Below are 144,179 nucleotides of genomic sequence, written 5' to 3' on the forward strand. Positions count from 1 at the left end.
CCATTACATGCATACTTACTGAATGCTATCAGATAATTTTTCGTTCATCTGTATCAATAACAAAAGTGTGAAACGGTCATGTCTGTACACTGAAAATATTTGCCAAAAACAGATTGCTGGTGATGTAGGAACATTAACAGAATACAATAAGACCATTTGTAAAAACATTTTGCTGACTGTCTCTGAACATCCTAAGCTCCAAAGAAGAATTTTAATGGGGTCCCCACAAGTAACTTAAGCGTAGCTTTGGCTATATATGGGCCTTATCTCATCAAAATCGAACCACGAAAAACATGATATTTTAATCTAGCCTTTTATGAATCTGCTCAACTTAGTAGTTCGGATGTTTACTCATTGACATCATAATCGCCAAAGAACCAAAGGGTGGATCAAATGGCCACTATGGGACTTAACTTCTGAGGTCATCAGTCCCCTAGAACTTAGAACTACTTAAACCTAACTAACCTAAGGACATCACACACATCCATCCTCGAGGCAGGTTTCGAACGTGCGACCGTAGCGGTCGCACGGTTCCAGACTGTAGCGCCTAGAACCGCTCGGCCACCTCGTCCGGCACCAAAGGATGATGCTGTTAGTTTAGCACTATGCCAAAGAACTAAAAGCTAGTTTTTCTTCACCTCAGTAAGAAATATTTTTGGAAGTTTCCCTCAATGTCGAAATCAAGCGCCGCAATCTTATCTTCACGAATAAAAAGTAAGTTCTGTTGGGTCGATTGGAGCTATACTTAGACTTCTGTAATTTGAACATTATACATCCTCCAGTTCCTGAGAAAATGTTATCTTAAAAGAAGAACAGAAAGACAATCGGATAACAAATGATAACAAAAAATTTTTCGGGTGATGAAATTACATATCAACAATTTCCGGATTTTTTGTCTTTACGTGTGCTGTGAAGCCTTGCTTTGACCACGTCTATGTGTGAGAGGGTTCTGTTGATTGTAGCCTGCTGTGGTGCCTGTAGAATTTTTTTCTAACATTTGCCGCCAGGTTTTCGAAAACAGTCGAGTCTTTCTCAGTACACTAGACCGACTAAAAAACTGAGTAGTATATGATCTCAAAAACCCAATGAAGACCGTGAGGCGAGAGTTGCTGCGGCTAGAGAACATCTGGCCTTGCTTCGCGCTTTAGAAACTCCTTCCGTAAGCGATGTGGAACGTACACTACTGCTCATTAAAATTGCTACACCAAGAAGAAATGCAAATGGTAAACGGGTATTCATTGGACAAATATATTACACTAGAACTGACGTGTGATTACATTTTCACGCAATTTGGGTGCATAGATTCTGAGAAATCAGTACCCAGAACAACCACTTCTGGCCGTAATAACGGCCTTGAGACGCCTGGGCATTGAGTCAAACAGAGCTTGGATGGCGTGTACAGGTACAGCTGATCATGCAGCTTCAACACGATACCACAGTTAATCAAGAGTAGTGACTGGCGTATTGTGACGAGCCAGTTGCTCGGCCACCATTGACTAGACGTTTTCAGTTCGTGAGAGATCTGGAGAATGTGCTGGCCAGGGCAGCAGTCGAACATATTCTGTATCCAGAAAGGCCCGTACAAGACCTGCAACATGCGGTCGTGCATTATCCTGCTGAAATGTAGGGTTTCGCAGGGATCCAATGAAGGGTAGAGCTACGGGTCGTAACACATCTGAAATGCAACGTTCACTGTTCAAAGTGCCGTCAATGCGAAAAAGAGGTGACCGAGACGTGTAACCAATGGCACCCCATACCATCACGCCGAGTGATACGCCAGTATGGCGATGACGCTTCCAATGTGGGTTCACCGCGATGTCGCCAAACACGGATGCGACCATCATGATGCTGCAAACAGAACCTGGATTCATCCGAAAAAATGACGTTTTGCCATTCGTGCACCCAGGTTCGTCGTTGAGTACACCATCGCAGGCGCTCCTGTCTGTGATGCAGCGTCAAGGGTAACCGCAGCCATGGTCTCCGAGCTGATAGTCCAAGCTGCTGCAGACGTCTTCGAACTGTTCTTGCAAACGTCCCCATCTGTTGAGTCAGGGATCGAGACGTGGCTGCACGATCCGTTACAGCCATACGGATAAAAGGCCTGTCATCTCGACTGCTAGTGATACGAGGCCGTTGGGATCCAGCACGGCGTTCCGTATTACCCTCCTGAACCCACCGATTCCATATTCTGCTAACAGTCATTGGATCTCGACCAACGCGAGCAGCAATTTCGCGATACGATAAACCGCAATCGCGATATGCTACAATCCTAACTTTATCAAAGTCGGAAACGTGATGGTAGGCATTTCTCCTCCTTACACGAGGCATCACAACAACGTTTCACCAGGCAACGCCGGTCAACTGGTGTTTGTGTATGAGAAATCGGTGGGAATCTTTCCTCATGTCAGCATGTTGTAGGTGTCGCCACCGGCGCCGACCTTGTGTGAATGCTCTGAAAAGCTAATCATTTGTATATCACCGCATCTTCTTCCTGTCGGTTAAATTTCGCGTCTGTAGCACGTGATCTTCATGTTGTAGCAGTTTTAATGGCCAGTAGTGTAACTCTGATCGAGAAAATAATGCATTGTCTAGCTCCCCACCACTTATGTTAAAGAAATCGTCCATTGCTTGTTGCTATGCGTGAGAAACCGGGGCTGGGCGCTTTTTATCAATAAATCGACTAAATATTCTCCTCATGATATATTTGTAGTACTTTTCGGTGTACATTTTCACTGTAATCCACGGAAGAGCCTCCCATTTACGTCTATAAGGGAACGCTGGTGCCAAGCACAAATGATCTCTGTCATTGTTCAGAGTGATACACTTGTGTAATGGAAAAGCTATAAGAATAAAATATGGCAAATGTATATGTATTATCTCCTCGTCTCTCGAAAGTGGCTCACTTTACGTAATGAGAAAGAAGCGAACAATTGCACACAGGCTCTCCAGGTCGATGACAGACACCACTCCTCATTTGTTCGCACCAGCGCTTCTCTCCAACATGGGGGCAATGACGTGTCGACTGCGTGGAGCAGCGGGAGAGTGCGAAGACAGCGCTACCTGCATTAAGAAGTCCTGTGTGCCGAGAAGCGCAGCTCTCAAGAGTACTCACACAGCTCTTGCTCCACGTAAGTGTAATTTCTACTGGTAGGCACTTCCAGAAACGCTTCTATCTCGATAAATATAATAATTCCTATGACGTCATAACTATTTTAGTAAAATCAGTCCTATATCAGCAGCTCATACATTAATACATTAAAACTTAACTGTTTTTTACGCAAAAAATCCATGGTTTTAATAATGAACTAATATTAGTGAGCGACTAGTCTAAAATGGCTTTTTAGAGTCTTTCGTATTTTTAAATGCTGAATATTACATTTTATTACTATTTCTGGTAGATACTTATCAACAATTGGTTGAGTTATCTTAATGAACCGTATATGTGGCCAGTTCATGTTAGGCTATCTCATCGTTCCAAAGTCACATTATTCAAAAAGCAGGATTGTTCTCCTGAAACGGCCATTTTTTTTTTCTTCTGACTGGTTTCATGCGGCCCGCCACGAACACGAAGTCCTCTCCTGTGCTAACCTCTTCATCTCAGAGTAGCACTTGCAACCTACGTCCTCTATTACTTGGTGGATGTATCCCAATCTCTGTCTTCCTCTACAGTTTTTGCCCTCTACAGCTCCCTCTGGTACCATGGAAGTCATTCCCTCATGTCTTAACAGATGTCCTGTCATCCTGCCCCTTCTCCTTATCAGTGTTTTCCACATACTCCAAATGGTTCAAATGGCTCTGAGCACTATGGGACTTTACATCTGAGGAAATCAGTCCCCTAGAACTTAGAACTACATAAACTTAACAAACGTAAGGGCAGTACACACATTCATGCCCGACGCAGGATTCGAACCTGCGACCGTAGCGGTAGCGCTGTTCCAGACTGAAGCGCCTAGAACCGCTCGGCCACATCGGCCGGCCCACATATTCCTTTCCTCTCTGATTCTGCACAGAACCTCCTCATTCCTCACCTTATCAGCCCACCCAATTTTCAACATTCGTCTGTAGCACGACATCTCAAATGCTTCGATTCTCTTCTGTTCCGGTTTTTCCACAGTCCATATTTCACTGCCATACAATGCTGTACTCTAGACGTATATTCTCAGAAATTTCTTCCTGAAATTAAGGCCAATATTTGATATTCGTAGACTTCTCTTGGCCAGGAATGCCTTTTTTGCAGTGCTAGTCTGCTTTTGATGTCCTCATTGCTCCGTCCGTCATTCGTTATTTTACTGCCTAGGTAGTAGAAGTCCTTAACTTCATCTACTTCGTGACCATCGATCCTGATATTAAGTTTCTCACTGTTCTCATTTCTACTATTTCTCATTACCTTCGTCTTTCTTCGATTTACTCTCAGTCCATACTCTGTACTCATTAGACTGTTCATTCAATTCAGCAAATCATGTAATTCTTCTTCACTTTGACTCAGCATAGCAATGTCATCAGCGAATCGTATCATTGATATCCTTTCACCTTGTATTTGAATTCCACTCCTGAACCTTTCTTTTATTTCCTTCATTCCTTCCTCGATGTACAGATTGAACAGTAGGGGCGAAAGAGTACATCCTTGTCTTACACCCTTTTTAATACGAGCACTTCGTTCTTGGTCGTCCACTCTTATTATTCCCTTTTGGCTGTTGTACATATTGTATATGAACCGTCTCTCCCTATGGCTTACCCCTATTTTTCTCAGAATTTCGAACACTTGCACCATTTTACATTGCCGAACCCTTTTTCCATGTCGACAAATCCTATGAACGTGTCTTGATTTTTCTTTAGTCTTGCTTTCATTATTAATCGCAACTTCAGAATTGCCTCTCTCGTGCCTTTACCTTTCCTAAATCCAAACTGATCGTCAACTAGCGCATCCTCAATTTCCTTTTCCATTATTCTGTATATTATTCTTGTCAGCAACTTGGATGCATGATCAGTCAAGCTGATTCTGCAATAATTGTCCAACTTGTCAGCTCTTGGCGTCTTCGGAATTGTGTGGATGATGCTTTTCCGAAAGTCAGATAGTATGTCGCCCGATTCATACCTTCTATATATCATCGTGAATAGTCGTTTAGTTGCCACTTCCCTCAACGATTTTAGAAATTCTGATGGAATGTTATCTATCCCTTCTGCCTTATCTTAAATCCTCCAAAGCTCTTTTAAATTCTGATTTTAATACCGGGTTCCCTATCTCTTCTAAATCGACTTCTGTTTCTTCTTCTATCACATTAGACAAATCTTCCCCTCTTTCCACCTATCCGCTCTCTCGTCTGCATTTGACAGTGGAATTCCCGTTGCACTCTTAACATTATCATCCTTGCTTTTAATGTCACCGAAGGTTGTTCTGTCTTTCCTACCGACAATCATTTCTTTTTCGATTTCTTCACATTTTTCATGCAGCCATTTCGTCTTAGCTTCCCTGCGCTACCTATTTATTTCATTCCTCAGCGACTTGTATTTCTGTATTCATGAGTCTCCCGGAACATTTTTGTACTTCTTCCTTTCATCGACCAATTGAAGTATTTCTTCTGTTATCCAAGGTTTCTTCGCAATTATCTTCTTTGTACTTACATTTTCCTTCCCAGCCTCTGTTATTGTCCTTTTTCGGGATGTCCATTCCTCTTCAACTGTACTGACTAATGAGCTATTCCCTATTGCTGTATCCATAGCCTTAGAGAGCTTCAAGCGTATCTCGTCATTACTTAGTACTTCTCTATCCAACTTCTTTGCGTATTGATTCCTCCTGACTAATGTCTTAAACATCAGCCTACTCTTCACCACTACTATACTGTAATCTGTGTTTATATCCGCTCGTGGGTACGCCTTACAATCCAGTATCTGATTTCGGAATCTCTGTCTGACCATGATGTAATCTAACTGAAATCTTCACGTACCACCGGGTCTTTTCCAAGTATACCTCCACCTCTTGTGATTCCTGAACAGAGTATTCGCTATTACTAGTTGAAGTTTATTACAGAACCCAATTTATCTTTCTCCTCTCTCATTCCTTGTCCCAAGCCCATATTCTCCTGTAACCTTTTCTTCTACTCCTTCCCCTACAGCTCCATGCCAGTCCCACGTGACTATTAGATTTTCATCTCTCGTTAGGTGTTGTATTTACCTTACAGTATCCCCATATATTTTTCCTATCTCTTCAGCTTGCGATGTCGGCATGTATACCTGAACTGTCGTTGTCGGTGTTGGTTTGCTGTAGATTCTGATAAGAATAACACTATCACTGAACTGTTCACAGTAACACACCCTCTGCCCTACCTTCCTATTCATAACGAATCTACTCCTGTTATACCATTTTCTGCTGCTGTTGATGTTACCCTATACTCATCTGACCAGAAGTCTTGTTTTCTTCCCGCTTCACTTCGCGTCCCCTACTATATCTATATTGAGCCTTTGCATTTCCCTTTTCAGATTTTCTAGTTTCCCTACCACGTTCACGCTTCTGACATTCCACACCCTGACTCGTAGAATGTTATTATTTCGTTGATTATTCAATCTATTTCTCATGGTAACCTCCCCCTTGGTAGTCCCCATCCAGAGACCCGAATGGGGGACTTTCGGAATATTTTGCGAAAGGAGAGACAATCATGACACTTCTTCAATTACAGGCCACATGTCCTGTGGATACACGTTACGTGTCTTTAATGCAATGATTTTCATTGCCTTCTGCATCCCTATGCCGTTGGTCGTTCTTGATTCTTCCGCCTTGAGGGGCAGTTTCCCACCCCTAGGACAGGAGAATATCCTGAACCTCTGTCTGCTCCTCCGCCCTCTTTGACAAGTCTGTTGGCGGAATGAGGCTGACTCCTTATGCCGGAAGTCTTCGGCAGCCAGTGCTGATTATTATTCAAAATTTAAGCAGCGGCGGAATCGAACCCGGAACCGAATAGGTTTTGATTATGAATCTAAGTCGCTACCCCAAGATCATGGCTGCCATCATAAAACACCAAAATAGAGTGACAAGACGAAAATTTCCACTCTTTCTGCCTTCGTTTCACTGAGGTTCGAGAACCTTGCCGTTAGTCTGCTGCCCACTAATCCAGCATCTGCTGAACACGGCGCCTTGTTAAGTTTCTACAAGCAGCTAGGCAGAGACAGTAATAACACCCACATGTTTAGTGCTCTAAATGAACAGCAAATCAGTTTTTCTAAACAAGTCACGCCGAGCACTCCAAAGCAAAACGGTGATAGTCTCTTGTTCCGTGTCACGCTTCAATTTCACTGCAAGCAAGCAATTAAAGTAACACGTTGTAAGCAAAAATTCGCAAGCAAGTGTGACATGTGTAACTGTTCTGGCGTCGCCACAAACGACGGAACGAAGATGCGGAACGCGAGACCAGAGAAGGCGGCGAGGAAACGACGGCCAATGGTAGCCCAGGCTTGCCCCATGCAAGACGTAAATAAGAGCGACGTTGCTGCCGGCCTCTGGCAGATCGGCACTGGATCGCGGGCGGCAGTTGTCAGTGACTTGTGTCAACTTCCAGGATCTTTGAATACAGCTAGAACTTTACTGCTTTCATGTCGCCTCTCGCTAGCGACATTTGATATATTTACAAAGGTAAGTATCGTCAATTGCTTTCTAGAAATAAAACTACTAATGTTATTTGTTTGAAACTGTTGTATAGCATTCCCAGAACGCTGCATCCCGTAGACACCCTATTAGCGACGAGTGGGCAAGACCCCACAATAACTCAACAACTTCCTTACTATCCTGCAACTTCTGTGAATTCAACGATAACGTATTGAAACATTCGTGGAAAATCATAATTGCGAAACCCCATGGGTTAAATCGTTACATAAAATTTATCTAGAGCTGTAGACAGGTTTCACGTACGGTCAGTTTTATCTTCCCATTACCAAATTTAAAGCACTTTAATGACGATAATAATAATATATTACTGCCAACAGTAACACTGTAATTGCGAAGTTATGTGTAAATATATGTTTATGCTTGACGTTATTAACTCTGTACTACAGTACAACCACAAAGAAACTTAAATGACGTACCTTTGTTGTTTATCTGAGATTTAAATTTTGCCTTTGGATAACCCGTTTGCATTTTTCTAATAATTGTTCATCCTCAGGAAATGAAAAAATCACATACCTTCTGTCCCGTCGGATAATTTCTTTTACACCCGGTCGCATAAGATCTGTAGAACATTTTGTCTGTTGCTAACACGTATTTGAACTATGCACTACATAAATAATATTAAAAGCATAGTAAAACACTGTGCAACTTTCACGCATTCCCAAGCTCGGCACAGTGCTACATAACACCATCGTCTGCTGTTGTTACGACTGCTCTTGGTATTTCTATCATGTTGTTCGCAGGCAGTGCACGCGTCTTCTTAATCCAAGTGGCGTTGACGAAAGATTTTTCAGTCGCACCATCCATTCAGGCCGCTGGTGTGGCGAGCATTCGGCTTCCTGCCTTTCTGCAAGAGTCGTCGTCCCCACAAGATTAGAAAGCCCGCCGTGCCCTTTATCTGGACAACACTTTTCACCTGTGGATACATTATGTCTCGGAGAACGTTCCCTCCTCACTAAATTTATCTACTGCCTGTGTGCATGCGCAGCTGAGTCAACTTCCGTACCAATGCTGTGGAAAATAATCTTCACAGGATACACGAAACTGATTGACTCCTGCTCCATTTTGAACGGTTTTAGATACCGTGTAAGAGGTCCGAGCAGATGTAATTTTATGTAAGAGGTATGTAAGAGGTCCGAGAATATGTAATTTTATGTAAGCGGTCGGAGCAGATGTAATTTCGATGTATTGCTCGTGCGCTGCCTGCGATATGCGTGGTATAAGAGAATCGCTGACCAGAGAGCAGTGTTGACTGAGTAGGAACTGTGTAGCTGTAGCAGTAAGTTGTTGCTAGTCTGCGCTTGTCTGCAGTCTGCTCTGGTCTGGAATAGTGTATCGTGTTGACTGAGCCGGTCGCGGTGCAGCGATGCCGGAGCCTGAGTATTATTGTATAAGGTAAAAAAGCAGCCTCGCGCATATCTAGTAACGTATCTGAAGTCCCATGTAAATGTTTCAAAAAAATGTCCTAATACTAATCTTTGTGATATAAAGTAATTTTTAACAAGCATTCATTTCAATTTAAAGAAATTACTAATTTCTCCAATCCATGATCATTCCGATTGTTGCAAAAGAAAAATAAGTTGCTTCCTTTCATAAATGACAAATCTATCGGCCAGCATTGCACAGAGCTGTGCAGGAAAAACTTATTGTAAGAGCAGATATTTGGCGACTTTATTGAGGTAAGAATATTTCCTTTTTTTTTTTACTCAGAATGATCATACAGGGCCGTGACGCAGCACTGCTGTCGTCCAAAATTTACCAGGTTACTGAATTTATTTTTTTATTACGAGGTTTAGGAATTTTTCTGCTTTGAACTTACATTAAATGAGAAAAGAATTTTGTGGGTACATTAAATGTGAATGCATTTCTGTACGGAGATTATAAATGGGAACCAATTTTGTTCTGAGGTTACACAAAAAAAAAATTAGAATTATATCATTATTATTATTACGCAAAAGTGTAACCTCCCCACAAAATAGTATAAATAACATCTGACGACCATTCGTGCTGCCCTTCTCTGTATATGTTCAATATCCCCTGCTAGTCCTATCTGATAAGGATCCCACACACTCGAGCAATATTCTATGATTGGGCGCCCAAGTGATTTGTAAGCAATCTCCTTCGTAGACCAAATGCGATTCCCTAGTATTCTACGAATAAACCGGTCTACTACCAGATTTACCCTCAACTGAGCCTATACGTGATCGTTCCAAATGGTTCAAATGGCTCTGAGCACTATGGGACTCAACATCTGTGGTCATAAGACCCCTAGAACTTAGAACTACTTAAACCTAACTAACCTAAGGACATCACACACATCCATGCCCGAGGCAGGATTCGAACCTGCGACCGTAGCAGTCCCGCAGTTCCTGAGTGAGCGCCTAGAACCGCTAGACCACCGCGGCCGGCGTGATCGTTCCACTTCATGTCCCTACTAAACGTTATACACCAGTACTTGCTATGAGTTTACTGATTCCAACACTGTCTCACTAATATTTTATCCTTAGGATTCTATGTTTTTCGTTTTATGAAGTGCACAATTTTACATTTTTGAATGTTTCAAGCCACTTGCCAATCATTGCACCACTTCGAAATCTTGTCAAGTCTGACTGAATTTTTGTACAGCTTCGTTTAGATTGTTCTTCGTTGAAGACAACTACACCATCTGCGAAAACTCTAAGGTTACTATTAATATTGTCCACAAGATCGTTAATATATAACGTGAACAGCAAGGGAACCAATACTCTTCCCTGTGGTACACCCGAAGTTAGTTTTACATCTGTCGATGAGTCGATCCAAGATCGATCCAAGGGGATTCATATCTTCCCAACCAAGTAATCAAATGGTTCAAATGGCTCTGAGCACTATGGGACTCAACTGCTGTGGTCATAAGTCCCCTAGAACTTAGAACTACTTAAACCTAACTAACCTAAGGACAGCACACAACACCCAGCCATCACGAGGCAGAGAAAATCCCTGACCCCGCCGGGAATCGAACCCGGGAACCCGGGCGTGGGAAGCGAGAACGCTACCCCACGACCACGAGATGCGGGCCAACCAAGTAATCCTCGATTCAGTCACGTACTTCGTCTGATACCCCATATGATCGTACTTTTGATAATAAACCTAAATGTGGTACTGAGTCAAATGCTTTTCGGAAATCGAGAAGTACTGCATCTACGTGACTGCTTTGATCCACAACTTTCAGAATGTCTTGTGAGAAAAGAGGGGGCTGAGTTTCACATGATCTGAATTTTCGAAATCTATGCTGGGTGGCATGAAGGTCATTCTGCTCGAGGTATATCATTACGTTTGAGCTTCGAACATGTTCCGAAATTAAAATGCACGGGTATCAAGGATATTGGGCGGTAGTTTTGTGGATCATTTTTGCTGTTCTTGTAGACTGTGTGACCTGTGCTTTCCTCCAGTTACTGGGCACAGACTACGATAGATTATATTTAAGATAGGGCTAACTCAGCCGCAAATTGGGCGTAGAATCTGATAGGGATTCCATCAGGCTCTGGTCTGGGGCTTTGATCAGTTTTAACGATTTTAGCTGTTTCTCAACACGACCTCCATGACTGACTGAAAAAAATGGTTCAAATGGCTCTGAGCACTATGGGACTTAACATCTGTGGTCATCAGTCCCCTAGAACTTAGAACTACTTAAACCTAACTAACCTAACGACATCACACACATCCATGCCCGAGGCAGGATTCGAACCTGCGACCGTAGCAGTCACGCGGTTCCGGACTGAGCGCCTAGAACCGCTAGACCACCGCGGCCGGCTGACTGACTGAACACTACCTTTGGTGCCACTATCAGCCTTTACATATGACTTGAATCTCTTTGGGTTTTGTGAAATATCATTTGACAGTATTCTACAACAGTAGTCGTTCAAGGTTTCACGCATTGCTCTGTTGACTACCAAACACATTTAATTCAGCCTTTCTCCATCTATAGCCCTTTGATTTGTTTTATACCTATTATGCAGTAGTCGCTGTTTCTTTAAAAATTTCTTTACAATGATTGTATATCATGGAGAATCTCTCCCGTTACGAACTGTTCTACTGGGTATATATCTGCCAATGCATAGTCAACAATTCTTTTGAATTTGAGCCATAGTTCCTCTACATGCTTCTGTCCTGATCTAAAAGCTTCACATCCTCATTGATATGTAACGCTACTGCTTCCTGTCTAATTTGTTGAACATGTAAATCTTTCTGCTTGTTTTAGTTGCCCTTAGTATTTTGGTACTCATTATTGCTATAACAGACTCATGGTCACTGATAACAGTTTGGATGTGGACTTCCCCAGAGAGGTCAGATCTGTTTGTTGCCATTAGGCTAATGTTCATCCATCACGAGCGGAGTTCTGAGCTATCTGTCCCAGGTAGTTTTCGCAGAAGGCGTCTGGTAATGTTTCACGGGATGTCTTGTCACGCCCCCACTAACAAAACTGTAATTTTCCCGATAATTGTTGGATGATTATGGTAGGATTAGGGAACTGATATACAAGTGTCCTGAGGTTTCCTCTGAAGTTTTCCGTTACATCAGCAGGACAATCTGGTGTTCGATAGAGGGACGTTACAATAATATTGTGCCAGCTCTTCATACTGACAAGAAACCCCTTGAGGTTGAGGTAGCAAAAGGCGAATAACGTTTACGGCATTCTACGCTCCATATATTGCCTACCACGCAACCTCAATATTAACTGCTAATGGCAATAGGGGGCAGCACCGTAGGTATTTGCTGGTGTGTACAGCACAGGGCTGCGAAGCGTGGCTGGACTGCGTAGACGACGAGTAACTCACGACAGTGATATAATGCTAGTGGTCTTGATACAAAGCATAGCAATGGTAACGTTAAACAAAGCAAACACTGCGTTGCATGGACAACAACATTTGTCGAACTTGACATTCCGTTAGAAAGGAACCAAAGGAATTACGCAGAGTGAAAAAAAAGTGGCAGATGAAATATTGGTGTTTCTGCAAGATGAGTCAGTGGAATGTGTCGTGTCGCATACGCTCAACTATGTGCTCAATGAGAATAATGATGACGATACGTGATTAACAAGTGAAAGTGATACAGAAACAGCTGTCGAGCCATGTACGAATAGTTCAATATCCTTGCCCGACAGGGAGTCACAAATCCTGTCTGCAATGAAAGTATTACAGGACAGTCGTTCACCAAGGAGCGGGTACTAAACATAATTCCGTACATGGAAGATCATCCGCACCACAGTAAAAATAAAGTTACTAAACAGATTTCGAATAAGTTCGCAGCAATATGACCGTGTATTACATAAGAAATACTACAGACATTCGAGGGAGAACAAGTCGCACTTGTTACAAAAACTGGTGTTTGCACATTTTAAGGATGCTGGATACAGCTTACGGGGTGTGCTGATAGTGACGTACCACTTTATGCACATCAAATTTCGTGAGACATAGATTATAGTGATTTCAAGGAAAGCGGTGTATGGTTGCATAGCTTCAAACAGTGTTACTGCATTGAAAGACGTAAGGTAACGACATTTCAAACAAAGCGTCAACTTCGCGATGCGCAGCAAACTGAGGAATCGGTCCCAAAATTAATAGATGAGATAAAAAAAACTTATCCCACAGTTAAGTAAGGAATCTATGTTCGACCAGTCGGGATGTGAAAAGGATTTGCATATGAAACTAAGAATGGAAATAAGAGGTACAAAGATAGTTGTGTCAAGATCAACTAACATCAATGCCTTAACGCATTCGTATAAAATTATGCCGACTGTTAATCAGTATGGTAAATTGGTTGAAAGGTTATTTATTCTGCTGCGAGAAGTTGGAGGTGCACTGCCCTCTATGATTCTTTCTCGTCAGCGTAATCTCGCAGTGGCAGTGGAGAATATTTACGTTACAGAAAAAAAGAATGGGAAAATTTGCGTAAGACAACTACAACTATGATATGTGCACTGGTTTTAGCCAATAGCTGTCAAAATAACTTGTTTTTACTTGATTCCTGGTTTGCGTATAAAACTCATATTGTTTCAGAGCAAGCTATCCCTCCTGAAAAGTGTGTGACATTGCTGTTCATACCACCAGGTATCACTGGAGAAATTCAGGCTCTGGATGTCTGTTTGTTACGTGCCTGTAGAATAGATTATCACACTATCTGCAGCTATGCCTTAAAGGATAGCTAGTTCAAGGATAAGCTCCATGACAGACCGTTTCGTATTCAGTTGCACGCCATCACGTTCTGTCAAATCTCATCACCCCGCTTCACCAATATGATTCTATATGTATTCTTTAAAAGTGAGTAACTAGCTGAACGCCCTGCGCGGTTTATAACTCCCAAGGAGATCGCTTTCGAAACTGATGATGCAAACCTATGTTATCCCTGTGGCACGCTATTTTTCATTTGATGTTCATGGCGCAAGTTAATGGTTTGTTCTGAATATTTCTTCAATGTTGACGATGTCCGTTTTGTGAAGTGGAATACATACATCCCATAGAAGTTTGATCTCTACACTTTATGAGCCATTAGCAGCTAATATTTTTCCTGTCACAACTGTTAACACAAGCCTTGAGAAGACTGAACTTGCGAAGAGACACTAGTGTATCTTGCCCAAACAATCTCACATGCAGTTTCAGTTTCTATCCCGGTGGATTTGAGGTTCTTGTCTATTGAGACAAATACATCACCTCCGTTTCCCATTAGTCTATTCTTTGGATATACACTTAAAATTTCCCATAAAATCTCATTGCTATCAAGTTCAGGTTTCAAACAGTTTTCTGTACTTAGTATTATGTGAGCTTCTCCACTTTCGAGGAGCGCTTCGAACGCTTGCTCTTTGTTCCGGATGTTTCGTCTGTTTATTTCTACAAATTTCAAGCTCTCACCTGGGAGGGGGGGGGGGGGCGAGGGGGGGCGCGCATTCTTTAGGATCTTACACTTCTGGGGCTCCTGCAGCTATCGTTATTTGGGATGGATGGAGAGCCACCTAATCTTAAAAACCCTTGTGTTCACTTCACCCTTGTGTTCATTCCCGTCAATTACCAAACTGGCGATTCTTTGATGCCTCAATGTGTATCCTATCCCCTGACGCCTTCTTTTAGTCAGTCTCCCCCATAATTTTCTTTGCTCCTAAATTAAATTATTATAAATTATACTTACAATTATATAAATTATATATCTCAGTTATACTATCTGCCTGTCCACTCTCCACCATCCTTCTGTAACATCACAATTGAAAGGGTGCAACTAATAAAATGTTCTGGGCTATTATACCGTGGTCGAATGAATTTCATATTAAAACCCAACGTTTCATCCCCATCTTCGGAGGACAATTTCAAGGGGGATCGTAGCTTCTTTGAACGTCCCATTCACACCCTGGCTCGCTACTGACAAACAAAATCCCGCTCCCGCGGAGTGGCTGGACGTCATATTCTTTGAATACTCGAGTGCAATTGGGCGTTGTCGGCTGCCGACGTCCACTGTTGCTATCATTCCATTGTGGAAGGCTAGTACACGTCTTCTTCAGCATTGAAATCCAGATCCGTCTTTCAGTTTCACGCCTTCCTCCATCCTGTTGAAATTCCTGGGGTGTTTTACAATCTCTATGGCCTCTCTGTATAGCCTTTCATGGCATCCGCATGTGGTAGCCAATACTTGAGTCCTATGAAGATGAATGTTGTGGCCTCCTCGTTGCGAAGCATGTTGCGCAACAGCTGATCTGTCTCCTCCACTGCAATTGCCCTTGTACTGTTATTTCCGGCCGTGAAAGTTTACCCTTTAGAATCCAAAAGCTTCTATGGTCTTGTTTCCTGAACTGCTTATAATCCTGGTTTCACCTCCGTTCAATGCTACACTCCACATACCTCCAGAAAAAAAGCTTCTTAATAGCTTATATTAAATGTTAACAAATTTCCCTTTTTCCAACATACCTTTCTCGTTATAGGTAGTCAGTACTTTAAACCGTCTCTATATCTGCGCTGCTCCTCCCTGTACTGGAATACGTTGCCGTTGTCTGAGGTCAAACCTCCGTAACGCCTAGACAGACGCTACAGAGAGTGCAGAAACAAGGACGTTTCCGCTCAGCTGCACGAAGTGGAGGAGGTCCCATGTGCAAGGGACGGTTTAAGAGCGGCTGCTCCCATCACCTTCGAGAAAACATGGCTATCTCAAAACACGAAAAGTCAGGAGCTACGCCGAAAACTTCAGCGTAGCGTTAATACAAGATGGCTACAATAGCTAGCTACATAGGCGGACTCAGCTGCCCCTGGGCTGGGGTGCGGCTCACTGCTGGAGTGACACCAAGTTCGGAGGGTGGACTTATTGCAGGAAGCTGGCTCCGCGATGCGGCTGGTGGCTCCCCACAACCTGGTAGAACTGTTGTGCTGTGATTTAATCTGATACGAAAATAACAGCTATTTTTACGAGGGAGCAGAGCAACCATTACACCAGTGCACCGCTTCTAGTTAAGTTCTCGCCAAAAACCACAGAAACCGACAGGTGGAGAAATCCCCTTGCCTGTGCTGTGTATTGCCGCTGTGCTGGCAGGTTTCACAAGCGAGGTTGGCCCATCTGACAATAAATAAACAGCTCGGTTGCTATAACTGAAATGATGGGACCCTGTGCTCGCCAGTTAGCAACAGCTGCTGCAGTTCTCCTCTACATATTCCCACAGATTTGGGAACAAGAACATCGATATGCGTAACAGAGTCACTACCCGAAAAGCTGAAAGGTGTGACTGGCATCGTGAGATGCACTATACAAGACTGAACTAGCTAGTGCCTGTGTGACCTTGGTCCTGAGAGAGTGGGTCGGATCTCGTAGCAAGCTGTGCACTGTGAGGTATATGTTGAACTATTTAGGATATCCCTGAGATGCTACAGGTCTTCTCCGTTGTGACCTACTTGGAAAGGAAGACCCCCAAAAGGTCATGAAATTTAAAGGGAACAGAGTCGCACAGCAGATAACAGCTTGTTAAGCTGAAATTACTACTCATGATCAAATTAAGCAAGAAAGTAGAGATACCTGATCTCACACGGACATATTAGTTACGCGATCCATCAAAATATGAAAAGAAACGAATGGCTGCTCTCCCTGCTTTGTTGCATAAGATATTATATAACACAATTTACCCACTAATCAAGAATAAAATCATTTAACAAGTGGATAACGGATTGCAAGTACGAACTATGGCCTGGGTGCAGGTGTTCGGATACATGAAACAATGATATAAAACAATGTCATGAATATGTCCAATGACTGCAGGAGAGATTGGTGATTTAGATAAAGATCCGCAGAAAAGCATAAGCGAACACCAACAGTCTTGCCTAAGCACATGATGGGTACAACTAGCTGGCTGTGAAAACTATGTCTCTGAAACAAAATCTGGATGACAATGAATGCCCTTCACACTCACCTCGTCTCAATGACTGCAACGATAGCTCATGCTTACCAGCCTTATGTTGTGCGAGTGTACAACACGGCTGCAGAGGTGGTTGAAAATTTTAAGTTCAGCTCAGTCTCTGTATTCTGCTCTAAGTCAGAAACGTCTTGGTATGCAACTCTAAGAGCCCTAGTGCTGCCACAAGCCCTGGAAAAAGTTTTGTTTGTGGCAGCCTCAAAGCAAGAATGTTCTTTGCTCTAAGAAACTTTGTTGGTTCCACCAGCATCGGTGACATATTGCGGCGTTTGCCTTTACGTTCGGCAATCCATCTCGCACAGCAGCGTTGCGGGTTGCCTACAATTCACGAAACTGCTCTGTACCAGAAAACAGATTTGCAGTAGCGCCACGAGGGGTCGCGGACCAGGAAGGACCTTTTGCATCCTAAAATAGTTCCTGCGATATCCTGGCTTGCAGCAGTATTTAGGCCCACACACCGACGTGCAGAGTGAGTTCACGTCGAGTCAGAGCTACAGACGGATATCCATTCCACTACAACGTTGCTGCCTGCTACCGACCAGCTGATTCCTCGTCGGACACCGCCTGGCCTCTGCAGCTCCGTCGACTGTCCAGTCTCCGTGGTTGGATGTCGTAATCTGGATCACAAACTTTTCTAGAACAGTGACTGTACTCTGTTTCTCCAAGAATCTGTATCACTGTGCAGGTATTACAAGTAAACTGTTGTAGCACTTACTTTTCGTGGGCAGCAGTAGAGCTTTGTAAATATTTGTTTGTTGAAAACTCGACCAGGTACGATATTGAGTTGTTGAACAAAGACTTTCAGCCTTTTGGTCAGTTTTTGTGTTAATTGATTTTAGTTCGTCGGGGTAGATGAGCATATTATTTTGTCCAATAAGATATATTTGTGGTAAATTAATGACTTTTGTTCTGCCTACGGTGGATTCCTTTATCGAAATCACGTCAGTCAGTTGCGGCAAACCTTGTGAGTTCTGACCAGTTATTATTTAAAAACAAGTTTACCAATTTCTTACAGACTGCGGCATGGGTAACCAGTGAGGCCTCTCCCATAGTGGGGGGAAGAAGGCAGAAAATCTTTCTTAGTACATGGCATATTTTCAGTAATGGCAACCAAACGGCATGGACGTGCAATCACATGGGAACTCGCTCTGAAATAATGACTGTGAGCCATCCAAAGTTCCCGTTACTAAAATTTGAACAGACATTCCAGATGATCAAACCTGGGCTTAACGGGTGCCCGCATGCTTCGAAGTATTATGTTTTATCCTATGTTTAAGATTCATATCTTAGCTAAAAAGGATTCCTTTTTGTTTCTTTCACAGTGCAGTTTTATGGCACACTGCGCAGCTTCACCTGACGTCTCTGCTGGACAGGGTCAGCCGACTGTCCAACTCTGCTCTCTAGCTGAGTGGTGAATGGCTTTCAGCTGAAAAGAGCTTTATGACTATTCTGTTCTCCTAAGTAAAGCTTCCCTCTTGTGAGCCAGCTAAAAGCTCCAAAGCTGCCGAAATGACAAGACTCCCTCATTTTACCATGAAGAAAGAAGATACAGAAATAATAATTAGTAGTTCAGCCATTGGCAGTAGTGAATATTGCTTGCAGTTTTCATGCGGCATTACTAATTTGACTTGACTGCCTTTTGGGATCTGCATATTAATTAATGCAACAGGTTACAAGTGGAGCACTTGCCCGCGAAAGGCAAAGGTCCCGAGTTCGAGTCTCGGACCGGCACACAGTTTTAATCTGCCAGAAAGTTTCATATCAGCGCACACTCCGCTGCAGAGTGAAAATATCATTCTGGAAACATCCCCCAGGCTGTGGCTAAGCAATGTCTCCGCAGTATCCTTTCTTTCAGGATTGCTAGTTCTGCATGGTTCGCAGGAGAGCTTCTGTAAAGTTTGGAAGGTAGGAGACGAGTTACTGGCAGAAGTAAAGCTGTGAGGACGGGGCGTGAGTCGTGCTTGGGTAGCTCAGTTGGTAGAACACTTGCCCGCGAAAGGCAAAGGTCCCGAGTTCGAGTCTAGGTCCGGCACACAGTTTCAATCTGCCAGGAAGTTTCAGGTTACCAGACATTTTGGGAATAAACTGCCACATAACAGAGCCTCACTGGTGGCGATCATTGACCACAAGATGAAACATCCCAGAGCTATTCAAATGGTTCAAATGGCTCTGAGCACTATGCGACTTAACTTCTGAGGTCATCAGTCGCCTAGAACTTAGAACTAATTAAACCTAACTAACCTAAGGACCTCACCACATCCATGCCCGAAGCAGGATCGAACCTGCGACAGTAGCGGTCGCTCGGCTCCCAGAGCTGTGGCCGATATCCATCATTGGTGAGGATAGTAAAGGTTCAATGGTAGGGTATTGGGAAAAAGCACTTAGTCTACTATGTGGAATTCTTATAAAATTTTGTTGGACTCATCCTTGAATACTGCTCATGTATATGGGACGCACCCCAATACGACTAATAGAAGATTTTGAACAAGTATTTAGAAGGGCAGCACAAATGGTCAGTGGTTTGTCTGATTAAACGCAGAGCGACACAGAAATGAAGCTGGACTGGCAAACACTTAATGAGAGACGCGAAGTGTTCCGAGGAAGTCTACTTACAAAGTTTCAGGAACCAGTATTAAGAGAGTAAGAGTAAACTACAGCCTACTGCTTATCGCTTTAATGAACGACAAGAAACAGAATATAAGCATTCAAGGCATTTATTAATCACGTGTGCCGCACTTCATACGAGAACGAAAGATGAAGAAAACTTAGTATATGGTTCAAAGGGAGGTACCCTCTGCCATGCACCTCACTATGGTTTGGCGAATGTGGCTGCATGTATTGTAAGCAGTGCCAAATCAGAGTAAAAATCGTTTGACAACAGTGCCGTTTATTTGAAATAATGAGAAAAGAATCATCGTAGGAGACAATAGAAAAGGTAACAGTAGCATCCAATAGAAGGAAGGAAACGTTTGAAAGTTTGATGTCGTCCATATTCTCAACATATATTCAGAAAACTAAGAAAATTATGATAGAAAAAGCGCCTGATTCTGCCACCGGGACTGTTGGCACGTGAACAGCGTTCGAGTAGTGGTTTCTTTACACGAGAAATTGGTTATGATACGGCGTATCGTATTATTGATGAGTAACCTGTTTTGTGTAGAGGGGGCACTTCCGTTCCCAGGCAACAACTGAAATTAAATCTCCTTATCAAAGTACTCAAAACATCAACATCTGCTTTCAGTCCGTGATAATAGATATCTCTCACATCGCTATCTCCTAATGCCTACGTGGAAAACTTTTGTCAGCGGATAAGGGACACTCTTCTTTAGAGTGTCCACGTCTTTAGCATTTTGTAACACTGAACAATAACAACTGCAGTGTTATTCCTTCACAGTGTCTCATTCTCTTATGCAATATTTTAACCTTTTCTACAATTTGAACTTACAGCATAAATCCTAGTCCTAATCTAAAAACAAAAAATACGTTAACCGCAAAATAAATTATCGACTTCGGAGCTCTAAATTATCTGCTCCTACTTTCATGGTGAAGGATTTGGATGGGAGAGGAGTGTGACTGGGAGTTTTGCAAGCGTGGTCTCTTGATTAAACAACAATTAACAGTGACAGAGCTCATAGGAATGCAGAAAACCCCTGCACTCAGCATCTTGCAGTGATTTACTTCAGATAACAAATGACATAATAAATTATTATTTGCTCCACAGTAATAAAGTAATCTGATCCCCAAAGAAGGCAATAATGATATACGAGATAAACTGTATCCTAAGGTACAGGTATAAATTATATAGGTAAAAAATATTGTTTCTGTCATCAGAAGATTTTACAAGAGGGCACCTAAATAAAACAGCCACATTAGCAGAATGGTCCACTAGTGTCATCTACAGTCCACTGCTATGATTATGTCCACAGTAACCCAGACAGGACAAGGCAGTGTATACAGATATGCTACCAACTATTGAATCTTCAAGGAAAATATATAAGCTAGCAGAGGGTAAAATGAGTTATTGCCAGTAAAATTTCACAAAAGCTTCGCCGTGTTTTCAAATACCACACAAAAATGACACACTCAGGTAGCACGATGGCCATGCCATAAAAATGGATCTAAATACAGCGATGACACGATAAGATTGCTCAGCACCTCACTATGATTCTTCACAACAATAGACAATACCGACTTCGCCGATCCTTGTGCACACCACTGCAGTGTCTGTTGGTTGGTCAAAACTCTGACAACTACCAATGCCTGCCAATTGCAGTTATGGGACATACAAAAACACACGTCACTTTATGTTCTGTGCAGTATCGCTATAACCGAAAATCCTGTCCCGCCTCCCTATGTATGTCTTCTGGACACCAGAAGGAAGACATCGTCTGTTACCACAACTCAATCACACTGAAGTAAAGCAAGTCATTCCGGCGCGCCGTGTAAGGCCCGCCACTGCCCTCCCCCTCCCTCCTCCCTGTTGCGTACAACTTCTCATCCATTGCTTAGGAGAGGTGTGCTGCAGAGTCGTGTGGCAACTGTCGTTGTACGAGTAAGAAAGCTGGACAGAACCAGAAATGATTAGTGAACAAGTTAACACAACAAACAGAAGATTTACTTACAGTAACTTGTAGTTCTCCAAGTGAACGAAGACTCATTACACATGATGCTACAGGAAATAGTCCAGGTCATATAAAAGTAACTGTGATGAGAGTCATTGTACAATGCACAGTCAATGGAGTTGTCACGGTGTGGTCCCAAACGCAAGTGGGCCGTCTCTCTGCTGCCGATCCTCCTATATTGCAGAAGCAGAGGGCGCTCAGAGTACATGGCTGCTGGAGATGTGGCTCTGCGGACACGCGCCATTGGGTCCGCCAGATTCCGCACGGCCGCTATCGACGTTTCACGCAAAATGGCGCTAGTGGGGTGATATTAATCCGTGATACCACATCCCCCAATTTGTTAGCTACTGCCCATAGTGGTCTATACGAACGGTTCAAGCTGATGTCGCCGCGTCTGCTCCATGCTGCCGACTCTCTCTGAAAATCCAGGAACAGGGACAGCCTGCTGCAGTCAGATGATCTCGACTGTCGCGCTAATGCCTGGTCCCTGGCTACTTCCACACTGCAGCCCCAGTGCTGGCTTCAAGTTTTCCAAGACTCTTTAATTCGCTGAGGCTACTACAGTTTTTCGACGGGCTATGTTGCTATGAGGCAGAATGATTGCCCTCCCAGTGGGTGACCCAGGTTCAGTTCCTGGCTGATGCACATTTTTAAACAAAGGTGCATGCAAAGTTGTGTACCTTACCAAGAGAGACGTTTGAATGATCGCCTGTTCAAGTTCAAAGAGAGGAACTTTAGTAGTGCAAAGAAACAAAATGTCGATATACACTGTCCAGTCACGTTAATGCGACCACCTGTCAGAAGCCTGAGTAGCTACCTTTCACAGCGCGGAGCTCTGTGAGACATGCAGGAAGAGAATCTATGATGTCCTGGAAGGTACCGACAGGGATGTAAAACCATGCCGACTCCAACGATGTGGCCAGTTGCTCTAGGTTTCTCTGTTGAACATCCCATGGCACAAACAGCCCGATCGCTTGGGTTTAAATCTGGCGAGTTTAGTGGCCAGGGGAGTATAGTAAACTCATCATCGTGCTCTTCGAACCACGCACGTGCACTGCGAGCTGTGGAACACGTTGCATTGCCCTTCTGGTAGATGCCATCGTGCTTAAGAAAAACAAACTGCGTATAAGGGTGGACAAGATCCCCATACGCCTTTTCGAATGACGATATACCGTGAGAATGCCACGAAGACATTCCCTTGACGATAATGCTCCCACCTCTGGCCTGACTGTTTCAGGGTGTCTGCTTTCAGACATTTCACACCGTACAACTAACTGCCAACTTTCTAATGGAGCGATAAAGCGTGACTTATCTAAAGAGGATACCTGTCGCCACTCATCAGAAGCTCAGTTGTGGCACTGGCAAGAAAAATCCAGCTTTAGTCGCTGATGAATGGCCGTCAGTATGGGCGCATGAACCACGCCACCGCTGCAGAGGCCCATACATAACAATGTTCCGTGAAAGGTCGTGAGGAGAAACTTCTGGTAGCCCCTTGATTCATCTGGGGGGTCAGTTGCTCCTCAGTTGCTCACCAGTTGCAGGTCTGTTCACCTGCACACACCTCCACAGCCGAAGTTCACCCCTGTCATTTGTGGTCTGTGGTGCACAGTTGCCGCGGCTCCGTTTTTGGATAGTACCATTTTGCCATGCACAGTTTACTTTAACCATGGTGGCACACGAACAGTTTACGAACTTAGCCATTTCGGGAACACTTCCACCCCTGGCCCACAACAATGATGATGCCCTTTCGGGTGTGAGTTAAATAGCTCTGTTTCTGTTTTACCACAATTACTGCACTGTTGTCCGCGTCCCCTCGACACAGTTTATATACGCTCCACTGCTAGAGCGCGAACGTACCGTTTTTGAGTGGTTATTGCACGTTGACGACGAACGTAGGCTGTGGTGTAACAGGACCAAGCACAGTGGAGACAACTAAATATTACCTGCCTCTTGATATGTACTTCTTCAGGCAATATAAGCTCCGTATGAAAAGGATAGTTGACTGTATAAGACTGGAATGTGATAAACTACTAGTAAAGCTACACTGTCGTCATTTCTTCATCAGACTTCATTCTGTGCTATGCAATCTAGTTTCAGCGCCGGAGTACAAGCCTGTGCTACCATATGCTTGACAAAAGGCAGCTCGTGACACTGACGTGCCAATATCATCGTTTTAAAATGTAATTAGTGTGGTGTTTGATACTGGACTGATTGAATGTGAAAAGGTAGCTTTAGTCAGATGTTCATAATACTGTGTTTCGCATTGCCTTAACCACATCATTGACACCCCAAATCTGCACCTTGAAGACTGGACAGCTGTCCAGAACTATCAAGTTAGTAGAAAAACTTTATTGTTCAGACTACGTAATTATTTTATTTATTTATTATTTATTTTTTATTTACACGTCAAGTTCCGTATAACCAAATTGAGGGGCAACACTCCAAGGTCATGGAACCTGTCAGTACATGAAATTACAACATAAAAGTATTAAAAGATAAAAATAAATGTTCATGAACCGGAAAAAAGTCAGTCCATAAGTTTAAGTAAACGCTATCAGCAATACAATAAGAATCAGCTTAATTTTTCAAGGAACTCCTCGACAGATTAGAAGGAATGACCCATGAGGAAACTCTTCAGTTTAGATTTGAAAGCGCGTGGATTACTGCTAAGATTTTTGTATTAGAGTGCTAGCTTATTGAATATGGATGCAGCAGTATACTGTACACCTTTTTGCACGAGAGTTAAGGAAGTCCGATCCAAATGCAGGTTTGATTTCTGCCGAGTATCAACCGAGTGAAAGTTGCTTATTCTTGTGAATAAACTAATATTGGTAACAAGAAACGACAATAAGGAATATACATATTTAGAGGCCAATGTCAAAATACCCAGACTCGTGAACAGAGGTCGACAGGAGGTTGGTGAACTCACACCACGTCTTGCCCGAACCGCCCGTTTCTGAGCCAAAAATATCCTTGTAGAATGGGAAGAGCTGCCCAAAATATAATACCATACAACATAAGTGAACAGAAATAAGCAAAGTAGACTAATTTTTGCGTCGAAGTAATACTCACTTTTGATACCGTTCGAATAACAAAAATGACAGTATTAAGTCTTTGAACAAGATCCTGAACGTGGGCTTTCCACGACAGCTTTTACTATCTATCTGAACGCCTAGAAATTCGAACTGTTCAGTTTCACTAATCATATGCCCGTTCTGTGAAATTAAAACGTCAGGTTTTGTTGAATTGTGTGTCAGAAACTGTAAAAACTGAGTTTCCTGTGATTTAACGTTAGTTTATTTTCCACAAGCCATGAACTGAGGTCATGTACGGCACTATTTGAAACCGAGTCAGTGTTGCACACAACATCTTTTTCTAACACGCTAGCATCATCACCAAACAGAAATATTTTAGAGTTACCCATAATACTAGAGGGCATATCATTTTTATAAACAAGGAACAGGAGTGGCCCCAATACTGATCCCTGGGGCACCCCCCACTTGACAGTACCCAACTCAGATCCCACATCACAGACGGTATCAACATTGTGAATAATGATGTTTTGCTGCCTGTTGCTAAAGTAAGAGGTGAACCAATTGTGAGCTACTCCCGTATTTCGTAATGATCCAACATCTGGAGCAATATTTTGTGATCAACACAATCAAACGCCTTAGTTAAATCAAAAAATGTGCCAAGCATTCGAAACTTTTTGTTTTATCCCATCCAGTACCTCACAGAGGAAAGAGAATATAGCATTTTCAGTGGTTAAACGACTTCTAAAGCCGAACTGTACATTTGATAGCAAATCGTATGATATAAAATTATCAATTATCCTTCCATACACAGTTTTTTCAATAAGTTTTGCAAACACTTATGGCATAGAAATAGGTCTAAAATTTTCAATACTACCCCTTTCTCCCTCTTTAAAAAGCGGCTTTACTACTGAGTACATTAATCGCTCAGGAAACTGACCATTCCTAAAGGAAAAATTACAAATATGGCTAAATACAGGGATAACATGTGCAGCACAGTACTTTAATGTTCTGCTAGACACTCCATCATAACCATGAGAGTCCTTAACCTTCAGTGATTTAATTATTGACTCAATCTCCCTCTTGTCTGTATCACAGAGGAGTATTTCAGACATCAATCTCTGCTTCTAAGTAGAGGGAAACATAGAAAGAAGTCACGATATTGTAATGTGTGTTATGTTTGTCCTATTTTATTTATATTTTGTTTCTTTGTAATGCAAAAGCTCCTCTCTTGTGTTAGATCTTGAGTAGGTGATTATTTGAATGTCTCTCGTGATCATGTTTTGCATGTTAATGGCTCATACTATTGTTTTTGGGATGAGCAGGTTATATTCTAAGCACCTTTTTGTGCGGTTTTGAGCATTCGAGGTCCCAGGAGAATTTTATTGAAAACGTAGTGTGAGTTCCTACTATCTGGTGAGCAACATGTATGAGACAGGCAAAATACCTTCAGACTTTAAGAAGACTTTAATAATTCCAATACCAAAGAAAGCAGGTGTTGACAGATGTGAAAACTACCGAACCGTCAGTTTAACAATTCCCGGCTGCAAAATACTAACGTGAATTCTTTACAGACGAATGGAAAACTGATAGAAGCCGACCTCGGGGAAGATCGGTTTGGATTCCGTAGAAATGTTGGAACACGTGAGGCAATACTGACCCTACAACTTATCTTAGAAGATAGATTAAGGAATGGCAAACCTACGTTTCTAGCATTTGTAGACTAAGAGAAAGCTTTTGCAATGTTAACTGGAAAACCCTCTTTCAAATTCTGAAGGTGGCAGGAGTAAAATACAGGTACCTAAAGGCTATTTACAATTTGTACAGAAACCAGATGGCAGTTATAAGAGTCGAGGGGCATGAAAGGGAAGCAGTGGTAGGGAAGGGAGTAAGACATGGTTGTAGACTATCCCTGATGTTTTGCAATCTGTATATTGAGCAAGCGGTAAAGGAAACAAAAGAAAAATTCGGAGTATTAATTAAAATCCATGGAGAAGAAATAAAAACTTTGAGGTTCGCCGATGACATTGTAATTCTGTCAGAGACAGCAAAGGGCCTGGACGAGCAGTTGAATAGAATGGACAGTGTCTTGAAAGGAGGATATAAGATGATGATCAACAAAAGCAAGTGAAGGATAATGGAATGTAGTCGAATTAAGTCGGGTGATGATGAAGGAATTAAATTAGGAAATGAGACACTTAAAGTAGTAGATGAGTTTCGCTATTTGGGGAGCAAAATAACTAATGTTGGTCGGAGAAGAGAGGATATAAAATGTAGACTGGCAATGGCAAGGAAAGCGTTTCTGAAGAAGAGAAATTTGTTAACAATCGAGTATAGATTTAAGTGTCAGGAAATCTTTTCTGAAAGTTTTTGTGTGGAGTGTAGCCATGTATGGAAGTGAAACATGGACGCAAAATGTTTGGACAAGAAGAGAATAGAACCTTTCGCAATTTTGTTCTACAGAAGAATGCTGAAAATTAGATGGGTAGATCACGTAACTAATAGAATTGGGGAGAAGAGAAATTTGTGGCACAACTTGACTAGAAGAAAGAATCGGTTGGTAGGACATGTTCTGAGGCATCAAGGGATAACCAATTTAGTATTGGAGGGCAGCGTGGAGGGTAAAAATCATGGAGGGAGACCAAGATATGAATACACTAAGCAGATTCAGAAGGATGTAGGATGCAGTAGGTACTGGAAGATGAAGAAGCTTGCACAGGATAGAGTATTCTGTAGGAATCAGCATGGGTTTCGGAAAAGACGACCGTGTGAAACCCAGCTCGCGCTGTTCGTTCACGAGACTCAGAGGGCCATAGACACCGGTTCTCAGGTAGATGCCGTGTTTCTTGACTTCCGCAAGGCGTTCGACACCGTTCCCCACAGTCCTTAAATGAACAAAGTAACAGCAAATGGACTATGAGACCAATTGTGTGATTGGATTGAAGAGTTAATAGATAACAGAACGCAGCATGTCATTCTCAATGGAGAGAAGTCTTCCGAAGTAAGAGTGATTTCAGGTGTGCCACAGGGGAGTGTCGTAGGACCGTTGCTATTCACAATATACATAAATGACCTTGTGGATGACATCGGAAGTTCACTGAGTCTTTTTGCGGATGATGCTGTGGTATATCGAGACGTTGTAACAATGGAAAATTGTACTGTAATGCAGGAGGATCTGCAGCGAATTGACGCATGGTGCAGGGAATGGCAATTGAATCTCAAAGTAGACAAGTGTAATGTGCTGCAAATACAAAGAAAGAAAGATCCCTTATCATTTAGCTACAATATAGCAGGTCAGCAACTGGAAGCAGTTAATTCCATAAATTATCTGGGAGTACGCATTAGGAGTGATTTAAAATGGAATGATCATATAAAGTTGATCGTCGGTAAAGCAGATGCCAGACTGAGATTCATTGGAAGAATCCTAAGGTAATGCAATCCGGAAACAAAGGAAGTAGGTTACAGTACGCTTAAATGTAAGCGTAGGCTTCCGCGGCCGTTGTCTTCTTCAATAAAATTCTTCAGGGTATCAGACCGCATCGGCATAATTTAAAATGCGCCAACGTTTCGGCCAGCGTTGCAGCTAGCCATCATCAGGGCCTTACGTTAACTGCTAAATGAACACACTTGGTTCCTTAAATAGCTGCACAAGAAAACCGTGTCGTTACTTGATTGGCTGTAAAAGGAGGAGGAGGAGGGGTGAAAGGTATGCTTTATTGGTGTTTCCTGTATTATCTGTCATTGGCTGAAATAGCTGTTTTCTATCGGTCTTTATATTAATCCACCCCATTGGAGGAGACGGAAGAATAGCGAACAGGTGATGGCTGTGACGTCACACTGTTTCCATGCTGTCCAGAAGCCGGCTGCGGCGTGTCATTGCTTTGTGTGCTCGCGAGCACTACTGCGGCTCTCCGTGTGTCTGCATGGGCCGCCACGGCTCTGCCGCCGCTCCGTAGCCCTGCTATTGCAGGCAGCCAAGACCTCGGAAGCTTGTACCCGTCCTCTCTATTCATGTTGGCGGGCCTTTTGGCTATTTCTATCGCCTCTCTAATCTTTCTTTTGAAAGTGAGAGGCTGTTTCGCCAGGACGCGGGCTTCTTGAAAAAACATTGGTTTCCCGCACTCGTCTCGGTGTTCCGCCGCTGCTGACTTAGTGTGTTGTTTCAGGCGGATATATCTTCCATGTTCCGAGAGCCTTGTGCTAATCGGACGTCCCGTCTCACCTATGTAGACTAATCCACGCGCGCATCCAATTTCATACATGCCAGCAGAAATTTTCATGGAGGCATTTGAGGAAACAGCCCTCCAGTCCACACCATTACGTCCAAATTGTTGGCTTCGCTATGTCGATGATACTTTCGTCATCTGGCCCCACGGAGAAGAGGAGTTACAGAACTTCCACAAGCACCTTAACCAACAGCATAGGAAAATTCAGTTTACAATGGAAACAGAGAAGAATGGGGTGCTGCCTTTTCTCGACGTGGAAGTTTATCGAAAACCTGATGGTAAACTTGGCCACAAAGCGTACAGGAAACCAACCAATACGGACAGGTACCTTCACGCCTCCTCCCACCACCACCCCAAGCAGAAGAAGTCCGCCCTGCACACGTAACGAAGAGAGCGTACAGGATAAGCGACGAAGAACATCTGAAGACAGAACTTGAACGCCTCAGGTCCATCTTCGGAACTAATGGCTATGGGAAGCAGATGACAGACAGCACCATGTCGACAAGGGAGAAGACTAATAGGGAAGAGGAGAAGGAGGCACAGAGCATTGCTGTGTTACCATATGTACAAGGGGTCACCGAACGTATTGGCAAAATCCTACGAAAAGCCGACATCAAACCAATTTTCCGAAGCAGAAACAAAATATCAGACATGCTCGGTTCTACCAAGGATGCAGTTGACAAACTACACACAGCTGGCGTGTATGAAATTGGATGTGCGTGTGGATTAGTCTACATAGGTGAGACGGGACGTCCGATTAGCACAAGGCTCTCGGAACATGAAAGATATATCCGCCTGAAACAACGCACTAAGTCAGCAGCGGCGGAACACCGAGACGAGTGCGGGAAACCAATATTTTTTCAAGAAGCCCGCGTCCTGGCGAAACAGCCTCTCACTTTCAAAAGAAAGATTAGAGAGGCGATAGAAATAGCCAAAAGACCCGCCAACATGAATAGAGAGGACGGGTACAAGCTTCCGAGGTCTTGGCTGCCTGCAATAGCAGGGCTACGGAGCGGCGGCAGAGCCGTGGCGGCCCATGCAGACACACGGAGAGCCGCAGTAGTGCTCGCGAGCACACAAAGCAATGGCACGCCGCAGCCGGCTTCTGGACAGCATGGAAACAGTGTGACGTCACAGCCATCACCTGTTCGCTATTCGTCCGTCTCCTCCAATGGGGTGGATTAATATAAAGACCGATAGAAAACAGCTATTTTAGCCAATGACAGATAATACAGGTAACACCAATAAAGCATACCTTTCACCCCTCCTCCTCCTCCTTTTACAGCCAATCAAGTAACGACACGGTTTTCTCGTGCAGCTATTTAAGGAACCAAGTGTGTTCATTTAGCAGTTATCGTAAGGCCCTGATGAAGGCTAGCTGCAACGCTGGCCGAAACGTTGGCGCATTTTAAATTATGACGATGCGGTCTGATACCCTGAAGAATTTTATTGAAGAAGACAACGGCCGCGGAAGCCTACGCTTACGTTTAACCAACCTGTATGGGCAGGAAATCCACGGAAACATCAAGAAGTTAGAAGCACTGCGTTTAAAAAGATGTAAACTGCTGAATGACCTTGCTTTTTTGAAGAGATGCAGAGACACGAGTGTTGTGCCGTATTCTTTGCGGTTGACGTCTCACATAAAAACGAACAAGGCGAGGAATATCTGTGTTAAAGCCAGTAAAGCATTGCTACGGGAAAGGATCCGCCACATCCGCATAAGTCTCGATGCTCACAACAGGAATTTGTGTGATCTGCACCTATTTCTGGCCGGAAAACTTCAGATGGAAGACTGGGATAAAGTCGACAGGTTAACCTTTCAGCAAGCATCAAGGACCAGCAATAGTATTACTAACCGCCAGATGAGAAAGTACGACAAACTAGAACAGAAAGCCACGGACGAAACATTGACGCTGGACAGGCGACGGACAGTGGTCAACCTCTCCAGCCACACCTTGAGCGAAGCAACCACAGCAATTCTGGCCAAGGGGATGAATTTCGCAGTCGCACCTAAGCGAGTTCCAAAAGAAGATATCATAGAATCCGTATAGGCTTCGGTACGTCATCTGCCACAGGCAGAGGCGGAGAAGATCCGGCAGGAAACGGTCAGAGTTCTGAACAAAGCAAAGTCACCGAAGCTAAACATCAACGCTGAGGAATACCATGCCATAAAGGAACTCAGGGACAACCCCCACTTAGTAGTGGTACAGGCAGACAAGGGCAACGCCACTGTAGTCTTGGACACAACTGATTACAACAAACGAATGGAAGATATTCTCGCAGAACCTCTCTACAAGAAACTTCAGGGAGATCCGACGGCCAAGATAATCAAAACGACGCAGGCACTGCTCAAGCACTCTAGAATCAACTTCGACAAGGCCAGAAGATTCATCCCGCAAGTGACACAGGCACCAAGGATATGTGGTGTACCGAAGGTACACAAAACCGACTTCCCCTTAAGGCCCATAGTAAACAGTATAAATTCGCCGACCTACTACCTAGCGAAAGAACTGGCACCTAGGCTCCGACACCTAGTGCATCAAACCGAGTCCTACGTTAAGGATTCCACTCACTTCGTGTCTCTCCTAAAGGAAATGCGTGTTACGGACCAAGATCTGATGGTTAGTTTCGACGTCAAATCCCTATTCACGAATGTCCCAGTGTCAGATACTGTGAACATCCTAGAAGAACGCGTGGCACCTGATATATGTGAGCTTGTGCGCCACTGTCTGACGACCACCTATTTCAAGTGGAGAGGTCAATTTTATGAACAAACAGACGGTGTAGCTATGGGCTCACCCCTATCGCCTATCGCAGCAGAAATTTTCATGGAGGCATTTGAGGAAACAGCCCTCCAGTCCACACCATTACGTCCAAATTGTTTGCTTCGCTATGTCGATGATACTTTCGTCATCTGGCCCCATGGAGAAGAGGAGTTACAGAACTTCCACAAGCACCTTAACCAACAGCATAGGGAAATTCAGTTTACAATGGAAACAGAGAAGAATGGGGTGCTGCCTTTTCTCGACGTGGAAGTTTATCGAAAACCTGATGGTAAACTTGGCCACAAAGTGTACAGGAAACTAACCAATACGGACAGGTACCTTCACGCCTCCTCCCACCATCACCCCAAGCAGAAGAAGTCCGCCCTGCACACGTAACGAAGAGAGCGTACAGGATAAGCGACGAAGAACAGCAGAAGAGAGAACTTGAACGCCTCAGGTTCATCTTCGGAACTAATGGCTATGGGAAGCAGATGATAGACAGCACCATGTCGACAAGGGAGAAGACTAATAGGGAAGAGGAGAAGGAGGCACAGAGCATTGCTGTGTTACCATATGTACAAGGGGTCACCGAACGTATTGGCAAAATCCTACGAAAAGCCGACATCAAACCAATTTTCCGAAGCAGAAACAAAATATCAGACATGCTCGGTTCTACCAAGGATGCAGTTGACAAACTACACACAGCTGGCATGTATGAAATTGGATGTGCGTGTGGATTAGTCTACATAGGTGAGACGGGACGTCCGATTAGCACAAGGCTCTCGGAACATGAAAGATATATCCGCCTGAAACAACACACTAAGTCAGCAGCGGCGGAACACCGAGACGAGTGGGGGAAACCAATGTTTTTTCAAGAAGCCCGCGTCCTGGCGAAACAGCCTCTCACTTTCAAAAGAAAGATTAGAGAGGCGATAGAAATAGCCAAAAGACCCGCCAACATGAATAGAGAGGACGGGTACAAGCTTCCGAGGTCTTGGCTGCCTGCAATAGCAGGGCTACGGAGCGGCGGCAGAGCCGTGGCGGCCCATGCAGACACACGGAGAGCCGCAGTAGTGCTCGCGAGCACACAAAGCAATGGCACGCCGCAGCCGGCTTCTGGACAGCATGGAAACAGTGTGACGTCACAGCCATCACCTGTTCGCTATTCGTCCGTCTCCTCCAATGGGGTGGATTAATATAAAGACCGATAGAAAACAGCTATTTCAGCCAATGACAGATAATACAGGAAACACCAATAAAGCATACCTTTCACCCCTCCTCCTCCGCCTTTTACAGCCAATCAAGTAACGACACGGTTTTCTCGTGCAGCTATTTAAGGAACCAAGTGTGTTCATTTAGCAGTTAACGTAAGGCCCTGATGAAGGCTAGCTGCAACGCTGGCCGAAACGTTGGCGCATTTTAAATTATGACGATGCGGTCTGATACCCTGAAGAATTTTATTGAAGTAGTACAGTACGCTTGTTCAGCCCACTGCTTGAATACTGCACAGCAGTGTGGGATCCGTACCAGATAGGGTTGATAAAAGAGATAGAGAAGATCCAACGGAGAGCAGCGCGCTTCGTTACAGGACCATTTAGTAATCGCGAAAGCGTTACGGAGATGACAGATAAACTCCAGTGGAAGACTTTGCAGGAGAGACGCTCAGTAGCTCTGTACGGGCATTCGCTGAAGTTTCGAGATCATACCGTCTCGGAGAAGTCAAGCAGTATATTGCTACCTCCTACGTATATCTCGCGAAGAGACCATGAGGATAAAATCAGAGACATTAGAGCCCACGCAGAGGCATACCGACAATCCTTCTTTCCACGAACAATACGACACTGGAATAGAAGGGAGAACCGATAGAGGTACTCACGGTACCCTCCGCCACACACCGTCAGGTGGCTTGCGGGGTATGGATGTAGATGAAGATGTAGAGCAGCATGGAGAGCTGCATCAAACCAGTCTCTGGACTGAAGATTACAATAACAACAACAACTGTGAGTTCACAAATCCCATAATGTTGTCCACTTACACCTTTACCAGTTTCAGTGTAGAGGAAGTGGATGCCACGAAAAAATTTGTAGCTGAGTGCCTGAGACGGATTATTATCAGCTTGTTCACTTTGTGGTTTGATTATGCTTATGTAAGGCAAGATAACACACGCTGTACCGTCTGATGGAGTCAAAGTACATGCCTCGTAAGCTGATAAGACTGTGATCGCTCCTTATAAAAGCGACTGACCAGCAGGGAGAAAGTGTCTCCTACCAACATGAAGTCTCCCGGCCACACGCTGTCTCTGCTGGTGATCCTGGGCGTCGGGACCCTAGCTGCTCCAGAGAGCAGCTCCCGAGCTCTCAACCAGTTACCCGCTGACTTCATCTTCGGATCAGGCACATCATCTTATCAGGTGGAAGGCGCCTGGAACGAAGACGGTAAGGACTGTAGCAATGTTAATCCCTACACTGTTGTTGCAGAGGGACAGAACATCACACCCGCAATGTAAGACGCTGTAAGTCGCTATTTGAAATTGCTGACCTCTAATTTAGTTCTCGAATAGGTTAGAAGGCATACTTTTCTCCCAACATTACACTTCGAAATAAAATCTTTCTTTTGGTATTTCGGAGGCGTACAAGAGTGTCAAAACTCCCAAGGAAGGAAAAAGGGAGATTATGGTTTAACATCCAGTTGTGCGAGCGCCTCGCTCTGTCCGCCGCGAATCCTTACCCCCGGCCGGGTTGAAACCAATCGCAGGCCGGGGCTGCCGAAGGCCCACCCTTTTTGTTAGGGTATTAAAGACTTTCGGAAAACTTCAAAATAGATTTCCTGGAATGTTTTTGAGAGTAGCATCGAACTGCATTGTGTTATTGATATTTGAGTTCTGAACTTCAAATACGATGAATATAAAAAAAATTATAAAAATTTGATTGTTGTGTGGCTCCTTCTACGACGTCATTTGATATGGATCAAATTCTCTGATTGGGAATGGATGGCGAGGCAAACCTACCATTCCGAATTTGCCTTTAACGATTTCGGCAAAAGTCATGGAAAACCTACATATGCGTGAATGGACAGGGATTTGAACCACTACCATCCCAAATGCGAGGCCAGAGTATCATCCACTGCGCTACATCTTTAGGTCGAAAAGTTCCAATATTAATTCTTACCTACATGTTATCGAAGACAGTATTATAGCAAGAGAAGAGAAGCTGGTAAACATGCGACTGTAGATAAGGTACTGCGAGAAGATATTGACAGAGCACTGCAAGACCTAAGTGGAAACAAGGTGTTTGGTGCAGATAACTTTCCCTCAGAAGTACTGAGATCCTTGTGAAAGCCAGCCATGACGAAACTATTCCAGCTACTGTGCAAGGTTTGAGACTGGCGAAATATCCTCAGACTTCAATAAAGTGCAACACTTCATATTCCAAAAAAAAGCAGATACTGACAGTTGTGAATTTTAAATCTTCCGTTGTTGTGGTGTACGAGGGCAGTTCAATAAGTAACGTAACACATTTTTTTCTGAAACAGGGGTTGTTTTATTCAGCATTGAAATACACCAGGTTATTCCCCAATCTTGTAGCTACACAACACTATTTTTCAACGTAATCTCCATTCAATGCTACGGCCTTACGCCACCTTGAAATGAGGGCCTGTATGCCTCCACGGTACCATTCCACTGGTCGATGTCGGAGCCAACGTCGTACTGCATCAATAACTTCTTCATCATCCGCGTAGAGCCTCCCACGGATTGCGTCCTTCATTGGGCCAAACATATGGAAATCCGACGGTGCGAGATCGCGGCTGTAGGGTGCATGAGGAAGAACAGTCCACTGAAGTTTTGTGAGCTCCTCTCGGGTGCGAAGACTTGTGTGAGGTCTTGCGTTGTCATGAAGAAGGAGAAGTTCGTTCAGATTTTTGTGCCTACGAACACGCTGAAGTCGTTTCTTCAATTTCTGAAGAGTAGCACAATACACTTCAGAGTTGATCGTTTGACCATGGGGAAGGACATCGAACAGAATAACCCCTTCAGCGTCCCAGAAGACTGTAACCATGACTTTACCGGCTGAGGGTATGGCTTTAAACTTTTTCTTGGTAGGGGAGTGGGTGTGGCGCCACTCCATTGATTGCCGTTTTGTTTCAGGTTCGAAGTGATGAACCCATGTTTCATCGCCTGTAACAATCTTTGACAAGAAATTGTCACCCTCAGCCACATGACGAGCAAGCAATTCCGCACAGATGGTTCTCCTTTGCTCTTTATGGTGTTCGGTTAGACAACGAGGGACCCAGCGGGAACAAACCATTGAATATCCCAACTGGTGAACAATTGTGACAGCACTACCAACAGAGATGTCAAGTTGAGCACTGAGTTGTTTGATGGTGATCCGTCGATCATCTCGAACGAGTGTGTTCGCACACTCCGCCATTGCAGGAGTCACAGCTGTGCACGGCCGGCCCGCACGCGGGAAATCAGACAGTCTTGCTTGACCTTGCGGCGATGATGACACACGCTTTGCCCAACGACTCACCGTGCTTTTGTCCACTGCCAGATCACCGTAGACATTCTGCAAGCGCCTATGAATATCTGAGATGCCCTGGTTTTCCGCCAAAAGAAACTCGATCACTGCCCGTTGTTTGCAACGCACATCCGTTACAGACGCCATTTTAACAGCTCCGTACAGCGCTGCCACCCGTCGAAAGTCAATGAAACTATACGAGACGAAGCGGGAATGTTTGAAAATATTCCACAAGAAATTTCCGATTTTATCAACCAAAATTGGCCGAGAAAAAAAATGTGTTGCATTACTTATTGAACTGCCCTCGTATATACGGCGTGTGTATGTGTGGTTGCCTAATGCTGTGAAATATCGCCCCTATAAGTATACTAAACAGCTATGCCGATGACAACATACACCTAGAGCAATACATTACATAAGGATCTAGTCATCATGTTCTTCTGCTCTAGGTTAATTAGGTCTATAATGCTTATTAGATATCCTACCAGAATGAAGACAAATAGATACCGTCAAATTAATTTTCAAACAACAGGAAAATGAAAAAGTATAAAATCAGTATAGAAAGTTAAGCCCCACTCTTAATCTAGCTTTGAGGCTAGAATGACATCAGTGACTCTTCTGTCCGCAGCTCATGGTCGTGCGGTAGCGTTCTCGCTTCCCGCGCCAGGGTTCCCGGGTTCGATTCCCGGCGGGGTCAGGGATTTTCTCTGCTTCGTGATGACTGGGTGTTGTGTGATGTCCTTATGTTAGTTAGGTTTAAGTAGTTCTAAGTTCTAGGGACTGATGACCACAGATGTTAAGTCCCATAGTGCTCAGAGCCATTTGAACCAAGTGACTCTTCTCAAAATCACTTCGCCTGTTATTACACAGACACACTACGTTGAGTGATTCTGAGTAGCCCCAAGAAAGATAAGACCTCAACTCTGACCGCCACTGACAGCAAAGAGCTCAGGGATCAAGCAAATGGAAGTCAACACGCTTGCTGTGTTTGTTTCCCTATCTGCCTAGGTGTGGTGTGCATATCACCGATTACAGTGCTAGAAGACTGTAGCGTCGATCTGCTCGATGCCGTTCGTAGCTATAAATTCTGTCTACACAGCGGACGTAATATGCCGTCCGAAAACTTCTGACGCTGAAATTACTTTGGTACGACACAGAACACGAGTCGAGATTTCAATTTCCTCATAAGCCTGGAACAGAAACTCAGCTCAAGTATTCGTTGGTAAAGAGGCACTTCAGTATGCCTGAGACTCTATAAACAAGCAAAGAATCGTCGCTCTGCTTACAGACATAGGAGTTAACTCTCTCCTAGTAGCGAAATCGACACATTGCAAACTATAACTGTGAGGCTCTTCACTGACATTCTTGTCAGCGATGTCTCTAGGTCACTCCCCATCCTCTGTCGACAGCCGCAGGAGAGTCCCTTTACACGCCATATGCTGGTTTCCAACATGGGTCGCGATGTCTGCGTGTGCACTCTCTGCAACGAATCCACATGCACTACGACTATTGATATTTTTAAAAATATCGAGAGTCCGATATATTGAAATTTTTAAAAAGGTATCGTTATCGGTCATCGATATATCGGAAAAAGGTTTCAATATATCGACGAAAAAAACATCGACGCACCGCCCATTTCTGCTAACGCCAGCGACCTAGCAGCTCTAGTGTCAAAATTGCGTGGCCGAGCGCCGAATACGTCAGCATATCCCTCACACGTCTCCGCCCAGCGCAAAAACCAATCTCGTCATTTAGATTATGGATACCTTTTTCAGCAACTGTTTTGTAGAATGCCGATGTGAAGAAATAGCACGCACACTAGTCGCGTTAAAAAATGTTTTTTAACACAACTGGTGTGCTATTTCTCCACATCGGAAACCTTGTTATACTATTCACGCCGCCAACCCCCAGTGCTATGGGACGTCTTCTTTCTGCCACCTATACTTGCTTCACACAGTCAAAGAGGACTGGACATGGTGAGAGGTCAAAAAGTAGTAAGATTACTTCACACCGTGAATATCAAAATATGATGTACAACATCTTCAAAGGAACAGTTACATTATATATACCGAAAATTGCGACAAAAATGTAATATAAAATAAAAATATCGGGACTTAACATTGTCAATACGATATCGATACATCGGTGAAAGAATCATCGTTGTTATATACCTATATCTCTTGAGAAAAGTACCGACATATCGAACTATCGATATTGTATGGCCGCGCGGGATTAGCCGAGCGGTCATGGACTGTGCGGCTGATCCCGGCGGAGACTCGAGTCCTCCCTCGGGCATGGGTGTGCGTGTTTGTCCTTAGGATAATTTAGGTTAAGTAGTGTGTAAGCTTAGGGACTGATGACCTTAGCAGTTAAGTCTCATAAGATTTCACACGCATTTTGATATTGTATGAACTGCCCTACCATGCACATTACAAAGCAGATCCTCCCACTACGAGTCACGCAGCTGCCACCCAGTTGCCTGCAGTTCGTCCTCTGTATAGGACACTGTTCTAGAACATTCTAGAGCTCCTTCCACGACCAAGAACTCCGCAAATCAAAATCGCTTCTCTAATTTTGGCGGAAAACGTGCATTGGTGTCCCCGTGAGAAGTCCTGAGAAGAGCCAACTCACAGCCGCCGTTCGTGACCCCCATACATTGCATTGTACTAAAAGGATGCCTCACTCTCGTTTATGATGCTATCGATCTCCACCCCTAGCTACCAGCAGGTGTTGTCACCGACTTTTTAATGGCAGGAGTGCGTCTCCCATCTGATCACCGGCCTGCCACGGGGCGGCTGCTATCAGGGTTGTAAAGACGCCACCTCCACTCTGTACTTTTTAGCATAGTAAAACACACCTCTCTTTCGAACACGACACACCTCGCGGAGTGGCCGCGCGGTTAGAGCCGCCCTGTCACTGAGACCGCGGCCACTCCCGTCGGAGGTTCGAGTCCTCCCTCGGGCATGAGCGTGCGTGTGTTGTTCTTAGCATAAGTTAGTTTAATTAGTATGTAAGTCTAGGGACCGGTAACCTCAGCAGTTTGGTCCCTTAAAATTTCACACACATTTCACCATTTGAACACGACACGACATCTTTTCTAAACAGCCAATCGCCACATTCACTGGAAAATATAATGTCACCCCTCCCTGCTGTCAGTATTCACCACAAATTAATTCTCAGGCATGCAACACTACAAAAAATATTAGTTCGTGGTGGTGTCCAGTAACAACAGTGTCAACCTAAGAAACGATGAGTTATCCAGTCACTCATCATAAATCATGTAAAATATGCAAACGAACTGGTATAATATTACCACCATACACAATATTACCGAACGATCAGTTTGATAATTCATAGTTGCAAAATATTGACACGAATTATTTACAGAAGAATGGAAAACTGGTAAAGGCCAACCTTTGGAAATAGACTGAGTTAGGAGAAATGTAGGTAAATGCGAGGAATCAGAGACTCTACGACTTGTCTTAGAAGAAGAAAGGCAAAACTACGTTTATAACATCGGTAAATTTACAGAAAGGTTTTGACAATGTAGACTGGAATGCACTCAGATGGCAGGTGCCAGCACTAGCAGTGGAGGGGGATATAAAGCGGAAACATTGCAGTTATTGTCGTAATGCAGAAACAGAGCAATTTATCTGGCGTCCATAACGGTATAATCATTGGCCAATGGCAGAGCATTTATAAAATGGGTAATTCTATAAACTGTTCGTAAGCCGTCACGGTTAAAGTATACCGTGGGTCGCAAAATGGCGCTATTGAAAATCCGGACTGAGGCAACTGTGTTGCTGTATGATCACGTCGTTCTGAAATGCACAGTAGATCAACACAACAAGCATCTGTTTTTAATGACCATGAGCACCCCTACATGTAATTAGTTTTTCTTCGGCACAATAGCATCTACTAGCAGAACAATGGAATATCGCTCACAGCTTGCAGTGTATGTTCGTGATTCGCAGAGCACGAGGATGAATTTATTGTGCTCTCCTGGCCACCAAATTCCCTGGATTTAAAACCAGTCGAGAATCTGTGAGACCATCCCGATCAGGCTGCTCGCGCCAAGCATCCTCAAACGAGAAATCTAGCACATCTGTCCACTGGACTGAAATCAGCGTGGCTCCATACCCCTGTCGGTAGCTTCCGGTATCTCATACACTCCCTTCGTGCACATCTCGGAGCGCTGCGCACTGCAAAAGGTCTTTGACAGGTGATCGAATTAATCTCACTGGACAGTATAAAAGTGAAGCCATAGTTGAAAAGGCAGTGAGACAGGGTTGTGGCCACCCCAAAGTTAATCAGTACAATACTGAAAACGCTGGGAAAGAAATTAAGGAGAAGTTTGGAAAGAGAATTTAAGCTTAAGGAGAAAAAATAAAATCTTTGCGGTTTGCCGACGACATTGTAACTCTGTCAAAGATAGATAAGGACCTCGAAGAGCAGTTAAACGAAATGGACAGTGTATTGCAGAAACATCATAAGATGAACATCAATAAAAGTATAACAAGGGCAATGGAATGTAGTCGGAGTGAATCAGGTGAGGGTGGAATTAGATTAGCAAATGAGACAGTAAAAGTAGTAGGTTAGTTTTGTTATTTAGGCAGCAAGACAACTGATTATGGCTGAAGTAGGGGGGAGATAAAAGGCAGACTGGCATTAGCAGAAAAGCACTTCTGAAAAAGAGAGATTTGTTGACATCTAATACAAGTATGTTAGGAAATGTCTTCTGGAGGTCTCGAGTGTAGTCGTGCATGGAAGTGAAATGTGGATGATAGGCTGTTCAGACAAGAATAAGATAAACTTTGCAATGTGGTGCTGCAAAAGAACGCTGAAGATCGAATAACAATTGAGGAGGTAATTGAATTGGTTTAAAAAATAAGTTTGTGGCGTAACATGACTAAGAAGGAATCAGTTGATAGTGTAGTAGAGGATAGACTAGCATGGACAGCTGCATGAAACCAGTCTTGTGACGGTAGACGACAACAGCAACAAATATGTTATCGAAACACAGAGGGCTATTGTTCGAGTGAGGAGGGCTCTTACTCGAGTTTCCGTTTTGAAAGAAATTTTCGCCATTTCACTGTTAATTGTTCATTTATTTTACATAATCACGATTTGGGGTTTATAGGCATTTTCAAGTGCATGTTGAAATGTTAAACAATGTCTAACCTCTCTGTGACATTCCATTGTCGAAAAAACTCGGACTTGTCATACATATTTTAACATTTCAACGTGCACTTGAGAATGGCTATAAAGCCAAAATCGTTATAATGTAAAATAAATGAACAATTAACAGTCAAAAGGCGAACATTTCTTTCAAAAATTGTGCCTGACTGTGGGCCTCATAAAAGAAAGATATTATTGGAGAGATACTTGGTTCGTATCCCGATCTGACAGCCTTGATATACATTACACAGGATTTTCTTATATCATTATGTCAGGATAGTTCACTCAACAAACATATCTCCCATCACCGCCCGATACCCGTCCAGCTGGGTCCGATGTGTTTCCAATGATGTTAATTACGAAAGCAGCAATGGTGAACACCGCTGTAACAGGGCAGTTTCCTTTGGCAGGTAATGACTTGTGACCATACTGGCTACGTTTGGGCACAGTGACGGTGTGGAATAGTTATTTAATTGTATTTTCCGCTACCCGTCACATTTATTTGTTTTTATGTTTGATTTAACAAACTGCAACGCGTTTAGAGCATGTTCTGTTCGTCTCCTGGTTTTTACAGATGCAGAGAAATTGTTACTTAAAAGTAAAAGTCTTAAACTAAATTAGCGTTGGATATTTTTATTGTTCGCTGCTGGGGTGACTGTTGGGGTATTTGGAAGGAAGGGAGGGGGGAGCGATTCCCCATCCCCCCGAATTTCTCAACAACCATACGAGCAGCGAACTATAAACAAAAAGACCTTTGTTAAATTAGTTTAAGATTTTCATTTTTAAGTAACAACTTTCTGCACGTGTAAACGCTTGAAGTCGAGCGGAACATAAAGAAAATGCGTTGCAATAATTTAAATTAAACTAAAAATAAATAAAAATAAAGGGTAGCGGAAAATACCAATAAACTATTACGGAGATGATATTCGTGAGAAATCAATTGTAAACAATAACTATTATTTGGTGTATGGCCTGCATTTACTTAGAGCTGCTTCGACGAGTAGCAGCTGGTACACTCCATTACTTCTGGTTACGTCTGGATGGATATTACAGATGCAAGTACACTATGTGATCAAATGTATCCGGATGCCACCAAAAACATACGTTTTTCATGTTAGGTGCATTGTGCCGCCACCTACTGCCATTTACTCAATTTCAGCAACCTCAGTAGTCATTAGACATCGTGAGAGAGCAGAATGGGGCACTCCGCAGAACTAACGGACTTCTAACGTGGTCAGGTGATTGCCACTTGTTTCATACGTCTGTTCGCGAGATTTCCACACTCCTAAACGTTCCTAGGTCCTCTGTTTCCGGTGCGATAGTAAAGTGGAAACGTGAAGGGACACGTAAAGCACAAAACAGTGCAGCCCGACCTCGTCTGTTGACTGACAGAGACCGCCGATGCCAGAAGAGGGTCGTAGCGTGTAGTAGGCAGCATCACACAGGAATTCTTAACTGCATCAGGATCCACTGCAAGTACTATGACAGTTAGGCGGGAGACGAGAAAACTTGGATTTCATGGTCGAGCGGCTGCTCATAAGCCACACAACACGCCGATAAATGCCAAACGACGCCTCGCTTGGTGTAAGGAGCGTAAACACATTGGACGACTGTACAGTGGAAAAACGTTTTGTGGAGTGACGAATCACGGTAGACAATGTGGCGACCCGATGGTAGGGTGTGGGTATGGTGAATTCCCGGTATACGTCATCGGGCGGCGTGTGTAGTGCCAACAGTAAAATTCGGAGGCAGTGATGTTACGGTGAGGTCGTGTTTTTTGTGGAGCGAGCTTGCACACCATGTTGCTTTGCATGGCACTGTCACAACACAGGCCTACATTGATTTTTTGAGCAGCTTCTTGCTTCCCACTGTTGAAGAGCAATTCGAGGATGGCGACTGCATCACTCAACACGATCGAGCACCTGTTCATAATGCACGGCCTGTGGCGGAGTGGTTACACGACAATAACATCCCTATAATGGCTTGGCCTGCACAGAGTCCTGACCTGAATCCTATAGAACACCTTTGGGGTGTTTTGGAACGGCGACTTCGTGCCAGGCCTCACCAAACGACATCGATACCTCTCCTCAGTGCAGCACTCAGTGAAGAATGGGCTGCCATTCCACAAGAAACCTTCCAGCACCTGATTGAACGTATGCCTGCGAGAGTGGAAGCTGTCATCAAGGCTAAGAGTGGGCCTACACCATATTGAATTACTATTGGAGGGCACCATGAACTTGTGAATCATTTTCAGCAAGATCCCGATACTTCTGATCGCATAGTGTAGCCGCAGCTGGTTGCACAAGTTACCGATTTCAGGCCTCGAAATAGTGCTTCGTTGTTACCGAATTAGAATAAAGTGAGCATTTGTTTGCCTAGGTTTTACGATGTCTAAAACCTGAGGAATCGCTTTTTACATAATAATTATACGAGAACAGTTAGGTGTTTGATGCTGCTATTCGATGAGAAGGTATTTGATAGCCATTATTTTATATAAAAACAACTTTCGGGCACCTAATAGTGATTTTTTGCATTTCACAGAACAAAAATAATATATGTATGCCAGCATTCATGAAAATAATCATGATCTTTGGTGACTGATGAAACTATATATTTTTGCTGTTTTTAGAAATCCTTTAACAACGGTAATGACATGACCATACATTATGCGTAGTGTTGGTGTAGTGTAAACTCTGGCATTAATATGTTTTTGTATCAGATTTGTAGACTACAGTTTCGTCTTACCTACTCAAGGAAGCAATTCATTTGTTGCCTTGAACGGTGGCAACGTACTATCGGCGTACAAACTGTAACAAATAAGTATTCTGTTTGTCTTTCATTATAAACTAATCTTGAGTGGATAAAATCACTATACAATACATGCAGCAAATTTCAAATTAGCTTCATTGCTGAATAGAGATATATTATTTTACTTGTGTGAACATGGTTTAAGAATAAATCGTGAAATAGTGTACTGAAAACTGCTTAGCTTCAAGTGGTAGAAGAGAAGAAGCTGAAGACGCAACAAAATTCCCTAAAGGAGGTAAACTTAACTAACTCAAGTTATTTGGAAACTTTTACAACAAGACATGGTCAGGGAAAAAATGAAATGTGCGTATGGCATCGTTGGCCGGGAGGTCCTCATCTGGGGAAGTTCACCGTCAAGTACAGGTATTATTTCAGGTGGCACCACATTGGGTGACTTGCGCGTCGGTGATGAGGATCAAACGATGATGAGGACAACATAAAACCCAGTACCCGAGCGGAGAAAATCTTCAGCCCAACCGGCAATTGAACCCGGGTCTGCTCGCATGGGAGACGAGGACTCAACCACCCAGCTAAGCAGGCAACTTCTTCTTCATAAAGTTGGAGAACCACTTGTACGAATATCAAGAGCTGAGATTGAAAACCAATACCAAGCAAAGACGGGAAAGCAGAAAGGTGGAAGGAATATATAGAGGGTCTATTCAAGGGCGATATACTTGAGGTCAATATTGTGGATATGGATGAGGACGTAGATGAAGATGAAATGGGAGATATGATACTGCGTGAAGAGTTTGACAGAGCACTGAAAGACCTTAGTCGAAAGAAGGCCCGATCACAGGTTCGAATCCAGCCTCGGGCATGGGTGTGTGTGATGTACTTAGGTTAGTTAGGTTTAAATAGTTCTAAGTTCTAGGCGACTGCTGAGTTCAGATGTTAAGTCCCATAGTTCTCAGAGCCAATTGAACCATTTGATTTGAGGGTCCCGGGAGTAGACAACATTTCATTAGAACTACTGATAGCCTTGGGAGAAACAGCCATGACAAAACTCTACCATTTGGTGAGCTAGATGTATAAGACAGGCGAAATACTCTCAGACTTCAAGAAGAATATAATAATTCAAATCCCAATAAAGCAGGTGTTGACAGGTATGAAAATTACCGAACTATCAGTTTAATAAGTCACGGCTGCAAAATACTGACGCGAATTCCTTACAGACGAATGGACAAACTGATAGAAGCCGGCCTTAGGGAAGATTTGTTCGAATTCCGTAGAAATGTTGGAACACGTGAGGCAATACTGACCCTACGAATTATCTTAGAAAATAGGTTAAGGAAAGGCAAATTTACGTTTCTAGCATTTGTAGACTTAGAGAAAGCTTTTGACAATGTTGACTGGAATAATCTCTTTCAAATTCTGAAGATGGCAGGGGTAAAATACAGGGAGCGAAAAGCTATTTACAATTTGTACAGAAACCAGATGTCAGTTATAAGAGTCGAGGGACATGACAGGGAAGCAGTGGTTGCGAAGGGAGTGAGACAGGTTTGTAGCCTATCCCCGATGTCATTCAATCTCTATATTGAGCAAGCAGTAAAGGAAACAAAAGATAAATTCGGAGTAGGAATTAAAATTCATGGAGTAGAAATAAAAACTTTGAGGTTCGCCGATGACATCGTAATTCTGTCAGAGACAGCAAAGCACTTGGAAGAGCAGTTGAACGGAATGAACAGTTGAAACGTCCCGTTAGAAAACTTAATAAATTTCTATGCAGATAAACCTCCTGCATTATTTGATTTTCAAACAGCTGAGCAAAACTGAACGTCCTCAGACATTTCGCTCTTTACCTATTCTGATCAACACTAAACCGACTCACAATATTTTAAGCGCAACGCAATCTGACTTTCAATAATCCCTACAAATAATAGCCCTGACTAACATTAACCTATACCTTTCACAAATCACTTACCTCACAAAAATCTTCGATACTCAAACTACTGCAATACAGCGAGCGCCACTACTGCCAGCTAAATAAAAGATTCAAAGTACTGAAGGCACTAACTACTGATAGGCATAGTTAGCAAATGAAAGATTTTGATAGAGAACAAACAATGTATTTACCTTAATAGTGTTCAAAAGTCATAACATATATAGCAGTTCATGACATCCAGTCTTACAAATTTACTGTCTCTAATAGACACACGTCCAGATCATCCGCTCTCAAAACTCCACCATTTCACTCCCCACATCCACCACTGCTGGCGGCTCACCTCCAACTGCGCAACGCTACGCGCTCTTAACAGCCAACTGCCCAACACTACAATGGCGAATATTACTCCAACAATGCAAAGCAACCACAGCCTTCACACAGCACAGCCAGTGATTTTCGTATAGAGCGCTACGTGGCGTTACCAATAAAAAAACCTAAACAGCCTACTTACACAGTGTCTTGGAAGGAGGCTATAAGACGAACATCAACAAAAGCAAAACGAGAATAATGGAATGCAGTCGAATTAATCAGATGTTGCTGAGGGAATTATGTTAAGAGATGAGACATTTAAAGTAGTAGATGAGCTTTGCTATTCGGGGAGCTAAATAACTAATGATAGTCGCAGTAGAGAGAATATAAACTGTACACTGGCAATGGCAAGGAAAGCATTTCTGAAGAAGAGAAGTTTGTTAACATCGAGTATAGATTTAAGTGTCAGGAAGTCATTTCTGAAAGTATGGAAGTGAAACATGGACGATAAATAGCTTAGACAAGAAGAGAATAGACGCTTTCGAAATGTCGTGCTGGAGAAGAATGCTGAAAATTAGATGGGTAGATCACGTTACTAATGAGGAGGTACTGAATATAATTGGGGAGAAGAGGAATTTGTGGCACAGCTTGAATAGAAGATGGGATCGGTTAGTAGGAAATGTTCTGAGGCATCAAGGGATCACGAATTTAGTATTGTAGGGCAGCGTGGAGGGTAAAAAAATCGTAGAGGGAGACCAAGAGATGAATGCACTAAGCAGATTCAGAAGGATATCGGCTGCAGTAGGTACTGGGAAATGAGGAAGCTTGCACAGGATAGAGTAGTATGGAGAGCTGCATCAAACCAGTCTCTGGACTGAAGACCACAACAACAACAACGAAGCTGAAACACGAAGTACCAATTCTAAAAGTGTAACTTACCTAATAAGAGCAGAGATAGTTTCCAAGTTTCAGCGTTGTATAGCAGGACTGGATTAGAGTGCGAGGGCGCGCAGAAAAGAAATGCCCCCAAATTTTTTCTGTCAAAACAAACCTTATTAAACGAAACTAACATTGTCAAAATTCTATATCTTCATTCTTCATGTCTTCAAACTTGCAGCCCTGGTAGAGCCGTGATAGACTGATCCGAGTCCTACCAAGTAACATGTTTGAGTGTATCATAACTATGTTGGTGCGTGAAAAACAGCGTGCTGTAATGAAGCTTCTAATTCGAAGAGTTCATGGAGTTCCCCCTCCTTCAGCATGACTGTGTCAGACTACACAAGAGCGCTGCGACATCTGTAACAATTTCACGGCTTGGTTTCACTGTCATCAGTCATCCTCCATACAATCTCGACTTGGTCCCATCCGATATTCATCTGTTTCCAGTACTTAAAGAGCAACATTGAGGACTTCCTTTGATAGTGACGAATCGGTGTAAGCAGAGGTGAGGTTGTTGCTCCGTCAACAAAGTCAAACAATGTACTCCGACGCTATCAACAAAGTAGTGTCTCGTTGGGAGAAATGTGTTTGTAGCCAGGGGGTCTATGTTGAGAAATAAACATATAAGACATGAAGAATAAATATGTAGATTCTTAATAACATTTGTTTTATTTAAGAAGCTTTAAGAGTTTGCAAATAAACAATTCAGGTGCATTACTTTTTAGCACGCTCTCGTATATATAGCTTTCATGTACCGATCACAAGTGTAGGCTTCTTTCAACTAGCAATCGTCCAAAAGATAGCGTAATTTAAGTTTCAGCATCGTCATTTCGCCCGATAACGCTGCGAATCTGAGCTGCCAGCGAGACAACGACTGCTATGATTGCGGAGTACGGACAGAAAAACTTCCAAGTCACTTGTAAACAGTTTAATAACCCCAAACTGCCAACACAGAGGTTCTTCTGAGTAACTCATCGATTGGCCGATTTTGAGGCCCAAAATAAGGAATGAAAAAATTAAGTGTTCTCGTTAGACAACAAAAAATACATTTAGATAAAAGCAGAAGTTCGATGTTTTCGGGAAAGTTAAACAACAAAACAGTTACTCTGGTGCATCTTGATAAGCGGCGTAGGAGACCCCGTAACCTCAATGGATGATCGATGGCGTGAAGAGATCCTGCGCCGACGTCTCGGTACATGCTGACGGAGGACGGCGCCGCGGACGCTACGATGGCACCGGAATGAACGGCTGACTGACGGAAAGCATGAGTCCTGGGCTCCTGGCCCAGGCGGCTCACTCGGTGTGAACGCCTTTCGAGATTTTTTTTTCCTTTATTGTAATTTCAGTGGTTCATGGTGTGGGTTCCTGTAGTCATGTCCTAGTTCATGAACCACGGGCAACGTATGAGTGGCCAAGTAAGTGGTCCCGACAGTCGGGATACCAGTTACTTTGGAATAAGGCTGGGCATCTGGGACGTATTCTGAGTCGTGGTCACCTTTGTGCTCATACGGCAAAGACTACCAAATCCACCGGTTAGTCCCTCAGCCGTTAGGGGTAAAACCCAATGGGACTCGGGGCAAGTAAGGCCAGCAACCTGCTTCCCTGGTACTTTAAATATGATGCTGGCAACAATCAGAGCAAAATGCCTCGGACCTTTGGAGGTGATGGAGTCCCACCTCTAACTGACAAACCAGGGACTCCTAAGATACGACTTGGCAAACAAATGGTAATGAGATGGGGAGCTATTAATATCAATGGGGGCTACTCTGGGAAGAAGGTAGAGCTGGCAGAGGCTGCACGTAAGATGGGGCTGGACGTTTTAGCTGTTAGTGACATTCGGGTAAGGGGTGAGAAAGAAGAGGAAGTGGGAGGATACAAGGTCTACTTGTCAGGAGTCAAAGCAGGAATAGCACAATGGGATGTAGGGCTTTACATCAGGAAAGAAATGGAACCCAGCGTAGTTGCAATAAGGTATGTAAACGAACGACTGATGTGGATAGATTTGACAGTATCTAGCAAGAAAATTAGGATTGTGTCAGTATATTCACATTGTGAAGGGACTGATCAAGATAAGATGGATAGTTTTTATGAGGCACTCAGTGATGTAGTTGTTAGAGTAAAGGACAAGGACAGTGTTCTGCTCATGGGTGATTTTAACGCCAGGATTGGAAATCGAACAGAAGGGTATGAAAAGGTTAGGGGTAAATTTGGAGAGGATATGGAGGCCAACAGGATCGGGAAGCAACTCTTGGATTTCTGTGCCAGTATGGGCTTAGTAATCACAAACTCCTTTTTTAAACATAAGAACATTCACCGGTATACGTGGGAAAGCAGGGGAACCAGATCTGTCATTGACTATATAATAACAGATCAGGAATTCAGGAAGGCTGTGAGGGACACACGTGTATTCAGGGGATTCTTTGATGACACTGATCATTATTTAATCTGCAGTGAAATTGGGATTGCGAGGCCGAAAGTGCAGGAGGTCAGGTCCATATGTAGGAGGATAAGAGTGGAGAAACTTCAGGATAAGGAAATCAGGCACAAGTACATAACAGCGATCTCAGAAAGGTACCAATTAGTTGAATGTAGTCAATTACAGTCATTGGAAAACGAATGGACAAGGTACAGGGACACAGTACTAGAAGTGGCTAAAGAATGTCTTGGAACAGTAGTGTGTAAAAGTAGGAGGAAGCAAACAGCTTGGTGGAATGACACAGTCAAGGCAGCCTGTAAAAGGAAAAAGAAGGCGTATAAAAAATGGCTACATACTAGAACTCAGGTAGACAGAGAAAGTTATGTTGTAGAAAGAAACAAAGCCAAACAGATAATTGCAGCATCCAAGAAGAAATCTTGGGAAGACTTTGGAAACAGGTTGGAGACATTGGGTCAAGCTGCTGGAAAACCATTCTGGAGTGTAATTAGCAGTCTTCGAAAGGGAGGTAAGAAGGAAATGACAAGTATTTTGGACAGGTCAGGAAAACTGCTGGTGAATCCTGTGGATGCCTTGGGCAGATGGAGGGAATATTTTGAAGAGTTGCTCAATGTAGGTGAAAATACGATCAGTAATGTTTCAGATTTCGAGGTAGAATGGGATAGGAATGATGATGGAAATAGGATCATGTTTGAGGAAGTGGAGAAAATGGTCAATAGATTGCAGTGCAATAAAGCAGCTGGGGTGGATTAAATTAAGTCGGAACTCATCAAATACAGTGGAATGTCAGGTCTTAAATGGCTACACAGGATAATTGAAATGGCCTGGGAGTCGGGACAGGTTCCATCAGACTGGACAAAAGCAGTAATCACACCAATCTTTAAACATGGAAACAGAAAAGATTATAACAACTACAGAGGTATCTCTTTAATCAGCGTTGTGGGTAAAATCTTCTCAGGTATTGTTGAAAGGAAAGTGCGAGTATTAGTTGAGGAGCAATTGGATGAAAATCAGTGTGGGTTTAGGCCTCTTAGAGGTTGTCAGGACCAGATATTTAGCTTACGACAAATAATGGAGAAGTGTTATGAGTGGAACAGGGAATTGTATCTATGCTTTATAGATCTAGAAAAGGCATATGACCGGGTTCCTAGGATGAAGTTATTGTCTGTCCTACGAGATTATGGAATAGGAGGCAAACTTTTGCAAGCAATTAAAGGTCTTTACATGGATAGTCAGGCAGCAGTTAGAGTTGACGGTAAACTGAGTTCATGGTTCAGAGTAGTTTCAGGGGTAAGACAAGACTGCAACCTGTCTCCACTGTTGATCATATTATTTATGGATCATATGTTGAAAACAATAGACTGGCTGGGTGAGATTAAGATATGTGAACACAAAATAAGCAGTCTTGCATATGCGGATGACTTAGTTGTGATGGCAGATTCGATTGAAAGTTTGCAGAGTAATATTTCAGAGCTAGATCAGAAATGTAAGGACTATGGTATGAAGATTAGCATCTCCAAAACGAAAGTAATGTCAGTGGGAAAGAAATATAAACGGATTGAGTGCCAAATAGGAGGAACAAAGTTAGAACAGGTGGACGGTTTCAAGTACTTAGGATGCATATTCTCACAGGATGGCAACATAGTGAAAGAACTGGAAGCGAGGTGTAGCAAAGCTAATGCAGTGAGCGCTCAGCTACGATCTACTCTCTTCTGCAAGAAGGAAGTCAGTACCAAGACTAAGTTATCTGTGCACCGTTCAATCTTTCGACCAACTTTGTTGTATGGGAGCGAAAGCTGGGTGGATTCAGGTTACCTTATCAACAAGGTTGAGGTTACGGATATGAAAGTAGCTAGGATGATTGCAGGTACTAGTAGATGGGAACAATGCCAGGAGGGTGTCCACAATGAGGAAATCAAAGAAAAACTGGGAATGAACTCTATAGATGTAGCAGTCAGGGCAAACAGGCTTAGATGGTGGGGTCATGTTCAACGCATGGGAGAAGCAAGGTTACCCAAGAGACTCATGGGTTCAGCAGTAGAGGGTAGGAGGAGTCGGGGCAGACCAAGGAGAAGGTACCTGGAATCAGTTAAGAATGATTTCGAAGTAATAGGTTTATCATCAGAAGAGGCACCAATGTTAGCACTGAATAGGGGATCATGGAGGAATTTTATAAGGGGGGCTATGCTCTAGACTGAACGCTGAAAGGCACAATCAGTCTTAAATGATGATGATGATGATTATTATTATTGTAATTTCATATCTCTGACCCATGTGGAAGGGGTGGGCTGGCAGTGGCCCAATTCGCCGCTCTTCAGCCAAGAGACTGTACACAGGAGAATGTCAAAAATTGATATTAAGGGGATAAAAGTTGATTTTAACACATGATAAGGGGAAACAACTGGGGTTAAAATGCACAAAAAAGGAGAAGTTTAACGAGAGACATTTGCATAAAGTCCACATATAAATAAAATTACATTCGACGAAGATGTTGTACAGAAACAATGGCGGTACAGTGAACACTATAATAAACGGTGTCCACAGCAGTAAAAGCCACTCGGGACGACGACACGTGAAACACACTGCACTTAAGTATTATGTAATGGCAAACACCAAAACACGACTGAGAGTAAACTGGATTAAAACTGGAAGGACCTGCTGAGGGAGGGGAGGCCAGAGAGGAGCGAAAGAAGAGAGGAGGAGGGGTTCAGGGGCGGAGGGGGTCAGGAAGGGGTGGAAGTGGGGGAGGGGGGGGGACTGGTAGCGCACCAAGGGACAGGGAGCAATCCAGGAAGGAGAAAGGAGAAGAGAGGAAGATGGGGGGGGGAGAGGGGAAGGAGGCAGGAAACAGCAAAGGGAGAGAGAAAGGAGACGTAGACCTAGGGAAGAGGAGAGAGGAAGATCAGAGTTGGAAGGAAGGATAAATATCGAGGCGAAGCTAATCCTCCGGGATGGGAGCATACAGAGCCTCAACGTGGGGCTTTATAGGACACCCGCTCCAGGATACATCGCGGACCATTTCCACTCACGCGTGGGGTCCGTGTGGTGCAGGCGAGGCCGCTTCGTAGGCACCGACCAGTCTGTGTGATTGTAAGAAAGGCAAAGCTGACCCCTACTCGGTCCGGGACCCGCCTTACCAATCTTTTCAGTGGGTGGCGGATGTTGCAGGCGCTCGGTCTAAAGATACAGTATTAACGACGTACTCACGTTATTCAAAGGTTATAATACATTAAAAAGCTCGTGTCCAAGAGTCACAATAAAGTGATACTAAATTATTCAACTAAAAGTGGTAGTTGTGGTCTAATTGTACATCTGATGTGAGAGCTGAAATTGGAAGTTTAGACACGAATCCAGAGTCGAGTAGAAGAGAACGCAAAGACGAAAGCCCTTGTGCAAGGCAGGAGGAAAAGTTGCTGTTATTTCTGGTGGGAGATCTATCTGATTGCACGAATCACTGGGTCTGGTAGTGAAAATCGCTTGAAGTTGTAAGGGGGAAGTTAATAAAGTGTAGTTCTAAGTGTGTTAACTGTAAGCTAGTTGACTGCCAAACGGGGGGTTGCGGGGAGCGGGGCAAGCAATCCTAGCCTCCATATAGACCACCGCTGGGTGAGAGCCTACCAATCACTTACAGGCACCTTAACTAGTGCTTCACGCTTTCGCGGAGGTCAAGATCAGTTAGATATGGTTCAGAATAGAAATTCAAATTGTCTTATGTATTGACTAACAACGTGCGTTAAATGCCAATAAATTATAATTGTGCACTTTACAAAACAGACGTAGCATTCTATGACCACAATATCAATGAATCATAATTACAATCAGTCAACTCATACGAATACCTGGGTGCAACAAGTGGTAGGGAAATGAAATGAAACTATCACATAGTCTTAGCCATAGGTAAAACACTTCACTGATAGAAACCAGGGAGCCATTATACAAATGACAATAGGTTTGTTCGACCCAAGGGGTAGTGCCGCAAAGATACTGAAGGAACAGAGCTGGCAGACGCTTGAAGATAGACACAAACAGCCGTGAGAAAACCTACAAAGAAAATCTGTAGAACCAAATTTAAATGATAAACACAGGAATATATTACGGGTGCCTGCATATAGCTGCCATTGAAATAGCGAAGACAGCATTAGACTAATTACAGCACGCACATAGACGTTTAGGCAATCATTCTTCCCACGATCCTTCCGTGAATTAAACGGGAGAAAGGCCTAGTAACTGGTACAATGGGACGCACCCAGCCGGCCGGTGTGGCCGTGCGGTTGTAGGTGCTTCAGTCTGGAACCGCGTGACCGCTACGGTCGCAGGTTCGAATCCCGCCTCAGGCATGGATGTGTGTGATGTCCATAGCTTAGTTAGATTTAAGTAGTTCTACGTTCTACGGTACTGATGACCACAGATGTTAAGTCCCGTAGTGCTCAGAGCCATTTGAAACATTTTTTTGGACGCACCCTCTGCCATGCACTTCGCGGTGGTTTGCAAAGTACAGACGCAGACGTAGATGTAGATGAATAAATGTCATAACTCTAACAATTACGTACATTTTGTTAGGACCAGACGAAACTACAATTGTCCAGCAATAACTGCGAGTTCTTTGAGTCCTCTGGGAGATGGCTCATCTGAACTAATTCATATGAAATATTAGTTCACTTTATTACTTAAATGAGTAAAAGATTTAATTAACTTGATACAATCCCTTGCCAAAGAAGTGCTCAGTAACGTACAACTGTCATTGACTATTAAAGCCTCAGCTGATGCAATAATTAACAAATTCATCTCTTGAAGTAAAATGTTCGACGTTTGCAAAAATACACTCCTGGAAATGGAAAAAAGAACACATTGACACCGGTGTGTCAGACCCACCATACTTGCTCCGGACACTGCGAGAGGGCTGTACAAGCAATGATCACACGCACGGCACAGCGGACACACCAGGAACCGCGGTGTTGGCCGTCGAATGGCGCTAGCTGCGCAGCATTTGTGCACCGCCGCCGTCAGTGTCAGCCAGTTTGCCGTGGCATACGGAGCTCCATCGCAGTCTTTAACACTGGTAGCATGCCGCGACAGCGTGGACGTGAACCGTATGTGCAGTTGACGGACTTTGAGCGAGGGCGTATAGTGGGCATGCGGGAGGCCGGGTGGACGTACCGCCGAATTGCTCAACACGTGGGGCGTGAGGTCTCCACAGTACATCGATGTTGTCGCCAGTGGTCGGCGGAAGGTGCACGTGCCCGTCGACCTGGGACCGGACCGCAGCGACGCACGGATGCACGCCAAGACCGTAGGATCCTACGCAGTGCCGTAGGGGACCGCACCGCCACTTCCCAGCAAATTAGGGACACTGTTGCTCCTGGGGTATCGGTGAGGACCATTCGCAACCGTCTCCATGAAGCTGGGCTACGGTCCCGTACACCGTTAGGCCGTCTTCCGCTCACGCCCCAACATCGTGCAGCCCGCCTCCAGTGGTTTCGCGACAGGCGTGAATGGAGGGACGAATGGAGACGTGTCGTCTTCAGCGATGAGAGTCGCTTCTGCCTTGGTGCCAATGATGGTCGTATGCGTGTTTGGCGCCGTGCAGGTGAGCGCCACAATCAGGACTGCATACGACCGAGGCACACAGGGCCAACACCCGGCATCATGGTGTGGGGAGCGATCTCCTACACTGGCCGTACACCACTGGTGATCGTCGAGGGGACACTGACTAGTGCACGGTACATCCAAACCGTCATCGAACCCATCGTTCTACCATTCCTAGACCGGCAAGGGAACTTGCTGTTCCAACAGGACAATGCACGTCCGCATGTATCCCGTGCCACCCAACGTGCTCTAGAAGGTGTAAGTCAACTACCCTGGCCAGCAAGATCTCCGGATCTGTCCCCCATTGAGCATGTTTGGGACTGGATGAAGCGTCGTCTCACGCGGTCTGCACGTCCAGCACGAACGCTGGTCCAACTGAGGCGCCAGGTGGAAATGGCATGGCAAGCCGTTCCACAGGACTACATCCAGCATCTCTACGATCGTCGCCATGGGAGAACAGCAGCCTGCATTGCTGCGAAAGGTGGATATACACTGTACTAGTGCCGACATTGTGCATGCTCTGTTGCCTGTGTCTATGTGCCTGTGGTTCTGTCAGTGTGATCATGTGATGTATCTGACCCCAGGAATGTGTCAATAAAGTTTCCCCTTCCTGGGACAATGAATTCACGGTGTTCTTATTTCAATTTCCAGGAGTGTACATTTACATCTGAGAGTGGACTAACACTGCTCCTATTCGATGATGTTGACCACTTCAGCTGACGTCACGAACTGCGACAGACCGCTTCTGTGCTCGGCTGTATGTTGACCTCAGTGCGAGGGCGCTGTGTGCTGTGTCCCTTTCTAGCATCTCCCATTCATCGTTGAGGGTTGCTGTGTGACATCGCTAATGTCTGTTGTATCAATGTGCATTGCTGACTTCGGTGCGGCTTTATCACAAAGAAAGGAAACAGTATGAAACAGAGCGTAGTACACTGCAGACAACAATGGTACCTCACACAGTACTGTCTCCTAGGTAGTGTTGTGTACAGCCAAAAATAATTGACTACCTATAGAAGTCTTCAGACTTCTTCCGATTCTGGACTGAGCAGTTAATCGCCGAGCTTAGAGTTAACACACAGTAATGAGTTGGTATGCGTGTTTTTAGCGTTGATTCGGTGTTTGATGTGGTTGAGGAAGGAAAAGAGTTTAATGTGTCACAAGTGATCTGTTATTTTCCACATCACTGAACCTCATAGAGTAATGAACTTTTTAATTGTCAATGATGATTCATTTTTGAGAATTGTATTTACTATATTTTTACTGGTACTAGTTCATTCTGGTGACACAAAAGCATCGTAATGAGAGCAGCGGTCCGTGGAAGAACGGTAATCGACAAATATTTTTTTTTTTTCGTAGGGAAAGGAGAGAACATCTATGACCACTGGTTGCACAACAACCCTAACCTGACGGTAGACGGCAGCAACGGCGACGTGGCGTGCGACTCCTACCACAAGTACGAGACAGACATCCAGCTCGCCAAGAATCTCAGCGTAAGTACTAACAGACGGCGCACTCTTCACTTCGCAGTTATTTCGTAGGCTGCACGTCTCTCCCGCATTACACGAGAATCTATCACATCATTCAAAACAACGGAAAGAGCGAAATGGTGATTAAAAGAAAATTACTCCAGATAGCGTATAGATTTTTCAGATTAATGGACAATGATAACTAGTAAAATAAATAAGTAAATAAAATTCGAAAAAAGTCTGTTACCAGAAAAATAACTTTCTCAGTGGAGATAGCAGTTCATTTGCGTGAGTAGTGTGTGTAGTGCCGTACTCGGGTTCACAGTTTGCATTTAGATTTACGTTATGTGAAAAGCTTGTCCCATATTTCTAGATTATGTTTAAGTACCTGCCAACATTATTCCCTGTCTGTAGCACTAACAACGTGTTATTTAACGAAAAGAAACAGGTACAGAAGCGTACTGGGGTACTTATATTTAAAAAGGTGTAACCTGTCTGGCATAGTTAAGGAAAATTATTTCCTTACATATATGTGAATACCACACTATACTATTGACTGAATGTAGATTTTTTCTCTTTTTATGATACTCTGGGATAAGTCCGCATTTATGTCAGCACCTTAGTAATATTACTACACTCCTGGAAATGGAAAAAAGAACACATTGACACCGGTGTGTCAGACCCACCATACTTGCTCCGGACTCTGCGAGAGGGCTGTACAAGCAATGATCACACGCACGGCACAGCGGACACACCAGGAACCGCGGTGTTGGCCGTCGAATGGCGCTAGCTGCGCAGCATTTGTGCACCGCCGCCGTCAGTGTCAGCCAGTTTGCCGTGGCATACGGAGCTCCATCGCAGTCTTTAACACTGGTAGCATGCCGCGACAGCGTGGACGTGAACCGTATGTGCAGTTGACGGACTTTGAGCGAGGGCGTATAGTGGGCATGCGGGAGGCCGGGTGGACGTACCGCCGAATTGCTCAACACGTGGGGCGTGAGGTCTCCACAGTACATCGATGTTGTCGCCAGTGGTCGGCGGAAGGTGCACGTGCCCGTCGACCTGGGACCGGACCGCAGCGACGCACGGATGCACGCCAAGACCGTAGGGTCCTACGCAGTGCCGTAGGGGACCGCAACGCCACTTCCCAGCAAATTAGGGACACTGTTGCTCCTGGGGTATCGGCGAGGACCATTCGCAACCGTCTCCATGAAGCTGGGCTACGGTCCCGCACACCGTTAGGCCGTCTTCCGCTTACGCCCCAACATCGTGCAGCCCGCCTCAGGTGGTGTCGCGACAGGCGTGAATGGAGGGACGAATGGAGACGTGTCGTCTTCAGCGATGAGAGTCGCTTCTGCCTTGGTGCCAATGATGGTCGTATGCGTGTTTGGCGCCGTGCAGGTGAGCGCCACAATCAGGACTGCATACGACCGAGGCACACAGGGCCAACACCCGGCATCATGGTGTGGGGAGCGATCTCCTACACTGGCCATACACCACTGGTGATCGTCGAGGGGACACTGAATAGTGCACGGTACATCCAAACCGTCATCGAACCCATCGTTCTACCATTCCTAGACCGGCAAGGGAACTTGCTGTTCCAACAGGACAATGCACGTCCGCATGTATCCCGTGCCACCCAACGTGCTCTAGAAGGTGCAAGTCAACTACCCTGGCCAGCAAGATCTCCGGATCTGTCCCCCATTGAGCATGTTTGGGACTGGATGAAGCGTCGTCTCACGCGGTCTGCACGTCCAGCACGAACGCTGGTCCAACTGAGGCGCCAGGTGGAAATGACATGGCAAGCCGTTCCACAGGACTACATCCAGCATCTCTACGATCGTCTCCATGGGAGAATAGCAGCCTGCATTGCTGCGAAAGGTGGATATACACTGTACTAGTGCCGACATTGTGCATGCTCTGTTGCCTGTGTCTATGTGCCTGTGGTTCTGTCAGTGTGATCATGTGATGTATCTGACCCCAGGAATGTGTCAATAAAGTTTCCCCTTCCTGGGACAATGAATTCACGGTGTTCTTATTTCAATTTCCAGGAGTGTATTTTGATATGAAAAAGAAACATGCTTTCATGTGTAAAGCCATGTGAAAAACCCACACTGACGGAGGAACAATCCCAACTCCAAGGAGGACTCGTGCGACATACACGGATGTTGGTAGGCGTGTTTCTACATCTGGTAGATGACGTCTACTCACTTCGCGCCAATCGCAAAGGTTGGTGCTAGTAGCACCATTATGAGACTGCAATTCAGATTTGTTTTGAATACGCACTGTAACGGTCATGAATGTTCATTATCTTTGAAAATGGTGATTTGCTGTTAGACAAGGATGCCTTTAAGACGACGACAGCTCACTGAGTTTTGACGAGGTCTTGTAAAAGTGCTACGAGAAGCTGGATGTTCCTTGTGCGATACTGCACAAAGACTTGGCAGAAATGTAGCCACTCTACATGACTGTTGGAGCAGTAGTCACGGATAGTTATGATCCGCAAGAAGACTAGGCTCCAGACGGCCCAATGGCATTAGTAAGAGGGAAGGCCGTCGTGCCCGGCGTATGGCTGTGGAGCATCATACTGCGTCTACAGCAGCAACTCCAGTAGCAATTGGCGCCACAGTGACATATGAACTATTACAAATCGGTTCTTTCAAGGACAGCTCTGAACTAGACGCCCTGTAGAATGCATTCCACTGACCGCAAACCACAGCCGTTTGCCACTTCAGTGATACCAAGCGAGAGCTCACTGGAAAGCAGGGTGAAGGTCTGTTGTGTCTGATGAAAGCTGGTTCTGCTCTGAGCCAGTGATGGCGGTATAGTGGTTAGAAGTAGGCCAGTTGAGCGTCTGCAACCAACCCGTCTGCTTGCTATACAAACAGGACCTACACCTGGTGTTATTGTATGGGTTGCGATTTCGTATGACAGTGGGAGCACTCTCGTGGTTATGCCACCCAACCTGACTGTACATTTTCACATCAGTCTGGTGATACGAACCGTTGCGCTCCCATTCATGAATAGTGTTCCGGGGAGTGTTCTCCAACAGAATTAAGCTAGCACAAATACTGTTATTGTAACCCAACGTGCTCTACAGTGTGTGGACACGTTCTTCATCTACATGTACATACATACTCCGCAGTCCACCATATGGTGCGTGGCGGAGGGTACCTCATACTACAACTAGCATCTTCTCTCCCTGTTCCACTCCCAAACAGAACGCGGGAAAAATGACTGCCTATATGCCTCTGTACGAGCCCTAATCTCTCTTATCTTATCTTTGTGGTCTTTCCGCGAAATGTAAGTTGGCGGCAGTAAAATTGTACTGCAGTCAGCCTCAAATGCTGGTTCTCTAAATTTCCTCAGTAGTGATTCACGAAAAGAACGCCTCCTTTCCTCTAGAGACTCCCACCCGAGTTCCTGAAGCATTTCCGTAACACTCGCGTGATGATCAAACCTACCAGTAAAAATCCAGCAGCCTGCCTCTGAATTGCTTCTATGTCCTCCCTCAATCCGAACCAAACGCTCGAGCAGTACTCAAGAATAGGTCGTATTAGTGTTTTATAAGCGCTCTCCTTTGCAGATGAACCACATCTTCCCAAAATTCTACCAATGAACCGAAGACGACTATCCGCCTTCCCCACAACTGCCATTACATGCTTGTCCCACTTCATACCGCTCTGCAATGTTACGCCCAAATATTTAATCGACGTGACTGTGTCAAGCGCTACACTACTAATGGAGTATTCAAACATTACAGGATTCTTTTTCATATTCATCTGCATTAATTTACATTTATCTATATTTAGAGTTAGCTGCCATTCTTTACACCAATCACAAATCATATCTAAGTCATCTTGTATCCTCCTACAGACACTCAACGACGACACCTTCCCGTACACCACAGCATCATCAGCAAACAGCCGCACATTGCTATCCATCCTATCTAAAAGATCATTTACGTAGATAGGAAACAACAGCGGACCTACCACACTACCCTGGCGCACTCCATATTGTACCCTCACCTCATCTCGCCTACTGGATCACGTGCATGCACTGCGTCGCACAGGTGCCAGTTGCGAACGTGTGGGACATCATCGGATGATAACTCCAGCGTCGTTCACTGTTGCTGTTGTTGTGGTCTTCAGTCCTGAGACTGGTTTGATGCAGCCGTCCATGCTACTCTATCCTGCGCAAGCTTCTTCATCTCCCAGTACCTACTGCAACCTACATCCTTCTGAATCTGCTTAGTGCATTCATCTCTTGGTCTCCCTCTACGATTTTTACCCTCCACGCTGCCCTCCAATGCTAAATATGTGATCCCTTGATGCCTCAAAACATGTCCTACCAACCGATCCCTTCTTCTAGTCAAGTTGTGCCACAAACTTCTCTTCTCCCCAATCCTATTCAATACCTCCTCATTAGTTACGTGATCTACTCATCTTATCTTCAGCACGTTACACGTGTAACGTATCGAAAAAACAAACCCTTTGATTTCTCCGGAAATGTTAGACTGCCAGTCCACTGTATATATATATATATATATATATATATATATATATATATATATATATATTCCACTTTTGACCTCGATTTTTTTCTAAAATGGTAGCGTAAAGACGTAATCCCTACCACGGAGCTGGTTTCGATTGACCTCTGACTAGTATGCCGCAGTTCGCATAATTTGTAGTATGCCGCAGTTCGCATAATTTGACCTATCACACGATCAGGTCTCGATGGTTCTAGCACAGCACTTTATACGCATGGATGTTTTCATTTCGAAAGAATATGGAAAACAGTCATCAGTACCATTTGTCACTCAAGCACAAGAGCTTTGTAAAAATATACTTACATTATCTTTTTTTTTTAAATTTTTGTTGACTATTCGTCAAGTATGTCTATCAAATTTGCATACTTCCTGAAATGTTGGTTTTGTGCTGTTACAGGTAACCTCAAAATAATTTACTGTTTTAGGTGAGTGCGTACCGTTTCTCGATATCGTGGTCGAGGATACTTCCTACTGGAGACACCAACGTGGTCAATCAAAAGGGGATTGATTACTATAACAATCTCATCAACGGTCTGCTGGAGAACAACATTGAACCACTGGTAAGACGCAAGCATCAATGTTTGAAACAAAGCCACAACACACTATTATAGAGCATCAACAAAAACCCAATAGTATCGATAAGTGAAACTTGTACCTAACTTGACTAATGAGACGTATCAATGGTTCATAATACATAGCATGATATGTGCAAAACACACAAACAAGGTTGGAAGCAGATTTTACTTTCGAACTTTGAAAAAGATTGAAATGCACGGCATGAATACCTCAACGTGGTGGCAAATAAACCCAAACATCACGATTCTGTTAACAAGGAGGAGTGAGTCTTACTCTACTGTAATATCTGTTACTACTAGAGTTAAATGTGATGCTAAGAAATGAGAGAATACATTTCCACTTGGCAAGTACGTTGCGAAAGAGAGAGCAGATTACCTGACAACTCAACAAAAGATTTTAGTCTATGTGCCTGGAAACTAAATACACTATTACAATAAACAAATAAAAGTAAAAAATAAAATAAAAAATCGACGCAACACGAAGGAATTGTACTAATGAGATGGTAATTGGTGGATTTGATGTACATGTACAGACAAGTAAATGTTACAATTTCAGAAAAAATTGGATAATTTACGCAAGAGAAAAAGCTTCACTAACTGAGAAAGTCAATAATTCGTTGGTCCATCTCTGATCCTTATGTAGGCAGTTATTCGGCTTGGCAAAGATTACAGAGTTGTCAGATGTCCTCCTGAGGGATATCGTGCAAAATTGTGGCCAACTGGCGGGTTAGAGCGTCAATATCCTGAGCAGAGCGAAGCGCCTTGCCCATAATGCTCCAAACGTTCTCAATTGAGGAGAGATCCGGCGACTTTGCTGGCCAAGGTAGGTTTTGGCAGCAAGAAGACAAGCAGTAAAGCAGTAGAAACTCTTGCCGTGCGCAGGAGATCGTTATCTTGCTGAAATGAAGCCCAAGATGCCATGAAGGGCAACAAAACGGGGCGTACAACATCATCGACGTACAGCTGTAATGTAAGGATGCCGCGGATGACAACCGTAGGAGTCCTGCTACTAGATGAAATGGCTTCCCGGATCGTCACTCCTATTTGTCGGACCGTAAGGCGGGCGACAATCAGGTCGGTATCCCAGCACCTTTCGGAGCGTCTCGGGACACGTTTTCAATGGTCACTTGGGCTCATTTCGAAGCGGGACTCATCACTGAACACAATTCTACTCAAGATTACTTGCCGAAGACGTGTTTCGAGACGCCCCAGCAGCGATAGGATACCAACCTAACTGTCTCCCACGATACGGCCTGACAGTGGGGACCCATGGCCTAGGCTGACCTTTCTTTTCACAGCAGGATTGCCTTTGGTTGTCACCCACTGCATCCTTACACCACAGTGGAACAGTAACGATATTCTACACACCGTTTTGTTGCCCCTCATAGTAAGTCACCATTGTCTTACATTTTGGGCAAGATAATGTCCAACTGCACACAGAGAGAGTTTATACTGCTTGTCTTCGTAGTTGCCAAACCTTACCTTGACCAGCAAGATCGCTAGATTACTTCCCGATTCAGATCGTTTGGAGCATTATTGGTAGGGCTCTCCCACCATCTTGGGATTTTGACGATCTAGCGAGCCAAATTGGCAGAATTTTGCACGGATATCGCTCAGGAGGACATCCAACATCTCTATCAGTCAGCACCAAGCCGAATAACTGTTTGCATAAGGGCCAGAGGTGGACCAGCACGTCAATGACTTGCTCAACTTTTGATGCTCTTTCTCTTGAATAAATCATCCAATTTATGTGAAATTTTAATCTTGTCTTTACATATACACCACATGTACCGATTTCCATACCATCCGGACATCTTTCTCGTGGTGCGTCGTTTTTTGAACTTAGAGTGTACAATCAAGAGTTGAAACTCAGCAGTGTAGAATAACGCTCTCCAGTGAAGAGTGAGCCGAGCGAGGTCGTGAGGGATGTGAAAGGCGTTCCATAGTCAAGTAGCCATGCTAGGAAGTTTCTATAAAAACGTAATATATTTCACCATAGATTTAAAAGAAGCCAAAGCTTTGTTGGCGTCAGAGCGAGGTGGCGCAGTGGTTAGCACAATGGATTCACATTCGGGAAGACGCTGGTTCAAACCCGCATGCGGCCATCCATAGTTAGTTTTTGTGATTTCTCTAAATCCCTCCAGGAAAGCGCCGGGATGGTTCTTTTGAAAAGGGCACCGCCGATTTCCTTCCCCATCCTTGACACAATCCGAGCTTGTGCTCCGTCTCTAAAGGCCTAGATACCGACAGGACGTTAAACACGATATTCCTTCTTTCTTCCTTGTCGACAAACAAATGAAAACGAAGCCAAAGTAAGTGTACGAGGATAAAAGTGACAAACGATCATTGAACTTGTGTCTACTGGTCTGACGAAAAATCCTAATGTTTTAGCTTCGTACACGTATACAACGTCAGCCGTTATCTGAATGATTAAAGTTGCAGTACTCTGTGAAACGCAGAATGGCTATTAGAGTACATCAGTGCTGTTCTCACTAAGTGTTGTTACCAGGCCTGGTAGAGTACGTAAGGGTTGTGAACAGCATCAAATGTAGTGCGATCACTGTGAGGGACACGGGGATATCGCGTATGTGTTTGAGTCAATATTACCAGCACCTGAAAGAGTTTGAAAGTGGTCTCATTCTTTGCATCCATTGACCCACCTAGTCGAATCGTATAATACACGGATCTGTGGGGCATTCGGATGTACAGTGGCCTGGTGTTACACTGTATGGGAACATGAGGGTAGGCACACTCGTCGTCAAGGTTTCAGGTGACCACATCTCACCATCACAAAGGAGAATTGCCGTACCAAGGATCGTAACTTCATATCTGCTGCTACCACCTGAGAACAAGTAATGGAGGCAACATTCTTTGTTATTCTGTAGCAGCAGCTACACTAGGGAATTACCGTCCGATGCCCTGCGTAGGCTGCCATTCGCAACACAACTCAAACGGCGGCATTTGGAGTGATGCCATGACTGGGAAGCATGGACTGATGAGGAATGGGGTCGCATTGTGTTCAGCGACATACCGCGGTTCTGCAGTACGCTGGACGACTGCCGTCGGCGACTATGACGGCTACCTTTTGAAACGTCCCATTCTGCCAATGTTTTGGACAGGCGCAGTGGTACAACTCCTGGCGTCATGACATGGGGAGTCATCGGGTATGACTTGAGGTCAGCGTCTGTAGTGCCTGAGGGAGCTCTGGCAGCGCGATTGTACATCACAGACATCCTGCGTCGTCGTGTCTTACATCTCATGCGACAGTATCGTGGTGAAATTTTTCAGCAGGACAATGCTCATCCACACGTGGTACATGCGTGAAGAAATGTGTGTATAGTGTTTGGATACTCATGTGCCCAGCATTATCCCCAAATCTGTCCCCAATAGAAATAATACGAATAGTGACTGGTTGCTGTAATTGCTCCGTCATGATATATATTTACTTGTTAAGTGCAAACCACACGAGCTGATTGCAACGCCTGTGCTTTGTATATGGTGCTTCTCCACACCACCACCGTATTACCAACTCATTTATCTATCGTGATAATTGACTCACTCTTTTCTGACGTTATTGATATTTTGAAGCGAATAAATAGGAAACAATTCCTAGTGTTAACGCTGTTTACATTTCTATAATTTTGCTCTAATGTAAGAAAACAAGTGCTCGTTACACCCACCATGCACTGTTATTCGCCCGCAGCTCGTGGTCGTGCGGTAGCGTTCTCGCTTCCCCCGCCCGGGTTCCCGGGTTCGATTCCCGGCGAGGTCAGGGATTTTCTCTGCTGGCTGTTGTGTGATGCCCTTAGGTTAGTTAGGTTTAAGTAGTTCTAAGTTCTAGGGGACTGATGACCATAGATGTTAAGTCCGATAGTACTCAGAGCCATTTGAACCATTTGAACCACTGTTACTCAGTAAAGAACTCGTATCGTTTAGGTTTTACAATGTATTTTTTTCACAACCTGTATGTGATTGTGTGCAAAAGAAAACATAATTGTCACTGATATTAAACCTTTTTCAGGTGACAATGTTCCACTATGACCTTCCACAAAAGCTACAGGACATCGGAGGATGGCCAAATCCTAGGCTGGTTGATTACTTCGTGGAGTGCGCCAGGATTCTATACGATAACTTCGGAGACAGGGTGAGCATTTCTCTTGATAAACTTAAGGACTAGCCTTGGACACGTAATATGTTGTCCAGCTTCGGTACATTCTGAAAGTGGAATGCCTCGACAGTCGTACTAGAAATGAAAAATTGTTCCGATAGACCCGTGGCGATTCATTACCAGCAAAGGACAAGTATTTAGGAAGAGCAATGATTGTGGTTTGGTATGTCACTGAAACATATTTCACCATCACTTTTGTATAACTACAGGCAAGTCCGCAGACGTAAGGAAATTTTTGTTTCAACAACTATATCACAGGAAATAACAGTTCTAACTAGAAAGTTTGCTCTTGTAACTACGTATTTTCGTATTGAACTTTCTGTCGTTGGGTGGGTGGCATCTCAAGTGTTTTAGGTTTTAGTTTGATAATCCAGTTGTTCTAAATATAATGCTTAATGGAAGCTTCGTTCCTTCTAACACTTACTTCATATCTCGTGTCTATGTTAACAAAGCGAAAAACCACTGTGTTCCGAACACCAGGTTGGATTTGAATCCATGTCCTAAATCTATTCGAACATGCCATTAACAAAATATAACGTGTGTACAACTGTCAGATTTTATTCTCAGAACCTTACAGACGTGCAAGCTAAAAAGAGCATGATCCTGAACAAGAAAGATTGTCTGTGTGTTACTTACCATTCTTTAATGGTTGACGGTATCGATCCTATAAGAATCTTTAATTTTTTCCTTTTGTGTAAAGTAAAGAAGAATGGTACGGTATCACCTCTGAGAGTGCTAGAGACGTAATTTTAGCTGGGTACTTGGTAATATCGTTTGTAGGCTCTAAGACAATCAAGAATGAAATGGATATCTGGTGCCGAAAAATAGCTCACTTTACTGGAATGGCACCAAATGCGTGCCTAATTGAAGATGTTCGTCTGATGAACGGTTGACTAATGTCGGTACCAAACTCCGTCACACCATGAGACACTGCGAAGGGCTAAGGATCTTTTTAAGGACTCCGCCTTCTGCAAAACACAATGTTTTTCTTATCTTGTTTTTTCCCTGTACATGTTTCGACACCTACACGGCACCTTCTGTGAGTCTTGTTTTTATTTCCGTGAAAAGTAACCTACAAATTTTTGGTTGGTTTTGCTATTTTAGATTTAAAATTACAGCATATGCGGTTTATTTAGCTGTGTTTGTTCACTTGGAGCTGTATCATTTAAAACGTTTTACAGGGTGGCCTAATTTTCTTTATTTTATGACTCGACAGCATGTCATGTAATAGGTAATCGCAAAAAAAGTATATTTTTTGATAAAAATTCAAAAGTGTTTGTCTAATTTTTTGCAAGGAATGACAGTAACGATTGTCTGATCTTACGTTTTTTTTTTTCATATATTGATGTAGAAATTTGTATGCGTAAACAAAAAGAAAGAGTAAGCATAAATTTATCTGTAGGCAAAGTTTTTCACAAAAACCTTAATTTATAAAAACACATATACGGCAAGAGGTTCTTTTCACCTCTTAAAGATGATTATATGGAATATAACACTGGATACTGCCACACTCCCTGCCTGCTGTATACGAATGACACGTCATCACTTATCTTTCCCATACCGGCAAAATACTGGCCATGAAGGTTTCTTCTGTGGCCACGACTCCAAGTCGAGTGCTAGCGCACTAGCGAGCCTTAACTACTTCTATTGCAGAGTAAGTTTCCTGCCTGTGGTGGCTTTGCCTCTACTCTGGCGTCCTGAAGGGAAATCTCTAGCGCTGAGTGACAAAGACTCTTGACTTTTCTCTTACCCATTTATTTGTCTTTCTGTCTCTTCTTGTTATGTTCACATTTATATTTCCTTTCTTCATTGGGGAACCACACCTTTTTTTTTTTTTTTGGACTGTTTGTCCATTTGACGTCCACGTTTCAGTTCAGTTAATACTGGCAATAAACACTGGTTATAGCCTTTGAGTTTAAGTCATTTGGAAAGCTTTACGAATGACCTCTAAGCCATTTTTACCTTTCAGTTTATGTTTCTTCTTGTCCACTTGCATAACTATACAAATTTCTCAATTTATTTCAATGTAATCTCTGTTATCTTGCGATCTTCTTACGTATTGGTTTTATTGCACAAATGTATAGGTCCACTGCAATACTTGCTCCATTCAACGCCTTAGGCATTTGTCAGTAGTACACAAAGTTTTTAGAATTCGTCTTACTAACAGTCTAGAAAAACATTCAGATTTTAACCAGAGGGAAGAAAAAATAGGATTCAGTAGGGATGCAGCATACTGGACCCTTTGCAAGTTGTCAATACAGAGAGCAGCAATAAATTTCAGTTACGACTTGGACAGTGTTTATAAACTATGAAAATCGTGAAAAAGTTTTGCTGACGTCGCTTGAGAGCGAAAGAATATAATCAGCTTATCTTAGTTGGTTGATGATTGTGAACAACATTACAACTTGGCTTATATCAAGGAGTGAAATGTTCAGAACTGACAAAGTAGATAGGCCAAGTGACATTTTGTTTCAACAAGTCTTCAGATCACTGAGCTTCATTGAAGAACGAATATACATAAACGGATCTTTCCCGAACCATTCGATTTGCGTATGACAGCGTCTTGTTTGCTTCTAATACAGATGAACTTCAACGAAGAGTGACAGCCTGGTGTGCAACGACCACTACGGACGTGTTCTTCTAGTTGTCAATATGTCATTCGCCTTTCCCATCTGAGCGTTAGCGGTTTGATGTGGGGTGAGGGCTACAGAAGTCGGTCAGATGAGAAGATGGCTTATTGTTCCAACAAGACCAGCCACATGTGCACGCCCTCGTCATGTATGGCAGACGGGCGTCGATCCATGGTGTCCATGATGAGTGGGGGTGGTCTGGCGTTGTTCTCATGGACTCTAGCAGTGAAGCGTTGTCGTGAAGACCTCAGTAGCTGCTACTCTCAGCACATCTCAGGCCTAGCACGACGTTACGTGGTGCAAGTATCTGGTCGGCGGCCGATCTGCGCCAAGAGCTGATGCCGCAGATTGGCGCGGACAGGCGAGTGCGACGCTGCAGCTTGGACGTCCGGGACGCGAACCCCAGGCTGGCGTGTGGCGCTAACGGATGCCGAGTGGCTCGATGGCTAAGAGGGCCGGAGTTGGACCCTTGATCCATTAATGCTGCAGCTGGGCCCTTGGCTGGTGGTCCTGTCAGGATGACGGTGGTGCAGAAGTCGAGTCTGCTACGGACGCCGTCGCAATGACTCACAAATTCGATTCTATGAATAGATTGGCCAGATGGCCACTATTTATATGTGCCAAAGAGAGTTTGACACCGCAAATGTCACCTGCGCTGTGTGACGGAGTGTCCCTAGTTTCAGTAACTAGCTGGGTACCGACTAGCAGGTGACTGGCGACGCACTGCGTGTTGGAGCAAGGGACCTTTTTACGACATCTTGCCTAGACTTGTGCCGGTACAAAAAGGGTAGATAAACTGAACAAATCGTCTTTCTACTAAACTGAACCGACAAATTGATGAAAGCACTAATAACAGTACATGACATATAGGTTCATATTGACCGACAGTGTTGACTGGACCCATTGGTATATTATACTACAGAAATGGGAAGTGTTCCAACATAAAAACCTTCACCCAACGCTACGAAACTGATACATCAATATTTATATGCCTCTGAGATGTGTTGATTTCAGCTTTAATCGAGCTCATTTTCAGTGTAGGACAAAAACATTCTTATTGGTGAAGAACCGGGGGGGGGGGGGGGTACTTGATGCCTGTTTGCTGTCTCTAACGAACGTCAATAGAACTTCTCAATTCCAGATAACAACACAGCGGGCCCAACTAATAGCTATCTTTAAGGAAGGTCGAGCCATTGACATGACGGTATAAGAGCATCATACAAATGAGTATAGTACTGAGACTGCATAACAAGTGCTGGCAAGATGGCCCCAGGACAACAGAGCGACAAGGAGAGGAAACACCACTACACCACGAAAGGATCGAAAGATTGTTCGACTGGTTGTGACGGATAGACAGATGACAACGGCTGAAATCCAGGCAATATTTGCAGACACAGCACCGTGTGTGTATGTTTGGAGGTTATGGGCGCTCAACGGCGAGGTTATCAACGCCCTTACATATACTGAAAGAAACGAATGTACATAAAATGGCTAAAATTGTTGTCACACAGTGAAGAGGAAATCTACAAAATGACACTCTTTCTCTTACTCACTCACTCCCACCTCATTGGCATTGACCCACACAGTCACTCTATGCCATTTGCTGTAGGACAACGGAGAAATCGGGAGAGGTTTAAAACATAAATGAAGGATTATAAATAAGTAGGAGCTTAAATGACAGCATAGGGAAATCTGTCTGGCTGACCACCTGTTAAGAAAAAAAAGGAACCATGGGTGAGAGAGCAACCCTGTCAATACATTAAGAACATCTCCCTAAATGCTTAGGAAATTATTTGAACAAATCACAAAACCCTGACCACATTCGACTGAAAGTAGCTTGAAGTAGAGGGTAGGACTGTAGGCAAATCTACCATTGCCCTCGGTGTTCCGAAAATAAAATACATTCTAATGAAAAGTGATGCACAATGGTCTGTACGCCACAAGCACTACATATTGGAGGGCCGCTCACAAGAGCAACAGGCCATGCTCCATTGGGCTGTGCCCCACATGAAGACGAGTAAGGAGGACCTCATCTGCATGGCTGGAAGGGGTAAGTCACGGCTGGCCTGGAAGAGTGTCACCAAGAAGCCCGGAGAACTGATCTCGTACTACCATATTTCCTTTACCGTTGACACCACACCACAGACCACAGAGACATGCAGGACATAGAGCCATAGTCAAGTGGGATATTGAGTAGCCTGATGTGGTGTTGGGCAATGAGTCTCCCTTCAGTGTATGACGATGAGACCTATGCTAACATGTACATTGACGACCTGGTGACTCGTGACTGGATGCAGCGATTCTCGATGCCCATATCACTTCAGATCCTGGAATCGTAGTGTGACCGAGGTACTCAGTATATCATCGGAACTAATTTGGTAATAGTTGAAGAGAAGCTCTCTGGGATATGGGAAGAATATAGACTCCGATGTCGTAAACTTCATGATGAGGGTACCAAATGGCATATTCCGCCGGCCAGTGTGGCCGAGCGGTTCTAGGCGCTTCAGTCAGGAACCGCGCGACAGCTACGGTCGCAGGTTTTAATCCTGCCTCGGGCATGGATGTGTATGATGTCCATAGGTTAGTTAGGTTCAAGTAGTTCTAAGTTCTAGGGGACTGATGACCTCAGATGTTAAGTCCCATAGTGCTCAGAGCCATTTGAACCATTTGGCATATTCCAGTATTATAAGCAGAGTATGCAGTATATGAATCCTTGACTGGCCTGCCTGGTTCCCTGATCCCTCACCAGTGGGTAAAGTCTTAGATGCGACAGGAAGATATATAGTTTTATATCAGGCTCCAGCACTCGTTTTCTCATTACAATCTACGACTTCCAAAAGCCGTTATTTTGTTTCACAGTTATCAATTTCCTTCTCGAAGTAAATATAATCCAGGGTAAATGTTGTGTGTTCAGTATAATTTGAATTAGTAGTTGCATCAACAGTAATTCAATAATACCTCTCAGTTTCTCTCGGTTCCAAGATGGCATCCTTTTCATGTTTGCCACAACTAGAAATAAATTCAATTTGAGTATTATTTGACTCATGGTGCACTAGCAAACGCTTTCCGGCTTCTTATCGGTCTCTGACCTTGCTAATGTGTTTTGCAAGAGCTGGGTTTTAGTGCAGCAAGAGCTCTAATATTCAGAGGAAATTTCCAATACTTGGATCTCTAATTTTCCGAGCTGAACCTCTGAAGGCCAAGACTCTTTCACCAAGAAATAATTTCGCGTTAAGTAATATGAGAGTTCTCTTTTGGAGTTGGCTATTCTACGGACGAATGAAAGAAGAAAATTGTCTCTTTACTTCCGAGCTTCAGTTTTGCCAATGTACCATCTACGTCGGGGACTCACCTCACTCCTAATGGAATGAATGCCCAATAATTCATTACCTGTTATGTGATGAACAACTTCAGGAATTTTGATAACAGCTTCTATTTCCAACTCACTTCCTGTGTATTGCTCGAGTGTTTTGAATCCCCACCATCTCGGATTAAAGCTTCGTTAACTTAAATGGGAAACTCTGGAGGGAAGACGATGCCCGTTTCACAAGGCACAATTGCGCAAATTTAGAGAACCGGCATTTGAGGCCGACTGCAGAACTATTCTATTGCCCCCACCTTGCATTTCGAGTAAGGACCGTGAAGATAAGATGTGAGAAATTAGGGCTCGTACGGAAGCTGTTTTCCCACGCTCTATTTGCATGTAGAACAGGAGAGGAAATGACTAGTAGTGGTGCAGCGTACCCTCCGCCATGCATTAGGGGAGTATATATGCAGATGTAGACGTAAATGATGGAATCCTATTCCTAATGGAATGGAAGTCCAATCATTCAGTATCCGTTACTTAATGAACATTTTCACGAACTTTGACAGCAGTTTCTATGTCGAACAGTGTCGCAGTTTCTATTTCCATCAGTGTATTAGCACGTATCTGTATACTTACATATTGGTTTAGACTCTTTGATGACTAGTTCACTCAGAGTATATTGTGGTTGCTCCAAATGGCAGGTGAAATGGTGGCAGACGATCAACGAACCGAGAAGTGTCATCATGGGCTACAGTGGCTCGCTTGCCTTGGCCCCGGGCATTGACTCCTCAGGCGTGGGCGACTACATGGCCGTCTACACACTGCTCAAGGCACACGCCGCCGCGTACCGACTGTACGACGAGCAGTACCGAGCGACTCAACAAGGTATGTACTATGTGTACTGCGCATATCGTATGTTCACTGCCAAACAAAAATAGTGAAACACCCAGAAGACAGGGGTGGGTGTAGTGTAAATTCGTACACGTACATACCATTGACAGGTATGTAAATGATTAGAGCTGAAAATCTTAGTGACAAATAGAACTACCACCAGAGTCTATTAGTGTTGTTCGTGTTTAGTGTAGTTGCCAGGCATGATAGGGTATGTAAGGGACGTGGACAGTCAAATATTGAATGATCACTGTGAAAGATGCTGCGTAATCGTGTGAGACAAAGTTATCAGCATATGACAGATTTTGAAAGGAACCTCTCTGAGGGTCTCCATTTGGCCAGCTGATCAAATAGTTCAATTCCTAGATTTTTGGGGCATTCACATGTGACAGTGGCTCGGTGTTGGACTGCATCGGAATGTGAGGGCAGGCATATCAATCCTAAAGGTTGTAGTCGATCACCTATGATAACTGCAAGTGAGGAATGCCATACTGTGGATCATGTACATCGTAACGTCCTTCACAAATGCGCGTGCTGTCCGTGAACAAGTAATGAGTTTCTGCAACATTGTGTCGTACCGCAACATTGGTGGGAGACTAGCAGCAACCAGACTAGGGAATTACCGTCCTACGAGTAGGAGGCCATTAAAGCGTCGTGCCGTGACTAGTAAGCATGGACTGCTGATGAATGAAGTTGCACAGTGTTCAGCTGTAAATCGCCGTTCTGCCGTACTCCGGGTCACCATCTTCGGCGAGTGTGGCGGCGACCTCGGGACAGGTCACATTCTTCCAATGTTTTGAAGACGCACAGCGGTCTATTCTTGGCTTCATAGTGTTGGTGCCATCGGGTATGATTTCAAATCATAGCCGATAGTGATTGAATGAACTCTGACGGCACAGCGATATGTCATGGACATCTTTCGTACTCAGGTGTTACTCTCATGCAGCAGTATTGTGACGCCTTTTTCAACAGGACAATGCTCTTCCGCACGCACCACGTGTCTCTATGAACTATCACAGTGATGTTGAGGTACTCCAGGGGCCAGCGAGGTCCTGGGATCTGTCGCTGATAGAACACATATTGGACCAGTTCGGATGTCAACTCCATAGATAAAAGTACTGCTATTCCTTCTATTATGCACACAGCTATCACTTTTAGTGACCAAACATGCTTTAATTCTTGCAGCCATAGTTACTTCATTTTTAATCAAAACGTCATAAATGCTGTAGCAGACAGCATACATCATTACAAAGTATTGGTCGGTGTTCGGGAACATGAATCGCAACTATCGTTTGCACACGGGACCACAGTTGGGTGGGCGCCTATCTCTGGCTGACGTGGCACCGGCGGAGGAATCTTTTGCTCCGATTGGCTGTTGCGATGCTGCGTGTGCACCAAACCTTATAACCTATTTACGTATTATTTGTTAAACGATGCGTGGAATAGGTATTTGTATAAGTATGAAGTGTGTCTCATAAATATAGTCATTAGAATTAACTGATTAAATGATCTAACAGTAGAAGTTAAAATTCAAGAAAATTTATGAACGGTCCAACTCATGTCGAGTACTGTTGTGTAGCTATGTAAGATGAACCGCGTCGGCAAGTAGTGTTGTTCAACACTCGGGCTAGGACAGCGAGATTGTAGATTTGGTCAGCAGAATGTAGCAATGTATTTCCGGCAAGTAACGCAGACCTGTTACATAACAGTAAAGTTTTGATTTACTGTTCAATAGTGTATGAAAAGCACATTAATTACGTGTGTTGATTACTTTGCGTGTCGATTTTTAGATTGCATACCTATGTGAGCGTGTGATCTCGTAATAACTGTAGTTTTCTTAATTTAACTAACGTTACCATCGTAAATAAAATAACATACCTTTTGAAATCTCGATTACGTCACTCAACAGATTGTCTGCTCTGGGAGAACTAATGCTCGGCGTGATGACACCACGTCAGCACATATTAAAGAACGTTGTGATTTTTCCCGAAAAGTTAACATCCGACTGCCATACAAAAAAGGACTGTAGTTTCAGTACAAATAACGCCACTATTGTGGAAGTAGTGGTAACAGTTGTAAGGAAAAGGTTATTGGTAGAGGTAGAAAGAGAGAATGTGCGCGCGACAATTCATTTTAGATCTATGTACTGCAACGCAACTCTCATCCATCAACTATGTCTTTACTTTCTCTCTGAGACTAGGAAAAAAATTATACCCTCTCATAAAAACCATCGCTACCTGACTTACATTATTGTATAGGATGCCATAGTTATTTTTGCGGCATCTATGCTCATTAGTATGTTCATCTGTTGAAGAAATATTCACAGAAAGATGGCAATCTTCTTTTAAAATGTTGCATGGGCAATTTATTTCGAAAGTTGGATGAAGACGGTGGCACATCTTCTCGAAAAAGACGGTACTTGATCGAGAACCGCGTTGTTCAACCAGTCTTCAGAGTTAAGAATATCTTTACTTAACACCAAACTGTGGAGTTTCGAAATTTGATCACCTAAAGAAATTAGACAATATTGACTTTCTCGGTCACATGGAAAGTTGTTTTTCTGTTCAGTTCTAAAGATTTTTATAGTCCTTCAGGAAATTAGATTTACTGAAGTCTGTCATACATGTATAGATAACAAAATTTCGTTACGTCAACATTAACCGAGTTCGTCGAAGGAAGATTTTTAAGATCTGAATACAGATTTCATTGGGTCTGTATCCTTGAGGTATATTAATACAGTCCAAAAGTCTCACCCAGTTCTCTTCAGTATTTCCTTGTCATCCGCCTAAAGGTCTTCCCTCTTTATGTGTTTAGAGGTTTGTTTCTTCAACAAAACTTCCTATTCTTATAATAATAAACCGTATTTAAGCTGAGATGAGGGTCTCGTGTTTCAAATGGAATAAACATGCCCAAATTGAGCAACGATTGTGTGACTGTTACTCTCTTCGGTTTCCTGTGAAAATAATGAGTGCGTCAATCGTTGAAACTCTTTCTGACGTGCTTGTTTGTTGTTGTTGGTATTGTGTCCGTAGGTGAACGAGATGGTACAGATACGACATTTATTAAATGTTTAAAACACTATCATGTTTAGCATTTTCATTTACGCTAATTATAATACGTCCTGATGAATGAGACAAATACATACATTTATATCTCTAATATTAAAACACAGTTCTAGGTAACAGAATGCTCTTTATTGGCTCAAAAACGACGCATCCTACACGGGTATGGTATCATCATGTTATCTGGAAGTACAATGAGAACCGAACGTAATAACCGGCGTGGTCCTATTCTGAGGAACTATTGTCAACAGTGATAACCAAAAACGTAAATATGTAACACGTAAAGGATAGGAAATCACGTAAAATACGTTGCAATTACTGTCCAAAAGCATTCGTGAAGTACCGCTAAAATAGCCGGTAAACAAACATAGAAACGCGGTAGGAAATGGTATAAAATCACCAAGAATAAACCTACAGAGGAATACTTAAAGAGAGTAACTATCGGTTTACCTCGTGCGATGTGGGTCATCAGTCATAGAAGCGCAAAGTAAGGTCATGGTCAACTCTAAACATGGTTCCGAAACAAAGTGTCGCTGGCCGATCCGCCTTCAAGCAATATATGCACGATACTGATGGAATCAGAAGCGACCGATGGCGCTAGTAAAGATAACTGTCCCTAGGTGGCACCAAATGCGTGTACAAAGCCGTCAATCAAAAATCACAGTAGAGAGAAAGAAATTCTCACACGCGAGCTACAGACACGTTTAGTAGGAAATATATTCCGGAATGAAATTTTCACTCTGCAGCGGAGTGTACGCTTATTTGAAATTTCCTGGCAAATCTAAGCTGTGTACCGGACCGAGACTCGAACTCGGGACCCTTGCACTTCATTGCCAACTGTTCTACCCACTAAGCTGCCAACCAAGATTCATGACGGGTATCCACAGCTTTACCTCTGTCAGTACCTTGGAACCTAGTTATTGGCGGAAGTGAAGCTATGAGGCTGCGTCATGAGACGAGGTGGGGGAACTTAGATATTAGAGTTGCCCGCGAAAATCAAAAGTCCTGAGTTCGAATATCGGTCCGGCACACAGTTGTCATCTGCCAGGAAATTTCAGAAAGTAAATTGTAAAACGTTATTACAGAATCCTGTCCAATACCGAAAGCATGGGGTTCAAGTGTGCGAACGTCTTGAAGGAAAGATTGAGAAACAGGAAGAGGAAATGCAGCAGAGGTGCGTAATACAATAAACATAGTGGGGAAGGTGACAAACACTAAAATAAAGTAAAAAGAATTATGCAAATACAAACGTCCAAATAGAAACCTTCCTAATTAAAAATTTAGCGTATCTATGTTCCAGGGCACGAAACTACGTAAGCAGGAACGCTTATTAGTAAAAAATTAAAAAAACAATGCAGAATGACTAAAACTAAGAAGTAATTGTCAAGAGCGTAAAGCCCAAAACTCAGTTAGTTTATAATCCTAAAACTAGCATGTAATTCTGCTGTCGTGAACAGGAACTTTCAGTATAAAACTGCAAACCTCAAATATTCGGTACAAAACTGCAAACCTCAAATATTCCATAAGATATAATGCAATTGCAAAACTAGAATTTTTAAAGTAAAACCACAACAGGAACCTAAAGCATCCCTTATAACTTAAATACAGTATTATGCACAGGGGAACGGGATGGGAGCCACATAAGGGAGAAAGCATTATCGCTAAAATTATGTAAAATGACTAAAGCAAAAACGAACCTTCCAGATAAAACAAGACAAACTAAAAACACGAAGTATGTTAAATACAATTATGTAATTACGGAACTAGGGTTTTTAAGGTAAAAACATGAAGAGATATAAACATAAGACAAGCCTGACTGATTAAATATCATTGCAGGAATCCAAAAATTCTTTAAAGACTGGGAACCTAAAATCATAAAAAACTTGGTGTTTACTGGGCAATTGATCGCTGAGTAAGACAACTTTCCTAGTATATGAGTAGTCAACGATTTCAATTTTTTCCATAAGGTTAAACCTCCTCCCATTAAACGCGCGGTGTAAGGAGGAGGGTATTAGTGTTTAATGTCCCGTCGACAACGAGGGCATTAGAGACGGAGCACAAGGTCGGATTAGTGAAGGCTGGAGAAGGAAAGCGGCCTTGGCCTTTCGAAGGAACCATCCTGGCATTTGTCTTAAGCGATTTTGGGGAAAATCAAGGAAAACCTAAATTAGAAAGGCCGGTGCGAGGAGTGCGGTGTAAAATCATAAGGTTCCCGAGTGTGGGTGGCTCGTGGCCGCAAGGTATGAGATCCCCAATAAGACGGAATTATGTTTTACCTGCCCCCTCATTAACAGGAAATGCTCTTGGAATCTAGTTTTAAAGGTCCATTTTCCACTTTTCTCCCAAACAGCCTGATGGTGCCCTACCCTGGTTAAGGCCGTCGTTTTTGAGCCAATAAAGAGCATTCGGCGACCTAGGAATGTCTTTTTATATTAATCACAGCAGCGCCACGGTGGATTGGAATAAGTTTTTTATCTTTAGATGTAAGCTTTTCACACTCTGACAGTTCTTTGATACAGTGGATCACTGGCTATCCGTACAATGTTCAAACACATTCAGATTATTAACAGATTAGTAGAGTCATGCTGGGTCCGTCTATTTTCACTGCGAATCTTCCCAGATCTGAGGTGGAACCCGGTTTGCGGCTATCTAAAAAGACGCGTGGACTGTTAGATTTGGTTTCAATGACTCGAAGCGATGACGGCGTCCTCTAGGGCGAACGTGTCGCGTACCATCTGAAGACGGCGAGCCCTGGAGACAGCAGAACGAGACACGGCTGATACGTGGTGGCACGCTATTTGAAGTCTCGTCTTCCCCGGTGATGTGTGCGGTCGACCAACACAACGTCGATACCACAGTTGTGGTCATAAATCGAAGAATGGTTTATTGCAGCTCCACACGCTCGTTGCAGGTGTCTTCATCCGTGCATAGCTATTGCAACCAACATCTATTTGAACCTTCTTGCTGTATTCAAACAGTGTTCTCCCTCTACAATTTTTAACCCCCAGTCATCCTTGCATCATCAAATTGACAATTCCTTCATGCCTCAGGATGTGTCCGATCAACTGATCCTTTCTTTCAGTCAATCTGTGCCACAAATTCCTGTTTATCCCAATTAGATTCACTACCACCTTATTATTTATTCGATCTATCCATCTGATCTTCAGCATCCTTCAATAGCATCACATTTCAAAAGCTTCTATTCTATTATTGTTTGTGTTCTTTATAGTCCACGTTTCACTTCCGCACCTTACACCCCAGACAAACACCTTCAGGATAGAGATCCCTATCATTTTAAGTTATATTCCACGTTAACTAATTTTTCTTTTTCCGAGTACTGTTTTTCCAATTGCTGGTGTGCATTTTAAATCCTCTCTACTTCTGTCACCGTCTCTGATAAGGGGCAATCAAATGAAAGCGAGACAGACAAAAAAATGTAAGTAAACTGTTTATTACAAAAAGTAACCGCCATAATTGTTAATATATTTATCCCACCGTAAGGCAAGACAGTCAATGGATTCAAGCAAAAATGTCGCTGTTTCCTACGAAACCAAAATTGTACACAGGCGTGCCCCTCTCCGTCTGAAGCAAACAGACTGCCACGAATATCTTTCTTAAAGTCCCCAAAATTATGAAAATGGCTTGGGGAGGGAATGGGACTGTACGGGTGATGCGTAAGGGCTTCCCAGCGAAACTTCTGCAGCGTAGTCGAACAACAGGCTCGTCAGCACAGACAAAATCATGACAGCTTTTTTCTTTGTCTGCAACGACTCGATGGTCATCGACTTTCTGGAACACGGCGCCATGGCGCACAGCGGTACATGGACATTTTGTGAAAATTAAAGGGCGGCATTTAACTACCAAATGTGTGACGAACGGCATCATTCTCTTCAAGGATAATGCCCGCCCACATATTGCTATCGTTGTTTCGACTAAGCTGCAGAAGTTTCACTGGAAAGCCCTTACACATTCTTCATACGAGTCTGGTCTCTCGTCATGCGATTTCCATATTTTTGGAGCCCTCAAGGAAGACGCTGGTGGCCGTCGGTTAGTTTCGGACGAAGAGGTGCTCTCCTAGGTACAATCATGGTTCCGTACTTAACGTCAAATATTTTGCCATCATGGCAGTAGCCGTCTTGTCTCACAGTGGGATCGATATGTTAACAGTTATCGCGATTATTTTTAAAATAATAAACAGTTCTTTCCATCCGTCTCGTTTTCATTTGACTGCCCTTATATTTTCCTGCTCAAATAACTAAGCTCATCTACGACTCTTAGTGTCTCATTTCCTAAGCTAATTATATGACCTGATTTGATTCAGTTACATTCCATTACCTTAATTTTATTTTTGTTGATAGTCATGTTAGAGCTTCTTTTCGAGATATTATCCATTTCATTCAACTTTTCTTCCAAGTCATTTGCCATCTATGACAGAACTATAGTGACATCAGCCAATGTTATTTTTTTATTTCTTCTCCATACACTTTAATTCACTATACAAATTGCTCCTCGGTTTCCTTTACTGCTTGCTGAATGTACAGTTTAAATAACATTCAAGAGAGGCTGCTACCCTGTCTCACTAACTCCTCAACTACTAATTTTCTTCCATGTCCGTCGGCTTTTATAATTGCAGTCTGGTTTCTTTACGAGTCCCAGATAACTGTTGCTCTCTGTATTTTACCTCTGCTCCCTTCAGAAATTTATTTTGCGGTCAATATTATCAAAATCTTTCTCTAAATACACAAATGCTATTTATGTAGGTTTGCCTCACTTCAGCCTATTATCTAAGGCGCACGGTCATAGTTACTTTCCATGTTCCTACCTTCCTCTGGAAACAAAACTTACCGTCCCCGGGGTCGGGTCCTACCAGTTTTTCTATTCTTCTGTGATAGAGTCGTGTCATTATTTCGCATCCCTGACGTATTAAAATGATTGTTCGGTAATATTAACACAAAATCTCCATATGGTCGTTACTATTGTAAAATTTAACTTTTGTCTCTATGTGCAACGTGATATTCCGCGATACCTGATGATGGTAATGTCCGAAGCGTGCAATATTGGACTAACAGAGTAAGCATGCAGCCACTCAACGACTTTTTCCTCACTAACCAGTCCTGGATTCTCAAGACTGCACTTACTGTTCGACACAATCGTACACCTCCTTCATGACTCCGTGTCACACCTGTGTTATATTCACATCTGTCAGCACCTAATATACAGGAGTTATTAGATTCGTCTTGAAATCTGAGGGTATTTCACCTGTCTCACATACACTCCTGGAAATTGAAATAAGAACACCGTGAATTCATTGTCCCAGGAAGGAGAAACTTTATTGACACATTCCTGGGGTCAGATACATCACATGATCACACTGACAGAACCACAGGCACATACACACAGGCAACAGAGAATGCACAATGTCGGCACTAGTACAGTGTATATCCACCTTTCGCAGCAATGCAGGCTGCTATTCTCCCATGGAGACGATCGTAGAGATGCTGGATGTAGTCCTGTGGAACGGCTTGCCATGCCATTTCCACCTGGCGCCTCAGTTGGACCAGCGTTCGTGCTGGACGTGCAGACCGCGTGAGACGACGCTTCATCCAGTCCCAAACATGCTCAATGGGGGACAGATCCGGAGATCTTGCTGGCCAGGGTAGTTGACTTACACCTTCTAGAGCACGTTGGGTGGCACGGGATACATGCGGACGTGCATTGTCCTGTTGGAACAGCAAGTTCCCTTGCCGGTCTAGGAATGGTAGAACGATGGGTTCGATGACGGTTTGGATGTACCGTGCACTATTCAGTGTCCCCTCGACGATCACCAGTGGTGTACGGCCAGTGTAGGAGATCGCTCCCCACACCATGATGCCGGGTGTTGGCCCTGTGTGCCTCGGTCGTATGCAGTCCTGATTGTGGAGCTCACCTGCACGGCGCCAAACACACATACGACCATCATTGGCACCAAGGCAGAAGCGACTCTCATCGCTGAAGACGACACGTCTCCATTCGTCCCTCCATTCACGCCTGTCGCGACACCACTGGAGGCGGGCTGCACGATGTTGGGGCGTGAGCGGAAGACGGCCTAACGGTGTGCGGGACCGTAGCCCAGCTTCTTGGAGACGGTTGCGAATGGTCCTCGCCGATACCCCAGGAGCAACAGTGTCCCTAATTTGCTGGGAAGTGGCGGTGCGGTCCCCTACGGCACTGCGTAGGATCCTACGGTCTTGGCGTGCATCCGTGCGTCGCTGCGGTCCGGTCCCTGGTCGACGGGCACGTGCACCTTCCGCCGACCACTGGCGACAACATCGATGTACTGTGGAGACCTCACGCCCCACGTGTTGAGCAATTCGACGGTACGTCCACCCGGCCTCCCGCATGCCCACTATACGCACTCGCTCAAAGTCCGTCAACTGCACATACGGTTCACGTCCACGCTGTCGCGGCATGCTACCGGTGTTAAAGACTGCGATGGAGCTCCGTATGCCACGGCAAACTGGCTGACACTGACGGCGGCGGTGCACAAATGCTGCGCAGCTAGCGCCATTCGACGGCCAATACCGCGGTTCCTGGTGTGTCCGCTGTGCCGTGCGTGTGATCATTGCTTGTACAGCCCTCTCGCAGTGTCCGGAGCAAGTATGGTGGGTCTGACACACCGTTGTCAATGTGTTCTTTTTTCCATTTCCAGGAGTGTATCTTGTACACCAGGTGGAATAGCTTCGTCATGGTTCGTCCTCCCAAAGATGTCAATAGTTGTGAGGGAATGCTGTCTGTTTCAGGGGCGGTGTTTCGTCTGAGGTCTTTCACTGATCTGACAAATTCTTCTCGCAGTATCCCATCTCATCTCTACTTGCGTCTTTTTTTCTTTTAATAATATTCCCATCAAATTATTTTGTTTGTGTAGACTCTCTAAGTATTTCTTCCGCCTCCTAGCCTTCCCTTCTTTGCTTATTAGAGGCTTCCTATCTGAGGTATAATGTTGATCCATATGCCTCACTTTTCTCCAAAGACTTTAATTTTTTTACAAACAACATGTATGTACACGACTAGCAACCAGAGGATTTGCGTTAGTTATAGTAGCCGGAAAGGATAACATGATGACATTCTCAAGCTGTTTCGGTATGGAATACCGCAGAGAATGTTAACTTGTCTAGGAAGACAATGAAACTAATGACATCACTGGTTTGTTCCTCAAAAAAGATATAATTTACAAGAATTACATTCACTTCGTCATTTACATACTCTGTGCGTGGATTTAGCACCTCCGTTGTGTCTGATCTAAGGGAAAAATCCATCGTATCTTCAGGAGTAAAATGTGTAACTCAACCGGCTATTCAAAGCAATGAGATCAATAGTATTAAGACTGAAAGAACAAAGGCCATCATAAACTTTCCACTTTTCTTCAGAAATAGCAAATATATAGGATGTTTCAAACCCTTTGCATCAAATGACTGCGTTTGTTAAATCGCCTCATGGGGAACAACTACCGTTAGAGTCAAAAATTTGTTGACGCTTCCCGGTGTTACTAGGATCATTTTGCATTGGTTATGCCCCACACAATGAGCAAAACGTAGGCACGGCGTGGGCAATGTGTGGTGTATAGATTCCTTGTGTGTTACCTATGATGCAGTCATCTGTTATGTATGAAAGGGGGTAGGTGTAGCAAAATTAAAGTTCCTGATCCGCTTCTAAAATAACTCGTTCTGCTTAGAGACTCTTAATGTTGAGGTTTTCTTGTTGAAAATCGCTCTATCAATTTACTAGTGTAGATAGTATGCAGCACTCCTGGTCAGTACATCCTTGAGAGTTCGGTGAAATCTCATCGTCCCAGGCCCGACGAATACTAAAGGACGCCCACCATCAGCGAAAGTTTGTACTCTAACAAAAGTTGTTTCTCGTGACGTGATCTATCACCTCTAGACATTTTAAGCAAAGACTTTGAAACAGCCTGTATATTATTTCTGTTTGCTGGCTTTCACAGTCCTGCACTAGGTTAGAAAGGTCAAAATTTTCTAACTGGTTTGTTATTATATCGATTTATTTATGAATAACTTAGCTCCCGCTGCATTGCTCGCGTAGACTGTGTGGGCTACGCAGATCTTTTTTGTTTTTCTTTAATTGAATTTTTATGTTATCCCAAAATTGCAACATCTAAATTCTTTAGGCTAATTAATGCCATGGAAGCATGGTCTTTTCCGAATGCATTTCTGACGAAAAAGTGATTCTGGTAGCTGGACTCAGATGTCTTTGTGAAGCCTGCATTTTGAGTTCTTGTGGTGATATTTGCATACAAACTTCCATTCCCTAACACATAGACCTATTTCTTGAGAAGTCAACTACCAGTTTTAATAGCTTTAGCTTTAAATCTGTTTTAAGGTAACGAAATATTTCCAAACATTTTCGTCCTCTGTTTCACCCCATTAGGGGTTGAATTTTGAAAAAGCGCTGAAACACGTATTTCTAATTTCTAACCTAGATGTAAAATACCAGTTTTCATAGACGTAACTTCAAAAACTTTAGTAGTACTTTAATAACGTTCTATTTTTAAACTAAACTTTCTCTCATTATTTTACTCCATCCCCCCCTCCTCTCCTACTTGTTGAATTTTCAAAAATGTTGAAGCATGTACTTTTTTTATTTCTGTCCAAGAAACCAAATACCTATTTTCGTAGTTATAGCTTCAAAATTGCTTTAATAGTTGCAAATTTTCAAAGAACCTTTCATCCCCTACTTCACCCCCTTAGGGATGGAATTTCGAACAATTCCTTGCAAAAGAATACCCACAGTATAAGATCAACACCTTCTCCGGATTTCAAATTGCTCTCCTTACGGGTTGTGGTGGCCGATGATGAAACAATTAGTCAAGACACTTCGTTTTGTATGCAGAGATTGAGATTTCGACTACTGTGCATTTCAGATGTAGTAGTTCGCTATTAAATGCATTAACCCATATTCATTGGTTTTAAGATATGGTCCTTATGTCCAACTTATTTACATATTTCGCGTGATTTGTATAATAAAACAGGACTTCTCGTCATCTGCATGAAAGATGAATTCATGTGCTACATGTGCGCCAGGTGCGACTCTTGTCGCCTTATCTTATCAGTTGTCCGCCTCTAATAAGGGCCATTTCTTCAGTGGTTGAAAGTTAGTTTTGAGTGCCTTCTTTGCTGTGTGCGCACTTGCGAGCTTTACATAAAATCATATGGGTGTCAACGCGTAGCTTGTAATCTGTTTTCAGTTAGACAAGGAAATAAAAATGTGATGATATTTTCTATTCCAGGAAAGGTCGGCATTGCCATTAACATCATGTGGTTCGAGCCAGCCACAAACTCAACGGCGGACATCGCCGCTGCAGACCGGAAGCTACAATTCTACGTAAGAGCCGGAAAATAATCACTACTTTATCACAAGTGCCCTGTTCACATTTCAAGGCTAAGCTGTGCCGCAAGAAAGTAATCCGAGATGCCTGGTAGGTACTCGTACACTAGGCACCGTATTTGTTCGAAATTACAGATATTGTTTTGTCTATAGTTTTGTTTTCGACATTACAAGTATTACCATCATTAGACATCCGTGTAAGTTCCAGTAAACTAAAGATTTGTTGCTAAAACTGTGCCAGCTTAGCATACTGAAAGACTAACTCTCCACCAGTTCGCAGACACCTGGCTAGTGATCTGTGCCAATAGATCACCTGTAACTCATTAACTTGGTGTTGCCTTCCGCCGGCCGGTGTGGCCGAGCGGTTATAGGCGCTTCAGTCTGGAACCGCGAGACCACTACGGTCGCAGGTTCGAATCCTGCATCGGGCATGGATGTTTGTGACGTCCTTAGGTTAGTTAGGTTTAAGTAGTTCTAAGTTCTAGGGGACTGATGACCTGACATGTTAAGTCCCATAGTGCTCAGAGCCATTTGAACCATCTGTTGCCTTCCGGTTTTTTGTGCCCTGTATAAATCGTTGCTTCATTTGCTCAACAACTGGGATCCACGAATTCAGTTCTTCGGTCTATAGAAACACGCTTCGTGTTAAATTTTGTAATACCGAAATTTGTACAGTAAAAAATGTCGTATCCGACAGCACAAACGCATTGCGAGATATAAACACTTACCGATACAGTTTGTCACTGCCTAACCCGGAAAAACTGCTGCAATAACTTTCCGGAATCATACATGTTGCAATATAGCACTAGGAATGATGATTCAACCCCAGAATACTGAATGCCACACCACAATATGTCAGTTCAGTAAAAGTACATATACATACAAAATCGTGAAACAAATATAAACTATGTGCCGCTGTAATTATTAGGAAACATATATTCAGATTACCCAGACGGCAGTGCTTACTTTCTGACTTCAAGAGTTAAGGTGTCTAGTTACCGGGTGTGCGATACTAATGGACGAAAGTGACTTTCGTACGACGTCTCATTGCGAAGTAACACAGCTCAGTGATGCTTGAACGATGCATAGGTAGAACTGCTACAGTATAGTACAGAATGGAAATAAAAATGAATTGACACGAACAGAAATGACACTTTTATTCAAAAACAACAATTACAATGAAGCCAGCGCGATTTATGATGGTCCCCTAGACATGACAAAAGGTAGGGCATGGTTCTTAATAAGGTGTGTGATCATCACGAACTGCAGTACATGCTCTGACACGTGCTGCCATGCTGGGCTCAAGGTTGGGAACGAGTTGTCGTAGTAGGACTTCCATTCCTTCACCTTCGCGGGTGACAGCTGCTAGATGGTCGTCGGTAGATGTGCACTCGCTGCAATACGCCTCCCCAACACGTCCCACACGTGCTCTATTGAATTTAAGTCTGGGAAAAAGACAGATCAACCCATTCGTCGAATACCCTCTCATTCCAATAGCCCTTCTACCGGCTCAGATCGATACAGTCGAGTGGTGCCATCCATAAAAAATGAAGTCGCGGCCGAATGCACCACTGAAAAGCCGCAACTAGGTATGGATATAGTGTCACAACAACGGTGACCGATGAGTGTACCGTGTTCAAGCATTTGTAGGTCGGTATACCCGCGAAACATTATGCCTCCCCGCGCTATGACACCTGGATCAGCGAAACGATCACGCTTCAGTGTTCCTGGGTGCATTGCATGTTTTCATCTTTTTCCATATGACCGCACGTCCAGGATTACTACTCACTCGTTGGAGCATGCGACCGCACTCCTTGTTAGTCCAGTCCATATACCCTTCATAAATGGTACCGCCGATGAGCAGGTTTCAATGGAATAAAAAGTACTGATCGTCGTGCAAAGGGACCACAACAATGCAGTTGCCGTGCCACTGTGGACGTGAGACTGCGTGCTATTCAGTCCTTTTAAATGTGGTTTCCGCCCGCTGTTAGACGTGGACCTCTTCTTGGCTTTTTCACAATGCAGCTGTCATCTGCTGCTGTAGTTGACCCGCCCGCTGTTAGACGTGGGCCTCTTCTTGGCTTTTTCACAATGCAGCTGTCATCTGCTGCTGTAGTTGACCCGCCCGCTGTTAGACGTGGGCCTCTTCTTGGCTTTTTCACAATGCAGCTGTCATCTTCTGCTGTAGTTGACACGCCCACTGTTAGACGTGGGCCTCTTCTTGGCTTTTTCACAATGCAGCTGTCATCTGCTGCTGTAGTTGACCCGCCCGCTGTTAGACGTGGGCCTCTTCTTAGCTTTTTCACAATGCAGCTGTCATCTGCTGCTGTAGTTGACCCGCCCGCTGTTAGACGTGGGCCTCTTCTTGGCTTTTTCACAATGCAGCTGTCAAATGCTGCTGTAGCTGACCCTTGTCGACCTCTCCTCTCCTTTGGGCAGTAGTGTCTGTTTTTCTGAACGCTCCTTATGGAAATGAAACAATGCTGTGAGAAATACCAAACTCCTAGGCTACACTCGTCACATTCTTTTTTCTCTCTCCCCCATGTAAAGTCGTTCAGCGGATTCCAGAATGAGATTCTCACTTTGCAGCGGAGTGTGCGCGATATGAAACTTCCTGGCAGATTAAAACTGTGTATGCCGGACCGAGTCTAGGAACTCAGAGACTTTGCCTTTCGCAGGGAAGTGCTCTACCGGCTGAGCTAGCCAAGCACGACTCACGTTCCTTCCTCACAGCTTTACTTCTGCCAATACTTCGTCTCCTAATTTCCAAACTTCACAGAAGGTCTCCCGCGGCCTTGCAACGTTCGCAGGACACCTTGTGTAAAGTTTGGAAAGGTATAAGAGGGCAGTGCATTGGCTGAGCTGTCGTGGTACTCAGATGATTCATGTGAAGGAGATTCCAATGTGATTATGGCCACGCGACTGCAATTAACAGACTTTGGACGCGGAATGATACACTATGTGATTAAAAGTATCCAGATACCTGGCTGAAAATGACTTAAAAGTTCTTGGTGCCCTCCATCGGTAATGCTAGAATTCTATATGGTGCTGGCCCACCCTTGATGACAGCTTCTACTGTCGCACACATACCTTCAATCAGGTGCTAGAAGGTTTCTTGGGGAATGGCTGTCCAGTCTTCAGGGAGTGCTGCACTGAGGAGAGGTACCGATGTTGGTCGGTGATGCCTGGCACGAAGTTGGCGTTCCAAAACATCTCGAAAGTATTCTATAGCATTCAGTTTAGGACTCTATGCAGGCCAGTCCATTTCAGGGATGTTATTGTCGTGTAACCACTCTGCCACAGGCCGTGCATTATGAACAGACGCTCGATCGTGTTGGAAGATGCAATCGCCATCCCCGAATTGTTCTTCAACAGTGGGAAGCAAGAAGGTGCTTAAAACATCAGGGTAGGCCTGTGCTGTGATAGCCCCATGCAAAACAACAAGGGGTACAAGCCCCCTCCATGGAAAACCCTACCACACCGTAACACAACCGCCTCTGAATTTTACTGTTGGCACTACACATACTGGCGACGTTCACAGGCCATTCGCCATACCCACACCCTGCCATCGGATCGCCACATTGTGTAACGTGATTCGTCACTCCACACAACATTTTTCCATAGTTCAATCGTCCAATGTTTACGCTCCTTATACCAAGCGAGGCGTCGTTTGGCATTTACCGGCGCGATGTGTGACTTATAAGCAGCCGCTCGATCATGAAATCCAAGTTTTCTCACCTCCCGACTAACTGTCGTAGTACTTACAGAGCATCCCGTTGCGGTTTGGAATTTCTGTGTGATGGTCTGGATAGATGTCTGCCTATTACACACTACGATCCTCTTCAACTGTCGACGGTATCTGTCAGTCAACAGACTGTACGTGTCCCTTCAAGTTTCCACTTGACTATTACATCGGAAACAATGGACCTAGGGATGTTTAGGAGTGTGGAAATCTCGCGTATAGACGTATGACACAAGTGACACCCAATCACCAGATCACGTTCGAAGTCCGTGAGTTCCGCGGAGGGCCACATTCTGCTCTCACCATGTCTAATGACTACTGAGGTCGCTGATATGGAGTACCTGGCAGTAGGTGGCAGCACAATACACATAATACGAGAAACGTATGTTTTGGGAATGTCCGGATTATTTTGATCACATAGTGTAGTTGTATATAAACGCATGGTCTATTCGTTTGGGAAATCGTTCGGGAATTCAGTGTTCCGAGATCCGTAGTCTCAAGAGTGTGCAGTGACTACCGAAATTCAGGCATTAACTCTCACCACGAACAACGCAGTGGACGACGGCCTTCTCTTGCGTTTGGGTAGAGTTGTCAGAGTTAACAGACAAGCGACACTGCGTGAATAAGCAACAAAAAATTTATGTGGGACGTACGTATCCGTTACGACAGTGCGACTAAACTTAGCGTTAATGGGCTACGACTGAAGACGACCGATGCGAAGGTCTTTTCTAACAACTCAACATCGCCTGGAGCGCATCTCCTGGGCTCGTGACCATATCAGTTGGACCCTAGACGAGTGGAAAACCGTAACCTGGTCAGATGAGTCCCAATTTCAGTTGGTAAGACCTGAACTGATTATGTTCGGGTACTTGGAGATCATTTGCAGCCATTCATGGACATCATCCTCCCTAACAATAATGGATTTTTATGGCTGACATTGAGCCATGTCAGAATATTGTGGAGAGTTGAAGCGAATGATCTGGCCACCCGGACTCCCCAACTTAAAACCCATAGAAAATTTATGGGACATACTCGAGAGATCAGTTCGTGCACAAAATCTTGCACCGGCGATGCTTTCGTAATTATGGACTGCTATAGAGGCAGCATGGCACAATATTTCTGCAGGGGACTTCCAACAACTTGTTGAGTCCAAACCAGGTTGGGTTGCTGCATTACGCCAGTCAAAAGGAGGTATCCCCTGACTTTTGTCACCTCAGTGTAAAGTTTCCAGTGTACGTTGAGTACAATATTTAAAAAAAAAAAAGTTAAAGTTGTCATCAACTCTATGGTTGGTTTTAGCACCACAGTGCTTTACTAGAAGTGTTCCTATTAAAGGTGGTATTCCACTGTCTTTCTTCTAACTCTGAACTGACTTACCCAGCCATTTAAAGGGGACCTAAAATTAAAGAGGGTTTCGAGCCACGGTATAGCTCGGCATTTTTGACATAATACGCACTGTCGGTACTAAAATGTAGATACAGCAGGAATTTCTCTAAACGTTACGAGCCTAACAGCAAAATAATCTGTACAAATTCCACTCTCAGTTATTATACTTCAGGTAGTAGCTACGTAAAATAAGGTTGCAGCATTACTATGTTTGGAGAATACTAAGCAATTGTTGCCAGTTCGTCTCCTTCAACCATCCCTTCCCTTCCCCGCACGTCACATTCCCCCCTCCCCCCCTCCCTCCAATCCAGACGCTGCCTACAATGTTTTTCTCTGGTCAGAAAATGCCACAACACTATCTAAATATTAACAGTTGACCAGACGTAGTCCCAAGTAGGTCAAAAACAGACGTAGCGGAAGAATGTTGGGAGACATAATCACAGCTGTTACAAGCCTTTCAAATTGATGCATATTTGACAACTTTCATAAATTTCTCTGCTTATTCACTCAAGCAGCCTCTCATTTGCCCTTAACAAGTTAAGTGTGCTCCATTCGACAACTTCCCAGGTCAAGACAATCCAATATTTTTTCATGCTGAGAAATAAATATGTGTATACTTACATCTCTATGCTAACTAGCAAAGGCTGTACAACGTATGAGTAGAATGCGGAGCGTTGAGACAAATGAGAACTTTAAGGAGCGAAGAGCGTCACTAGTGCGTATTTCCTACATTGTGCTGGATGTAGAGAGATGGCAGAGTCACGCATATGCACAAACACCACAACAGGCGCCCTACCATTCACTTTCTCTAAAGGGAAACAGGGCCCCGTTATTCAGTTCCTGCGTAGTGAAGGTCTGAAAGCTACTGAAGTCATCCCAGGACGAAGGTTTTTAATATTTTTCACAGCAGCGAAACTACAGATGGAATATATTTCCTTGAATGACCATCTACGACAGTCATAAATGATAAAACTACCTGACAAAAAGCATACTTTTTAAATTAATAGGCCGCATAGTACAATACGAGTATCAAACACAGACACTCGGCCACACCTCTGCCTATTAGGTTTCTGCATGATTACATTCACAGATCAATAGCAGAAGTAGTTCCCTTGCACTAGGTATCGACCCCTGCTGGAACACCTGTATTAGTACGTGGTGTAACCTCCATGGGCGGCAATACAGGTACTGACTCCGGCATCTGGTCGACCATACAGATGGCGAATACTGTCCTGGGATACGTTATACCATGCCTGATCGACCTGTTCTCATAGTTCTGTAAGAGTTGTTGGCTGACGAGTCCCATCATATCCCACCGGTGCTCCATTGGAAACAAGTCCGGAGATCGTGCTGGCCAAGGAAGTTCTGCACGTCTTGCAGGGCATGTTGACTTTCACGGACAGCGTGTGGGCGAACATTTTCCTGTTGGAACAACACATCACCTTTCTGTTGGAAGTACGGCAAAAGAAAGGGTCTGACAACATTCTGCATGTACCAAGAGCGCAAACAGCACTGTTTAGCGTCCCCCCCCCCCCCACCCCCCACCCAGGAACACCAATGGTGAACGAGAGTTGTAGCCCATCGCACCTCAGACTGTACGGCGTGGGGTGGGCCCAGTCTTGGCCGAATGCACTCTGTGAGACAGTGCTCATCAGGCCTAAGTCGTACTCGCAAACGACCATCACTTTCTGAGGTGTGGGGTTGATCTGTTATTCTGCGCAACGGATTAATCTGAGATGTACCCTTTACCCTGTGGCTCCTGCAAGATGCAATTTACACCCTCACACTATTACAGAAGTGAGACAGACGCTCCTAACTTTTTAAAGAGAAATGCCTGAAAAACTTTCAGCAATAAATAACTTCTGGAGTCGTCCGCTGTAAGGAAATGACACAAAAATTCACAAAATTTCTTACATAACTAGTGGGATACTTGGGTACTGGAGTAGTGTTAATTAGTGTAAGAAAAACATGAAACTAACGAAAGTTATTATTTATTTTGCAGAAATTCTCAGAAATCACAATGGCACTTTTAGTTACGAATTGAACAAGTTATATCCTGGTTCTTTTCGGAATGTGAAGTTACCTCTCAAGGATAGGATTCGCTAGTGAAATTTCTATACAAAGTTTAAGATGGTTTTTGACTTGGCAGAATGGCTGAGAAGCGAACCTACTCAACTTGAATAATTATCTTTTAGAGTGTTGCTAGGTACGTTCGAGGCTGTTGCGTGTGAAATGCAGTGAAGTGTACTGTTGTGGAGGAAATATGGGACTCACAATAGCTGTAGTGCACAATGCCGTAAGCTGCGATGACTGCCGTCTGTGCCACTGGCTGCTGACAAATAAGATAACTCTCGTTCTATCTGGACTGACCTTCGCCAATCAAACTCTCCCTATGCCTTGATGAAGTCAAGGATTCCTATTCGCCCCTAGTCTAACTATTGGCGTGGAACACCGGTCAGGTAACCAGTCCACCACGATGCCACTTAAAATTCGCTCGCAGGCATTTAACCATAACTGTGTCCATTCACACCGCACGATAAGTGTGTCGGCCAACACAGTGCACAACGCTTAATAACAAGGACTCAATATAGAGTAGCACTTCGATTCACTCTTGACAGAGGTGCTCTCCCAGTGAAGTACTGAGGAGAGACTTGTTCCTCGCTCCAAGAGCGACAACGGAATGGCGCCTCTCCATGCCAGACATGAAGGGGTATATCTTTCGGTCTCTTCCATTATTCCTTCAGCTCAAGGCGTCAGAAATATCGTCTGCCAATCAGCAATTCTCTTCTATAACGGAAGAATGACGTTTCGTTTAAGGCGACCAATCCGGAAACCTGTAGTATTGGCGTTTGGCGTTTGCTGTCTCCCTATGAAAATCTCTGAAACTGTGTGCTATGTGTAAAGAATGCGTAGGCTGGCCGCTCCCACACAATGTAGCGGAATTTGCTTTTAAGCCGAACACGGGGTCGTTCTCCCTTTTCACTTGGGCCCACGCTGTCCGCTACATGGGCGGTCACCGGCTGACATAGGCTGGGTCGTCCTCTGAAGGGACCGGCGTTCCGTTGTGCGGTTTCTCTCCCGAACTAAAATCTTCTGTGACCGTTGTGTCTGGAATGTATGTGTGTACGCCAGCCTCGAGTATTTCAACCACGGTGCGCTTACTTGTTAATTGCACATCGTTTGCATGAATTCATACAACACTGACTTTATCTTATCAGTTTGGGTTCGAATGAAGCATCTTGATGTGCGGAATATGATTGTGAGGGTGGAATATGTAAGCAATGAAGGTCAGGAGACCACGACGTCTTACAACTTGCGTGCGAGCAAAATCTGCTTTCGTCGCCGAAGACTACAGCCCGCCATTCCATCTTCCAAGTGATCCTCTGACGATACCAGTCGAGCCATGCACATCGATGCTTTGGGCTGAGAGGAAGACTGGCTAGAGGTGTGCGTGCCTGCAGTCCCACGGCTGCTAACCAGTTCGCAACAGTTCGTGTTGACACGTCCGGAATCACAAACCCTCTTATCTGTGCTCTGATAGCTGTACCATCTGCCACTCCTGCCTTTACAACACGACGGTCCTGGCGGACGTCTGTGCTGCGTGGACGTCCAGAACGTCTTCTTTGTCTGTGAGAATGTTCACGCGAGCACTGATGCTTGCGTCGTATCACAACTAACGCAGCACGTCCAGCTTGTGTTGTAATTTCTTCGAAAGGACAATCCCGCCACAAGGAAGACCACAATTTGACCCATGGAAACTCGCTCTGTTGGCTGTAGGAGACCCTAGTCTGTCTCCGTGGCATTGGTACCTGCTTGCTTTACATGTCTGTGACACACTGAGCCTTCTGGCTATGAGCATTCCCTATTAAAGGGTAGACACAAATGACGCTCTGGTAGCTATGCCACTACGCTATCTAGATATTGGCGGACGACTTTGAAACGATTATCAGTACATCTAATATCCTCCAGGTGGCATGTGCCGCCATCCGATCAAAATCGGCATCGTCTTTCCAGGTGTACTAATTTTCTTCCCGACAGAATATTATCAGAAGTCTACTACTTTTCGGTACCGCCGAATTTCATACATCAAACAATACGCCGTGAAAACATGAACATTCAATAGGGTTAGAAATTTGTAGAATCTGTGCTGAATTGTTCTGATGAAAGGACAGCCTTGTGTTATTAAGAAATATTTTTTTCTTTTCTCCAAGGCTGGTATTTTTGGACACCCGATTTTCAGCGCCGAGGGAGACTATCCAGAGGTGGTGAAGCAGAGGGTGGCGAACAACAGCAGGGCAGACGGCTACGCGAGGTCCCGCCTCGTGGAGTTCACCCCGGACGAGGTCGAATACATCAGGGGTGAGTGCCGCCGGAAGCAAGTGTGCCATCCCATGTGCAGAACTGTAGTCCCTTGCTGACCACGTGAACTTTTGAGGTCTACGTTCATGAAAGTCGTAACAGATTTTAGCGTATTTTGATGACTCTGTTCTTTTTTCAACATCTATGCAATGATCTCCTCCAAGAGGTCACTAATACGTTCTTTTTTGGAGCACTCTGCACAATAATTTAGGATTAATTGACAGTTTCACTGGGTCGCACATTTAAGTATTAAACTATACAAGGTCATTCGTATATACCTTCCGGATTTCAGGAGATGACTGTGTGAAAACTAAAAGAGGTACCAGATATAGACATAATCAGTGGATAGAACACCTCTCCATTACAGGTGCTCAATATGGTCACCATTTGTAGCGGGGCAAATGTTAATGCATGGGTGGAATTCATTGTAATTGTTGATATGTATTTTTTGGAAGGCAAAAGTGACAGTGGCCCACTTTGGAAACGTGTTCATTGGGTTACCTGTCTGCAGGCGCCAACTAATTTGATGCTACAATATGGAGCGAATGAATTGCCTACGTGTTCTGACATGTCTGCTCCCAAGTGCAACGACGATTTAGTGCAACTCTGTATCTAAGCTGAAAGTTATCAGACTAAAAGTAGGTAAATACTGGTGAAATACTCATAAGAAGAGTACCTAACACTCGACAACACATTTTTTCCTGCCTTCAATATCCAGATAAGATGAGGGCTAGAAGAATAAATTAAAGTAATTCATTACTGATACATAACTGATGTCATAGTCAGTCATCTGTGGACTGTACGAGGGAAAATAGCTGTGTAATGCCACGCGATAGAAGGAAGAGTTTTATGCAGGGTAATGAACGGCTGATGAAGACAAAAAGGAAACGACGATTAAAGTTCTGTGGCTATCTGTTCAGAATGGAATGCGATGTGGCTGATGAATTAATGTACTGAACAAGTCTTAAGGAAGGATCTCAAGAGCATAGCAGTGAATCTGGGGAAAAAACTGTAGCCAATGAAAGCACGTATCACTGATGAATAACTTTAAGGTATTCCTAGAACAGCGGATATTCCTTATTGTTACATTATGTGGTCTCTGCTGACTCTAAATGAGAAAAAAAATCTGTAAGTTATTTCACTTTGCTTTGGGGATATAGTGGTGAAGTTAGTGGGGTATAGCTGTCACATAGTGAGCACATTGCAAAAGTCACTTCCTGAACACGACACCACACACACGAAATCATTCAGGTGAAGAATCTGACAAAAAGTTGGGCTGTCCCTATCGCCTATCCTGTGATGATAATGGGGAAGATTTCTGTGATCGAAGAGCACCTAAGATGAGCGTTAGGTATCGTCTTCCGAATGTCCAATCCGTATAACCGCGATCTTGTGAAAGGTGGAGGCTGCAATTTGTCGTACTTGCGTATGTGCGTCGTCGTGTTTCTTACTGCACTTCTTTCCAAGTGTTCTATTGTACTTGCTTTAAGGTGAGTAGCGTGGTTGGATGCGCTAAAATGAGGAATACGCAGGTGTCCTTTATGCATTATGATAACTGTGAAGAGATAAGAACACTCATTTTCTTGGTCATGGTGCACTTGCATCCAGAGAAAGTTAGCCGAAGTTCCATACCGTTTTAGCTCAGCCACCATCTGCATTATGTTGATAAGATGACTGTTGATGTCCCTCCGCCGTGCTGGAGTGTGCATCATTAATGAACGTCTCTGCTGCTTCAGTTGAGCTGTACTGATTTTTGCATAAACAACGCTGGGTCGTGCAGTCCCATAAAGCGTGTACTCAGATCACTTGATTACACAAGACACGACTGAAATGTGATTACGTACGGCATGCACTGTATCGTGGTAGGGTGATCTCTAAGATATTTGGCCTGAATGTAACTTGAATTAATAATGTTGGTGACCATCTGGCTTCGTCTAATCACAACACAAAACTTATCTGATACTCGACAGGCTGCCTAAAATTTACTTCTTTTACAGAGAATTACAAGTAACGTACGCTGGCTACGATTGAAGTTACTGCCGAAGTAGATTAACCGTCATACAGATTGTTTTATCATATATAGCAATTATCTTATTACAGCTTCGTAACTTTTTGTAAGACGCAAGTTAGGCTCGCATCATTGTAGATAAAATCGTAGAAAGAAAGAAACTTATTAATACCATTTCCAGTAATGGTCGTAATCTCACTGTTAATACTGTTAATCGCCCTTGTCTTAACAACCACCAATAATGTTTAAACTAGACATTCAAGACAGACTATCAGTTAAACCTTTTATCTCCATTTTGAATAACATCACTAGAAATAAAAATTTTTCACCTAATATTTCGTCAGAGTAGTTTTTATCCGTCCGTAATACACGGTGCACAAAATAAATGAAACTGGGCCAGCAAATATTTCAGGTACTTTAAAGTAGCCGGCCGGAGTGGCCGAGCGGTTTTAGGCGCTACAGTCTGGAACCGAGCGACCGCTACGGTCGCAGGTTCGAATCCTGCCTCGGGCAAGGATGTGTGTGATGTCCTTAGGTTAGTTAGGTTTAAGTAGTTCTAAGTTCTAGGGGACTGATGACCTCAGAAGTTAAGCCCCATAGTGCTCAGAGCCATTTGAACCATTTGACTTTGACTCATTCTGTCACTCTGTAGTTGTATCGCCTCCTTGACAAACTTTGCGTGCAATACAGCACTTGGGGACGATGGTCACAGCATACCCATTATCTTCACGGGTCGTTCCTGAAAACCATGATGGACGTTATTCGGAATCTCTCTTACATGCCTCTTGTTACTTACGCCTGTCAGCTCCAGCTCCTTTACTCCTTTACATTTTTCCCTGGCTATATGAGCCAGACAGTATAAATTATGTGTTTTGCCTGTAAATGAAATGGCAGTTTGTGGTGTCTCTTTGGGAGAAATTTTTTCACATGGCTGTAGAAAGTTACCCGTCTCCTTGTAGAACAACCTGAAGATTACTCTCACCCAGTAGCCGAGATCTCGGTAATGACGTCGCAGACATTCGATTTCCATTGTTGTATCTCAGATCTTTCAAAGAGTCCTTCTCTCTCTTATTACCATTTACTCAATAAAATCGTTCTTTTTACTCACAGACACTCCATGGCGTACAAGGCTCCTATGTGGGTGGCTGACGTGGAAGTGTTTCTGCTGTATATTACATTAAAAATATTTCTCATTGTTTATGTTCTGTATCAAGTAGTAGACGAGTTCAGTCTAATTAACTGCCGCAGACAGGGTTGCTAACCCTTGTTTTTACTGTTTTGGGTTTGTCTGGTTCCGGTGAGATCTCGTAAGTTACCTGTTTGAAGTTGACACTGCAATGCGTTTTCTCCAATGACATTTGCAACCATTTGAACCATTTTTCAACCTTAAGGTAGGCAACCCAACTTACACCGTCTGTATCCCGGTGATGACGAAAATTGGTTAGCTACCTTAAGGGGCATGAAATATTCTCCTCGCTACTTTTATTTTTCACAACCTATACATAGTTTTCATTAGATTAGAATGGTGGTAATGTCTTTTCCTCTGATAAGCCTATGTTCCAATTAATTTAAGTCTTCGTAGTAGTTTTGACCCAGAGATGTATGTAACATTTTTGAAAACTTTCCTTTAAATTAACTTTTAGTTACAATATTCAAGCAAGTATTATTCCTAAATTAATCACTGCAAAATAAGCTTGTCCTTTTTTCATGCATGAGAATGAAATGACAGTCATAAATATTTTGATCAATATTCAGTAAAACACGTGTACTTTGTACATGAACTTGGCCTGTTATCTACACTCCTGGAAATGGAAAAAAGAACACATTGACACCGGTGTGTCAGACCCACCATACTTGCTCCGGACACTGCGAGAGGGCTGCACAAGCAATGATCACACGCACGGCACAGCGGACACACCAGGAACCGCGGTGTTGGCCGTCGAATGGCGCTAGCTGCGCAGCATTTGTGCACCGCCGCCGTCAGTGTCAGCCAGTTTGCCGTGGCATACGGAGCTCCATCGCAGTCTTTAACACTGGTAGCATGCCGCGACAGCGTGGACGTGAACCGTATGTGCAGTTGACGGACTTTGAGCGAGGGCGTATAGTGGGCAAGCGGGAGGCCGGGTGGACGTACCGCCGAATTGCTCAACACGTGGGGCGTGAGGTCTCCACAGTACATCGATGTTGTCGCCAGTGGTCGGCGGAAGGTGCACGTGCCCGTCGACCTGGGACCGGACCGCAGCGACGCACGGATGCACGCCAAGACCGTAGGATCCTACGCAGTGCCGTAGGGGACCGCACCGCCACTTCCCAGCAAATTAGGGACACTGTTGCTCTTGGGGTATCGGCGAGGACCATTCCCAACCGTCTCCATGAAGCTGGGCTACGGTCCCGCACACCGTTAGGCCGTCTTCCGCTCACGCCCCAACATCGTGCAGCCCGCCTCCAGTGGTGTCGCGACAGGCGTGAATGGAGGGACGAATGGAGACGTGTCGTCTTCAGCGATGAGAGTCGCTTCTGCCTTGGTGCCAATGATGGTCGTATGTGTGTTTGGCGCCGTGCAGGTGAGCGCCACAATCAGGACTGCATACGACCGAGGCACACAGGGCCAACACCCGGCATCATGGTGTGGGGAGCGATCTCCTACACTGGCCGTACACCACTGGTGATCGTCGAGGGGACACTGAATAGTGCACGGTACATCCAAACCGTCATCGAACCCATCGTTCTACCATTCCTAGACCGGCAAGGGAACTTGCTGTTCCAACAAGACAATGCAAGTCCGCATGTATCCCGTGCCACCCAACGTGCTCTAGAAGGTGTAAGTCAACTACCCTGGCCAGCAAGATCTCCGGATCTGTCCCCCATTGAGCATGTTTTGGACTGGATGAAGCGTCGTCTCACACGGTCTGCACGTCCAGCACGAACACTGGCCCAACTGAGGCGCCAGGTGGAAATGGCATGGCAAGCCGTTCCACAGGACTACATCCAGCATCTCTACGATCGTCTCCATGGGAGAATAGCAGCCTGCATTGCTGCGAAAGGTGGATATACACTGTACTAGTGCCGACATTGTGCATGCTCTGTTGCCTGTGTCTACGTGCCTGTGGTTCTGTAAGTGTGATCATGTGATGTATCTGACCCCAGGAATGTGTCAATAAAGTTTCCCCTTCCTGGGACAATGAATTCACGGTGTTCTTATTTCAATTTCCAGGAGTGTATTAACGGGCCGAGAGCAGACTTCGTAAAATAAATGACTGCACAATGCAAGTCTCAAAACGAAACAAAATACAGTTTGCAGCAGGAGATTTGGTGCCACTTCAACTGCTTCTTACGACTGACTGTTGTCGATCAGCTATGGTTTGCATTCTGTGACGCAACGCGAAGTTTAGCTGTTCGCTTTCACCGTATTTCAGCCGGCGGCACGAAATAGGCAACACAAGCACTTTTCAATACATATTAAATAAATAATAGTACTACAATCGTAAATCGAAAGTATTAATAAAATACTGTACCATATAACGCGAAAGCAGATAAATCTTTGGTGATACGGTTTGAACTCGTGCCGCTACTGTTGTCCCATTGCAGTGTGTGACGGATGGTGACGTCGTGCTCAGACGGCTGTATTGTTTGTTGCAGGCACTGCTGACTTCTTCGGGGTGAACCACTACACCAGCTTCCTAGCATCGGACGGACAGTCTGGTAGTAGCCCTTCCATAAGCTATGACGCAGGAGTCACCCTCGGCATGTTCACGGATTACCCTGTATCTGCCGCCGTGTGGTTTATGGTAGGCCTGCAACTGTCTGCTATATTTCTTACTCTGGTTCTTATTTCTGTTGCCATCGTATGTGACACACACGCATTAAGGAAGTATGAAGCTAGGTGCAGGGCAGGGCAGTTTCCTCCTTTTGCTCGGAAAACAAATCTGGGCAAAACGAGCTTGCGTCCTACCCTGTTTGGCAATGGATGTACTAATGCAATATCACTTTCAATAAATCCAGAACACGTTTCAATAGTGACTAGTAGTAAGTGCACATAGAGCCAATTGCCGAGAAATTTCAAAAATATTTAGTTATTTACCGCAAAACTATCATGGGCTGATACAGCCACATTGTACTTCATTGTTTCGGTTAAGCTGGACTGCTACAAGAACGTCTGAGATCAAATTCTAAAAATTAGAAATCGATCATAATAATTAAATACCATCAATAAAACAGATGAAGTGACTGTTCAGTAACAGAATATTAAAGAAATGCATTTGAGCGCCTCTAAGTGTCATTCATTAAGACGAATAACATTAATCGATGTGATTTATATTTAGTTGCATGACAAACTCACCGTTACAAACTTTCGTGTGTATGAAAGTAGGAACTAAAAAGAAGACCAAATGGTTCGTATGTACATCATACAACGGAATGGGAAAGGATGTATTCCATATTTACACAAAAATGGGAAAGGAATAGATAGTAAGGTACATATAAATTCTCTTATTATAATCTTGAGTAAGTACGAATAGAGCAAATGATGTGCTTTCGTGGGCAAATTTATATTGTTGTGCGAGCTTAATGTTGTTCTTTGTGACAAACTGCAAATATATACTTCTTTGTCGTGGTGTATTTCATTATTCTACACTTATCGGGGACAAATCGTTTTTAAATTCCCAAGATTTTGACACAGTAAACTAATCACATATTCTTTATCAGATTATTGTGGCTCATACAATTTTACAAAGCGATTCACGATTACATGGAATGGGCCAAGTCGACCGTCATATCCAAATCTGACAAAGAAAGAATACGTTGTTAACCAATTCACCTTAATTCCGATCACAGATTCTACAGGCTTATGGAACTATAGTATTACCACACAGTAATGTCCGATATTTTTGTTATAACCATAAATCACTTTTACTAAAAGTACCGGTATGAAGGTCGTAGTTAGGTTAGGAAAAGCTGTTTCCCTCTCAAATTTTGGCTGTGACCCACATTTTCTACGTTCCCCTCTCGTTGGCTCTGGTAAATTTCTCACGCCCCCTCCCCTCCCCTTAAAGAGGAAACAGTGGCAGACAGATGTGTAGGTAGGTGTATCCTCCCTGCAGGACTGTCAATAAGACCTATGTTTCTAGTCATGAAAGCACCCTACCCACATCATTAAACAGCCGGAGACACTGCGCCCCCACCTCATTCGCCGCTCATTTTGTTTCTCATTTAATCCATGAGGTGTCGGCTGAGCTGCAGATATATCAATGACGGGGTTCAACTAACTACAAAGGAAACTGAGGACCACTATAACAATTTTGTTTGTTACCATAAAAATTCAAACTACAAATTACCCACTGAATTCAACATATAAATATTTAATAAGGGGGCAAAACGTTGTAATTATATAATACAGCCATGGCACAGGTGGATGGGCACATGAAAGCTCAACGCGGAACTACATTGCAGTTATGGTCAATGGCTGTGAAAATGGCTAGTGGTTTATAGAAAGAACCCTAGAAAAACAAGTATGAGCACCAAAAGAATCGCCAAAGTGGATGATGGTAGCAACTAGCTGGTTGCAAATGTCAAAATTTAGTGAATGATATTATTTAACTAGCCACGCTTACCCCCAAGCCAGGTGACTGCATCGACGATCCTTGCTTACCGCTCCTGAATGGCGTGGGTGTGCAAGATGGTTCCTAGGTCTGGATTGAACTCCGCATTCGGTTCCAAGATGAAGACATTTCTCTCTCTCTCTCTCTCTCTCTCTCTCTCTCTCTCTCTGTCCCTCCCTCCCTCTTCCTGTGGCTGCCTAAAGTGAAGTGCGTTCTCGACGTCGCCCCTGCAGCAAGTGTGCCCATCGGTCTCATGGCAACAAGTGTCCGATTTTATTTTTCAAAATTTGGCTGGATCTGCCAGCATAGGAATCTTCCCAGCCAACTTCAGTAGATCTTACGAGTTCTGATCAATAACATTTCACAAATAAATTTAACAAATTCCCACTGTCACAGATTTCGGCATGATTAACGAACACAAGTAGGAAGGCAGAAACTCTCTTCCACAACAAGACAGGTTTTTAACCATAGCCAACCAAAAGGCTTGCACGTAAACACACACGGGAAAGAGCACCCTCGACCGAAATAATTACTGTGAGCCAGTCAGAATCCCCGTTATCTGGATTTAAAGAAACATTCCCTTTTTGGCATGGGCACAGACAATGGCCTCTCCCACGGCCACAATTTCTGAGTGCTGCACCTGATTTCCTAATTTTTATCTCCCTAAAAAGGATTCCCCCTAGCGCCTTGCACAATGCTGATTTTACAGAATGCAGGCGTCCTCTAGCGTGCCCATGTGGGGAGACGGAACACAGTGAATTACTTGTCCTATACGTGAACTGGAGTCACTTTCAGTGCTGAAAAAGTTTATGGCTCCCCAGTTCTTATTTATTAACCTCCATGTTGTGAGCTAGCTAAGAAAGCTTCCGAGTCTGCATAAAGTAACAGGTCACCATTGTAATACGAGTGTACAATACTAACGACACCAGACTTTGAGGCCATGTATGCCTGGGATCGAAGCTTACGAGCTGTTGCTCCGCTGTTAAGCGCTACTGCCTATACCTTTCTTTACAACAACTCTCTAATACTGTCATGACTAGTTAACAACTGAAATCTTCCTTCCCTGTAGTTCCGCCAAAGGGAAGTTTTAGTTTGAATCATTTCTCTTGTTTACAACATATGCTAGATAGTTACTTTGTCTACTGCGATCTCTTCATTCTGTTTAACTTCTCTATCTGTCAATAGTTTTTCAGTTCAAAAATGCCGACCGGAGTGGCCGAGCGGTTCTAGGCGCTACAGTGTGGAACCGCGCGACCGCTGCGGTCGCAGGTTCGAATCCTGCCTCGGGCATGGATGTGTGTGATGTACTTAGGTTAGTTAGGTTCAAGTAGTTCTAAGTTACAGGGGACTGATGACCTCAGAAGTTAAGTCCCATAGTGCTCAGAGCCGTTTGAACCATTTTTGAAGTTCAAAAATTTTCCGTGTGTATCGGATATTTACACTGATAGCCCGGTGTTTTGGGTTAGTGCTTTCTATAATGATACAAAGGCTACCTCAAATTCAACTTGTCTTTGAAGAATCTATATGAATTACGTTAAAAGTCTCCATAAGTGTTCTTTGTCTGTAAACTTTCTACCCATCACAATAAAAATCATGCAAAAAGTTCCGCCGGAAACACCTGTAGTATAACAAAATATCCGACGGCACCACGGTCGGATGAGAGGAAGAGTCCAGCCTGAGAGAAGAGAAGGAAGAAACAGACAATCAGGCAAAGCCAGGCTGATATCATTATTATTCTACCAATAATACATCGCCAATTCATTTAGCAAATTGAGTTTATGAAGCCCACAGTTCGTAGACTAAACCTCAAGTGTCACTTCATCATCACTATAAATCAGCTAACCACTTATGACTTTCCAATGCACACTAACTAAACATGAAATAAGACATTGGTAAAAGGCTTAAAACATGCTTTCAGAACATTCCGTGGGGCTTCCGCAAGACTCTCAACTGGGTGAACCAGCAGTATCCCGGCTACCCTATCTTCGTGCTGGAGAATGGGTGGCCCGATTCTGGGGAGATGGAGGACCAGGGCCGCATAGACTACTACACGGTGAGCCGCAGCCCTCTATATGACTCCCACAACGTTTATCACATTATCTACCCCTCAGTCTCGTGCTGACAGATAACCAGTTGAATACATCACAGTTAATCCAATCAGTAATTTCATTATACGTATTAACTGTTGAGTACCTGAAATTGCCCGGGTATGTATTTATAATTAGTCCATCTCCTCTTTCCCCCTCCCATCTGCTCCACCTCCTTCTCTCTGACTACCTCCTCACCCCCAATCTCCACCTGACCTTCTCTCCGTCCCTTTGCTTCTCCCTCCTCTTTGGCCATCTCTCCTTCGCCTCCATCTCCTCCTCACTCCTATTTCTTCTTCTCCCCTCTCTCTCTGTCCGTCACCCCTTTCCTCTGTCTCTCCTCATCTTCCTTTTTCCTGTCCATTTCCTCCTCTTCCTGTCACTGTCTATATCCTCACCATTCTCTCTGCCCACCTCTTTCTATCCCCTCTCTCTGTCCATCTACTCCTCGCCAATACGTGTGTCCATTTCCTAATTCCCCCTCCCTGTATGTCTCCTCCTTCCCTCTTCTTTTTCCACGTAATCACACCCATCCCAATAGGAGATTGCTGTTTCTCACCCCATAGCATTTATTTCCAGAAAGTCACGTAAGTAATATGTGTATCAAATTTGGTTGAAATCGTTCCAGAAGCTTATGAGGACCTTTTTACGTGACGCTTTGGCCACTTACGCACGTTTCATATGTATTTCACGTTTTTTTACACGAATATGTACCCATATTTCACCTATATCTCTAGAGAATTTCGCATTGCATTTCTTTTCCAGGCAGCTCAATGTTTACGACGTCATATTTCCTGAATTATGTGTCGTATAATCATACAATTTCGCATATATATCCTATGACGTATGTCGCTACTGTCTGCGAAATGTGTTATCAACAGAGTTTGCAGTAAACAAATAATAAATTAAAAGTTCATGCATGATGCGGTGGGTTTTCACTCACCTCAGCATTTGACATATTTCCTGAACTATGTGTCGTACAGCGATATATTTTTGTAGATACATGAGCGATGTATATGGAATGTGTCGCGAATAAATTCAGTTTTAATAAATTTAAACATCATGCATAACGCTGCAGTTTTTCAAGCATCTTAGTGTTTATGTCTTCATACCTCCTGAACTGGGTATGGTATAGTGATATAATCTTCCTGGTACATTAAAGGATATAGGTCAATATTGTCTGCAAATGTGTTGCGATTACAGTTGGTATTAATGAAGTAATAAATTAAAACATCATGCCTGATGTTGAAGTTTGACTGCATGAACAGCGAAAATGTAGTAAGCGATAAACTTATTTCATCACTTTTAGGCGTTGCCAGCAAGAAAAAGTTTCGCAAAGTTTTGATATTATGTGCAAAGTTTGTTGCAAGTCGCGAAGTGCTCTCATTCTCAAATACTCGATAAATAAAGTCGGGGTATTCGCGTAGTGTGCTGTGCTCCTTTTTCAACAACACCCCACCCCTTTCATAGGTTTCAACCCACACCGCAATTCTCTCCAGACGGTAAGTGATCTGAGTACCAAGTCTGCTCCAGATTGGTCCACTGATTCATGAGGAGACGGAGAATATAAGTATATACGTTTTTATGATATGTGTGGATCGGTGATATGTTTACTCGTGTGGTGCTGGGCAGATTACAGAAGCTTGCCGAGCGCCTGTACCCTGAGTTTCAATGTGGGTTTCGAGCTTAGCGATGTACTATTGATATGATCTTCGCACTCCGACAAATTCAATAAATATGCCGCGAGCTGAAGACACAATTGTCCACACCAGTATACATTACTTATAAAGATAGGATGTTCTCCAAAACTACTGAAGTTAATAAGTGCTTTTCACGACAATACGAAGGGTGCTGTGGTATATGGGCGAAGCACATCTCATTAGTTTGTTGTGTAAAGAGGAGTTCATCAAGGCTGTGTGCTGGTTTGGTATTTTCTTCTTGCTGCTTCCCAAAGTGACTTTCGGCGAAACAGACCTGGACATCCATCTATATACGAGAGATAAAGGGGAATTCTGCGTCTCGCTACTCACATTCAAGCACTAATATGAGGACTTACTTGTAAACAACCTTTTATTCGCTGACGATACAATTTTCTTATAACGTACTCAAGACGACCCTGAAAGGATTATGGATAAATTTGCCACCTCATGCAAATTCTTCTCTATGTCTGTAAATTTAATAAAGATTGTGATTGTGCCGCAAGGATTCACGGATATGCCTTGATAAGATTGGATGGCTCCTTGTCGAATGCAGTTGACAGATTCTGCAACCTCGGCTCGGTAGTGTCAGAAAATCTCTCTGTGGATGACAAAATAAGCACGAGAATCGTTATAGCAGTCGATACTTTCGGGAAGTTCAGTATAAGAGTATGTGACCACAAATACCTTACGGTTGCCACAGAAATATTTCCCTCTCATGCATTCGTGCTGACGCACTCTTGTATGGTGCCGAGATTTGGACATCATAAGCTAACAGGTACGTAAGCTTACAACATTTCATCTGCGGTGCTGACAAAATATTCTCAGCGTAACATGCAGGGATCATGTGACAAATCAGACAGATCTGAATATTGCAATGTTACTAGCATTGCCACTCTCATTGAACGTCGCCTCTGGTGGACAGGACACTTACATCGTATGGTCCACTCTGGAATTCCCCGAAGCACACTGCTTACTGATACAGCACTTGCCGAGAGACTGCTTGGAAGACCTGCACTGCGCTTTAAAAGATTGCGTCAAGTGCGGTATGAGCGCTCTTAACACATACTTCAGTAAACGAGAGGACCTTTCCGGGCACCGCAGCAGGACTCTTGAGTCACCAAAGAAAGTGACTGCTTGATGCTACTCGAATCTTCCATTAAGAAAGATATGGTGTTGCGTCTATGCGGAAATCACACTCTCGTCTGCGTTTGGCAACTACTGTTATCAGATAAGATATCTCTTATTTTCTCAGCGTGACTGATTAATGATGTGCTTACGTGTCCCCATGTGACTTGTTGGTTCCATTTTTATGACCTACAACTCGATGACCGACCTAGTAGTCTTTTTCAGATGCTTCCGGCTGCGTTGTTATGTGTACTAGCAGCTTGGACTTCGAACACTAAGATCTAGCCAAACGATACTCGTGTTCGAATGAACCAGAGATTTCTCGATACGCCGCACAGTTCGATATGGCGTCGAGAGGCGTACAGACAAGGGTGTGACATTTGATTCGCAATGTGCGAGTTCAAATGATACGCGAGAAACCACGACATACTCAGAACAACAAATTATGACCCTGCATGAAATTTGATAGTTTCAAAAAACACAAGTTAAAATAGCATAAAATCACTGTACAAACTCCTGTTGTATATGAACAAATATGCAACGTGTATTCTCACACATTACATATGGATATATAAACATTTATGGTTACTTTTAAACAAGTCTGGCTCGATAGCTCAGTGATAAAGTGCCAGACTAAAATCAAAAGGTCGCGGCTTAGATCCTCGATCAATCTTAGAATTTTTATCTGTACCTTATCACTTCTTCCCACATGAAAGTTGCATATGGTTCGGAATCCACGTTAAACTGCTTGTCTCCCTGTAACTGGTTGGGTAAGTCAGTTTAGACGTAGGGGGAAGGAAACGGCAAATAACCTCCAACTGGCCCGTACCTACTAAGCACTGTGGTGTTCAAATCAATCTTCGTATTGATCATTACTTTACTACTTTTTAACTATAAAAGGCGAAAAAGGTGTACTCCAAAAACGTTACTTTACTATGAAACAAACACTATAAAGATTGACCAAGTGGGTTGCAAATGAAAACTTCGATCCTCGTTAGCATATTAGAATAATGGGTAATTAATTTTCGAGCTTTTGACAGCTAGATATAAGTTGGAGGGATCCAGATGAAACAAGAAAGAAAATTAATTAGTAATTAAATCGCTAATAGATGATATAAATTATGTAAACTGGCTATAAATACAATCACTACACCTGTCGGGAAGACAGTAACAACAAACGTTACTAAATTGCTGGCATCCAGTGTAGAAGAAGAAAGGCTCAAGGATCATCAGTTACACAGCTGACTACAATAACCAAGCGAATCAGCTGTCGCCGAGCAGTACCTCCGGTATAATCATGGAATGAAATAGGAGTTTCGGGGACAGCATAATTAAGGAGTCTATGAGAATAAAGACGTAGGAAAGCTCAGTAATCCAGGACGTTCAGATTTCAACACATTTGGGCTGCGGCACTCAGTCGCTGGCTATCCCATAGAGCAGAGCTAGAAAACATCTAGAGACTGGGTGTTCCATGGAGTAACAGTGGGCACTTTGCAAAACAAACAACATATCTGGCAGCGGATGGCGAACGCAGTTATAAACAGCGGCGCGACAGCAGCAATAGTTCTCAGTCTGGTTGGAAATCAAGCAGAGTGAAGGCATAGCAGCACAGCTGCTGCATATGAAGGAGACGGTTGGATAGTTCGTCCAAATATTTTGCATAAGAATTGAGCAAAAACTGGCTTGAACAGACGAAACTACAGCATTACTGTTAACCTATTTTTGAATTCAAATTTCAAGAGATTTGCATGCACTTTTCTATATCCATGGTTCACATCCCTTTTACTCACCTTATTATGTTGAGAACTGTTTTGTTTCATTACCTTAACTAGTTGAAAATGACTTTAAGTCTAAATTTAAGTTGTGCAAAATAATAATAAATTGTACGGTCGATGGTGCACATAATATCATTTAAGAAATTCAACGGGACTTTAATCCCGAAACAAATACAATTATATATATTCATTTACCATCGTTATTATTAATAATAACATGTTCAGTGTAAGATCTGGGTATAATTATTATGCCATATAAATGTCTGTTGTTATAAATGTTCCATTTGATGTAGGCGAAAGCCTTCTGGCTTTCATCGTGCTATTCGGCACATGTAATAAATATATGAAAAATTTCGGCAGGCCTACCTTTCTGAGATGGTGAAAGCAGTGAACGAGGACGGCGTCGATGTCATCGGCTATGTGGCCTGGAGTCTGATGGATAACTTCGAGTGGGCCACCGGATTTACGTAAGTAATTCTTCACCAGCTTCAGTATACACGAGTCCTTGCTATACAGTTACTTGCTCGTTTACCGCGTGTTTCTTCCGTCCTGCACTGTCTACAAGAAACGGTAAGGACTTCCGAGGAAACAGTTTCATTGGCATACATATGGGAATAGTAACACAGTTGTGGTTCTATATTTTGATTGTCACGTAATACGATTGTCCCATGTGGTCTGGAGGTGAATTTAAATAATAGTAAGACAATCAATTACACTAAAGATTGTAAAAATTGCTACACTTGCAAAACACTCATGAGAAATTAAAAATTTCTCAAAACTGGTCGGTGGTGGCACAGAAGGACTACTAAAATGACCACAATTTAATAAAACTGGCGCACACTGTGTAAAGGATTTTTCTGTACTCTTTTTTGTGTTAATTATAATATAGAACATAACATTGTGTCGACAGGGAGTCGTTATAAATGGAACGCAAACTCTTATGGGCATAGATGAAGGAGGAAGCGATTCTGCTTGTAGACCTACATTCCAGTATGGTGATTTAGGCAAGCCATAGAAAGCATAAACCTGAATGGCTATGTGAAGAGGACACTGAGTTCTTAAATTTTTCCGTAGGTGTCTGCTACTAACAGCACTTCTCAAAATGAGAAAAACACATTCTCATAAATATGTAAAAACATTAAAAATGTATCACTTACATTACATTATGATTCTACAATGTTACTGAACTTGGTTCAGTACCTACTACATGAAACTTTCATCTGTTTTTTAAGAAATTTAAAGGGGAGAACCATACTAGGAAGCGAGATTGTATAAAAAGAAGAATATATGGATTTATTTTGAACCTGTCCAAGGTAATTAAGGCTGAACTAAGAAAATTAAAGAGGGAGTGCGAAACAACGAAGAGGGAAATAAAGACACAAATAAAAATATTCAGTGTAGATAGTCATGGACAAGAAAGCTTCGAGTTTATGACGTTTATGGACACACAAACGTAAATGTAATACACAAAAATGCCAAACAAATTTGTCGGAAACTCATAGAAATGATAAAGAGAGGAAATTGAGGGATACAGTACGGAATAGTGGAAGACAAATGTTTGCATGAGTAACTACACGACAGGTTTGTAGACAAAACTAAGTATCATCGTAACATGAAGCCAGAGTATTTACATTTGTATGAAGTAAAATGATTATTAAAGACACTGAAAGCCGTAGTTTATCACAATTATTCCTTGACGCGTTCGCTGCAGTGGCCATGTTGCACGAGAAAGGAAACGTATAAATTACAGATTTATGGAAACGAATACCAAATCTGAGGTTCGCAGACCTGTTGACTGGTATTAAAGATGGATTACAAGAAATGTTAATTAGAACCGACAGGCTGTTCAGCATGTATCAGTATAAAAGTTACGCAAAGCAGAGGCAAAGGTAATGATAAGTACCAGAAACGAAAACGTCAATAACCTAAATATCGAAATTGTGCAAAATATTGTACATGACATAAGGTCTAGGTTACCACATCATGAACGATGGTCCAGCAAAGATGTAAAGAGAGAGACTATCTGCGGTGAAGAAAGCTTCGTTCAACAGAAGATATCCATTAGCATCATTCCGTTAGATTTCAAGAATGTCCAGCAGGTGTTGAAAAGTGAGCGAAGTAAAATTGAAAATTGGCAGAAATGAAGAGAAAAAACTAAAAATATAGATGCTGCAAGAAAATAATTGAGTGGAAAGACTAAGAACAGAAGTGGACGTTATTTTGTGGAATTGAGGACATTATGATTTTCGTATCCAGGACGGTACGGTACAGTTATTTAAAAATTCAAAATAATTCAGTACAATACAACATCTGCAATGTATACATAAGACTTTATACATGTCAAATTGATTCTGAAGCCCAAAATTCGGCAGAAGTGATTGCTGGAACATTTTCTGGAATCAGATCCTCCAGTGTGCAGGCTTGAGGAAAATTCGGGCAGACCATCTTGAAATTTTCCACATTCATAGGTTGCAGCTCCAATAATGTAGCCCCAATACCTTGAAGTTTCATTTGCACAGGGTCGCTCCAGCTGGCAGTAATTTCAAAGTCTTCTACGTCTGGTAGGGTATTTTAAACGCTTCAGAAAGCTCTTTCTCGACTTCAGCCTAGGACAGGTGCTTCACTTCCAAACCTGGGGTGCCTGGAGTAAGTCTCCTTTTTCTTCTTCCCAACCTCTGTCGCTGTAATATCGTTTCTACTTCCTCGAACGATTTTCCTTGGGTTACAACCGCTTTGTCGTCGACATATTTGAAAGATCTTGTGTCTCTTCCGGCAGGTTGATCATTGGTGTAGATATTGCACAGCAGCGGTGCCAACTCACTGCCTTTCGGAGAACCGCGCATATGGATTCTCCGTCGGTTTTTTGTTCAGGGTGACAAAGAACTGCCTGTTTTGTAGTAGGGTTTGAATGAATTGCATTAATTGGTATTCCTTGGTGATTGTGCGAGTTTGTTGCGATTTACTGTGTGATACTGGAGTACAAGGAATGAGCCTTCCCAAAAATCGTTCCTCTGATAATATGGCATCATAGACTATTGGACGTACCTTGGTCACCGCTAGGAGTTATCGTAGTGGCAGAACCTTCCACCATCGGGAAAACAACAATAATGAGAATTGAGAAAGAATGTTGTTATGGAACATCCTTGCAGTTACAAAAAATAAGTGACACTGTAAAAAGAAGAGTAGAATGTAGAAATTTTAGTGAATACAAAACAAATTGTACCGAGCACATGTACAGGAAATGGGAAAGTGAGGGTAGGTTAACAGTAAACAAAACACCATCTGTTAACACAAAAACAGAATCGACTTTTTTGCCAGCAAATGTTTCTCAGCAGTGCTACCAACGTCATCTACATTCATTACACCTCTTTTTTAAATTATTTTAATTACATTAAAGCTGTAAATTCTTTAAAAATGACTTAATTTAACGAATTTAACTGTAAAATCTGAAGAAATTGTGGGTGCTACAGTTTTTTTAAGTATCGTATTTGGATTTCTGATCCTAACAAACATAAGAATAAGGTATTTTCAGTAAAAAAGTTTTTCCATCGTTGGCCTGTGTTACTGAATGGATGTCGTATATGATGTACAACACTAATAATGCTCTTTCTGTTAATATTTATTTCATTTCATGTCGAAGGGGCCAGGCAGAGAATTGCAGCATTGTTTGCAACCCCACCAATGCAAACACTGTGAAAACACATAGTGTCTATATTTAAATGGGCATTTGTGATGTATCGAGTCGGTAACTTGTTTTACGTACACTGAAAGCACCTACCCAAATAGCAATTGCGGTATTTTAATGTCAGCTAAAGCCCGAAGGCGCTCATGACCACTCATATCACTTAGCAGGTGATAACTAAAGTAAATAATCAATTATAAAGAACAATGGCTGCAAGCATTGTCGTTTCGAATGTATCACAGATTTTCAATGCTGCACGATAATAATTTATGGCGTAATAATGTAAACTTTTTATGTTTCCAGGATTAGGTATGGAATTCACCATGTGGATTTCGACGATCCAGACCGAAAAAGGACGCCAAAGGCATCCTCCGCTGTTTTGGAGGAGATCTTCAGGACGAAAGCTATTCCTGAGCAGTACTTCAGATAAATAGGTTGTGATACAGTGTGTACTCGTACATGAATAATTTTTAATAAAAATGGAGAGTTCTCCATGTTTACAACACTTGTTTAATCCGTGTAGTACCTTATATTTTGACTTAATACCATTATAGAGCAAATTAAAACTGAAGAAACTGCAAAAAGGTAGGAATTTAAGGAGATGGGACCTGTATAAACTGAAAGAGCGAGAGATTGTAGAGAATTTCAGAGAGAGCATTAGGGAACGATTGACAAGAACGGGGAAAAGAAATACAGTAGAACACGAATGGGTAGCTTTGAGAAATAGTGAAGGTAGCAGAGTATCAAGTAGGTAAAAAGACGAGAGCCAGTAGAAATTCTTGAGTAACAGAAGAGATATTGTGTTTAATTGATGAAGGGAGAAAATATAAAAATACAATAAATGAAGCAGGCGGAAAGGAATACAAACGTCTCAAAAATGAGACCGACAGGAAGCGCAAAATGGCTTAGCAGGTATGGCTAGAGGACAAATGTAAGGATGTAGAGGCATATATCACTAGGGGTAAGATAGATGCTGTCTACAGGAAAATTAAAGAGACCTTTGGAGAAAACAGAACCACCTGTACAAATATCGAGGACTCAAATGGAAAACCAGATGTAAGCAAAGAGGGGGAAGCAGAAAGGTGGAAGGAGTGCATAGAGCGTCTCTACAAGTGCGATGTACTTGAGGGGAATGTTATGAAAATGGAAGAGAATGTAGATGAAGGTGCAATCGGAGATAGGATAGTGCATGAAGAAATTGACAGAACACTGAAAGACCTTCGTCGAAACAAGGATCTGGGAGTAGACAAAAACTAAAGCTACTAATAGCCTTTGGAGAGTCAGCCACAACAAAGCTCTACCATCTTGTAAGCAATATGTATGAGACAAGAGAAATACGCCCAGACTTCAAGAAGAATATAATAATTACAATCCCAAACAATGCAGGTGTTTACAGGTCTGAAAATTACCAAACTATCAGCTTGATAAGACACAGCTGCAAAATACTGACACGAATTCTTTACAGACCATTGGAGAAACAGGTAGAAGCCGACCTCGGGGAAGATCAGTTTCGATTAATTAGAAATGTTGGAACACGCGAGGCAATAATGACCCTACAACTTATCTTAAAAGATGGATTGAGGAAAGGCAAACCTACGTTTCTAGTGTTTGTAGACTTAGAGAAAGCTTTTGATAATGTCGATTGGAACACTCTTTAAAATTCCGAAGGTGGCAGGGGTAAAATACAGGGAGCGAAATGCTATTTACGATTTGTACAGAAACCAGATGGCAGTTATAAGAGTCGAGGAGCACAAAAGGGAAGCAGTGGTTGAGAAGGAAGTGAGACAGGGTTGTAGCATATCCCCGATGTTATTCAGTCCGTATATTGAGCAAGCAGTAAAGAAAACAAAGGAAAAATTTGGAGTAGGAATTAAAATCCATGGAGAAGAAATAAAAACTTTGAGGTTTGCCTATGACACTGTAATTCTGTCAGAGACTGCAAAGGACCTGGAACAGCAGTTGAGCGGAATGGACAGTGTTTTGAAAGGAGGATATAAGATGAACATCAACAAAAGCAAAACGAGGATAATGGAATGTAGTTGAATTAAATCAGGTGATGCTGAAGGAATAAGATCAGGAAATGAGACACTTAAAGTAGCAAATGCGTTTTGTTATTTGGGGAGCAAAATAACTGATGATAGACGATGTAGGGAGGATATAAAATGTAGACTGGCTCTGGAAAGGAAAGAACTTCTGCAGAAGAGAAATTTGTTAACATCCAGAATAGATTTAAGTTTAAAAATGGCTCTGAGCACTATGGGACTTAACATCTGAGGTCGGTCATCAGTCCACTAGACTTAGAACTACTTAAACCTAACTAACCTAAGGACATCACACACATCCATGCCCGAGGCAGGATTCTAACCTGCGACCGTAGCGATCGCGCGGTTCCAGACTGAAGCGCCTAGAAGTGTCAGGAAGTCTTTTCAGAAAGTATTTGTATGGAGTGCAGCCATGTATAGAAGTGAAACATGAACGATAAATAATTTAGACAAAAAGAAATGTGGTGCTGCAGAAGAATGCTGAAGGTTAGATGGATAGATCACGTAACTAATGGGGAGGTACTGAATATAATTGTGGAGAAGAGAAATTCGAGGTTCAATATGACTAAAAGAAGGGATCGGTTGGTAGGACACATTCTGAGGCATCAAGAAGTCACCAATTTAGTATTGGATGGAAGCGTGGAGGGTAAAAATCATAGAGGCATACGAATAAATGAATACACTAAGCAGATTCAGAAGGATGTAGGTTGCAGTAGGTACTTAGAGATGAAGAAATTTGCACAGGGTAGGGTAGCATGGAGAGCTGCATCAAACGAGTCTCTGTAGTGAAAACCACAACAACAACAACAACCAATATGAAAGCAAGTACTCTAATTACTCCACTGTAATTGCCCTTTACTGCTTTGAGATACACGGATTAAAACTTGTACGCATCTACATCTAAATGTCTAACCTGAAAAATCTACGTGAAGTGCCTGGCACAGTTTTAGCGTGGTACCACATATTACAGTTCTTTCCAGTTACTATCGAGTATGGCACTCGGAAAGAGTGACTGCTTTGGATGTCAGTGTGTCCTACAATTAATCTAATTTTGTCTTTACAGTCCCTGTGCGAGCGATACGAAGGGGGCTGTAGAATATATCCAAACTTTGTTTTTCATACTGATTCTCGAAATTTTGCAAGTCGATTTCGTCGGGTTGATTTCCGTCTATCTTGAGGAGGCTCTCAGTTCAGGTTTCTCAAGATTACCATGAATCTTCCCCGTGGGTCGAACGAACGTATGACCATTTGTGATGCACTTCTCTGTACACGTTCAATATCCCCTGTGAGTCCTGTCTGGTATGGGTCCCACACGTCTGAGCATTATTCTGAAGTCGGACGCAGAAGCTTTGTAGAGTGACTTCATGTTCCCAGTAGCCTACTAATGAACTAAAGTCTGCCGTCTGACCAACGTCTGAGTCTTTGTTATCACTCCATCTTAATATAACTACTACTTGTTACGCCCATCTATTTCTATGTGTTGTCTGAGTCAAATCTGAATCATTGATATTGTACACATAGGGTACTACTTTTTTTCCTCGCAGCAAGATCCAGATGACACACTTTCACATCTCTCACACGCATCAAAATTTAGTGAATATATGTTGTAGACGATGTTAGTAATTGTACAGGGGAGCCAGAGGTCAAGTGAAACAAAATTTAGCTTTTTTGTAATTAATAATCCACTTATGGTATATATTATGTAATGTAATGAATGTAATAATCGTTTGTTTGCAGTTATTTAGATGTACTCATTACTAATACTCTGAGGCAAAAACAGTCATAGGATACCTCCTAACATCGCGTCGGACCTCCTTTTGTCTGGCGTAGCGCAGCAGTTCGACGAGGCATGGACTCAGCAAGCCGGCGGAAGTCTCCTGCAGAAATAATGAGCCATGCTGCCTCTATAGTTTTCCATAATTGCGAAAGTGATGTCTAAATGCTATAAATGAAGCTGTCAAAAAGGAATACAAACGTATCCAAAATGAGATCGACAGGAAGTGCAAAATGGCTAAGCAGGGATGACTAGAAGACTAATGTAAGGATGTAGAGGCTTATCTCACTAGGGGTAATATAGATGCTGCCTACAGGAAAATTAAAGCGACCTTTGGAGAAAAGAGAACCACTTGCATGAATATCGAGAGTTTAGATGGAAACCCAGTTCTAAGCAAAGAAGGGAAAGCAGAAAGGTGGAAGGAGTATATAGAGGATCTATACAAGGGCGATATACTTGAGGACAATATTATGGAAATGGAAGAGGATGTAGATGAAGATGAAATGGGAGATATGATACTGCGTGAAGAATTTGACAGAGCACTGAAAGACCTAAGTCGAAACAAGGCCCTGGGAGTATACAACATTCCATTAGATCTACTGACAGTCTTGGGAGAGCCAGTCCTGACAAAACTCTACCATCTGGTGAGCAAGATGTATGAGACAGGCGAAATACCCTCAGATTTCAAGAAGAGTATAATAATTCCAGTCCCAAAGAAAACAGGTGTTGACAGATGTGAAAATTACCAAACTACCAGTTTAATATGTCACAGCTGCAAAATACTAACGCGAATTCTTTACAGAAGAATGCAAAACTGGTAGAAGCCGACCTCGGGGAAGATCAGTTTGGATTCCGCAGAAATATTGGAACACGTGAGGCAATAGTGACCCTACGACGTATCTTAGAAGATAAGGAAAGGCAGACCTACCTTTCTAGCATTTGTAGACTTAGAGAAAACTTTTGACAGTGTTGACTGGAATACACTCTTTCAATTCTGTAGGTGGCAGGGGTAAAATACAGGGAGCTCAAGACTATTTACAATTTTTACAGCAAAAGACTTGGAAGAGGAGTTGAACGGAATTGACAGTGTCTTGAAAGGAGGATATAAGATGAACATCAACAAAAGCAAAACGAGGATAATGGAATGTAGTCGAATTAACCCGGGTGATGCTGAGGGAATTATATTAGGAAATAAGTTAAGGAATTTTGCTATTTTAGGAGCAAAATAACTGATGATGGTCGAAGTAGAGAGGATATAAAATGTAGACCGGCAATGGCAAGGAAAGCGTTTCTGAAGGAGAGAAATTTGTTAACATCGAATATAGATTTAAGTGTGAGGAAGTCGTTTCTGAAAGTGTTTACATGGAGTGTGGCCATGTATGGAAGTAAAACATGGACGATAAATAGTTTGGACAAGAAGAGAATAGAAGCTTTCGAAATGTGATGCTACAGAAGAATGCCTAAGATTAGATGGGTACATCACATAACTAATGAGGAATATTCAATAGAATTGGGGAGAAGAGAAATTTGTGGCACAACTTTAATAGAAGAAAGGATCGGTTGGTAGGACATGTTCTGAGGCATCAAGGGATCACGAATTTAGTATTGGAGGGCAGTGTGGAGGGTAAAAATCGTAGAGGGAGACCAAGAGATGAATACGGTAGGCAGATTCAGAAGGATGTAGGGTGCAGTAGGTACTGGGAGATGAAGAAGTTTGCACAAGATTGGGTAGCATGGAGAGCTGCATCAAACATCTCAGGACTGAAGACCACAACAACAACAACAACATGTCGGTGTAAGATTTTGTGCACGGACCTCTCAATTACGCCCCATAAATGTTCGATGTGGTTCATGATGGGCGATCTGGGTGCCCAAATCATTTGTTCGAGTTGTTCAGAATGTTCTTGAAGCTAATCGCGAACAGTTGTGACCAGGTAACATGGAGCATTGTCATCCATAAAAATTCCATCGTTGTTCGGGAAGAAGTAGTCCATGAATGCCTGCAAATGGTCTTCAGGTTGCCGAACGTAATCATTTCCAGTCAATGATCGCTTCAGTCTGACCAGAGGGTTCAGTCCATTCCACGTCAGCACTGCCTACACCATTATGGAGTAACCACCAGCTTGCGCAATTCCTTGTTGACAACTTGGGTCAATAGCTTCGTGGAGTCTGCGCCACACTCGAATCCTACCAGAAACTCTTAGCAAATGAAATCGAGAGTCATCCCACCAGGCTACGGTCTTCCAGTCTAGCATCCAGCCGATAGATTATGAGCCCACGAGAGGCGCTGTAGGCGATCTTGTGCCGTTAGCCAAAGAAATCGCTACCATCGCCTATGAACACCTTATTTCGCACACTGTCCTAATGGATACATTGGTCGTACGTCCCACATTAATTTCCGCGATTATTCCATCCTGTGTTGCTTGTCTCAACCTTACGCAACGCCTTTGCTCTTGTTTGTTGAGTGAAGGCCGGCAGCCAGTACCGTTTTATACCTTGCGCATGCGATACTACCACTGTCTGTGTATGTGCATATGGCTATGCCATGACGTCACTTCAGTGTATTTCTTTGATGATTTACACACTATTTAAATGTATGCATACAACTGTGTTGATCTGCTGTAGCCGCGCGGCACTAGCCGAGGGGTCTTGGGCGCAGCAGTCATGGACTGTGCGGCTGCTCCCGGCGGAGGTTCGAGTCCTCCCTCTGGCATGGGCGTGTGTGTTTGTCCTTAGGATAATTCAGGTTAAGTAGTGTGTAAGCTTAGGGACTGATGAGCTTAACAGTTACGTCCCATAGGATTTCACACACATTTGAACATTTTTTTGATCTGCTGTAGCATACATTGGGTTCAATTGTAACACATTATCAATTGTAGATAATAGTGGTATTACTGTAATAAACACTAAAAAACAGAAACTCCTCCAGAACAGATCACGAAGGCCCAACGATACTGACCGGCCGCCGTGTCATCCCCTCTACCCAGGGGCGTCACTGGACGCAGCTACGGAGAGGCATGTGGTTAGCACACCGCTCTCCCGACCGTTCTCAATTTTCGTGACCGGAGCCGCTACTTCTCAGTCAAGTAGCTCCTCCGTTTGCCTCACAAGGACTGAGTGCACCTCGCTAGCCAACAGCGCTCGGCAGACTGGATGGTCACCCATCCAAGTGCTAGTCCAGTCCGACAGCGCTTTACTTCGGTTATCTGACGGGAACCGGTGTTACCACTGCGGCACGGCCGTTGTCGGAAATATTGTAATACCTTCTTACAAATACATTATGACGAATATGATTCACATAGTAATAAGACCACTTGTCAATAAATCGCTGCGGGGATTCTACTAGGGAACGGAAATATTTGAGGAACACTGTTGCAGTAGCACTCACAAAAGTTCCACATTCTGCTGCGGAAGTAACTGCCACAACTTGTTTCTTCCCCTTCTCAGCCAACATTTTTGTTGGAACATGCACAATATGGAAACCAGTCTCCTCTACATTACACATGTTTCCGGACTCAAGCTTGTGGTCATCGGACACTTTTGAAAAAAGATTCATGAAGAATGATGTCACGTTTTCGTTATTGGAATTTATTTTTCGGCGAGCCTAGTTGGTTCAGAACGACGAACTGATAATGAAGTATTCCATTCCAGAAAGGTGTTCAGTCAATCCACTCTGGCCATTTTCTTGTCACATGATACCTCGAGAAACTTCAGTGCGTAGAGTGGAGCACACAGATAGGTTAACATTGTAACGCCCCTTGCATTCTATAGGCATCGTGGGCAACCCATTTTGCAGATCGGCAGAATGTTTGATGTGATCTGCAAGTTTCTTCTCCTGTGCGGCACTGATTGCACCGTTCTGTGGCTTGTAGTCTACTTTCGGAATCTCGTTTTTCGTAATTTTCTGACCAGATCCGTGTAAGGCACGTGAAATACGCAGGATTCTCTCAACACACCGCTCACTGATTTTCTGCAGTTTAAAGCTCCCCCAGCAACAGCAGATTCCTTAGTTTCTTGTGCCAAATTCCCCTCTCCGTTGTAGGCTTGCAATTCCTCTGGCTGTTACAAAAGAAATTAACACAGACCACTTAAATATACTGCTCAAATAAGCTAAATTATACACAAACAGACATAAAAAACTTCGTTTTAACTAGGAGTCAGTTGTAAGAGTTACAAAAGTCCCACGAGCACCATTACCACTGCATCATAACGTCATGTTTAGATTAAAACTCAATAGCTCCGTCCATATGCGAAAATATAAACTGAAACGTCCCCTTAGAAAAATTATGAATGACTGTGCTGGTAAATCTCTTACGTTATTTGATTTTCAAACAGCTGAGCAAAACTGAACGTACTCAGACATTTCTCTCTTTACTTATTCTGATCATCACTAAGCTGACACACAATATTTTTAGCGCAACGCAATCTGACTCACAATAAGCCCTACAAAATAATGGCCCTGACTAAAAATAAACTATACCTTTCATGAATCACTTACCTCACAAAAATCTTTACTACTCGAACTACTGCAATACAGCGAGCGCTAATACTGCCAGCTAAATAAAAGATTCGAACTACTGAAGGCACTAACTACTGATAGGCATAGTTAGCAAATGAATGATTTTGATAGAGAACAAACAATGTATTTACTTTAATAGTGTTCAAAAGTCATCACACACACACACACACACACACACACTCATATATATATATATATATATATCATGACATCCATCTTTACAAATTTCGTTTTTCTGACGGACACACGTCCAGATCGTCCGCTCTCAAAACTCTGCCATCTCTCTCTCCACATCCACCACTGCTGGCGGCTCACCTCCGACTGCACAACGCTACGCGCTGTTCACATCCAACTGCCCAACACTACACAAAGGAATATTCCAACAATGAGTGCAACCAGCCACAGACTGCACACAGCACAGTCAGTGATTTTCATACAGAACGTGGCGTTACCAACATAAAAACCTAAACAGCCTACTTACAAAACTAAATACTACATGAAATAAAATTACAATAACTAACATATATTTTCATATATTAGTTAAAGCAGCAACGGCCTTGCCGCAGTGGTAACACCGGCTCCCGTCAGGTCACCAAAGTCAAACGCTGTCGGGCTGGGCCATCACTTGGATGGGTGGCCATCCGGTCTGCCGAGCGCTGTTGGCAAGCGGGGTGCTCTCAGCCCTTGTAAGGCAAACTGAGGAGCTACTTGACTGAGAAGTAGCGGCTCCCGTCACGAAAACTGACGACGATCGGGAGAGCGGTGTGCTGACCACATGCCTCTTCGTATCCGCAGGCAGTGACTTCCCTGGGATGAGAGGATGACATGGCGGCTGATCGGTTCCGTTTAATTTAAGTGAACTCTTTAACCTGGAAATCACTAGAAAAATACCCCAGAGAATGTATCTGCATTTCAGTACGTTAAAGGGACGTTCCGCCATCTCACACAACCAACTCAAAAGCGAACGTCCACCTGCTGTACTCTATTCATTATGGAAGACATCTGAAGCCTACTTCCACCCCTGGGAAATTGTACGAATGACATTTTCCGGAAAAATGTTACAATTGACCACTGTTAGTTTTCACTACAGATCTCCCAAACATGTGAGACGAATCCAAGATTGTCAAATCAATGCCAAATATGAAAAAGATTACCATCAAAAAGAAAACGTTACAGTCTTGACGCACCAGTTATTCTCACTTACATGATAGGGTTACATTTCAGCCGCCTCAGACAGAAACAGGGCTGTGAGCCACAATATTTTCACCAAAACAGGAATCAGTCATCATTTACAAAAAAAAAAAAAAAAACAAAAAACCCAAGGAAAAAAAAGAAAATAAAAAAACTGGTAAATTCCCCTTACCGGTTCCAATAGATTAATCCATCATCTTCGGAAGTTCGACACATGCTTGCCGGCCGTGGTGGCCGAACGGTTCTAGGCGCTTCAGTCGGGAACCGCTACGGTCGCAGGTTCGAATCCTGCCTCGGGTATGGATGTGTATGATGTCCTTAGGTTAGTTAGGTTTAAGTAGTTCAAAGTTTTAGGAGACTGATGACCTCATATGTTAAGCACCACAGTGCTCAGAGCCATTTGAACCATTTTTGACACATGCCTAAGTAACAGAAAAGCCGACATCAAACACGAATCGGGCGATAAAGATATCTACAACGAATAAGTAATAAAAAAGTTTGTTAATGTCTAGTAGCTGAGCACCAGAAAAGTACAAAAGGTCGGGGAAAAACTATAGTTGATCTCCAGAGAAGTATATAAAATTTTGTGAAAAACAAACAAATGTACAGCAGACGAGCAACAGAAAAACACATACCTTCGTTAAAGAACAACAAACTGTGACACACTGCCAACAGCGACTAGAAATTCCGAAGAATACCAATCATAATACTTACAACTTAAAATGAATAGATCAAGCTTACATACAAAGTAGGAGCGCCAGCATTCATAGAATGTTGTAAAACCGTATAAAGTGTTTAACATAAGCATATGAAAAGGAGGTTATATATTAGATCAGTTTTCAGAGGATAATCAAGATTCCCTGATTTTGCTGGCCATAAGCAGTTATTGCAGCAGTGTAGCATGACTCAGCAGAGGGATGTCAAGGGGCTGTAACCACAAGGCGCCTAGGCCGCGCGGGATTAGCCAAGCGGTCTAGGCGCTGCAGTCACGGACTGTGCGGCTGGCCCCGGCGGAGGTTCGAGACCTCCCTCTGGCATGGGTGTGTGTGTTTGTCCTTAGGCTAATTTAGTTTAAGTAGTGTGTAAGCTTAGGGAGTGATGACCTTAGCAGTTAAGTTCCATAAGGTTTCACACGAAAGACGCCTAAGAATCAGTCCATTGTTGTCTCTGTACAAGTATACTTTTAAAGTGCTCAAAAAAGGGCACATGTGGTACGGAGGGTGTTGCCAAACTGGAGGGTCTTGGACGGACGCTTTGCCATTTTATTCACACATGTGCCAATGTTGCACCCCCTCGCGCTCGTGATCACGTATTGGGAGGGCGCAAAACATGAGGGCTGAAGAAGAATAAACGTTCTTTGCTGCTTCGGATCAGGTTCAAATTTGATCGAGTGATTTTGAATGGTCCCTAGTTGTTCCACCCTGTATTCCATGGAAAAAACTGCACTCGTGCTACCGTCCAATGGGGTCAGATCACAATCAGCGCGGTTGCAGCTCCACGATGTCCTAAAAGAAGAGTTCAATCGCCTGGGGTTATCATCAGTGTCAAAGGTCATGAAGAACGTCGTTATGTTGCTCATTGCACTGCAAACTGGCCAGCCGCGTATGAATGAACGTTCCAAGGAAGGGGTGGTTTCCTTGATGCCCCTTATGTCACCTCCTGACGCCTTTTGCGTCACTTATGAGAGGCGTTGTGTCTGAAATGTTTTCCTCAGCCACCCGCGGTGTGCGGTACAGTTCTGACCACCGTCTCAGAGAGATCAAGAGAAAGGGATGTGGGTGAGAGGGACGGGAATATGGCGGCCTTCCCATCGTGTCCACGACCACGGTGGCACTGGCCACAATTGTGCTGAAATTTGGTGCCAATGTGACGTCATTAACCTATCCTATGCCTTACATGAAATCCTGAACTCTGACTTTTTTCAAGTATCGGCACCAGGTCATATGAAGCAACGCAATGACAGCGTTTGAAAAAAGTGTCTCTTTAATTGTTTTGCACGATGTATACTTACATGTTGTGTTAATTAAATAGAAATAAAGGTGGAAGAACTTACGCAGTGAGTTCTGTTTCTGTGTTTTGCATATTCGGTGCCTTCAGATATCATAATCATTTCCTCCCACATTCTTTTTTTCAGATTCTTATCTCCTTGTCCATTGGAAAATAAGTCCTAAAAAGTAGTCGTCTCTCTAAATTTTATAATAAATTTCTCAATACTGAAGTCCATTATGACCGAAAGATCATTTTCCAGAAGCGTAGCAACAAACAAAGAATTAAATGTAATAAATCCACACGGCTGGAGCAGCGTCGACAACTGGCTCCACACCATCAGTCCAGCGTAAGCGCTGCCTCATACAGCTGTACTCAGCGGCCCATTGGCCGAAGACGAAGACGTCGCCTGACAAGGTATTAGTCAGGCACGGTGGCTGACCCGAGTGGCTGGTGTGCTTTGCAAGGTACCCTTCCATGTAAACTTGGCCGCATCAGACAAGCCGCCGTGGCTGTAGCCGCATTGCTGCGCCATCGTCCTTCAGGTGCGTCTATTTGCCGCTTAACGGCTCAAGAGCAGGCTACCCAAACGACAATGTAGCCTCTGTACCGCTTGGGATACAGCACAAAACAAAATATTGCCAGAGTTCCTTTATATCTGGGGGACTGATGACCTTAGCTGTTTAGTCCCCCTTAAACATCCCAACAACCACCACCACCTTTATATCTCTTATTGCGTACGTATGACGTCACGTGCTGCGTTATTATTACATCACAATACTAGACTGTTTTACCAAAGAGCCCTCATTCAATTTCTGAAAGACAGCAACATAATTACCCTAGGTTGTGTTGGGGTTGGGTTGTTTGGAGAGGATACCAGACAGCGAGGTCATCGGTCTCATCGGATTAGAGAAGGATGGGGAAGGATGTCGGCCGTGCCCTTTCAAAGGAACCATCCCGACATTTGCCTGGAGCGATTTAGGGAAATCACTGGAAACCTAAATCAGGATGTCCGGACACGGGATTGAACCGTCGTCCTCCCGAATGCGAGTCCAGTGTGCTAACTAATTACGCTGCCCAGAACATAGCACCATCCACCGATCCTTACGTCTAATGGAACACATATGCAGGGTGAGAGACAGGAAACGTAGCACATGAGCAGCTTTTCTCGACATCGAAAAAGCGTCAAAGAAAGTCTCGCATGATGGCTTAACTTACAAAATGTCCCAGTTAGACATTCCAGAACACAAGATTAGTATGATTGATTCGTTCCTGACAGGGAGTAGTACTATGTTAAGTGCCTCAAACATGTTTTCACGATCAAGAATAAAAGTGTCTGGTTTCTACATCTGCATCTACATACGTTATCTGGAAGCCACTACGTGGTGCGTGGCGAAGGGTGCCCTGTATCACTTCTAGTTGTTCCCTTTCTTGTTCTACTTGCAGGAAGAGGGAGAGAAAAACGACAATCTGAAGTCCCCTGTATGAATCCTAATTTCTTGCGTCTTATCTTCGTGACTGATATGCAATATGCAGAGATTTGACGCTGGGTGGGAATGTGTGTCGGCCGAGGGGTGTTCCGAGATAATCCGTGCAATTGCGATAAACACTGTGTGCGGGGAGCGGGGTGGTCACAGTGGTTAACGCAACTGCCTAGTAAGAGGAAGATCCTGGGTTCGATTGTCGGTCCGGAACACATTTTCACTCTTTGCCACTAACTCCGCTGCAGCTGACATCAAGCGTACAACGCGGGATGAATGACTTCTTGAATTCCTGTACTTGCTTTAATCAGCCTGATTTTGTCTTCACAGCCGCTGGGCGAGCGATTCGTCGCGGCTGAAATTCTGCAAGCAGGCTTTCGAGGGTTTCTCAAAATTTCTGTAACGGTCAGCCGCGAATCAAACAAATACGTGACCATTCGCGCCCGCCTTTCTCTGCCTAAGCTCAATATCCCCTATTAATCCTGTATGTTATGGGTCTCACACACTTGAGTGATGTTTGAAATTGGGCTGCACAAGTGTATTTCGGTCAGTGTTATTTGTAGAGTGCAGCCTGACTGCATTTTCCGGAATCCTAATAATGAACCGAAGTCTCCCAACCGCTTTATCAACGACGGACCGTACGTGATCATTCCACATAATATCCCTACAGATTGCCAAACTCAGGTATTTGTGTGAGATGACTGAATCTAGTCTTCAGTCAGTGATATTTTAACCGTAGGATACTACTTTTATCGTATCTGCAAGGTGATACCATTTTTGTTGTTCATTCCGAAGTTCCACTGATGCACTTCATAGCGTTATATTTGCTACCTATGAAATATATTAACGCCTCACAATAAAACAACTAAAAAGTATAGAGTATAAAATAAAAGTACACCATTGAAAACATATTACTATTGTAATACTATAGGAACTTCCGTTTTGTTTTTCTTTGTGGAATACTTCATGTATTTAAAATCAACGTAACGATATCTGACCAGAGACTTTTGTTAAAGAGGTCAAACGAAAAGTAACTCTCTGAATCATTTTCTGTTAAACAAACGGAATTTTGTACTTCATTTATTCTCGCCATTCTTATGTAGTTTTTATCGTCTGGTTGTTGTAATGTAAGCTTTCATATATCTATGTACCGTAATTTTGAATTAAATAGAGCGTGTTGTTATAACTGTGTATGTGGAAGTCATTTAAAATATCAGACCTGATTACGTCCCATGTTATCATTTTTATTCATTCGTGATTACAATAATTTTTTGTTCAAACACTTGAAATGAAAAATTTTTCAGTAAGTGACAGCAAGAATTCAACTTGGTTATTAACCACCGATTATAATGTAATACCGCGTCGAGCAAGAGACACGTCCAAAGATTGTAGACCTCATCCAAAATTCTAGATAAATGGAATTAACGAGTGCTGTTAGAAGATGAAAACTACACATTCACGTAATATTTCAGGTTGCCGCCTTTCGGTTACGGTGAGACACGGTACATCAAGCCAGTGAAGCGATTGCAGACGCCATTGTTCGAAGGCAACTGATCAACCTAACAAGGAACTAAAAGACGTGATCCTAGAATTGATCTCGGGGAGGTTCTGGTTAGAGATACTTTACAGATAACGAAAGAACCCGTAATGTGTTCCGTCGTTATACGTTCGAACAATTCGTCACCAATCCTTTCTTTACAGCCTCTGAATAAATGCAAAAATTCGTACAAAATTACGATTATTAACATGGGACGTAATCAGGTATAATATTTTAAATGGATTCCACATACACAAAACAGAACGCTCTGTTTACGTCCAAATTACGGTAAATAGAAACATGGATGCTTGTGTTACAACCATACGATAAAAAACGCGTGTATGACGAGAATAAGTACAACATGCCGTTTGTTTTACAGAGAAAGATACAGAGAATTGCTTTCCGTTTGGTCTTTTTAACAAAAGTCTCTGGCCAGACATCACTAGGTTGATTTTAGTTACATGAAGTATGTCACGCAGAAAAACAAAACAGACGTTGATATAGTATTATAATAGTGATAGGTTTTCATTAGTATACATTTATTTTAATCTTTTGACGTTTACGTTGTTTCATGGTGGCGAGTTGATATATTTCATACCTAGTATATATATAACATTATGAAGAGTATTAGTAAAAACCTTGGAAAGTCAAAAAAAATACCTTATGAGTAAAAGTTATGAAATTGCATCAGTGTGTGACAGTGTTGGTACACTATTTCAATTGGACGCTGTACTGCATCTGTTAACCGTACCGCAGCAGAACTGTGTTTGCAGGACACCGAAAATGTTGCTGTCTTCTGACAATATGCCACTCTCAAGCACAGCGGCCCTAGTGAGGGACGACATGTGTAACTTATTTCCAGAAGCCCCTATCTAACAACCCACTTGCGGTGTAAAACGATGTAATTTATTGAATGAAATCCTTGTTTCTTCTGCAGTTCTGAATACGTTTTCATTACTAATATTTCTACCATGTTTTACACTATATTTAAATTTATGTTAAAAATGTGCAGGTCACTTGTAACACACATACGGCGCAATTGTAACATATTCATTCGCCGTATATAATATGTGGTTTGCAGCTTTGTGGGAGGGGTGGTGGTGGGGGGAGGGGGGGCTGTCAAGCCCATAGGGAAATTAGCGGATAATAGTTGCAGAGTAGCGATATTTTCTCCATCTACATTGTGACACATATTATTCACATAATGACAGTACCACGTCGCTGACAACCGTCCCGGGAGATTTTATGGGGGAACAGAAACAATGGTGGACCAAAGTCTCCGGCAGCATCTATTGCGAAGCAAACTGTCACAAGGTTTCCAAGTGCTGCGGCAGTAACTGATGCAACTTATTTCTTCGCCTTTTCTGCCAATATTTTTATAGACGCCAGTCTTGTTTATACACGCTGTGAGGCTGAAAATTTTGCTCACGTAATACTTTTGAAATATTCTAAATGAAAGATGCCACGTTTTTTAATTGAAATTTATTGTTCGGGCGAGACTAGAAGTTTCTGGAAGACAAAGTAATAATGAACTATTCAGTTTCAGAAAGGTATTGAGAAAAATCGACTCTAGTGCTTTTATTTCCACATTATGTCCCAGAAAACTGCAGAACGTAGAGTGCAGAACACTGATAGGCTAATGTTGTAACACCCGTTGCGGACACTCACGGTACAGTAAGGTAGAAAGTTTCTATATCTACATCTACATGACTACTCTGCAATTCACATTTAAGTGCTTGGCAGAGGGTTCATCGAACCACAATCATACTATCTCTCTACCATTCCACTCCCGAACAGCGCGAGGGAAAAACGAACACCTAAACCTTTCTGTTCGAGCTCTGATATCTCTTATTTTATTTTGATGATCATTCCTACCTATGTAGGTTGGGCTCAACAAAATATTTTCGCATTCGGAAGAGAAAGTTGGTGACTGAAATTTTGTAAATAGATCTCGCCGCGACGAAAAGCGTCTTTGCTGTAATGACTTCCATCCCAATTCGCGTATCATATCTGCCACACTCTCTCCCCTAATACGTGATAATACGAAACGATCTGCCCTTTTTTGCACCCTTTCGATGTCCTCCAACAATCCCACCTGGTAAGGTTCCCACACCGCGCAGCAATATTCTAACAGAGGACGAACGAGTGTAGTGTAAGCTGTCTCTTTAGTGGACTTGTTGCATCTTCTAAGTGTCCTGCCAATGAAACGCAACCTTTGGCTCGCCTTCCCCACAATATTATCTATGTGGTCTTTCCAACTGAAGTTGTTCGTAATTTTAACACCCAGGTACTTAGTTGAATTGACAGCCTTGAGAATTGTACTGTTTATCGAGTAATCGAATTCCAACGGATTTCTTTTGGAACTCATGTGGATCACCTAGCACTTTTCGTTATTTAGCGTCAACTGCCACCTGCTATGCCCTCGATTACTACGAACTGCGACCTTCCTGACAGGAAATCACGAATCCAATCGCACACCTGAGACGATACCCCATAGGCCCGCAGCTTGATTAGAAGTCGCTTGTGAGGAACGGTGTCAAAAGCTTTCCGGAAATCTAGAAATACGGAATCAACTTGAAATCCCCTGTCGATAGCGGCCATTACTTCGTGCGTTGCACAAGAACGATGTTTTCTGAAACCATGCTGATTACGTATCAATAGATCGTTCCCTTCGAGGTGATTCATAATGTTTGAATACAGTATATGCTCCAAAACCCTACTGCAAACCGACGTCAATGATATGGGTCTGTAGTTAGATGGATTACTCCTACTACCGTTCTTAAACACTGGTGCGATCTGCGCAATTTTCCAATCTGTAGGTACAGATCTATCGGTGAGCGAGCGGTTGTATACGATTGCTAAGTAGGGAGCTATTGTAAGAGCGTAATCTGAAAAGAACCTAATCGGTATACAATCTGGACCTGAAGACTTGCCCGTATCAAGCGATTTGAGTTGCTTCGCAACCCCTAAGGTATCTACTTCTAATGAACTCATGCTAGCAGCTGTTCGTGCTTCAAATTCTGGAATATTCCATTCGTCTTCCGTGGTGAAGGAATTTCGGAAAACTGTGTTCAATAACTCCGCTTTAGCGGCACAGTCGTCGGTAACAGTACCATCGGCACTGCGCAGCGAAGGTATTGACTGCGTCTTGTCGCTTGTGTACTTTACATACGATCAGAACTTCTTCGGATTTTCTACCAAATTTCGAGACAATGTTTCGTTGTGGAACCTATTAAAGGCATCTCGTATTGAAGTCTGAGCCAAATTTCGCGCGTCTGTAAATTTTAACCAATCTTCGGGTTTTCGCGTTCTTCTGAACTTCGCATGCTTTTTCCGTTGCCGTTCGGACCTGTTTTGTGTACCACGGGGGATCAATTCCATCTCTTACCAATTTATGAGGTATGAATCTCTCAATTGCTGTTGCTACTATATCTTTGAATTTGAGCCACATCTCGTCTACAATTGCATAGTCAGTTCGGAAGGAATGGAGATTGTCTCTTAGGAAGGCTTCTAGTGACACTTTATCCGCTTTTTTAAATAAAATTATTTTTCGTTTGTTTCTGGTGGATTTGGAAGAAACGGTATTGAGCCTAGCTACAACGACCTTGTGATCACTAATCCCTGTATCAGTCATGATACTCTCTATCAGCTCTGGATTGTTTTTCACAAAGAGGTCAAGAGTGTTTTCGCAACCATTTACAATTCGCGTGGGTTCGTGGACTAACTGCTCGAAATAATTTTCGGAGAAAGCATTTAGCACAATATCGGAAGATGTTTTCTGCCTACCACCGGTTTTGAACAAGTATTTTTGCCAACATATCGAGGGAAGGTTGAAGTTCCCACCAACTATAACCGTATGGGTGGGGTATTTATTTGTTACGAGACAGATTTTCTCTGAACTGTTCAGCAACTATATCATCGGAGTCTAGGGATCTGTAGAAGGAGCCAATTATTAACTTAGTTCGGCTGTTAAGTATAACCTCCACCCATACCAATTCGGAGTATCTACTTCGACTTCACTACAAGATAAACCACTACTGACAGACAGAAACACTCCACAACCAATTCTGCCTAATCTATCTTTCCTGAACACCGTCTGAGACTTCGTAAAAAATTCTGCAGAACTTATTTCAGGCTTTAGCCAGCTTTCTGTACCTATAACGATTTCAGCTTCTGTGCTTGATGCAGCTGTGTTTGATGCAGCCTGTTAAGTTCATTCTCCTGATCGGCACTGAATGCACGGTTATGAGGATTGTAATCCACTTTCGGAATCTCGTTCCTCACTTTCTGGTCAAATATCTATAGTGACACGTGATATATGTAAGATTCTCTTGCTGCAATCCACACTGATTTTCTGGTATTTAAAATTTAACCGCTTGAGAACAGTTTGAGTATTTGGGATCCTGACTACATAGGGTTAAAGGAGTTCCGGTGTGTCTGTGCATCTGCAGTCTAATCCGAAGATGGTGGCCAGCTGGACCGTCCAACTATCGCGTCGTCAGGACGATGAGATTCAGCTGCATCCCCGTGAAGAACATCAGTATTTATTAGGCCTGGAAAATCTGCGTAATCATGACAATAAATATCTACTCCAACTACAAATCGTAATACAAGCTTTGAAGGACACACTTGAACATGTGTGTTAAATATATTAGGCAATAATAATTATGCTTATTGTTGTGGGTTACATTCGTTAGTGTCTTCAACCTTAGACGTTTCCTATGGGATATTTGGTTAGCAATTTAATTTATATCTGACGAGGGACCAAGGCTTCTTAATAAAAGACTAAGGTCTCACATCTTTAGCGATGTTGGCCTGACATTCCTTGTTAGAGAACACTGTAAGACAATATGATCAGATGCATCCTTCCCTGCACACTCGCATTTGTCTGCTTGACTTTTGCTGATTTTATGCAGATATAAAGGATTCGTACTGCTTACAAAATGGACCATGCCTCTACTCGAGTTGAAGAACGGCAGTTTATTGCTTACTCCATTGTCGTGGAACAACTGGTAAACACGACGGCCATTGCCGTTGTTTCACTCACTCTGCCAGACAGAGCTCTCCAGGACACAAGGTACATTTTATTCGTAATTTCTCCCCACTGATCTACCTCACATTCTCAAAGTCCCCTTTCTGCAACCAATAGTATGCAACTCTCTGTCTGACACTTATATCGGTAGAATATATGCCCAAATTACTAACAAAGCCTCTACCCGTATTTTACCAAATGCTCCTTTAATCCCTGGAAGAACAGATCGATGCATACGTCTTATGTGTGCTTTCACACGTTGATAGCAACAATTGCAACAGTGATGACGCTCTCACTGCTGCGACAGTGAGTTATTAGTAGCAGTTCCAACTGCGCTAGCTTGTGCATGATTCTAGAAGCTATCAACATCTGCATCTACATCTGCATCCATAAGCCGCAAGACATCTTTCAGAGAGTGGCGGAGGGAACTTTGTGTACCACTGACATTTCCCCCTTCTTCTGTTCCACTTAAGAATGGCTCGCGAGAAGAAAGATTACTGGTAAGCCTCTAACATTATCTTCATGGTGTTGTCGCGAGATCTACTTAGGAGAAAACAATATATTGTTTATCAAAATATCCACGGGTGTACTGCTGGTCTACAGTGTCCAACGGGCACAATATTGCGGCGATCATACATGTCGCCATCATCAAGTGAGCTGACGGACTGAGCTCCTGTGAACGTGCCGGTATGGATCCCAGGCGAAAGAGTAATATTCAGGAATATGGCTTCTCAGAGGGAACTGTACGCCGGAAGAAACTCAAGAATCACAATATATTGTTTGACTTTTCCAGGCTCTCCGAACTTTAACAGTAAACTACGCCACGATGCATAACGCCTCTCTCGCAGCTTCTGCGACTGAAGTTGACTGAGCATCTCTGTGATGCTTTCGCGATTACTAAATGAAGCTGTAACAAACCGCGTTGCTCATCTTTGGATCTTCCTTATTTCCTCTACCAATCATATCTGGTATGGATCCCAGGCGAAAGAGTAATATTCAGGAATTGGTCGAACTAGGTTTTGAAAGCCACCTCCTGTCTGTGCACTGCACTTCCCGAAGATACGTGCAACGAATGTCTATCTGGTATATACCTTACCCGCGATCAACTTTATTTGATGAACCACTTTAACTACCCTCGCAAAGATACTGCTAAATATTTTATGGATTTGACTGCTTCTGGTGATTGAACTGAAATCGTATAATCATACAATAACGGGGCTTTCTGTCTATTTATGTGTAATACGTTATATTTGTTTGTGTTGAGGGTCAATTAAAACTTCCTGCACCAAGCTTCGATTCTCTGCAGGCATTCCTGGATTTTGCTACCATTTTCTAGCATTGCGACTTCTCTATATATGGCAGCATCATCCGCGAAAAGTTTCATAGAAATTCCGAAGTTATCTGCTTAGTCATTTATAAATGTTGTGAAAACTAATCATCCTATAACACTCCCTTGGGTCGCCCCGAAATTACATTTACGCCAGAAGATTTATCTATGTTGAGAATGACATGTGTTCGGATTGCTAGAAGTTCATCTGTCCAGTCGGTAAGTTAAATTTGTTTTTTCGTCTATGTGCAACCCTAACTATGTTTACACTTGACTTTTGCGAATAGATGTTCCTCCTGATGTAAAAGAAGTACTCCTAATTAGAGATAGTGGCAGTAAAAAGATTTTGTTATGGGCTACTATAGTGAGTGTGTTATTAATGCGCTATTGCTGGATCACTGGTAAACTCACCGTCCAAGTATTAGTCACTTCTAGAAAAAATGTTCTAGGCACAATTTAATACCATGTAATTCCGCACCTGTACTTGACATCCTTCTGGAGTGGGTTAGGAAGTGAGTCTACTAGATAGTGTGGATATCAACTAGATAGTACAGATTAAGCCAATTACTGTGGATTTGATTGCACAATTCCACCAAATACCGCTGCTCTATTACGCTGCAAAGATGGACCACTATCATCATCAGTGTTCTGCCATAGGGCAGGTCTTCATATGTCGCTCTCCATGCAGTACTGTCATTTGCTATACTCTTCGTTTTCTTATAATTGTTTTGCATCCTTACACTATCCATCATCTGGTATCGTCTGCGTCCTCTTCTTCGTCTTCCATTCACCGTTTCTTCCATAGCATCCATAAATAAACAGTCTCTTCTCGTCCAGGGTCCAAGGCAGTTGCTTTTCCTCTTTCTGTTTACCTTTAAATTTTCTTTCGCTTCCCCCACTATTTTCACCATCTCCTCATTTCTCATTTTGTCTACCCTCCAAACCCACATCTCACTATTAAGCAAGCGGTCATAATGTATTGGCGCATCAATGATTTTAAACTGGCTTTAATGAAACCACATGACTGCCCTCTGTTGTATCGTTTTCTGCCTGCACAGTTCGACAATTAACATAATACTCGGAAAAATCATGAAACTGTCTACGAAAGCAACATCGTCCGTCCAAGAAGTTCCGAGACTGTTTTTATTCCTCGCATATATATGACGTCAGTGCAGTAACTACAGTGGCAGCTTAAACTGACAATTGTAAACAACAAATGTGCTTTCGACTTGTCAGTTGTGAGTAGCCAGTGTTATATAGTGGACGTACGACACCAGTGTGTTGCCATGTCACAAACTGCAATGACGGAACATCTCTAAATTAAGTTTTCAAGATATTTTATAGAATGTTTTCAAGAAGAGAAACGAGTGTATAAAGTTTGTTCCGGATACTTTATGTCCTGAACAAAAACGCGGATAGCTATTTTATGACGGGTGATGAGATTCGCTGCTATCAATACATAACTATAAAAAACTGTAAAGTGTAGTATAGATGTATGTGGTTCGCCAATACGGAAGAAGTAGCTAGTCTGTCGAGTGAGTTGAAGAACATTACACAGAACTTTTCTAACAGTTTCACATGGCTGTATGAATGTTCTGTGTGTTGTACTCAGGCAGACTATGAAGAAGACCTGAAGCATTAAACAACGACCTTAAATTTTCTCTACTTTTTATTAATCCAGTCACGAAACTTTTGGGACTGGAGGGGAACAATAAATGCTTATAGTTTATCCCTGTCTTATATTGTCCTTGGTGGCAAAAACTTCGTACTGAGGCACAATGGATTTCATTAGTAAATCACTATTTTGTAGCTTTGTTCGCATATTATAGATTGTCGCTGATAAAAAACCTTCAATAACGATTTGTGATTGCGTCTAAAAATAAAATGGCCTAGAGAAGTGTTCGGGCTAGAGATATGCAAAAACAAATGCTTGTATTTCAGTATATACTTAAGTTCATAAGTTTACTTCTTGAGCATTGCATACAGGAGCTGAAAAATTTCTATGCATTTTTTTACAGTTTTTCATTGTGCTCACCGTTAGCAGCTAAGCATGTCGAAACGGTACTTCACTTCTCGCCACATATTCATAAGCACGCCAGGTGTTACGGCGTCTTTTGAAGCGTAGATCTGTTGCTTCACATTTTCCCTTGTTCTGTACACAATGGCCTTGATAAATCCTCATGCACTGGAATCCAGTGTAGTCAGATCGGAACACGGAGGGGGCCAGGCAATGGTACATCTCCTTCCGGTCCAACTCTCAGGAAACCTCTGATGGAGAAATGTGGTAACATTACCATTATAGTGGGGGAGGAGAAGGGAGGCACCATCCTGCTCGAAAATAACGTCGGGAGGCATCTGTGGGTCCGCATAGTTCGCTATCATGTCGAGATAGATGCGCCCTGAAGCGCATGCGCCATGCTACTCAGCACTCTGCATGAAACGGTGAGGATCACATCCTGGAAAATGTCTCTGTCGATTGCATTTTTGCCAAACAACATAAAATGTCGGGTTCTTTCATTATAAGGATTTGTTTGTGTATCCCTAAAGCAGACCACCCTGTATACGTACACCAATATGTAAACAAGTCTGTTCGATATTTATTGCCAGCAAATGGAGTCCGTTATTTTCGTGATGGAAGCTAGCTACAGATACGTACAAGAGAAAGAGAAGTGTTTTTATCGAGGATAGAAACAGAAATCCGAGATCCCACGCCTGTGATTATCTCCGCCGAGCTTCGCAGACTCCGGTGCAAGGCCTTCAATCTCGTCGCGGCAACCGTCAGCTGGTATGGCGGCCGTCTGCTACGCGTGCGGATTTGTACAGATTTGCAGACAAGGAAGAAGATAAAGTCTGCGTTAAATTTAAGGTTTGTTTCGTAACCATAGCTGCCGAACAACACCACCTCTCAGAACGGTGGGTTGTTCCGTATAAGATGAGAAGAAGCATTCCCAGAGAAATTGTGATCGCCTCTTCAGTACGAGGCACATTACATCCCTAGAAGATATGCGTGCAATCAAAAACGATACGCACGAGCCAACGCGTTTCGCTCTTGGAGTAATGAATAAAACTTAAAGTTGAATAAACTGACAACGTTGATTGAATCATAATGTAGATAGCAAGAACCTTTCATGATGAACTTTTATCTAAGTCAGATGTTTCTTTTTGTCTTCATTTACGTAAAGACATTCACTCCTAAACAAAATTACTCTCTAAAACTTTTCACTGGAATTGACGGTAAATGAAACTACGCTGGTGTGCAAAACTTAAGGACGAAAGTAACTTTCGATGATCTATCACTGGCAAGTAACATACCTCGATAAAACTTGGACCATACTTAGAAATAAGTTGTTTGTTTGTTTGGTTTGTTGGACGCTCAACTGCGCGGTCATCAGCGCCGTAGAAATAACTGCTATCGTATAGTAAGGTAACGGAAAGAAATACGCAGTGAGACGAATAGAGATGCCACTTTTATTCACAGGCAATAATTATACTGAGGTCACAGCGATTTTTGATAGTCCCTTGGATATTACAGAAGGCGGTACATGATTCTTAATAGAGTCTGTGATCACCACGGACGGCAGTAGATGTTCTGCAAAGTGCTTCCACAGTGGCTACAAGGTTGGTGTGGAGTTCTCCTAGCAGCGCGTCCCATTCTTCCACCAGTCTGGTAGGCAACAGCCGGATGGTGGTTGGTACAAGTGGACGTGCTGCAGTAGGTCCCCGCGACGCATTCCACGCAAGCTTGACGAAATTTTAGTCGAAAACAGGCAGGTCAGTCAATTCACCGAATATTCTCTCGTCCCAAGAGTTTCTCCACCTGCGCTGCTCGATGCGAAGTCAGGGCCGTTTGCACCTCTGAAAAGACGCACATGGAGTACAGAGTCACAATGACGTTGGCCGGTAAGTGCGCCATGTTCAACGATTTGGAAGTCTGCACTCCCGTACGACATTATGCCTTTCCACACCATGGCGCCTGCATCACCAAAACAACTATTTTCGACTATCGTCTGTAGCGCCTAGAACCGCTTGGCAACCAAGGGCGGCTCAGGTTTAGAGCCATAGTCACTGTTACTGTTGCTAGAAGCTGAAATGTCGGTCCTGACTTGTCACACTGCGTCCCGTTTAGCAATATCCCGCTGCTGATTTCTTTCAATCGTTCTACTCACCTTACCCCCTCAATTTTCAGCATTACTCTTACATAGACAGCCCTCAGTGCCTTCCGTTAGCAACAGTATCTACCTTCTCCAAAATTCTCCACATATTGTTTATCCAGTTACCAGATCGACAGGTACTCCATATCTTAGAAGTCTTCCATTCTTATTTTTATCACCTGTGGAGCTGGTCCTTCTGATCACAGACTCTCATTGTCCTTCACCCACTAGATTATAAACTCGAAAGGGAAAAGTCTGACGTGTGGGGCACCGATTTTGATAACGCTTTGCAAGGATATTCTATAACGAAAATAGAGACGCGTGTTTCGCCTTTCTGCTAGGCTTTTGAAAAAAACTGAGGTCGAAGTTGATGACGCAAAAATGTATTTTCAATGTTATACGTCGAAAGTTCGTCCAAACATAAACATTTTTTCTATATGATATGGTGTCCAAAGTCAATAATATTCGAGTTACTAACGTTTTTGTGTTTTCATGCTGTACGTAGGGTACCCATCAATTTACGCATATAGTAGATCGGCGATCGAGCTGTCTGCCAGCACGGTAGACCAGCGTGTTCTGTCAAAGGAATGTCTGCCCCCTGTAATAAAAAAGTTTAGTGAAATATACGAAAACCAACTTGAACAGATGTCATGTGACATTCACTCAAACCAAATGCCCAGTACAATAACGATAAAGAGAAGCAGTCGAGGCGTTAGATTACCAAACCGCTGTTCCGTGTTCGATTCTTGGTGATGGATTTCTTTCATTCAATATTTCTTCGGCGTATCTGATGAGTTTCTGATAATGTGAATACCTTTCTTTGGCATTTTTAAGTAAAACATCAGGAAATATGATTAATAATGAAATAATTGTAATAAAATACACTGAAGTTATTTTCATCGTGATGCATGACGCGCTACAATAGCACTTTCGCACATGATGATGCTCAACCAACCTGCACCGTGAAGCCACCGAATTGTACCCCTCTTTGTCAACCGTGTGACGTTTACACTTTAGACACACAGAGAAGTTCATCACACGACTTCACGATCGTGCAACATCACAGCAGAGCAGTGGATTACAAGATAAGGCGGATGCATTCATGCATGGCCCGTAACCAGTTGTCCGGGCCTGTCTTTTAAGGTATGCGTTTATACGCTTGGTACCCATCCAAATTGACATATAATAGGTCTGTCTTTAGCAACGTGAATCAGATATCTTTTCCATTACCAATGTTCCGTAAAATACAGCATTGCGGCAAGATTTCGTTCGTGTGTTGCGCTTGATGCGAGAAATATTTATGTTGCGGCTGTTTCTATAATAAGTTTCACCTCACTGATTTGCGAGAGCGCTCACGCATAAATAATCAGTTAGGTTTACGCAACAACATAATTTGGGTGTATTTTTTTACTATGCATCAAATGGCTCTGAGCACCATGGGACCTAACATCTGAGGTCATCAGTCCCGTAGCACTTAGAACTACTTACACCTAACCAAACTAAGGACATCACACACATCCATGCCCGAGGCAGGATTCGAACCTGCGACCTTAGCAGTGACGCGGTTCCGGACTGAAGCGCCTAGAACCTCTCGGCCAACTCGGCCGGATACCATGTATCACGACGAAAATAACTGTCAATACATTTATTTACTTATTTGATTATCATTCATACTTCCCGATGTTTTAGTTAGAGAAAAGACAGAAAAAAGCATTCCGGTCATTAGAATTTCTTTTGCTCCTGTGACATGGGACACACGCTCAGGGATACTTCAACTCAATAAAGGCAAGGTAATACTTACCATTCAAACCCCGTCTTGTAATTCCCAACAGATCTTATTTAACAATTGCATGACAACCGCAAACTGCTAAATTGAAAATATGTCTATGGGTGTCATCGCTCACCCCAAACAGTAAATACTTTTAAAACCCTCTTTACATAAATATTAAGAATCATACATAAATAGTTCGCTGAGAAAAACTTCCACTTGAGCAGATAACCTTTTACGATATGACAACAGAAACAACTCACAATTTCTCTTTCTGAATAAGATAGTAAAAACACAGTACAATAAACGACATCTTTCAGGTATTACAAAATTTCAGTGATAAATAATGACACATCAGAGGTGCGCGGAAACTACAACTCAGATCGAGCGTGAATGAAAGCTGAAAGGAACAGTGAAGAAAGAAAGACGGACGCGAAGTGCTGTTACACCAGAATAATATACATAATCTAGAATATACATAATTTACATAATACATAATCTACATTATACATAATCTACATAATACATAATTTAGAATACACATAATCTAGAATCATTCAAAGGGAGTCTTCACTCTGTATCGCAGAAGTACCCGGATCTTGCTGTATTAGTCGGAGGCGACTTCAACCTACCTAGTATACACTGGGATGTCTATGGATTCATTACAGGTGGTACAGAGAAGCCGTCGTGTGAATTACCTTTGAACACATCATCATCATTTAAGACTGATTATGCCTTTCAGCGTTCAGTCTGGAGCATAGCCCCCTTATAAAATTCCTCCATGATCCCCTATTCAGTGCTAACATTGGTGCCTCTTCTGATGTTAAACCTATTACTTCAAAATCATTCTTAACCGAATCCAGGTACCTTCTCCTTGGTCTGCCCCGACTCCTCCTACCCTCTACTGCTGAACCCATGAGTCTCTCGGGTAACCTTCCTTCTCCCATGCGTTGGACATGACCCCACCATCTAAGCCTGTTCGCCCTGACTGCTACATCTATAGAGTTCATTCCCAGTTTTTCTTTGATTTCCTCATTGTGGACACCCTCCTGCCATTGTTCCCATCTACTAGTACCTGCAATCATCCTAGCTACTTTCATATCCGTAACCTCAACCTTGTTGATAAGGTAATCTGAATCCACCCAGCTTTCGCTCCCATACAACAAAGTTGGTCGAAAGATTGAACGGTGCACAGATAACTTAGTCTTGGTACTGACTTCCTTCTTGCAGAAGAGAGTAGATCGTAGCTGAGCGCTCACTGCATTAGCTTTGCTACACCTCGCTTCCAGTTCTTTCACCTTTGAACACATTATCCGAAAAATGTCGAGCAGCTAAATCAACAGCCAACGCGTAATGGTAATATTTTAGATATGGTAGCCACGAACAGACCAGACCTCATCGACGGTGTCAGTGTTGAGACAGGGATTAGTGATCATGAGGTTGTCATTACGACTATGGTTACGAAAGTTAAAAAGTCGGTCAAGAAGGCTAGGAGAGTATTCTTACTAGAAAGTGCAGATAAGCAGTTGTTAGCATCCCACTTAGTAAGTGAATCGACTTCATTTACTTTCGGTACGATGGACGTGGAAGAATTATGGACAAATTTTAAATACATTTTAAATCACGCATTGGAGAAGTAAGTCCCGAAAAAGTGGGTTACGGACGGAAAACACCCACCGTGGTTCAACAGCGAAATTCGGAGAATGCTCAGGAAGCAAAGACAGTTGCACTCGCGGTACAAGAAAGATTGGGAGAATGAGGACAGGCAAAAGTTAGTAGAGCTTCGTGCTGCTATAAAAAGAGCGATGAGCGAAGCATTCAATCACTACCACCGTCATACCTTAGCAAAAGATCTTGCTGAAAATCCAAGGAAATTCTGGTCTTACGTAAAACCGGTAGGCGGGTCGAAGGCTTCCATCAAGTCACTCACTGATCAGTCTGGCCTGGCAACGGAAGACAGCAAAACGAAAGCTGAAATTTTAAATTTAGCATTTGAGAAATCTTTCACGCAGGAGGATCGTACAAACATACCGCCGTTTGAGTCTCGTACAGATTCCCGTATGCAGGACATAGTGATAGACATCCCTGGAGTTGTGAAGCAGCTGAATGGGTTGAAAATAAATAAATCGCCAGGTCCTGATGGGATTCCAATTCGGTTTTACAGAGAGTACTCTACTGCATTGGCTCCTTACTTAGCTTGCATTTATCGCGAATCTCATGCCCAACGTAGAGTCCCGAGCGACTGGAAAAAAGCGCAGGTGTCGCCTGTATATAAGAAGACGGATCCTCAAAATTACAGACCAATATCCTTAACATCGGTTTGTTGCAGGATTCTCGAACATATTCTCAGTTCGAATAAAATGAATTTCCTTGAGACAGAGAAGTTGCTGTCCATGCATCGCTCCTGTGAAACGCAACTCGCCCTTTTTTCACATGATATCTAGCGAACCATGGATGAAGGGTATCAGACGGATGCCATATTCCTTGACTTCCGGAAAGCGTTTGACTCAGTGCCCCACTGCAGACTCCTAACTAAGGTACGAGCATATGGGATTGGTTCCCAAATATGCGAATGGCTCGAATACTTCTTAAGTAATAGAACCCAGTACGTTGACCTCGATGGTGAGTGTTCATCGGAGGTGAGGGTATCATCTGGAGTGCCCCAGGGAAGTGTGGTAGGTCCGCTGTTGTTTTCTATCTACATAAATGATCTTTTGGATAGGGTGTGTAGCAATGTGCGGCTGTTTGCTGATGATGCTGTGGTGTACGGGAAGGTGTCGTCGTTGAGTGACTGTAGGAGGATACAAGATGACTTGGACAGGATCTGTGATTGGTGTAAAGAATGGCAGCTAACTCTAAATATAGATAAATGTAAATTAATACAGATGAATAGGAAAAAGAATCCCGTAATGTTTGAATACTCCATTAGTAGTGTAGCGCTTGACACAGTCACGTCGATTAAATAATTGTGCGTAACATTGCAGAGCGATATGATGTGGGACAAGCATGTAATGGCAGTTGTGGTGAAGGCGGATAGTCGTCTTCGGTTCATTGGTAGAATTTTGGGAAGATGTGGTTCATCTGTAAAGGGGACCGCTTATAAAACACTAATACGACCTATTCTTGAGTACTGCTCGAGCGTTTGGGATCCCTATAAGGTCGGATTGAGGGAGGACATAGAAGCAATTCAGAGGCGGTCTGCTAGATTTGTTACTGGTAGGTTTGATCATCAAGCGAGCGTTACGGAAATGCTTCAGGAACTCGGGTGGGAGTCTCTAGAGGAAAGGAGGCGTTCTTTTCGTGAATCGCTACTGAGGAAATTTAGGGAACCAGCATTTGTGGCTGACTGCAGTACAATTTTACAGCTGCCAACTTACATTTCGCGGAAAGACCACAAAGATAAGAGAGATTGGGGCTCGTACAGAGGCATATAGGCAGTCATTTTTCCCGCGTTCTATTTGGTAGTGGAACAGGGAGAGAAGATGCTAGTTGTGGTACGAGGTACCCTCCGCCACGCACCGTATGGTGGATTGCGGAGTATGTATGTAGATGTAGATGTAGACGCCCCGGCGTCACTAGGATCAAGTAACAAAAAAAAAAAACAACCTCAAGTTCGCCGAAGAACGGTAATCTGCTGATAAACGCAGTGACCGCGCTTTCGGTTAGAATTCAAACTGCTGTGCTAAATGCGTAGAATGACGGCTATCCAAGCTACAGCACGAAAACACCAAAACGTTGATAACTTTAACATTATTAACTTTGGACCCCATATTATATTAATTAGAAATGTTTGTTTTGAAACGATCTTTCGATACATAGCATTAAAAATACGATTTTCCGTCATCGAGTTCGACTTTGATTTAGGGAGTGTCTTATCAAGAAGCCGAAAGACGTGTGACTTTATTTTCAACACAGATCGTCCTTGCAAAACTTTATCCAAATCGGTAAACCACATGTCAGACCCTCCCTTTGTCGATGAAGATAAAATACTTTTTATTAAAAAAGAGACATCTAAATTCAATAGCTAACTTTTTAAATCACAACGAAATAACTGTTTTAATTTTTAATATGTGAATTTTAGTCATTTCATAATTTAACAACAGCTCTTTTTATTATGTATATATGTTGTATGATTAAAGATCGGATGTCACATGCATTGCTGACCGCTCATTCATCGAGGCGTATGAAATGACAGAAACGAGAAAACACTTTCATTCGACACTTTACTGAGCCTATGAAATGATGAATACTTCTTCACTGTAAAACAAACAAAAGATCTTCCCTGGCTTGTTTTCTGAATTAACATATGACTGATTGCAGACACATGAGGTGAGATAACTTGTCAACTAAGTTATGAGAGTCCTGCAAAAATTAGTTCAAAGTCAGTGACGGACATGAACCCGTAAAACATGTCAGGCAATAATACAGAAACCTCTCTTAAGACCTGATCCGATGACTTAATCTTTCCTGAAGGAATGGTCAATATTGAGGGATTGACAGGGACGATCATT

The 144,179-nt window shown here is 43.2% G+C and overlaps 1 protein-coding gene and 1 pseudogene across 1 annotated transcript; one reads left to right on the forward strand and one right to left on the reverse strand.

Annotated features, from left to right (window-relative positions):
• Nucleotides 1-33,986: 33,986 nt before the first annotated feature.
• On the forward strand, nt 33,987-113,302 carry LOC124622740 (myrosinase 1-like). The gene is made up of 11 exons (XM_047148530.1): nt 33,987-34,149; nt 56,724-56,857; nt 61,811-61,945; nt 65,982-66,104; nt 72,767-72,950; nt 85,302-85,396; nt 94,739-94,886; nt 100,534-100,682; nt 104,410-104,544; nt 109,539-109,645; nt 113,164-113,302. The coding sequence occupies exons 1-11, from the start codon at nt 33,987-33,989 to the stop codon at nt 113,288-113,290; spliced, it is 1,500 nt and encodes a 499-aa protein (XP_047004486.1). The 3' UTR covers nt 113,291-113,302.
• A 6,503-nt stretch (nt 113,303-119,805) lies between these two features.
• Nucleotides 119,806-119,923, reverse strand: LOC124623428 (annotated as a pseudogene).
• Nucleotides 119,924-144,179: the final 24,256 nt, after the last annotated feature.

Source organism: Schistocerca americana, chromosome 7, assembly GCF_021461395.2.
Source record: "Schistocerca americana isolate TAMUIC-IGC-003095 chromosome 7, iqSchAmer2.1, whole genome shotgun sequence".
Taxonomy (NCBI): Eukaryota; Metazoa; Arthropoda; class Insecta; order Orthoptera; family Acrididae; genus Schistocerca; species Schistocerca americana.

Coding starts and splice junctions, on each gene's coding strand:
- LOC124622740 (XM_047148530.1), top strand. CDS start 33,987: ATGAAGTCTCCCGGCCACACGCTGTCTCTGCTGGTGATCCTGGGCGTC. Junction 66,105..72,766: donor ACGATAACTTCGGAGACAGG/GTGAGCATTTCT, acceptor TCCAAATGGCAG/GTGAAATGGTGGCAGACGAT. Junction 72,951..85,301: donor GTACCGAGCGACTCAACAAG/GTATGTACTATG, acceptor TTTCTATTCCAG/GAAAGGTCGGCATTGCCATT.